Genomic DNA, 144,179 nt, shown 5'->3' on the forward strand with positions numbered 1-144,179 from the left:
AGCCGGTGGCAGCGGCGAAGTGAGGAGCTGACATAGGTCAGCTCCTTCCTTCAGCCGCATATGTGTCAGCGAGAGAGACACGCAGCGGCGAAGCGAGGAGCTGACCTGTGTCAGCTCCTTACTTCAGCCGCATGTGTCAGCGAGAGAGGCGCGCAGAGAGCGGCAAGGGAGCGGAGGAGAAGGTAAGTTTAATGTGGAGGTGGAACGTGAATCTGGGGGCAGATGAAGGAGAGGACGGCATGACACGGGGGGCAGAGATGGAGAGGACGGCATGACACTGGGGGCAGATGAAGGAGGGGACGGCATGACACTGGGGGCAGAGATGGAGAGGACATGAATCTGGGGGCAGAGATGGGGGACATGAATCTGGGGGCTGAGATGGGGGACATGAATCTGGGGGCAGAGATGGAGGGGGGAAATGAATCTGGGGGCAGAGATGGGGGGACATGAATTTGGGGGCAGAGATGGGGGACATGAATCTGGGGGCAGAGATGGAGGGGGGACATGAATCTGGGGGCAGAGATGGAGGGACATGAATCTGGGGGCAGAGATGGAGGGGACATGAAACTGGGGGCAGAGATGTGGGGACATGAATCTGGGGGCAGAGATGGAAGGGGGACATGAAACTGGGGGCAGATGAAGGGTGTATATGAAACTGGGGGAGAGATAGAGGGGGGACATATAATTTACGGGTGACTGTAGGAGGATTATACTGTGTGCGGGCACGTGAAAAATTAATGAGTGGGCGGAGTCAACACAAAAGTGGGTGGGGCTAAATTTTCAGCGCACATTTTGTCCCTCTTTCAGTTCTTCAAAAGTTGGGAGGTATGAACTACCACCACCACATTACAGAGCAAATCACAGTGACAACATTTCTTTGTTATCAATTTCACTTGGAGATTTGGAGAAAAACAAGTATGTAGCCATATACAAATGATGAAGCACTCTACTGGACTGGGCTGATCACCTGGCGGCGCTGCACAGAAAGGGTCACAGCAGGCTCTACCTGCTCAGGAGGCTGAAGGCCTTTAGAGTCCAGTTCTTAGGGTCTTTTTCAACTCTGTGGTTGCCTCAGCCATCCTTTTCAGTGTGGCCTGCTGGGGGAGCAGTATATCAACCAGGGACAGAAATAGACTTGACAGGCTGATCAGAAGGGACAGCTCTGTCCTGAGGAGCCCCCTGGACCCAGTACAGGTGGTGGGTGACAGAAGGATACTGTCCATGGTGAGCTCAATGCGGGAAAAAAAATCCCACCCCATGTATGAGACCTTGATGGCACTTACCAGCACTGTAAGTGACCGACTGCTTCACTCCAAGTGTGAGAAGGAGTACTATCGGAGGTCCTTCCTCCCAACCATGGTCAGGTTACATAATCTACATCTGACCAAGCAAGACCACTCCACACAAAGAATTAAATGACTCTGAAGTCTTCCTTCTTTCTTTTTCTTCCTTAGCTGCAATGGATTCCTAGTATTCTTTTTCCATTTTTTCAGATTATGTGTGTCTACTTCTATAATATATTTACTGTTTATTATGCTGTATCTATATTACCATGCTGCTGTAACATACTGAAATTTTCCCATTATGGGACTATTAAAGGACTATCTTATTTCATATCTTATCTTGTATCAAAGTGTCAGATCTTCAGCTGCCAGATCTGACACTTTTATGAGATAGTAAACATAGCAATGATATGTTAATCATCCCAGACTTCACATCTGAAGACGAGAAGAGAAAACTCTACAGCCTACTGGGAGAAGAGAAGTCCACTGTGGAGATCGCTGCCCAATACATGTCCAGCTACCACCAAATGAAGGGAAGATGAGACCCCCAAAGACTTTTACACATACATGTACATGATTAGCTCGAGCATCTACTGCTAACAATTGCGATCGATGCTGTTAACACTTTGATGCTGCGGTTATGTAGCATCTAAAGTGAGCAGGCATCATGGGCCCCAGCATTTTTACCGATCACTGCCCTCTAATGATGAGCCTATTGAAGGCTCCCAGGCTTGTCATTACTATAGTTCATAACTAAATATGACTTATTACTTAACAGAAGTGATTTTACTACACACTGCAATACATTAATATTGCATTGTATTATATGAGTGATCAGACACCCTAGGGTTCAAGGGTTCACTTACATATTCAAAATATGACTATTGTGGATATATTTTGTCCATTTATTTGTATATATGTGTAAATTTTATACAGATACTCCTTTAATATAACATTCACTTGTAGAATTTGCCTTTTTGGCATGCGTGTCATCTCCTTTAAAGGTTGGTTTCACATCTGCGTTGGCGTTACCGATGGACCAGAACAATGGATACAGGTGTGAACATAGTGTTTCCCACAAGCAGGGGATGGCTTAAAATCGCAAACAAAGCATTACTTATGGTTTATATTCCCCTCCATTCTAGTGCTGCATCTTTGCTGCTACCTGACAAAGTTTGTGATATTGATAGCATGAGGGCGAATTCACACAGAGTTAACACATGCGCATTCTGGCACGTATACATGTGTCAGAATGTGAGCACTCAAAACAGATCCAATTCATTTCAATGTATCATTACGCGCGTTATACACCTGTAACGATACATCGAAATGAATGGGGTCTGTTTTGAGCGCTCACATTCTGACACGTGTATACGCGCGTTCGTTAACTCCGTGTTAACTCGTCCTGAGACCTCTGCAGCCCAACATTGGCCAGTCCACCAAGTCTATATTTATTTTAAAAAATCTATATTTATTTGGTTGTTGTGGGTTCTATTTTTATTAGGTTGTCTGGTACATATATATTCATTTAGGGGGATGGTCTGTATACTATATAAGGTTAGGGGGATTGTATTTAACATGCAGTATGAATGAAAGGCTGACACAGTATGTATGCAGCATCCCATAGTACTCCTGCTTTCATTGTCTTTGTGCTGCTGGGTGTGTTTTGTATGTCCTGTCTATATGTTCCATGACAAATGTATGTATTGTTTTGCAGCTTTCTCCATTGTATTCCTTGTTTAGTTTCCCCAATTTCTATTCCCCCCCACTTGGTACAGCCCTGGTCTATCACAGGCTGCTGAGTAGGGTCTGGGAAAGAAAGATTATGAATGATAATCTGTTTTCCCTTAGCCCAAACAGCAGCACAACTGGGGTATTCCTGCCCCTAATGAGCTGTTAGGACAGGTGGAATTTTTAATTACCTAACAGCTTTTGACCCCTATAAGAGGCCAGAAGACATGCTCCTCCCTTGTGTTAGTAACAAGTATGATATACAGAGAGCAATTTATGCCAAGAGCTACACACAGATACACAAAATCTGTACAATAGCACCTCTTAGGGAGGGAGCCTTGTGCTGCTGTTTGGGCTAAGGGAAAACAGATTATCATTCATAATCTTTCTTTCCCCCTACGCCCAACAGCAGCACAACTGGGGATTTAGCAAGTATTATCTCCCCTAGGGCGGGACCTCCTGGCAGGCTGATGCCAAGACGGAGTGCCCAAATGCTGTAGCATCGGCCGTACGCCAGTCCAATCTGTAGTGTTTGGCAAAAGTCAGCTGTGAGCTCCAAGAGGCTGCAGCACATATCTGCTCTAGAGAGAGGAACCGTGTTTCTGCCCATGATGTCGCCCCTGATCGGGTGGCATGGGCTCGTAGGAAATCTGGAACAGGAAGATTCTGAACCCGTAGGGAACAGCTGATAGCTTCTCTGATCCATCTAGACAGGGTTACCTTTGATGCTTTAGCGCCTCTATTGTGGCCAAACACATTAACCAGAAGATTCTCTGATCTTCGGAACGGTGCTGTACGGTCCAGGTAGATACGTAGTGCTCTTACCAGATCCAGTGTGTGTAGCTTCTCCTCCTGCTCAGTAGCAGGGGAGGGAAAGAAACCCGGTAGGGTGATCACTTCATTGGTGTTCTGAAGTGTGGGTACCTTCGGCAAGAATCCTGGGACGAACCTTAGCTGTATTCTGTCAGGAAAGAAAGTTATAAAAGGTTCGGAGGCTGCTAGAGCCTGCAATTCGCCAACCCTCTTGGCGGAGGTTATTGCCAACAGAAAGGTCACTTTAAATGACAGGTACTTCCAGTCCACTTCAGATAATGGTTCGAAGGGGGGCGCACATAGCCCTTGTAGAACCGCGGCCAGGTCCCACCTGGGGACAGGGGGCCGTACCTGGGGGCAGAGCCTGGCAGCCCCCCTAAGGAACTGTTTGACAAGAGGATCTTGTGATAACCGTGTCTCCAGGAGAGCAGATAGAGCTGACACTTGAACCTTGAGGGTGGCAGGTGCTAGTCCTCTCTCCAGGCCGTTCTGTAAGAACTCTAGGACTGCATCTCTGTCTGGATCGTGGTGGCTGCCTGTACACCAATCTCGGAATATCCGGGCGATCCTTTGGTAGCTCTGATTGGTTGCCTCTGCTCTTGAATGGGCTAAGGTACTTTGCACTCCCTGGGACAATCATCTGTCTGCGCGTATGGCGCGGTTAGCCTCCAGGCAGTGAGGTTGAATTTGTCTAGGCCCAGGCACGGCCGACTGTTCAGTGACACCAGGTTCCTGACTGGTGGAAGCCTCCAGTAGTTCCCCCGACTCATAAGGATAAGGTCGGTGAACCATGCCCTTTTTGGCCAGAACGGCATGATCACTATTGCCGAAGTCTGGTCCTGCCTGAGTTTTGCCAATACCTTTGGTATCATCGGGATGGGAGGGAACACGTATGCCAGTTCGAACCTCCATGGTATTGACAGGGCATCCACAGCCAAAGGGTTGTCTTCCCGGTACAGGGAGCAAAACCTTTCTACTTTGGCATTGTGTTGGGTGGCCATCAGATCCACCTCGGGGAGACCCCACCTCCTGGTCAGGTAGTGGAAGATGTCCTGATTCAGGGACCATTCGCCTGCGGTCGGCCGGCCTCTGCTGTGTTGATCCGTTAGGATGTTCAGGCGGCCCTGGATATGTACCGCGGCCAGCTGGGAGAGGTTTCGTTCTGCCCAGGAGAAGATCAGGTTGGTGACTTGCATGAGCGAGGGCGACCTGGTTCCTCCCTGCTTGTTGATATAGTGGACTGTCGTCAGACTGTCTGATCTTACTTTGACCGCTTTCCCTCGTAGAAGTGGTGCAAATGACAGAAGGGCTCGATGAACTGCGGTAAGCTCTCGCCAGTTGAATGAGTGCGTCCTCTCCCGCTGATTCCATGTACCTTGAACCGGGGTCTCCCCCAGATGAGCTCCCCAGCCTGTGAGGGAGGCATCTGTAGTCAACAGGGTCCAGGTGGGCTGGACCGAGGACTTCCCATCTCGCAGATGGGTCCACCCGGGCAAGGTTTGCCGGGTGCTGATGGTTAACTGGATTGGCTTCTGTAAACCTGAAGGAATGTGATTCCAGACTCTCAAGATCTCGTTCTGTAGAGGGCGCATATGCCATAGGGCCCAAGGAACTGCATCTAGGGCAGCGGACATCAATCCAAGGACCTTCATAGCCGTCCTGATGGTGACCTTTCGTGTGGAAGACAAATGATGTGCCACCCGAGCAATTTTCCTTTTGCGAGAAGAGGGTAGAGAGACCGTCATGTTGAGAGAGTCTAGAATAAGTCCCAGGAACTGAACTCGTGTTGATGGCACCATCACTGACTTCTGCCAGTTTACCAGCCACCCCAGCTTGTCTAGTAGAGCTACGATGGTCTGCACCTGCGTGGTAAGAACCTCCTTTGAATGAGCCATCAGAAGCCAGTCGTCCAGGTACGGGACTATGAATATGCCTTGAAGGCGCAGGGCGGCAGCGACCGGAGCTATAACCTTTGTAAAGGTGTGGGGGGCAGAGGATATGCCGAACGGGAGGGCTGCGAACTGGAAGTGCGCCTCTTTCCCTTGTATGTGTACGGCAATCCTTAGGAACTTTCGGTGTGCCAGAAAGATGGGTACGTGGAGGTAGGCGTCCTTCAGGTCCAGAGTGACGAAGTGATCTCCAGGGTGCATGAAAAGTAGTACTGACCTTATGGTTTCCATGCGAAACCGCATCCTGCGGATGAAGTGATTCAGATACCTGAGATCGATGATCATACGCCACTCGCCTGATGGCTTGGGGACCAGGAAGACTGGAGAGTAGACGCCTGTGCCTTGCTCTGCGCGAGGAACCACCTCTAGCGCGGCCTTGTCCACATACTCCTGAATCAATCTCTCCAGATGAAGTTGTTTGGGGCCCTGAAGAGGGCGGGTTCTTACCATCTTCTCTGGCGGCTGGGAAACAAAATTAATTTTATAGCCTTCCTGGATCGTTTGGATGACCCAGGGGTCCCAAATATTCTGCCGCCAGGCCTCCACATAGTGGAAAAGACGACCGCCCACCCCAGGGGAGGGTAGGGAGGGGGGTGTACTGAGAGGGAATTAGAAGGGGGCATTCTTACGGCCACGAGATGAGCCCCGACCTCTTCCTCTCCCGGATCGCCGCTGGCCTCTGGTGCCTCTCCGGGTGCCTCTTCCTCGAAAGGAGGTACTCCGACCTTCAAGGGGCTGTGTCAGGTTCTTGCCCTTGTAGTCGGCCCAGCCTTCCATGATGTGGTCGAGCTCCCTTCCGAACAGCCGTCCGGGCTCAAAGGGGAGACCACAGAGGCTATTTTTGGAAGTAAGGTCAGCCTTCCAGGGCTTCAGCCATAGGGGTCGGCGAGCCACAGTAGCCAGTGCCATGGATCTAGCTGCCAGACGGGTCTGAAAATGGGTAGCCTCTGTCAGGTGATCCACCAACAGTGTGATGTCGGACACTGCTGCAAGGAGATCATCACGATCCACACCGGAATCGATGTCCTTGGCCAGGGATGACAGTTCTGCGCGTAAGCCAGTTGCTACCTCATTCGTCCGCCTGGGCAGAGGCGGACGAATATACACGCCTCAAAGATCCTTCGACTCGGCGATCCATGGGGTCCCTGAGGCCCGAGCCGTCCTCTGATGGAAGGATGGAGCGCCTTGATAACTTGGCCACGGCGACGTCCACCTTTGGTGGGGGACCCCACGCCTTTAGTTGACTTTCAGAGACGGGAAAAAGTGCCTTGAAGCGTGTGGATGGCGCAAAGGATCTCTCCGGGTGCCTCCATTCGCCCTCCATCAGGCGGAGCATCTCCGAAGAGGGCCTGAAGGTACGAGACCTACGGCTAGAGCCTTCCCCGCCTTCCCGGTCTCTGATTCTTAGGGTCTTGAATACTCTGGACATTTTGTCCAGGGGAAAAATCTCCTTCTCCTCCTCCGTACTAGAAGACGACTCCACATCCCTGAGGCGCAGCTTTTCCAGAGGCGGCAGGGACAATTCACAATCCAGCCGTGGCCTCTTGGCCAGGGAGACGGCTTCCATCCTTTTCATGGAGTCCTGGACGTACCCCTTCACCCAGGAAACCATCTCTCGCATGGGAGTTGTTTCAACAGAGGGGGCTCTGCACCCCTGACAGAACCGATATTGGGAGTCATCAGGCAGCGGCACTCTACAGGAAGCGCACGCCAGATGCTTCCTTTTGGAAGCAGACTTCCTTCTAGGAGGAACAGTGGAGGAAGAAGAAGACATTCTGAGGAGGAAGAAAAGGATACACTAACTACTTACTGCCCCCAGGGATGCAACTCCCCAACCTCCCCCCCGGCCATGTCCACCAAACCTTAGTCAATGAAGACAGCTCTCCAGCAATGAAATGACCAGGGAGCTTCACCAACTGATGTGCTTGCAACCGGAGCGACAAGCACTAACTGAAGCTCTAGGGGGACTTAAATAGGCCAGGGGGCGGGGTTTTGCCCGGAGCCCCGCCCAGAGGGCAGGGGCTACAACAGAGTCAGAATCTCCATGAGAAAAGGAGAGGGTGAAGACAGGGGGGAAGACAGGGGGGAAGGGGGGGATCCGACTCAGGTATGGTCCCAAGGACCGGGGGACCCCCCCCCCCCCAAACTACCACGGCAATGCTCGTGTCTAGGGGTTATTCTCTTTCCGTCCGCTGCGAGACCCGCACACTGCGCCTGCGCGGCGGACCCTGCTAGACGGCGGACCCGAGGAACCTGAGAAAGGTTCCTAGGTCTAGCCTTCCTATACCCGGGGAAAACCCCGACCCGGCGCGCCAGCCAGACCGGCAGGGTCCCCGCCGGGAGAAGAGGACCCCTGCTGAAAAAAGAAGAGGATGTCCAAGAAAAAGATCTTCCGCTGTCAGGTACGGATGGGGGAGAGTAGTGGACCCCTATAGGAGGTCAGAACAAGTGCTCCCCCCCTGACCACCTGTCCTGTCTCACAGGACAGAAAAAAACACAAGGGAGGAGCATGTCTTCCGGCCTCTTATAGGGGTCAAAAGCTGTTAGGTAATTAAAAATTCCACCTGTCCTAACAGCTCATTAGGGGCAGGAATACCCCAGTTGTGCTGCTGTTGGGCGTAGGGGGAAATGAAAATCCCCCAGTAGTTTATCAGAGTTCTAGCAGTGAGCACTGACACACTGAGTCCCAGCAACTTTCATTCAGCCACTGAGGTTGAAGTTTCAGCCCAAAGCTTTTATCGAAACAGCCTTGAGGCAGGGGCAACACTCTGCTGTCCAGTGTACTGATATAATGCCAGGAGGAGAGAAGGAGTCCTGACTAGTAACCTTAGATTACAGCCTCAAGTATTATGTGCTGGAGGTGGCTGAGAGAGAGTTTTTGGAGTGAAGTATGGCAGTAGAGTCTTATTATTATTATTATTATTATTTTATTTTTTTTAAATGTAGATTGTGAGCCCACATAGGGTTCACAATGTACATTTTTTTCCCTATCAGTATGTCTTTGGAATATGGGATGGAAATCCACGCAAACACGGGGAGAACATACAAACTCCTTGCAGATGGTTTTTTGCCCTTGGCGGGATTCGAACCAAGGACTCCAGTGCTGCAAGGCTGCAGTGCTAACCACTGAGCCACCGTGTGGCCCCTTGGCAGTAGAGTCTTATTATATCTGGACATCCTGAGTTGTGGCCAGCACCCCATCTCTACCGTGCATGCGTGGATGACTCATTTGGGCTAATTTGTGCTATAGAGATGGAGTGTCAGCTACAATGCAAAGTCAAGACTCTGGTTCTTTTGACCAGGCGCGGGCAGATGTCACAGAAGGAGGAGGAGCTGTTCTCCACATTAGTAGTGACGTTCTGTTTCTGGAAACGGAAATGGATCGTCACAGGATAATCAGAAAATGTCACTGGGGTGGTCATGTGATACGAGTAACTATACATTTTTGATAAATTATGTAATTTAGAAAGTAGTTGGAGGGGGGGGAGGGTGTTTAGATTAGTGTAGAAATGAATATAAGAGAGGACCCCTCCCCAACTGGAATCACCCCAGGGAAACCACTACCACCACCATAGCACAGCAGGACCTCTTTGTCGATGTCTGGCATAAAAAGGTGCACTGGGGAAATTGGTTAAGGGCACTTGGCCTATCTGATGGAACAGCTACTGCTACTATTACTCCCATCCTCTGGTTCCCTCTATCTGGGTTTGTACTATATGTGATTAATTTTTGTAAGTCAATGACATGCCCTAAATAATACGCGTACCACTTTGTATTGCTCTTCTCTGAATCTTCTGTTGGTTTCTTTTCAAAAGTTGACAAGTATGCATAAAAATGAGGGAGAAGAGAGACATCTAAAATGTAGGGTCTACTGATATAAAAGAAGACCATACTGCAGTAATATAAAGTACCATCGATGATATGACTATTGATGAGTATGATATTGTACAAAAAAGAATTAATTAGATCAGAGGTGAAAATAATCTATACCAGAACATTTTTACATGTCTTATAGATATTAAAGAACACAGCTATATTGTGTATGTATATCCAGAGGAGTGATCGTTGTCTGCACAGGAAACATGAGTGATATTTGTTGGAAGCATTTTTTTTTTTTTTGCTTCCATGTGTAAAACATTATCCAGGAAGCAGGCGGGGCAAAGCACTCCACTGGCTGAGCAGCAGGCAAAGTGTTTCTAGCTGCAGCAGCTGGGCATTGTAATCACTTAGTCAGGCATGGCTAGTGAGGCAAAGAATGGAGGCACCGGCAGAGACATGCAGGCTGAGCCCATGCTGAATTCACTAGATATGGCAGAAGAGCCAGTGAGAGCTGCTCAGACCAGAAAGAAGAAGAAATCCAGCAAGTGGAAAGTTCTTTCCCTGGTAAGAATACTCAGCTTGTTGCCCTAGCTGACTATTTATCTGTAGTACAAACTGGAGGAGAGGGTAAGTACATCTTGAAGAATAGGCCATGTTAATCATTAGCTGGAGTCAGGGCTATAGGAAATGCAGAAACTTGCACTTGCATCATAGTTGTGCAAGAAGAGGTTAGTACCAGGGCTGTGGATGATGACTGAACTACGTGCACAACATGTGCAAAAAGTCATTCTGACTACATATGGATGTGCTCGAGACAAATGGTTTGGATGTGTTCTTAGATTTATTTTTTGATTTAAATGAAACTTTTAACAAAAATGACTAGTCTTTTACAATCTGCGCTAATGTTTCACAGTAGAATCATATGTTCTGTCTATGAAGCTGCATACATCTCTCACTTACTTATATCTTACTTAGGCTCAGTTCGCATTACTGTTGTTAATGTCTGTTGCTGTCTTTCGTCATAGGATGACCACAACAGACATTAACTGTGGCAGAGAACGGACACAGACTGATTCTGTGTCCGTTCCCATTGATGCTAATGTAAACAAAATGACTGATAAAACTGGTTAAATAGCAAGTACTTAATTTATACTTCCCATTCCTTTTGTAGCTATTCTTGGCTTTAGCTGAAAAAAAAAAAAAAATCTGCAACAAAAAAAACCCTGCACTTCTGAGCGTTTACGCCACATGGCGTAAACTCTGCAGTTTGGCATTCACTGCAAAGTGGATGGGATTCTAGCAAAACCCACCCACAAATTACAAATAACAAGTGCAGCAGACCCGCTGCAATTTCCAAAAATCATTGTGCTTTTGGAAGTTGTAGCATGTCAATTACACCTACGGAAATGGCAGTAGTTTTCCTATAGGTATAATGAAAGCAGAAAGTCCACGGAGGAAACCTCCTCACAGCTCTTTTTTTGCTGTGGGATGCTACATAGGGCCTTAGTCTCAATGTGTATAAGCATTCAAGAAATTTAGAGGTAAGGACTACAGTCTGAGCCATCACACAGCTCTCTGATTGATTTCTCTCTGGGATAGAGCAGTCTGCTGTATAAGAACAATGCAGACATCAGAGTAAGGCCAGGGGCCCCACGTATCGTTAGAATTTGTCTATGAAGAAGAATTTTTAAAAAGCTACTGTGTTTATAAAAGGTAATATAAAATAAATCTTTGAATGTGTTAGGCTAAGTTCACACATAAATTACGTGTGGCGTAATTTGTTCTGGAAAAAAACGCTTCCTAATTGGAAGCAGTTTTTGGACCTTGAGACGTTTTTTTGGAGCAATTTTTGGTAAAAAAAAAAAACCGCTTCAGAACACGGCAGGCAGCTTTCCCCTCCGGAAAGTGAATGGACCATAAAAAAATGTCATTCACTTCTATTGCCTTCCTGAAGCGGAATCCGCCTCAAGAAAGTTCATGTCGCTTCTTTTTTCCACTAGTGGCAAAATGCCGCTAGCGGAAAAAAGAACGCTAGCGGTCTCCATAGACCACCATTGTGAGGGGGCGGATTATGACGTGGATTCCGTGCCATAATCCGCCCCCTCTGTGCCCGTGTGAATCTTTAACATAAGCCTTTGTTGCTGTATTCAAAAAATACTATAATAGACTATGCTTTTACGTACTGTCAAACATATGCCAAAAGATCCCATTCTAGCTATTTGTTTTTAGTAAGATCGTAGGCTAATGTACAAGTCCATATAAACAGTTGTTCAAATATGACAGAAATCTGTTCAATTCATCTTAAAGGGGTTGTCCAGGATCTTAGAGTAATTGATAGTAGTGACCTATTTTATGGAGGTATGTAGCATTTTGTAGTTGTCTGAGATTTGGCTATAAGAGTTGTTGGTCTTATCAAACCAAGAGTGAAGGCTTAGGTTCTGAGCCACAGAGAAGTTGGTAGTGATTGGGATATAAATAGGTTTTTGAACCTACGCAACTACTGACATTCAGTATGTGGTCAATGGCCCCTCTGATATCTGGGCCCCATGCAATTGCTTGGGTTGCTTGCTGGGTAACATTACCCCTAACTAGACACACATAGTCAGCTCACCACTCCATATGTGTATAGTCATACAACAACTAGGTTTCTGATGAAACCTGTAGCTATTGTCTTTAATGATGCAATGGCACCTTGAGAATGTGGCTCCCCATTTTTGATACTTCATGTATCCATCTGCTGCAACTAGAAAGATATATATGTCACACTATGTAAATATAGATTTATATATGTATGTGTATATATAATGTTTCCATTTATCTCACATAACTAGCACTATAGGAAGCAAGATAGTATGAGTAGGCAGAATATTTTTGCCCTAAGAAACATTAGATCAACACTTTATTTTTGTAATTCTTAAAAATATTATGTTAGTGTTTGGTTACTTTGGCAGCCAATTTCTATAATTTCCTTTTTCAGTCTAGACTATGTAGATAAACATTCTAAAACAAGCTGTATTAAGAAGACGTCATAGAACCTTCCTTTTATGAAGTCTGTGATCCATGAAAAGCTTGACTATTTCCAATATACATAAGCTAATATAGAAGCGAATGATTAATGAATACAGAGGTGCTTGAAAGTTTTTGAACTCTTCCGAATTTTCTGTTTGGCATACATTTGACCTACATCGGATTTTCACACAAATTCTAAAAGCAGAAACAGAGTACCAATCAAATAAATATGGCAAATATATTAAAACTGGGCATTTATTCAATAGAAAATGATCAAATTCCTGTGAGTTGAAAAAAGTATGTGAACCTTTGCTTTTGATGTTGCGACCTCCTTGGGCAGCAATAACTGCATCTGAATGTTACTGATAATTGTTAATGAGTCTTTCACATCACCTTAGAGGAATTTTTCCCCATTACTCTGTACAAAACTTCCACTCTGTTATGTTGGTGGGCTTCCTCCCATGAACTGCTCGCTTCATGTCCAGTCATAAAATTTCTATTTTATTCTTCTTTAACTATTGTGGGGAATTGCTCAGGTAGATTCTTGGTAGCCATGCAGGAAACAGGGACACAGATACTGTTACATTCAAGTTCAGCGTTTATTTCACTTGAGGTGCATAAACTGCCTTTGCAAAGAAACAAACAAAACAAAAGCCTTCTCGGCTGAGAACTAAGTTAACATAAGAATTTGTTCCTTGGCTGTAGGGTCATTCCATATCAAGTGATCCAAATATGAATTTTTTTTTACCTGACATCTTTAGAGAAGGATTGATTGAGCGTCAGGTTGATGGTGGGATGGAACTGGTTGAATTGTTCATGGAAGGTTATCAGCTGTTATTCAGACCCAGTCCAAATGATTAGGATATCGTCAATGAAACGGTAGTAGGCCAGAGGCCTGATGGTGCAGGTGGATAGGAAGTCACTCTCAAGCTTGGCCATGAAGAGAGTGACTTCCTATCCACCTGCACCATCAGGCCTCTGGCCTACTACCGTTTCATTGACGATACCCTAATCATTTGCCAACTGCGTATGCCAGCGGCCATTTTCTTGTGGCCACTTACCCAAGCGTACTGTGTAATCAGCTACATGAAAATGGCCACTTACACCAGTTTACTGTGTAAGCAGCCCCAGAAGTTTGAAGCCAGTATCGGAAGAAGGGAGAAAAAAAATGTCATGTTAGGGAGAAAAAAAATTAATTTTAATGATTGAATCCCTTTAATCCCTTCCCGACATCCGCTGTAATAGTACGGCGCTGCCGGGAAGGACTTCCCGCATCCCGGCTGCATGGTGCGCACACAGAAACTGTGTGTGCACCATGCCATGCGGGTGTCAGCCATAACATATACGGCTGACAATGCCCTGTAACACTCGCGGTCGGAATCAGGTCTGATCGTGGGGGTTAACCCTTGAGATGCCGGCGGTCAAACATGATCGCCGGCATCTCAGGGGTTTTGGTACATAATTGGCACCCCCCGCAACGTTTTTTGGGGGTGCCGGTGTTGGTAATGGGCAGCCCGGGGTCTGATCAGTGACCCCGGGTCTGCCCCATGCCGTCCCCTCCACGTACCAGGTTGATCCTGCCAAAACGGAAGATGTCAGCCCTGTGCGTGTGCACGGGACTGAGAGCTTCCTGTACTCTGCAATACACGTGTAACACGTGTATTGCAGCATACATCTAGTGAAGCAGAGATCATCAGATCACTGCTTCAATCCCCCATGGGGACAGAAAAAAAGAAGTTATAAAAAAGTAAAAATAAAAAAGTTTAAAATAAATTAGAAATAAAGCCCCAAAAATCCCATTTTCCCATATAAAATGTTTTATGTAAAATAAAAAAAAATAGAAAAAAAATTACATATTTGGTATCATCGCATCCGTAATAACCTGAACAATAAAATTAAAACATTTAACCCGAACGGCGAACATCATAAAAAAAAAACAAAAAAAAAACGTAGAAAACAAAATGGAAAACAAAATAATGATTATTCACCACCTTTGCCTTACAAAATGTTCAATAAAAAGTAATCAAATGGTCAGATGAAAACCAAAATGGTATCAATAAAAGCAGAGGTCATCCCGCAAAAAATAAGCCTTCAACCAGCTCTGTCTACTGAAAAATAAAAACGTTATGCCTTTCAGAAGATGGCGATGCAAAAATAATTGATTTTTTTCCCCTAAATTGAATTTTATTCTGCACAAATAGCAACGCATTAAAAAATAATAAAAATGAGTTATCGCCGTAACCATACCGACCCGCAGAATAAAGGTAACATGTTACTTATGCTGTACGCTGCACCCATGGCATTACTCAGTATTTTGCTGTCCAGAAGAAAAGAAAATGCAGAGAATCTAGCCTAATATGATCAGCTACTATGAAGAGATCAGTTCTATATTGGGCATGTGTGATGTGGTGTATCTGGACTATTCAAAGGTATTCAATACTGTACCATATAAAAGGTTGGTATACAAAATGAGAAATTGGTACCATGGAAAAATTATAAGCATTTGGGCTCACGCCTGGCTCAGTGTTAGAAAACAGAGGTGCTTGTTAACCCCTTCCCGCCGATGGCATTTTTTGATTTTCGTTTTTCGTTTTTGACTCCCCTCCTTCTAAACCCCATAACTTTTTTATTTCTCCGCTCCCAGAGCCATATGAGGTCTTAATTTTTGCGGGACAAATTTTTCTTCATGACGCCACCATTAATTATTGTATATAATGTACTGGGAAGCAGGAAAAAAATTCAGAATGGGGTGGATTTGAAGAAAAAATGCATTTCTGCGACTTTCTTACGGGCTTTGGTTTTACGGCGTTCACTGTGCAGCCAAAATGACATGTCCCCTATATTCTGTGTTTCGGTATGGTTCCAGGGATACCAAATTTATATGGTTTTATTTACATTTTGACCCCTAAAAAAAATTCCAAAACTGTTAAAAAATTTTTTTTCTAAAAGTCGCCATATTCCGACGGCCGTAACTTTTTTATACGTAGGTGTATGGGGATGAATAGGGCATCTTTTTTTGCGGGGCCGGGTGTACTTTTTAGTTCTACCATTTTCGGGAAATGTTATTGCTTAGATCACTTTTTATTCAAATTTTTATCAGAATCAAAACAGTGAAAAAACGGCGGTTTGGCACTTTTGACTATTTTTCCCGCTACGGCGTTTACCGAACAGGAAAAATATTTTTATAGATTTGTAGAGCGGGCGATTTCGGACGCGGGGATACCTAACATGTATATGTTTCACAGTTTTTAACTACTTTTATATTTGTTCTAGGGAAAGGGGGGTGATTTGAACTTTTAATACTTTTTATATTTTTTTTATATTTTTTTTTTTACTTTTTTTTTTAAATTTTTTTTGCATCTATTAGACCCCCTAGGGGTGTTGAACCTCAGGGGGTCTGATCACTAATGCAATGCATTACAATGCTAATTGTGCATAAGTGTTCTAGTGCACCCTCGGCTCTGCTACATCTGATGGGCTGACCGGCACACGGTGTAGTTGAGCAGAACTGGCTCAACACTGCTAAGTCTCTGCATACCCATAGGAATGCATTGGCCAGCCTTCGGCCAATCAGCGCTGGCTCTGCCGGAGGAGGCGGAGTCTAAGGTCGGACCTGAATGGAGACTGGTGTGGAGCGATCTTAGACTCCGCCTCCTCCAGCAGAGCCAGCGCTGATTGGTCGAATTCCGTACTCTGGCCAATCAGCGCTGGCCAATGCATTCCTATGGGGAAAAGTTAGCTTGCGAAAATCGCAAGCTGACAGGGATTTCCATGAAATAAAGTGACTTTTATGCCCCAAGACATGCTTCCCCTGCTGTCCCAGTGTCATTCCAGGGTGTTGGTATCATTTCCTGGGGTGTCATAGTGGACTTGGTGACCCTCCAGACACGGATTTGGGTTTCCCCCTTAACGAGTATATGTTCCCCATAGACTATAATGGGGTTCGAAACCCACTCGAACAGTGAGCGGCTGTTCGAATCGAATTTCGAACCTCGAACATTTTAGTGTTCGCTCATCTCTAATTATATATTTTCATATTAGTTATGGCACTATCTGGACAGATGTTATAGATGCAATGTTTATACTAAATAATGCCTATGGTCCTACACAATGTAATATTTGCACAAGGTCCTTTCTCCTCTCCTTCCTTTTCTGAGTCAGAAGAGTTATTTAATTTGCTTGTCTTTTCCCTGTTCTTCTGTTTTCATCAACACAGGTCTCTATGGCTCACTATGGCCAACCTTTCTAAGGATTTATATTGCCTAACAACCACTAGCGAACAGCAGATGCTAGAGATAGGAGCCCCTAGTGGCAGAACTTCCAAAATAGTTTTAGCCCAGGGCCCCACGGGACGGAAACGTCATGATCTTCCTATTGCGCGGGAAAAATTGCAGTGATTTACAGTAAGGGCAAAGTGGATGGGATTCTAGCGAATCCCATGCCCACTTTGCGGTAAAAACCGTGGGGCAGACACGCTGCGAATTCCAAAACCATTGTGGTTTTGGAAATCGCAGCATGTCAATTATACCTACGGAAACGCCAGCGGTTTTAACCATAGGTATAATTGTAACAAAGTCCACAGAGGGAAAACTCTTCGAATTTTCTGTCTACAGTGCTGAGGGAAGAACCGCAATGCGTTGCCGTTGTGTTTTTTCCTGCAGTGCTTTTTTGCTGTGGGATGTCTTGTGGGGCCTTAGCATTAGGGTGGAAAACATCTGATTTTTTTTTTTTTAATTTTTTTTAATTAAAGTGATTTGCAGTTATATTTTGGATGGAGTATTTTATGAATTGAGCATAAACTGCATAAGAAATTAGTGACCAAGCTCCAATCAGAGGTATCCAGTGTCAGAGCTCAGAATCACCCCCCCCTTGTCTGCTCCTGCCTGACACCTCCCGCCTGACAGTACAGAACCTAAATAGTACATCAGGTATCACAACTAACAGCATTGGTTCCTTGGGAATACTGGGGACTAGATAAAAAAATAAATAAATCTTGAAATCATTAGACCAGCAACTATTAATTGATGCAGCACTGGATTTGTTGGGGATAGTGAATGGTCCCCTTTTAATGGATTCTGGGTGAAGTACATTAAACCAGCAACACAAATAAGTTAGGGTCACCTGAATGTAACACCTTTTTCTCCATGAAATGTGTCCCTCCATTGTCAAGATATTTGTTTATTTAACAGTATGCAAATAACAGTCTGGAGTAGCGAGGGCAGTATTCAGTGGCGGCCTGGTCTTGTGTCTGTATAAAATGCTAGACTCTCCATCTTTATTAGGGCGTCTGCCATGTGGCCTGTATTTGTTTATGGAACATGCTGCGTGGTCTGTATGTTTATTTTTGGGTCTTCTATGGGTGTTCATACATACCATTTGTACTTCAATAAGCTGTTAATCTGGGAGGTATTCTATCTAATTAAGCGGGTCATGACAATTTCCTTTTAATTTCATTTTTGGAATTTCCCTTCTCAAAAGTTGGCACGTATGCCTAATGTTTATTCAGAGATAAGGACCAAATACATGGTAAAGCTTACACTAGGTTCACACTAGCATTCGTCTTTGTGATTCAGGTCCTTCCCATCCACTAAAAAAATCAGTTACCCATAAACCCCACAGTTTCAGTATAAAGCTGGGTTCAGATAGGGTTTTTGGACCGGATTTTGATGCAAAATCGGGCTCAAAAAAATCGCCTTTCATTGAATTCAATGTTTGTTTTTTCCGCGAGCGGTTTGTCCCCACTCACGGAAGAAAAAAAGCGACATGCCCTTTCTTGAGGCAGAATCTGTGGTCTAATCAGCTGTGGACACCCGCTGCGCGACACTCCCTCCTGACTAGGCCCATTCATTTGGGCCTAATCTGGAGCGGAATGCCGCGACTAGATACTGGTGCACTGTATGCACTGCACCGACATCCAGCTAGCTGTTTTTTGGACCGGATTCTGAGGCGGCCTCTGCCTCGAAATCTGGTCCAGAAAAGTGCGCTGTGCAGGCCTTTTCTTTGCGCCAATTTTAGACTGAATCTGATGAGGAGTCTCCAACAGATGTGACCCTAACCTTAGTGCAATGACCCTGTGGAGTCCTGCATGGTTTCTGTATGAGACACTGAATATGTTGCATGTGATGGAACATACCACCATTCCTTTTTCTTCTTTTTGTTATTAGGACAGCAGATAATATCCCAATAACATTTTATGGTGAACACCACTTTGCCAAGTACTCTGCATTTCAGTATGCACAGGACACTAGTGACATCTTATTTGACCTTTGTTTCTTTATTACTTATTGAACTTCAGTTGCTTTGTACACACTGGCAGCAGTTAGGTTTGCACAATGATAAAGAATAAATTTCCAATGCCAATGTATGTTTCATGAATTGCACTTAGATTTTTACATAAGAACCAGAAAGATGGACCTTCACATATTTATTACCATTTCCATGATTCCCTTAAGAACTAATGGATACTGGACATATAAATGAATTCTGTGTGATTTTGTTGAATGTGTATCATTGATCCTATTTTTTTTTTTTTTAAGCCATGATTTACGTAGTGTGAACATGTTATCCTGGTTAAAATAGTACTACAAAAATAAACAGATTTATGCACCAATCTTAGACTCGTGGAATTGTGTACAGTGCATTTAAAAAGTAACTTTTATTAATTTCATTAAAAGTACAAACAACCAAAAGTGATAATAAATGGTAAAAAAATGATTGGGCTCAATTGACACAATAGCGTGTGAGTGAGACCTGAACTGACAAAGTACAAGCCCCCACCCCCACCAGATTCCTGTTCCCGAAACTATCTTTCTAGACAGCCTCACTATCAGGGGCTAAAGAGCTATTGGGGTTATCTCATTACCAGTCAGAACAGGCTTATTTAGAATGGATTGTTAGAATTTTGGTGTGGATTGATTTTGTTCCATTTACATGTGTCAGGAAAAAAAAAAGATGAACTTTCTGCAGATTTACAAATCCACCTACACATCTGAGCAAATAAACAGAATCAACAAAACTCTGCTTAGAGAGTCCGGTGTACTGGTGTTTGTTTGTATTCTGTTCTCACAGTCTTCTTTCAATGGGGTACAGCTTCAGGGAATAACAGACTAAACATATCTGAGCAACGAGTTCTTGTGAGCATTGGACTAGAGAATACACCATTTCTTTTTAAAAGGTATTTCTTCTACTACATTCAGATTTAGCAAGATATTGTAATCTAAATATATTAGCAAAGATAACACATATGTACATTAGTGACAAATTCTATTTCCTTTTTATTTGTCTTCCTGGAGCACCAGATTAACCCCTTCCCAACCCATGATGTACTATTGACACCTGCCTGTAATCCCATGGTGAGAGAGAGCTCCGTTTACAAGTGCTAACCCCTTAGGCCGGGTTCACACTTAGTATTTTGGACCGGATTTGACGCGGAGGCTGCCTCAGATTCCGGTCCAAAACTGAATGGGCCTAGTCGGGAGGGAGTGTCTTCAGGCGGATGTTCGTGGCTGAACCGGCCGCAGCATCTGCCTGAAGAATGAGCATGTCGCTTCTTTTTTTCCGGGAGCCAGAACCGCTCCTGGAAAAAAAAAAACTAACCGGCTCAGATTGATTTCAAAATCCTGACCAAAATATCCCGTGTGAACTCAGCCTTCTCAATGTCCCCTCTCCTCCTGCCTCAGGTAGCATCTTAAGAGCGTTAGGACTTGTTTGTTCTGTATCAGTGTTTTTGAAAGTACAAACTCTTGTTGTAGTTGATGTTTGCATTATACATAAATTTAGTACACCTTGATCTATTATTATATGTGTTTTGTGTGTGAATGTAAGATTGAATAGGGGTTTAGCGTGCAAATGAAGATTTTCGTGCATTAAAAAATATATATTTTTCTTTGTCATAAAGTACCATGATTCTGAAATATAGACTACTTATATGTTTGTCATTTCTAGGTTTTCATGTAGTACAGTTCAAATACAGTGCTTTTAATATGTAGCACAATGTAGAATAGCCTTGGAGTGCATGACTCAAGCCCGGATCACATCTGCATTCGGGTTTCCTTTCGGGGAGTCCGCTTGAGGATCTCCCTGAAAGGAAACCTGTATGCATTAAAAAGCTGTTACCTAAAGAAACCGCAGACCCCATAGACAATAATGGGGTCTGTGTGGTTTTCGCACAAAACATGCAGAGGGAAACGTGCTGCTTGCATGTTTCGTGTGCAAGTCAGTCTATGGGAGGGGTGGGCAATTAATTTTCCCATGGGGCCACATGAGAAATTGTAATTCTAGAGGGCCATGCGCGTCGTGGCAAATTTAGCTCCACCCACTTCTCCACTGACTCCGCCCATTCTCAATCATTTTTCCATGTGCCCCACAAAGTAAAATCCTCCTACAGTCACCCTAACATTATACCCCCCCCCCACACATTTCCCTCCAAATGTCCCACAGTATTAAGTCCCTCTCCTGGTCCCCCAGTATAAACCAGCAGAAACTAGAGGGGACATTAATCTGGGGCAGCTGGAGGGGGACATTAAACTGGTGGCAACTAGAGGAAGACCTGTTCCCCTCCAGCTACCCCCCATGGTTTAATATCCTCCTCCAGCTGCCCCAGTTTAATGTCGCCCTCCATCTGCCCCTAGTTTAATGTCCCCCCTACATGTGCATTAAGTTTAACTGCCCCCCTACATCTGCCCCTACTTTCCCCCCTCTTGCTCACACATGCTGTCTCTTCTCTCTTTATCATCCAGCAGCCTCCATTGCCGGCAGCTTGCAGAAAGCACATGGTCCCATGTGGCTCTGCCCACTAACGAGTCATAGCCTATCCTGGTGATAGGCTGTGATGACATCATCAGAGGCCCTTGAAAAACCTTCCACTAGCTATGCGGGCCGGACAGAAGCAGTCAGAGGGACGGATGTGGCCCGTGGGCCGCACATTGCCTAGGTCTGGTCTATGGGGTCTGTGGGTTTTCCAGGTAACCGCTTTTTAATGTTGTATAGGTTTCCATTCGGGAGGGGGTCCTCAAGTGGATTTCCCGAATGGAAACCGGAACGCAGATGTGAGCCGGGCCTCAATCCATCTGGGTAGAGGTACATTGGGAAACGCTGGTCTAGTTTCTCCATAAAATGTTCTCACTGCGATTATTTTGTTTACTTCTAGAAAAAATGGTCACAGATCAGATAAACATAGCTGCTGTAGAAGAAGGAAGAATATGTGGGTTTGTGGCTACAGACCTAAATAGCTCAATGGTTTGGGAAGTGAGAATGAAAAAAGCTCTTCCGAAGTTAAGGTTTTATAGCACAGAATGTGGTAAAGCAAAGAAAAACAACAGTCAGAATAATACAGTATACTGAGCAATGACAAATGTTACTGTTGTAATTGATATAAAGTTTGATTCTTAATAGGATTATGGTCAGGACAAAATCTGTCTCTAATAACTTGGCCAACATAAGTAAAATAGCACAAAAAATAGAAGCCTGGCTTTGCCATTTGCTCCTTACTACAAATATACTTAATATGCAGTCTAGTGTGCTTTATTATAGTCACTGGCCTTCTGTACTCTCCTGTGGGAATTGGTGGTTGGGTTTGTATAACAAACTGCATGGTAATATCTGGCTGCTATTAAATCAGGGCACTCAAGAAGGGACTATGAACAATATTTACTGAGCCTTTACGGCCCACTTCTTGGCATCACTAGTCCAGTGACCAATGGACACCCAATTACGCAATACTAATGTAGTGCCCTGGACTAGAATAAACTGCTTTTGTGCCCTAAAATAATGTAAGGCTCGAATACTTTTTTTTTTTTTTTTTTTTTTTTTTTTTTTTAGTTGCCAAATTTAAATATATATACTATCGACAGAAGACTGTGCCCAGTATACATCTTTCTCCTTCTCATTTCTCCTTTTCTGATTCTTACATTTTTGTAAGTCAGTTTTGATCTTGAAAACTGCTTCATGTTTCTGCAACTTGGGCTCAAATGTTTTAAGATTTGCATATGACAATTATTTCCAATGTAGATTTTTTATTTTATTTTAACGAATCTGAAGTAGAAATCCAAGTATTTATGCAGGAAAATCCAACTACAGTATTAGGGGTAATGTAAATTCTTGATGAAAAGTTACCTATTTAACCAAGGAGGAAGTTCAGTGCCAGCTTCAAAATACTCGAATAGACAAATCACCAGGTCCAGATGACATATACCCCAAGTTTTTTGGCCAACATCAGACCAATATTGAGACAAATAATATTGTTTGTATAATAAAAAGTTATACAATTTTCCAGTATACTTTCAGTAACAATTCCTCATGGTTTTCTAGATCTCTGCTTGCTTTGATTAATTCTGCTTATGCCCAGTGGATAAAAATCAGTCCATGGTCATGTGATGTACAGTCCATGGTCATGTGATGTACAGTCCATGGTCATGTGATGTACAGTCCATGGTCATGTGATGTACAGTCCATGGTCATGTGATGTACAGTCCATGGTCATGTGATGTACAGTCCATGGTCATGTGATGTACAGTCCATGGTCATGTGATGTACAGTCCATGGTCATGTGATAAACATACAGGCTCGTTAAAGTCACAGCACAGTAATCAGAAATCTTCCTGGTAACTGTGTGTCGATCACATGACCATGGACTGTATGTAACATAAGCTACACTCTGATGAGGCCAGTTTTTATAAAGTACGGAAACCAGATTGTAAGAGAAAGGAGACATTGTTGTGATTTCCTAGGGGCCATCATTAGAATTAGAACAAGTGTTGCAGTAATGTAGCGAGCATGTTGGTAGTTAGCAGTGCAGGAAAGGTAGAGAGGGTTTTTTAGTATTGACAGCATGTTTAAAAGAAGCAAGAGATAATACTAGGAGAGGATGACTTCTCGAAGTACAAGGGACTGTATAGAAGCTGAACTATCAGAACGTCTTCTCTCGTAAGGATAGAACCAAGACTGTGCTGAGGTTTGTGGTTGCTAAGGAAGCTGTAAAAGACTTTGGTGGTTTTCCCTCAAACCGGAGAATAGCAGGGATTTGAGTTCTGTGTCACAGCTTAAGAAATTGTAATTATCCCACTCTGGAAGGAAATATCAACACATTATTTTGTAATTATGGCATACAATTTATTCCATGGTTATTTTATTTTTAATAAATTTTAACTTTTGCCTTAATACAGAGCATGAATTAACTTCAAGGGTTAGTTTTACTCAGACATACATCTCAGATATACATAATAAAAAAAAAAAATACAGCACGGGAGTATTGGAATTAAATGGATGAGTACTATGCTATATTTCTTTTACAACCTTAGATTTTTTTTTTAACTGTTGCTTTATACATATTAAAAGGGGTTTCTGCATAGCTCCCAACCGTCCTGGGTCCAGCAGGACAGTCCCGTTTTTACACTGCTGTTCCACTGTCCCGGATAGCTTACAGTTTGTTCAGCTATGCCCATGAAGTTCTGCTATGCCCCTGAAGTGTTTTGCTGTTAACAAACTTAGGTTAGGGTAATGGCTAAATGGTAGATACTAAATCCTAGTGAACTAAAGGACCTTTGATGTCATGTGATCAGACTCTTGTGTGGATGGAGCTATTCTGGATACTACAGGGCAGTGTGGAGTTACATAGAGAGCGGAAGCTGCTAGGAATGGAGATTGATGGAAGTTAAGGAGGAGAGAAGAGACAGCAAGTGTGTACAAGAGAAGGGGAACTGGGGGCAATTTAATTGGGGGAAGATAAAGGGGGACATTAAACTAGGGGCAGATCAAGAAGTAGACATTAAACTAGGGGGGCAGATGGACGGAGGACATGTCTGCCTCTAGTTGCGCCCAGTTTATTGTCCCCCTTCAGCTGCCTCAGTTTATTGTTCCCCTCTAATTTCTGTCAGTTTACACTGGGGCACGGGGAGAGGGATTTAATACTCTGGGGCAATTGTAGGGGAACATTATAATATGGGGGCATATAATGTTAGGGTGACAGTAAGAGCATTATACTGTGTGGGGGCACATGGAAAAATGTATGAGAATGGGAGAGTCAATGCAGAAGTGGGTGGAGCTAAATTTGTCGCACATAGCACACCACACATTTTTTCCCTTTTTCTGTCCTCTGAAAGTTGGGAGGTATGATTTCTGGGCAAACATGAAAATTCAGGGGAAACATAAAAAAAAAAATCCACTGATTCTCTATTCTGACATCAGGTCCTCTTTTCCATCCCATGCAGGCATAGAATAATCCAGTATTAAAGGGATTCTTCCACTAAATATCTATTTTTTTTTAGATGTCGGAATAGTCTTTAGAAAGGCTATTCATCTCTTACCTTTAGATGTGGTCTCCGTGCTGCCGTTCCATAGAAATACCGGTTTTTACCGATATGCAAATTAGTTCTCTCGCAGCAATGTGGGCTGGCCCCAGCGCTGAAACAGCAATGGGAGCGTCCCCACTGCTGCCGGAGAACTCTCTTGAGCAACGCCTTCATCTTCAGCTGCATCCTCCCCTTCTCTCATCGTCTTCGGTCTGGATCAGCTCCAACGCCTGCACAGTCGGCTCTGCCAGTGAGACACTAGTAGAGCTGACTGCGCAGGCCGTATAGAGGACTTGTTATAAGGTCTTAAAAATCTAGTGACATACAACATCTAATAGGTGCTGTCAGCCTGAGCATGTTGATGTTTTATCTAAATCCACTTATCCAAAGATATAATCCTTGTTAGTGATTATACAAAGTAGGATATACTAGACAAGTGGGTGGTAATGGTTTCTCTTGGTGTGGGGTCTCTGTGTGTTGTATGTCATGACACTTAATGAGTGTAAAATCTTTGGAATAACTGAATAAATTAGGATGACCAAAACGCCAAAATGCTCAGGGTAACTGTGCCAATCCTACATATCCTAGTTCTTCTGAGACCTGGTGACAGGTTGTCTATAAATTACAGTGCATGATCTGAGGCATTGCAATAACCATACGTCCTGTTCTGCCTATTCACAGGTACATTACCTTCATGGAGACCTTAAAGGGATTCTATCATTAAAATGCTATTTTGTGTCCCTAACATGTAGGAATAGGCTTAAGAAAGGCTATTCTTCACCTGCTTTTAGATGTCTTCTCCGTGCCGACGTTCGCTATAAATCCTTGTTTTCTTACGTATGCAAATGAGTTCTCTTGCACCACTGGGTGTGGTCCTCAGCTCTCACACAGAACTGCGGCATCCTCAATGTGGCGAGAAACCTCTCCAGCACCTCCTATATTTTTGCCTGGAATGGCCTCTCCCTGCATCTTCTTCCAGCGCTGGCTTCAAACTTCTTGCAGTTGGCTCTGTCGTCGGGCCTCTGGTAGAGCTGACTACGCATGCCTGCTGTAATTTTTCCAAGAAAATGGCTGCAAGCATGCACAGGCTATCCCTACATGTTAGGGACAAAAAAATTAATGATAGAATCCCTTTAAAGGTAGTCTGTCAGCAGTAAAATTAGTATCTAGCGAATGACAGTATCATGTAGGTGTACGTCTACAATTTCCAAAGATACCTTTCTTATTCTGCATTGCAGCTCCATTTTCACGAAAATTAGTGTTTTATCCTTGTGCAAATTAGCTAAAAAGGGCTTTAAGGGTATTTATTCTCTACTATATATAACTACCCCCAACTACCACCCAGCTCCTGCCCAAAATTCTTGAGTGACCTCTGCCACTTTGTCATACTTTGTGTGAAGCTAGGGGCGGTTATCTGGAGTAGAGAGAACCCCAGCAGGTTGAACTTCTTTAAAACCCTTTTTAGCTAATTTGAATAGGAATAATATTCATGGAAATGTCTATCTGGAAATCTAGAGTGTGGAATATGAAGGGCATCTTTGAAAAGTGTAGAAGTTGCCTTACAAGGTTCTGTCATTAGTTTGACACTGATTTTCCTGCAGACAGACTCCTTTTTAAGTGAATACATCTAAAAAAATAAAAGCTACAACTTACTGTACTTTGCCTAAATAGTACCAAATATGTTTATTGATCTACACAAGGTGTTCATGTCCAGTACAGTATATCTGGTCATATAGTGCTTATTAAAGGGGTATTCCCACCTCACATACTCAGCAGTCTTCACTCTTGTAAAATCTTCTTTCTTCCTGGTTTCTTGCATCATTTGGTGGGCGGGGTTTCACAAGCAACCTGCCGTTTAGCTCCGCCCCCAAAGGAACCAGCTACAGCGCAGCTTTCATTTTGTATTTTGCTTCTGAGAAATGAAAGCTGCAATGTGATTGGTTGCTCTGGATAACTAAGACTCCTTTGCTTTTATGGAAATTTTTTAAAAAATCTTCGGAATATAGTATTACTACAGTATCTGATCATTGTCTGTGAAGGAGAAAACTTCTTATTGCTGTGTCTCCTCAGTAGATTTGTTTTTGCAGTTGTTATAACAATCTGACATCATTACCTAGATACAGATTGCCATGTAACAAATCACCTAAAACAGACTTGTATTTACTAGTTGCTATAATATATATCTTTTTCCATCATTATTTAGTTTTCACATGGATGTGTGCTGTGTGCCAACCAAACACATGGATTTAACCTAGTTGTTCGCTGAATGTCAGCTCTCACATGATGTGTCACATGATCAATGCCTTGTATAGTTTTATTTTATTAGCTCATGATTGTATTACATAGAATTGATTCATGGAATATTCCATTCTGCTAAGTAGAAAGGGGTCTGAACTGATACAATAAATGTGGGCAGATTTTAAGTTTATGCATATTAAAGAGGACCTTTCACCACCTCCACCAATTCTCATTCCTAGTACCTGTTAATAGGTGCAGCTCCACTAATTCCAGCCCAGTTGGAATTTTGTCTCTAGCCCCCACCATTCCTGAGCAACAAACGCAGTTAGTTTTGATGCCTGATGTGCTATGTAAGCTCTGCAAAATAAGAACAGCAGTGTTAGGCAGGAGGGAGTGAATCAGAGCTCCAATCACTGTCAGAGCTCAGAATCTGACACCCCTTATCTGCTCCCGACTGACACCACCCTCCTGACACTATAGAATTTAAATAGCATATCGAACACCACAACTAACAGCACTGATTGCTCAGGAACAATGAAGCTAGAGAAACAATTCCAACTGTGGCAGAATCAGTGCAGTGGTTCCTATTAAATGATGTAAAGAGCTGTTGGAGGTGGCAAAATTCCTATGTTTAAAACAACAACAACAAAAATCTGTTGTATAGACAAATGAAAAACAAACAAACTGGAATTTAAACTTTAGAACAACGCTTTCAATGGTGATTATGTGAGTGACTCAAAAATGAAAAAGTGGAAAAAGTAAAAAGCTGTGAATATCCTCTTAGCATTTTATTGCAAAATCTACACTATGCTTTTGTTTCTTTCACTAGGTAATCTGTGTGTGCATATTAACCGCTATCCTCGGGTGTATATTTGGACTTAAGCCAAGCTGCTCTAGAGAAGGTAAAAGTATCTGATATACTAGAGAAGGTAAAAGTACATGGTATACTTGGCTAGCAGAACAAGTATTTCACATGATTGTTGTTTGATCTCACAACGTATTATAATTGTGAAACTACAAATAATGGGAGAGATTAAGTAATAATGTGGAAGTAGTGTGTGCTAAAAAGACTAAAACTTATCTAGCTAACTTGTATCTATCATCACAGTTCACATTAGAAAAAAAAAGAGTTTATAAAAGAAATAGACTGGATTCTTGATTTTAAAACTTTGGGGATTGGCATCTTAGAAGAGAATCTGGGGGTATAAGCCCTGGTCTGGTACTGGAAATTGCATCTGCCTTGTGGCTTGTTCCTAGTACATGGAGTTGTATGCTGTAGTACATAGGGGATATGGAAATAGGCCAAAGATTCTTCACAGCAGACTCCCCTTTAATAACATGTACTATTGTCTATGCTGGAAGCACGCAGTTTGAAGCTCCTGGGTCCTAGAACAAAATCTGTAACTACAATATTACTAAAGTAAGTTATCTATAGCATTCTTTTAGATGGAGTAGAAGACTTCTTCAAAGTTTCAGGGCTTTGTTGCAACTTCAGCAACCCCCATATGAAGCTAAGCTCCATGGTTGTCCTGTCTGTGTCCCCAATAAATAAATATATAAGTAAAAGTAAATTTTGTAGGTTTATTGGTCTAAGATTATTTCTCATAAAAGTTTTTATTTTTATGTTATTTACAATTGGCAAGTTACAAGGTTCTTTAACAATTTGCATTCATTGTCTTTCAATTCTAGTCAATAGCTGCAAAAATCGCTGTTTTGAGCGTAAATTTGGGAGCTGTCGCTGCGATACTGCCTGTGTTGAACTTGGAAACTGCTGTTTAGATTATGAGGATGTATGTATACAACCAGGTAAGAAAACGCCTAGAAACTTGAAATGCAATGTTCATTTCCCAGGGTCATTAGAATAGAATGGGATTTCATTGTATGGTATCTTGAGGCAGAGAAAAGAGGAGTCCTGCTCTACAATTTATAGGAATATTTTACATTGTCTAATAGAAGAATTTCACTTCTGGGAATACTGATACTTTGGATTTTAACCAGATCATGAGGGCTGAATTGGAAGTGTTGCTACTTTGCTACAAACTGTCTGCCAAAAGTACATAGTTGTCAGTTCAAACGGAAAACTCCCTAAATCAATTCCTGTAAATATTTAGCACCTTAAAGCACAAAGTGTCTAAAAGAAAAACTATTTTGTCCATAGAAAGGAATTGCAGAACATTATTTATTTTTTCGGCTGTGTTCACATTTCGGGCATCAGGTTTTTGGGTTTTTTTTTTGCATTTTTCTATCCTGGGAAAAATGGACAGCTGATCTAAAGCAGCTTTCAGTTTTTCCTCCACCTTTGACTTTATGGGTATGAAGGACGAAAACAGAAGAAGGTTTTAATTTGTATCAGTTTATATTACAGTCAAAAACTTGTGTTAAAAAAAAAAAGTCAAATACTAACCTGCTGAAAATGTGAACAGGGCCTGCCTATGGTGCTCTAGCAAAATCAAAGCTGAACTGTGAGTCTTTTAGACTGTCGTGTAAATCGGGTGCAGTATGGTAGAGGGGTACTTGGTATCCCCACTATTGTTCACAGGTTGTAGCTGCTAGAAGGAATGCCGGCTCACAATATGGATATCTTTTGATGTCAATGATGGCTGTGTAACACATGATTAATAATTATTAGAGATGAGCGAACAGTGTTCTATCGAACTCGTGTTCGATCGGATATTAGGCTGTTCGGCATGTTCGAATCGAATCGAACACCGCGTGGTAAAGTGCGCCATTACTCGATTCCCCTCCCACCTTCCCTGGCGCCTTTTTTGCTCCAATAACAGCGCAGGGTAGGTGGGACAGGAACTACGACACCGGTGACGTTGAGAAAAGTAGGCAAAACCCATTGGCTGCCGAAAACATGTGACCTCTAATTTAAAAGAACAGCGCCGCCCAGGTTCGCGTCATTCTGAGCTTGCAAATCACCGAGGACGGAGGTTTCCGTCCAGCTAGCTAGGGCTTAGATTCTGGGTAGGCAGGGACAGGCTAGGATAGGAAGGAGAAGACAACCAACAGCTCTTATAAGAGCTAAATTCCAGGGAGAAGCTTGTCAGTGTAACGTGGCACTGACGGGCTCAATCGCCGCAACCCAGCTTTCCCAGGATCCTGAATGGAATACACTGTCAGTGTATTCCCGTATACCCGATATATACCCCCGATACCCGTTCCAACGGTGTGCCCCCCCACCTTCACCCCAGAAATACCCTGCAAGTCCCCTAGCAATAGAATTGGGGCTATATACACCCACTATTTTTGCTACTGCCATATAGTGCCATTGTCTGACTGGGAATTCAAAGAATATATTGGGGTTACGTGCACCCACAATTTTTACTACTGGTATACAGTGCCAGTTTCTGACTGGGAATTCAAAGAATATATTGGGGTTATAAATACCCTCATTTCTTGCTACTGCCATATAGTGCCAGTTTCTGACTGGTAATTCAAAGAATATATTGGGGTTACGTGCACCCACAATTTTTACTACTGGTATACAGTGCCAGTTTCTGACTGGGAATTCAAAGAATATATTGGGGTTACAAATACCCTCATTTCTTGCTACTGCCATATAGTGCCAGTTTCTGACTGGTAATTCAAAGAATATATTGGGGTTACGTGCACCCACAATTTTTACTACTGGTATACAGTGCCATTGTCTGACTGGGAATTCAAAGAATATATTGGGGTTATAAATACCCTCATTTCTTGCTACTGCCATATAGTGCCAGTTTCTGACTGGGAATTCAAAGAATATATTGGGGTTATAAATACCCTCATTTCTTGCTACTGCCATATAGTGCCAGTTTCTGACTGGGAATTCAAAGAATATATTGGGGTTCTAAATACCCTCATTTCTTGCTACTGCCATATAGTGCCAGTTTCTGACTGGGAATTCAAAGAATATATTGGGGTTCTAAATACCCTCATTTCTTGCTACTGGTATATAGTGCCATTGTCTGACTGGGAATTCAAAGAATATATTGGGGTTACGTGCACCCACAATTTTTGCTACTGGTATATAGTGCCAATTTCTAACTGGGAATTCAAAATGCGCAAGGCTCCCGGAAAGGGACGTGGACGAGGCCGTGGGCGAGGTCGGGGGAATGGTTCTGGGGAGCAAGGTAGCAGTGAAGCCACAGGGCGTCCCGTGCCTACTCCTGTGGGGCAGCAAGCATTGCGCCACTCCACAGTGCCAGGGTTGCTTGCCACATTAACTAAACTGCAGGGTACAAACCTTAGTAGGCCCGAGAACCAGGAACAGGTCTTGCAATGGCTGTCAGAGAACGCTTACAGCACATTGTCCAGCAGCCAGTCAGACTCTGCCTCCTCTCCTCCTATTACCCAACAGTCTTGTCCTCCTTCCTCCCAAAATTCCCAAGCTTCACAGAACAATAACCCCAACTGTCCCTGCTCCCCAGAGCTGTTCTCCGCTCCTTTCATTGTCCCTCAACCTGCCTCTCCACGTCACGATTCCACGAACCTAACAGAGGAGCATCTGTGTCCAGATGCTCAAACACTAGAGTCTCCTCCATCTCCGTTCGATTTGGTGGTGGATGACCAGCAACCCACCCTCATCGACGATGATGTGACGCAGTTGCCGTCAGGGCATCCAGTTGACCGGCGCATTGTGCGGGAGGAGGAGATGAGACAGGAGTTGGAAGAGGAAGTGGTGGATGATGAGGACACTGACCCGACCTGGACAGGGGGGATGTCAAGCGGGGAAAGTAGTGTGGATGTTGAGGCAAGTGCAGCACCAAAAAGGGTAGCTAGAGGCAGAGGCAGAGGTCAGCAGCTTAGGCGAAGCCAGGCCACACCCGGAATCTCCCAAGATGTTCCAGTTCGTACCCAGCCCCGAAAAACTCCCACCTCGAGGGCACGTTTCTCGAAGGTGTGGAGTTTTTTCAAGGAATGCGCCGAGGACAGATATAGTGTTGTCTGCACAATTTGCCTCTCGAAATTGATTAGGGGCTCTGAGAAGAGCAACCTGTCCACCACTTCAATGCGCCGTCATTTGGAATCCAAGCACTGGAATCAGTGGCAGGCAGCAACGGCAGGACAAAGGCCGACTGCCGTTCACGCCACTGCCACTGCCTCTGCCACTGCCTCTGCCTCTGCCACTGCCACTGCTGACTGTGCTGGCGATGCACTCCAGAGGACGAGCCAGGACACCACTTCATCTGCCTCCGCCACTTTGTTGACTTCTCCCTCATCCTCCCCTGTTCCTGTCTTATCTCCTTCTCCTGCACCATCAGGCGCTTCTTTACAACAACCCACCATCTCTCAGACATTGGAGCGGCGGCAGAAATACACTGCTAACCACCCACACGCGCAAGCCTTGAACGCCAACATCGCTAAACTGCTGGCCCAGGAGATGTTGGCGTTCCGGCTTGTTGAAACTCCCGCCTTCCTGGACCTGATGGCAACTGCGGCACCTCGCTATGCCGTCCCTAGCCGTCACTACTTCTCCCGGTGTGCCGTCCCCGCCTTGCACCAGCACGTGTCACTCAACATCAGGCGGGCCCTTAGTTCCGCGCTTTGCACAAAGGTCCACTTGACCACCGACGCGTGGACAAGTGCATGCGGACAGGGACGCTACATTTCACTGACGGCACACTGGGTGAATGTAGTTGAGGCTGGGACTGCTTCCCAAACTGGCCCGGTGTACCTCGTCTCCCCGCCTAACATTCCTGGCAGGGACACGAGAAGAACACCCCCCTCCTCCTCCTCCTCTACCGCCTCCTCCTCCGCCACCGCCTCCTCCACCGCCTCCTCCTCCGCTGTTAGATTGACCCCAGCTACGAGTTGGAAACGTTGCAGCACTGGCATGGTAGACGTCAGCAGGCTGTGCTGAAGCTGATCAGCTTGGGGGACAGACAGCACACTGCCTCCGAGGTGAGGGATGCCCTCCTCGATGAGACGGCAATATGGTTTGAGCCGCTGCACCTGGGCCCAGGCATGGTCGTTTGTGATAACGGCCGGAACCTGGTAGCAGCTCTGGAGCTTGCCGGACTCCAACATGTTCCATGCCTGGCCCACGTCTTCAACCTAGTGGTGCAACGTTTCCTAAAGAGCTACCCCAATGTTCCAGAGCTACTGGTGAAAGTGCGGCGCATGTGCGCCCACTTTCGCAAGTCGACAGTAGCCGCTGCTAGCTTAAAATCTCTCCAGCAACGCCTGCATGTGCCACAACACCGGCTTTTGTGCGACGTCCCCACACGCTGGAACTCAACGTTTCAGATGTTGAATAGAGTGGTTGAGCAGCAGAGACCTTTGATGGAATACCAGCTACAAAACCCTAGGGTGCCACAAAGTCAGCTGCCTCAGTTTCTCATCCATGAGTGGCCATGGATGAGAGACCTTTGTGACATCCTACGGGTCTTTGAGGAGTCCACAAGGAGGGTGAGCTCTGAGGATGCGATGGTGAGCCTTACAATCCCGCTCTTGTGTGTTCTGAGAGAATCCCTGATTGACATCAGGGATAACTCAGATCACACAGAGGAGTTAGGGATAGCATCCGATCCGTCACAGCTGGAGAGTAGGTCCACACATCTGTCCGCTTCATCGCGTTTAATGGAGGAGGAGGAGGAGGAGGAGGAGGAGGAAGAAGAGTTGTCCGATGATGTGATGGTGATACAGGAGGCTTCCGGGCAACTTCGAATCGTCCCATTGTTGCAGCGCGGATGGGTAGACATGGAGGATGAGGAGGAAATGGAGATTGAACTTTCCGGTGGGGCCAGAGGAGTCATGCCAACTAACACTGTGGCAGACATGGCTGAGTTCATGTTGGGGTGCTTTACAACCGACAAGCGTATTGTCAAAATCATGGAGGACAACCAGTACTGGATCTTTGCTATCCTTGACCCCCGGTATAAAAACAACATCTCGTCTTTTATTCCGGTAGAGGGGAGGGCCAATCGCATCAATGCTTGCCACAGGCAATTGGTGCAGAATATGATGGAGATGTTTCCAGCATGTGACGTTGGCGGCAGGGAGGACAGTTCCTCCAGTAGGCGACCAAGTTCTCACCGGTCCACACAAACGAGGGGCACACTGTCTAAGGTCTGGGACACCTTGATGGCACCCCCTCGCCAAAGTGCCGCCACAGAGGGTCCTAGTGTCACCAGGCGTGAGAAGTATAGGCGCATGTTGCGGGAATACCTTTCCGACCACAGCCCTGTCCTCTCCGACCCCTCTGCGCCCTACACGTATTGGGTGTCGAAGTTGGACCTGTGGCTTGAACTTGCCCTATATGCCTTGGAGGTGCTGTCCTGTCCTGCCGCCAGCGTCCTATCGGAGAGGGTGTTCAGTGCAGCCGGTGGCATCATCACTGACAAGCGCACCCGTCTGTCAGCTGAGAGTGCCGACCGGCTCACTTTGATAAAAATGAACCACCACTGGATAGAGCCTTCATTTTTGTGCCCACCTGTGTAAAGCACCCCAACATGAAACTCCATGTCTGTACTCAACCTCTCCAATTCCTCCGCATCCTCATACTCATCCACCATAAGCGTTGCACAATTCTGCTAATACTAGGCTCCCTCCAACATGATTTCCCCCAACTCTGCTGGTTAGAGGCTCCCTCCACCCTGATTTCCACCAACTCTGCTGGTTAGAGGCTCCCTCCACCATGAATTTGCCCAAACTGGGCTGGTTAGAGGCTCCCTCCACCATGAATTGGTCCAAACTGGGGTTTTTAGAGGCTCCCTCCACCATGAATTTGCCCAAACTGGGCTGTTTAGAGGCTCCCTCCACCATGAATTGGTCCAAACTGGGCTGTTTAGAGGCTCCCTCCACCATGAATTGGTCCAAACTGGGGTTTTTAGAGGCTCCCTCCACCATGAATTGGTCCAAACTGGGGTTTTTAGAGGCTCCCTCCACCATGAATTGGTCCAAACTGGGCTGGTTAGAGGCTCCCTCCACCATGAATTGGTCCAAATTGGGGTTTTTAGAGGCTCCCTCCACCATGAATTTGCCCAAACTGGGCTGGTTAGAGGCTCCCTCCACCATGAATTTGCCCAAACTGGGCTGTTTAGAGGCTCCCTCCACCATGAATTGGTCCAAACTGGGGTTTTTAGAGGCTCCCTCCACCATCGCCAGCACAGTCAGCAGAGGCAGTGGCAGAGGCAGTGGCAGTGGCGTGAACGGCAGGCGGCCTTTGTCCTGCCGTTGCTGCCTGCCACTGATTCCAGTGCTTGGATTCCAAATGACGGCGCATTGAAGTGGTGGACAGGTTGCTCTTCTCAGAGCCCCTAATCAATTTCGAGAGGCAAATTGTGCAGACAACACTATATCTGTCCTCGGCGCATTCCTTGAAAAAACTCCACACCTTCGAGAAACGTGCCCTCGAGGTGGGAGTTTTTCGGGGCTGGGTACGAACTGGAACATCTTGGGAGATTCCGGGTGTGGCCTGGCTTCGCCTAAGCTGCTGACCTCTGCCTCTGCCTCTAGCTACCCTTTTTGGTGCTGCACTTGCCTCAACATCCACACTACTTTCCCTGCTTGACATCCCCCCTGTCCAGGTCGGGTCAGTGTCCTCATCATCCACCACTTCCTCTTCCAACTCCTGTCTCATCTCCTCCTCCCGCACAATGCGCCGGTCAACTGGATGCCCTGACGGCAACTGCGTCACATCATCGTCGATGAGGGTGGGTTGCTGGTCATCCACCACCAAATCGAACGGAGATGGAGGAGACTCTAGTGTTTGAGCATCTGGACACAGATGCTCCTCTGTTAGGTTCGTGGAATCGTGACGTGGAGAGGCAGGTTGAGGGACAATGAAAGGAGCGGAGAACAGCTCTGGGGAGCAGGGACAGTTGGGGTTATTGTTCTGTGAAGCTTGGGAATTTTGGGAGGAAGGAGGACAAGACTGTTGGGTAATAGGAGGAGAGGAGGCAGAGTCTGACTGGCTGCTGGACAATGTGCTGTAAGCGTTCTCTGACAGCCATTGCAAGACCTGTTCCTGGTTCTCGGGCCTACTAAGGTTTGTACCCTGCAGTTTAGTTAATGTGGCAAGCAACCCTGGCACTGTGGAGTGGCGCAATGCTTGCTGCCCCACAGGAGTAGGCACGGGACGCCCTGTGGCTTCACTGCTACCTTGCTCCCCAGAACCATTCCCCCGACCTCGCCCACGGCCTCGTCCACGTCCCTTTCCGGGAGCCTTGCGCATTTTGAATTCCCAGTTAGAAATTGGCACTATATACCAGTAGCAAAAATTGTGGGTGCACGTAACCCCAATATATTCTTTGAATTACCAGTCAGAAACTGGCACTATATGGCAGTAGCAAGAAATGAGGGTATTTATAACCCCAATATATTCTTTGAATTCCCAGTCAGAAACTGGCACTGTATACCAGTAGTAAAAATTGTGGGTGCACGTAACCCCAATATATTCTTTGAATTCCCAGTCAGACAATGGCACTATATACCAGTAGCAAGAAATGAGGGTATTTAGAACCCCAATATATTCTTTGAATTCCCAGTCAGAAACTGGCACTATATGGCAGTAGCAAGAAATGAGGGTATTTATAACCCCAATATATTCTTTGAATTCCCAGTCAGAAACTGGCACTATATGGCAGTAGCAAGAAATGAGGGTATTTATAACCCCAATATATTCTTTGAATTCCCAGTCAGACAATGGCACTGTATACCAGTAGTAAAAATTGTGGGTGCACGTAACCCCAATATATTCTTTGAATTACCAGTCAGAAACTGGCACTATATGGCAGTAGCAAGAAATGAGGGTATTTGTAACCCCAATATATTCTTTGAATTCCCAGTCAGAAACTGGCACTGTATACCAGTAGTAAAAATTGTGGGTGCACGTAACCCCAATATATTCTTTGAATTACCAGTCAGAAACTGGCACTATATGGCAGTAGCAAGAAATGAGGGTATTTGTAACCCCAATATATTCTTTGAATTCCCAGTCAGAAACTGGCACTGTATACCAGTAGTAAAAATTGTGGGTGCACGTAACCCCAATATATTCTTTGAATTCCCAGTCAGACAATGGCACTATATACCAGTAGCAAGAAATGAGGGTATTTATAACCCCAATATATTCTTTGAATTCCCAGTCAGACAATGGCACTGTATACCAGTAGTAAAAATTGTGGGTGCACGTAACCCCAATATATTCTTTGAATTCCCAGTCAGAAACTGGCACTATATGGCAGTAGCAAGAAATGAGGGTATTTATAACCCCAATATATTCTTTGAATTCCCAGTCAGACAATGGCACTGTATAGCAGTAGTAAAAATTGTGGGTGCACGTAACCCCAATATATTCTTTGAATTACCAGTCAGAAACTGGCACTATATGGCAGTAGCAAGAAATGAGGGTATTTGTAACCCCAATATATTCTTTGAATTCCCAGTCAGAAACTGGCACTGTATACCAGTAGTAAAAATTGTGGGTGCACGTAACCCCAATATATTCTTTGAATTCCCAGTCAGACAATGGCACTGTATGGCAGTAGCAAAAATAGTGGGTGTATATAGCCCCAATTCTATTGCTAGGGGACTTGCAGGGTATTTCTGGGGTGAAGGTGGGGGGGCACACCGTTGGAACGGGTATCGGGGGTATATATCGGGTATACGGGAATACACTGACAGTGTATTCCATTCAGGATCCTGGGAAAGCTGGGTTGCGGCGATTGAGCCCGTCAGTGCCACGTTACACTGACAAGCTTCTCCCTGGAATTTAGCTCTTACAAGAGCTGTTGTGGTTGTCTTCTCCTTCCTATCCTAGCCTGTCCCTGCCTACCCAGAATCTAAGCCCTAGCTAGCTGGACGGAAACCTCCGTCCTCGGTGAATTGCAAGCTCAGAATGACGCGAACCTGGGCGGCGCTGTTCTTTTAAATTAGAGGTCACATGTTTTCGGCAGCCAATGGGTTTTGCCTACTTTTCTCAACGTCACCGGTGTCGTAGTTCCTGTCCCACCTACCCTGCGCTGTTATTGGAGCAAAAAAGGCGCCAGGGAAGGTGAGAGGGGAATCGAGTAATGGCGCACTTTACCACGCGGTGTTCGATTCGATTCGAACATGCCGAACAGCCTAATATCCGATCGAACATGAGTTCGATAGAACACTGTTCGCTCATCTCTAATGAGTATCCGATGTTAGTGTTGGATACTGAGAAGGTGCTCAATTCATGAATATATAGCAAATGATTTGTACCAAATGGAAAGATACAAAGATCTCCAAGATATATTATGTGGTTGACTGTAATGGGACAGCCCCTTTGATTTTCTTATTCCCTATCCACAGTCCCATACCACAGAATGGAGTGCCGGTCATGCATGTGTAATGGTGCTTCATTCACATGGAGGATGTTCTCCTGATCACTGGGGACCCAGCCATCCAACCAGATGTGACGGTCATCTTATCTTATCTTCTGCATAGGGATAGGTGTCTGTAATGGGAAGAACTGCAACTATAAACACTCTTACTCTATTGATGCTTTTTTCTACCTAGCTTACGTATGGACATGTGAAAAATTAAGATGCGGAGAGAAAAAGCTTCCTCGCAGTCTATGCTCCTGTTCTTATGACTGCAAGGACACAAATGACTGCTGTGTTAACTATGATGCGGTTTGCAGAGGTGAGTGTATCTGGCAGTACAGTCTTCATGTAGCCTAAGTAATGTTTGACATCAAATGTTTTTTTGTGTGTGTTTTATATAGCATTTTATTTAGCAGCTTTGTAACTAGGCTTTTTTCACTTGGGGCATGCGATTCTGTTTGCTTTTACAGCCCTCTATTCAAGTGGCCAATGCAAATTATATTTTTGGAACCCACTCGCCCTTGCAGCCTATAGTCCTTGCTGGCTCTCTTCCAGCTTACCCACCTTTCGCCGCAGTTAGAGAGGCTATAAACATATGATAGATGTACGTTTTCTGGTGACTGGCATCTATTCATGCACATTCACTCTTTACCGACACTATCCAGCTTCTGCTACTAACTGTGTTTTAATAGAAATCAGTATACATTCTTTTGCAGTATGATGCAGAACTATTTGACGTAAGACATTGTCTGCGTATATATCATTTTCTCAAAGCTTTTTAGAGGTGACCCAATAAAAAAAAGAATCAGTAAATCATAAAGAGCAATATATTTTGTGCTTTCATAATTTTAATTTTCCAGTGCTCTGTGTACTTTCATGCTCTGTGACAACTGAAATGTTACAGCTTCCTAAAGTATTGCTTTAAAAGGAGCCTCCCACACTTCTGAAGATTAAATATGTTCCTTTAAGTGAAGGATAAAAACAGACATTTAAAGGAAAAAGTCCTAGTTAAGGCTAAGTCCCCATGTAGCAGGCTACAGCAAAAGAGCAATACGGTTTTCACTGAAAATCTTTAGAGGTTTCCTCTGCAGACTTTCTGCTTCCATTATTCCTATAGGAAAACTGCAGGCGTAGGTATAATTGAAATGTTGTGATTTCCAAAACCAAACGATTGTCTGTATTGGGTCTGCAGTGATATCAGTGCCTGTGTCCTATCCTTTATATTATATTAGTGAAAAAGCTGCTCCCTGGATTCCCTTCTCAAACTATTTTCGTTTATTGTTGATCCACAGGACGGTAAAACAATCCGTGTTGTCAGTAGTCAGTTTTCTACATGCAAAATCACTCCCAAATTCAAATATAGCAAACTGAAGCTGTGGCTCAACAGCCCATATCTTGTAATATTATTACTATTAAAAAAAAATTCATCTAGGTCAATAAATTCACAATCACACCTGTATTTGAGGAGAATTTCGCAGTCTCATTGCTGTTACAGTAAAGAGCCCTCTTCTATATTGAAACTTTTTATTGTATTCATAGTGGATGTCCTATAGTTACAATACTGAGTACAAATAGATCAGAACACAGATCTCTATATTGAAAACTTATTGACAGCTATTTTTTTCCCCCAGCTAAATAACCCCAAAAATGATTCTTCTGGGCAGTGTAATCCACTCATTGCATTTATAGCTTTGGCTGTGGGTCTACTCCAGTACTGCTATCTTTATTGTACACTGCTGTTCAAAGCTGTAAACCATATTCTGTGTGTGTTGTAAGTAATTTTGGCATGATATAAAAATATTCTCATAATGTGCATACTTGTCTCTTTTGATGCCTGACAATAGTTTCTAAATATGGATAGTAGCGGAAAATCTTACATGAAGGAATGTTAACTTTGTCCTTGACTTTGCTCTCTGAACAAATAAGTGCATGTAAATGGTAGACCGTGGTAAGGCTTCTAATAGTATTCGATCCTTAGAGTTTTATAACCTGTGGAGAAGAAACCGTTTTGACAGATGTGGGCAAGTGAAAGTTGAAAACCTATTTATTTACATTACCATTTCCCATTTATGTTTAATCTGAAAGCCAGAGGTACCCAGAACAATGGTGGAGATTATATGCCATGTGATACATTTAACAAGTGTTTTAGAAACTTTTTAGAACTGTTTATAACTTGTACAAAAAGCAGTGTGTGGCTCTAAGCCAGGGGTGGGCAATTAATTTTCCCATGGGGCCGCATAAGAGATTGAAACTATTCTAGAGGGCTATGCGTGGCAAATTTAGCTGCACCCACTTCTGTGTTGACTCCGCCCATTCTCAATCATCTTTCCATGTGCCCTCACACAGTATAATCCTCCTACAGTCACCCATACATTATATGTCCCCACGTTATAATGTTTCCTTCCAAATGCCCCACTGTATTAAGTCCCTCTCCTGGTGCCCCAGTTTAAACTGGGGGAAACTGAAGGGGACATGAAACTGAAGCAGCTCGAGGGGGACAATAACAGTGGGGGTAGTTGGAGGGGGGCAATAAATTTAATGGCAGATAAAGTGGGACATAAAACTGGGGGCAACTAAACGCAGCTACCGCCACGGTTTAATGCCCCCTCCAGTTGTCCCCAGTTTAATGTCCCCCTCCTCCATCTGCCCCTAGTTTAATGTTCTCGCTCGATCTCTGCCCCAGTATAACATTCCCCTTCCATCTCTGTCCCTAAGTTACAGAGACACACACATACAGAGACACACACATACAGAGACACACACATACAGAGACACACACATACAGAGACACACACATACAGAGACACACACATACAGAGACACACACATACAGAGACACACACATACAGAGACACACACATACAGAGACACACACATACAGAGACACACACATACAGAGACACACACATACAGAGACACACACATACAGAGACACACACATACAGAGACACACACATACAGAGACACACACATACAGAGACACACTCCACCCTGCATCTCACATTCCCCTCCCCTCTCAGAACCTTAGGGCACACATCACACGTCTCCATCTTCTTGCACTGTCCTGCTGGCACTAAGACACGCCTCCCTAGTCAAACTATGCGGGCCGGACTGTCAGAGGGCCGGATATGGCCCAGGGGCCGTACATTGCCCAGGTCTGCTCTAAGTCATATACGCGTACACTTAGACATTATGAACCAGTAGTGTAACTAGCAAAGACTGGACCCCATAGCAAACTTTTGACATGGGAGGGGGTGCCCTATTCCCTGGTCCAAATAAAGTATATCTCCCCATTTATACACACTATAATGTCCCAAAGTGGCTTCCTCATAGTAATGTCTCATAGTTGTCTTTCCTCCCAGTATAGTGTCCCGTCATGGCCCCAACCATATTTGCAAATATTGTAAAGCTTTTGCGTTGAGTGGAACACAAAATTTTTGAGGTACACCACTCACAAATTATTACACCCTTTTATCTGAAAGAGGTGGAAGCCCGGAATGGTCGGAAGCCCGGGGAAGTGACAAAAACACAAACCAGTGGTACTTGCCTCTCCTGGGCTCTGCCCCTACTCCCTGTTTTCAGTCTACTTCAATGACGTTATTGGGTTATGCCCGCGTCATTATGCGTTGCAACGCTGGTCTGACCCATGTGACGTTTGTGACGTCACTACCGAGGCAGAAGACAGCATGGTGTGGAGCTGGAGAGTAAAACTGGTTTTTATGTTTCGCCACTTCTGAAGAGTAAAATAATATAAATATTTGGAGGAATTTGCTCAACAAATACTATTGCTGTAGGCCTGTGGTCTTACCTGCCAATCACTACTCCTGCTCACAACCATCTACGCTTCCCCTTCTTCCCTCCAGAGGCAGCCGTGAGCAGGAACAGGATTGGTAAGTAAATGGGGCCTGTTACATACTGGGTTTACTCCAGCAGGTAATGGCCTACTAAAAAAAGAAAAAAAAAAGGAAAAAAAAACCCAAAAAAAACCCAGTAGGCCCTGTGGCAGCCTAGGGGGATTTCTATCAACATTTTGATATTGGTTATCTAACTTGCCAGTGCAGCATGTTTTAGCTGTGTTTATCCTTTTATTGGGATCTATTTCTAGCATGCTCTTGGTGTGGACCCCATTGACACTTATTGTGGCTACAGTATATACTTAATACTTCACACTAGTTATCTCTCTGAAGATAAAATAAATTGAGGTATTCTGGATTGCCTTTTTCACACGGTATTTTGAAGAGGTGTTAGTTTTAGTCCACACCTTTATCATGAAGTATCTACATATACATTTATATTTTTGTCCTGTGTAAGGATTGGAGACTATTTCAGGGATCGTACTACATTGACCATCCCCCACACTGATCTCAGTGGGTCTCCTCTACACACAGACTTGATTTGGACTCACTACTCACTAATATGTCTATTTTAAAATGCAGTATCTAATAAAAGTTACGTTTTAATTGCTCACACAGTGATGCACGTTTTGTCCAGTAGCAATTGCCCTTCAGTGAATTTTTTTTTTTCAAAGCTAAGAATAGCTACAAAAGGAATGGGAAATATATAAGAAACTCTTAGACCTAATAAAACACACAGCAAAATCGGAAACAAAAAAAGCTGTGTTTCCGTAACATGGGGCCTCATCCTCAGACTGACTCTAAAGTTAAGGCCCCACATTGCGGAATCCAGCTAGAAAACCCTGCGTGCTGTTTTTCTTCTTATATCCCAAATACAGCTAGATAAAAGATGATCAAACTCTAATCTATAAAACAACTCATTACTCACTGAAACAGAGTGTTTCCACAGGTAAAATTGACACAGTTTTTTCTAAAAATGGATGTTTCCACAGTTGTTTTTTTTTTCTTGCAATGTTTTGATGAGATTAACCAGAATCTTGTTCACATTGCTTGTATTGCAACGTTTTTTTATTTTTATTTTTTTCTGCTGTTTCCTGCAGATTTTGTTGTGGTTTTTTTTTTTTTTTTTTTTTTAAACCAAAGCCTAGAGGGGGTTGAGCAGAAGGCAGATGTATAAGAGCTTCCTATGTATTTCCCATTACTATTGTATAGAATGTATGGCACCCATTTACTTTCACGGCACTGCTCGAGACAGCCAAAGCACTTGGCCCTCTCTGGTGCTCTGAGTGAAGTGAATGAGCGCTGTCTACCAGCTTACGTTCAGCCTGGCTGCAGTTAAACTGAATGCACAAAGTGGAAACAACACCCACTATTCTCAGAATCGTGGGGGTCTTGGCGGTCAGACACCTACCAATCAGCTATTTATCCTATATCCTATGGATAGAAGATAAATATTGTTAGTGGTAGTGGTCAATTAGAGGGTTGGTATGGTAAAGGTGTAGCCAGGTTTGGTGGGTAAATACCAGTCAATAATTGTCTATAATTTATTCATTAGGCAACAAGAGTTGGGTAGAAGAGAAATGTGAAGATATCCAAACACCAGTGTGCCCAGCTGGGTGAGTTAAACACTATAACTTCTTTATGAGTGCCATGAGGGTCATATATTCAAGTGCCATAGTTCATTATAGATAGGTCATACACTGAAAAATGAAGGCTTTTATGCAATAGAAGCTTTTGTCATATTAAAGCTTGTGTTTACTCTTTTTGACAGAATTAGATTTATAATAATCTACTGGAATCTTTGAAATCTATTCATTTATTTATTTTAAGTTTTTGTGATTTTTTTTTTCTTTTTTTTTTTTCTTTTAATGTATGTATTCACTTAATGTAGCTATTTTTAATTTTTATTTTATATTGAATATTCTTACTGTATGGCATAGTGTAAATAAAATATTTAAACAGAAATGGCGCTGGACACAATTCTGATATAGGCCAGGGCCCCATGTGGGGCAAAACCCGTGACGTTTTAGTTACTGCAAAGTAAATCCCATCCACACATTGCCAAAAAACATGCGCAGTGGAAATGCTGCAATTTCTAAAACTGTTGCGGTCTTGTAAATCGCAGCATACCAATTATGCCTACAGAAACGCCAGCAGTAATAATGGAAGCAGGAAGTCTGTTTTCCTTTCTGTGAAGCATTACTGCTGTTTTTTTTTTTCCTGGAGCACCTTTTACCTGCAGATCACTACATACCAGGTGCATATGTGAACATAGCTTAAGTCATATACTGCAGCATTTAAGGTAATTAGTGTTTTATTTACTTGGACTTTTATTTTATTTTACATACTATTTAGATTAATATTACTATTTTGTATGATGTATAAATTATCCCACTAGGGGATGTGGTCTTATAGGTATAAGCCTAAGGCAGACATAGTTACTAGATATGAGCGAGTAGTGAAATATTCGAGATTCGATATGCGTTATGAGTAGAGCCTCAATATTCGACTACTCGATTGAATATCGAATCCCATTATAGTCTATGGGAAAAAATGCTCCTTTCAGGGGAAACCACTATTCGACTAAAGGAGAGTCACCAAGTCCACGGAATAGCAGGAGGAGAGTGTTTAGGAGGAGCGCTATGCAGTTAAAGCGCAGGGACCCTATGGACTATAACGGGTCCGTGTGCTTGCAGCGCACAGCCTGCATGAATGATTCGTGTGGGGGGGGGGAGGAGAGGAGTCCTCCTGCGGACTCCTTCCGGACGGGAGGTAAGCACTAATGTGAACCGGCCCTTGCTCGTGCTGCAGAACCAGCATTGATTGGCCAAATGCTATACACTGTATAGCATTCGGCAAATCAACGCTGGTTCTGCAGATGGCTTGTCCTTGCTAGTCGGGAGAGCTGGCAGCTTGCGGTTATGCTGGAGCTGACTTTTTCTCATAGGAATGCAGTGAGCAGCGTTGATTGGCCGAATGCTATACAGTGAACAGCATTCGGCCAATCAACACTGGTTCTGCCGGAGGCTCGTCTGTGATGAGGCAGAGTCTAAGATCGGACCACAATGGAGACTGCTGTGGTCTGATCTTAGAACATTTCTAAAGGCTATTTCTATGTGTTTTTAGTTTAAAAACAGTTTTTTTTAATGATAGAATCCATTTAAGTTTGTAAACGATTAGACTGTATTACTATTAAGTCTGTTCTATTGTATGGAAACTTCTGATGTTGTTTCTGGAAGAAAGTAGTAAGTCCTGTACAACACTTTTAACTTTTTATTTAACTTTTTTGTAGGTTCTCTCGGCCTCCAGTCATCTTATTTTCATTGGATGGATTTAGAGCAGAGTATTTACAAACGTGGGGTGGTCTCCTTCCTGTCATCAGCAAGTTAAGTGAGTACTCTGTTCCCTCTAAGCAGCTGTACAGTGGCTCAAAAAAGTTTCAGAAAAGCAAAAAAAAAAAAAAAGCATGCGATTTGCTGTGTGTGTGTTTTTGTTTGTTTTTTTATTAGTTTTTTTTTTGCAGCATTTTTTTTAGCTGCAATTTACTACATATGGCCTTAGCTTTAAAGGGCTTTTTTGAGCTCGCTTTCTAGCCTACTGTTCCCTCTCACTTCTCTTCCAATTCCCTCCCTTTAGTGATGTGATAGGTAGTCTTCTGTAGTGCTGCGCCTCAGAGCCGGCTCCATGTTTGTTTGGGCCCTTGGGCAACAGAGCCTCAGTGGGACCCTTTAGGAGCAACTCATGTGCTCTGCACTAAAAAAAATTAACACCTGAAATTGGGTTTGTTTTGCTGAGTAAGACCTACAGGAGTGGACTGTAATACAATTCATTCCATACAAGTAGATAGAACCTGTTCTGATCTTGGAAATTAAAGAGGAATTTTAGACGGACATCTACTTTGGATTACCCTATATTTTCTGTCTATTATAGAGGTGGAATGCCGATGCTTTCCACCACTGATTAGATCCAAATGAAAGGTCAGAAGACTCATACCTAGAGATGAATCAGGGATTGATTATACTGGTATGCAGAAGCTCAATGTAATCGATCTTCATTGTTCAATAGTAAGAGGGTGGAGACCAAGTTGGCCAGGAGCTTGGGGCCACAATACGTGCCTGGGTTTGCTGGTTGCTGACGTCGGCTCTGCTCAGACCTTCCCCCTTCAGTGATATCATTCTTACCTTTAGCCAGAAAAAGGGCTGGAACACATGAGGAGAGTGGAACGCCACTGGAACTGAAGAATTTTAGCAGCTGATATAAAAGACACAAAGTTTTATAAAATAACAGTAAAATACCAATATTAAATTATAATACCAAAGATGCTAGTTGGGTGTGGTAGATGAAAGTAGTAAAACGTGGTCCCGGGAAAACCCCTGTGAATGGGCATTCCAGTTTCAGAAAATCAAGCTTATCCTCCATGGAATGAAAGGGATGCAGATTTCCAATTCCAATTCCTTGCAGTGTTTCAAACCTTTGCTTATAGCCATTGAAAGGAAACCTTCATATGTTTAGTTATATAGGATAGAGATTTGTCCTGATCATGTGATCTGGCGGTTATTACAAGAGTGCTCTGCTGTATACCTGTCACATGACCAGGAGGGAGTATGATGCTCTAGAAATAAACAATGACATAACTTCATAATTAGAGATGAGCGAGTACTGTAGCGGTTTAAGTGTGCAGGGGGTTAAGCAGCCAGACGCTGGCCCCGTCTGCATCCATTCATTCCTATGGGAGTGTGCTATTCGAAACTGCTGTTTCGAATAGTACTCACTCATCTCTATTCATAATATACTGGCCACAGTCACTACAGGGTTAGCCAGTGAGGATACTACATACTGGGTTCAGACCTACCATTGTAGGCGGACTTTTTAACCTATTTATTTAGGTAGTTATTTAGTGTATCCATGTATCTAGGTTTTTTTTTATGTCAGTCCCCTGATGAATGGTGCATAACTGCACCAGGAAACGCGTAGGGACCAGGGACAATTAGGGTTGTCTACCAGGGAAAGTCTGGGACTGAGGGGCGGGAGTTATTGGGGGGCCAGGGTTATCACAGGGTGAAAGTAGGGACAATTCCTGGTCCACCTGTAGCACTCCTTATACCATCAGTCTCCTGCTGACACATTGGTAAGATTGTTTCAATTTATTCATATATTGAGAATACTGCACTGTGGGTTACTTCTTGTCTGTAAGAGGTGGAACTGTATTACTCATAGTGCGTCTATCCTTGTTGCAAATCTCTGACTACCACTGTAGTAATTTGGTGTTCAGGTTTTTATAATCGTTTTGGAAACATTTTAACATGTCTAATTAAATGTTAAGTTTTATAATGTGCATCAGTGGTGTATTACACTTTCAGTATTTCTGTTGCAAGTAGTACAGTCTTCTGTTATTAGATCCTGTACTAGTAATGTTCTTGTTTTGCTAAGTTTCTATAATATACTGAATAGCTTTTATGTGCCGAAACAAGGATACTCCTTTAAAGGGGCTCTATCATTGGGAAACGTCATTTTTAGCGAAGCACATCCTTTAGAAAGGCTATTTCACACCTACCTTTTGTATGTAAATTGCCTCAGTAAATTTGAATAAGCCTGTTTTTATTCATATGCTAATTAGCTTCTCTGTGCATCGGAAGTGTCTGTGTGCACTGTCTGTTCTATGTGTATGTATAGCAGAGATGAATCATCAGCACAGCAGCCTCTGCTCTACATACACATAGACCAGACAGTTCACAGAAACCCTTCCGTTGCACGGACAAGCCTAATTAGCATATGAATAAAAACTGACTTATTCAAAAACTACTGAGGCAATTTAAATACAAAAGGTGCGTGTGAAATAGCCTATCTAAAAATGACTTTTCCCAATCATAGAGCCCATTTAAAGAATTTATTTTCCATTAATTTTAATATAGCAGCAACAGCACTATTTGAAGACGGAACTCTAATCTTGGGTCTCCGGATACCTTGGAGTTAATGTTTTAAAGTGTGAACATTACAAGGATATTATGAATGACGTATGCTGTATATGTATACTGGTTCTGATATGTTTAACATAGTTCTATTTTGAACAATGTATAAAATAAAGAGAAACAGATTTCAGTTGTACATGAGACCTGGGATGTTACATCATATGATTAATGTAGTTGTATGGAGTGTACTGTTTCCAGATCCATAGCACAATGTATACACCAAGGAATATGACATAATTCATCACTGCATTCTTCAGTAATCTACGTAAAAAACCCAAAACTTATAAAAGCATCTGTTTGGAATAATTCTCATTCTATTCATTTGCCTTTATTGTTGCTGTAAATCTGGCGATACTGAAGGTCAAAAAAAATCTCCTAAGTATGGAAGACATAATACTTCTGCAAACAGCCCAAAATGCCAGTGTATTTACTCCAGAGACGTGGCAAATAGTGTTGAGCGAGTAGTATTTGATCGAATAACTCGCCAGCATAGGAATGCATGTAATTGGCCAAACATCAAGGGGTTAAACACATCGAATATTCAAAGCATTTAACCCCTTGGTTTTAGGCCGATTACGTGCATTCTTATGCCGGCAAGGTATTTGATCAAATACTACTTGCTCAACACTAGTGCCGACATCTATTGTATGGCAGGGATTTCAGAGGTCAGGCTAACCTTGTGTGAGAGCAGCGTACACGGGTACACCACTGGTGCTACAAGCTCTGCAATTACATGACAACTACAGTAACAGGGAGAGAAGAACGTGACATGACAGTCAAATAAGTCCTTTTGTTTCTGATAGGAGATGGATATCAGCAACATGCATATCCCAGTATAAATAAACTATTGCTGGAGACTATTGAGATTGTGTGCCAGCTGAAGCTGCACCCCTAGGGTACTCGTACCATATCTTGAGAACCATTGTATAGATAATACATCTATATACACCTGGTTCTTTTATTCCTAGGTCAGGCATATAATGACCTATCTTTAGGGCCTGTAATAATTTTACTTCTCTCTGACTTCTGTGTTTTGCTTACATTTTAGAGCAATGTGGCACATATACACGTTCTTTACGGCCGGTGTATCCATCAAAAACCTTTCCCAACCATTATAGTATTGTTACAGTAAGTAATCCATTTCTTTTTTGCATTTTTTTTTAAATTTAGTCAAACATTGCATATACATACATACATACATACATGCTACCATCATACACCAAGCCTCCCACTTTCCGTTTTTTTGTTGCAGGGTCTCTATCCAGAATCACATGGGCTTGTCGACAATAAGATGTATGATCCTTACCGGAATGCATCTTTTACATTACGAAGCACTGAAAAATTTCATCCATCATGGTACCAAGGAGAACCGGTATGTATACTGTATATAGGTTTATATATTGTCATATTCCTATTTACATCTTGGAAAACAGATTTGCATATTTTTCCCATAATCCCCCAGTGGAGTGAAAAAGGCTTTGTAAGACTCCATACGCCTGCGAAGGTGCCCACTTCCTAAGGAGTGTAATTATCCCCTAATCCTGGACTATAGTCTCTCACTCTGCCAAGCTAGTATCCCTACGCTGTGCTGAAGAGATCCAACAGATCAAAATAGCTTTGTCCACAGCAGGGAAGCTGTTCCTTTTGGAATAGAAATACTAGTTTGGTTAAACCTTGCATTATAGCATTAAGACTTGAAAAAGTCATGCATGATGTTTAAGGGGGCTGCCCCTAGAGGGCAACAAGGAGAGGAACTGTTTTTCCTATTTGCATCTTAGAAAACAGATTTGCATATTTTTCCCAAAATTCCCCAGTGGAGCGAAAAAAGGCTTTGTAAGACTCCATACGACTGCAAAGGTGCACACTCCCTAAGGAGTGTAATTATCTCCTAATCCAGTAAAACCTTGTAATTATTTTCATTCTAAATGGAATTAGTTTCTTCCATTTTTAAGGACCTGTAAAAGCTTTTGAATAGATTCAATTCTAGACCTATGACAGAGATTTAATAACCTAAATGAGCCAGCATTTTGGCTCAATTTGTGGCTCATGCTGACATTTTTATTTTTATTTTTGAAGCTTTCCATTGAAGCCAAGAATGCCTTCATTAGATCATGCCATAGAATGTGAAGATTTTTTAGCTGACAGCCATAATATACTAATATGCTGCAGTACTAATATGCTACAGTTTATTATATAATGATCAGAATATTGCGTAGTCTAGTCCCTTCCTGGGACAGAAAGCTGAGATGACTTTAAGGTTGCCATTTGGCACAAGAGCTGATCTGCACCTCACCTGCCACATTGTGCAAATGTGGGTGGTGTGGGAGCGGAGATCAGGGACGGCCAAAACATCTGTGCCTGAATCCAATAGATATATTAATGGAAATCTACACCTAATTGGGGTAGATTTCAATTTTGGCGAAAGGACGGCAGACAGATTTATACCAGTTTTAATTAATTTACCACGATATGCTAATTTGGCTTATACTTTCAAGTGAGTGGTCCCTATTTACTTGCTCCAGCTTAGGACTGCCCACCTGACAGTACACGCGTATCACATTGAAAGCAATAGGTAAAAAAGTCTCCCATTGATTTCAATGGGTAGCGTGCGTATGCCGGCACCCATTGAAGTCAATGGGATCTGTTTTACTGCGCTCACTCTGACACGTATTTACGTGTCAGAATGAGTGGAGTGTTACTCCGTGTGAAAGCAGCCTAAATGTGCTGGAATCAGTGGAGGAGGTGAAAGGTTCTCTTTAAATGAGCCGATAAATGTATTCACTGGTTCAATACAAATACATTGATACTAAATTTGTATTGAATTTTCATACTGAACCAGAAGGCCGTAATTGTTTGAGACTTTTTCAGCAGTAACTATGAAATGGAGCATGATAGATAAAGCAATGTACAGAAATGGGTAAAACACTTCATGTAGCTTCAGCTATTTTTTTTGTGTAAGGGCTAGTTCACACGTGGGCAAAGGGGAGGTTTTTGACAGCGGAATTCGCTTCAAAAACCTCTCCTTTAACATGGTGGTCTATGTAGACCACTAGCTTTTTTTTTCCTCCTAGCGTTTTCCGCCTGAAGAAGCGACATGACCTTTCTTCAGGCGGAAAACGCCTGAAGAATTGCATAGAAGTGAATGGGAGGCGAAAACCGTGCAGTAAAAAAATGCGCGGTTTTTTGCACACAAAACCGCGCGGTTTTTTGCAAAAAACCGCGCGGTTTTCGCCTGCAGTTTCTATAGCACATATAGGAAAAAAAAACCCTAGCGAAAACCGCTAGCGAAAACCGCTAGCGAAAACCGCGTCAAAAACCGCGTGGAATGCAAAAAACAGCGTCAAAAAAACTCCTCGAGGTTTTTTACCTCGCACAAATAAGCTGGGCGGTTTTCACGTGTGAACTGACCCTAAAAAGATCCTGAAGCTGGTTCCACCCCTTATCCTGACTGTCACAAGGTTGTGTAGTGCCAGCCGTACACTTTAGATTTTAGATAGCCAACATGCGGCACTCCAAGTAATGATGGAATGTTTAGTTGAAAAACAAAAGGACATTGAGTGTGCAGATTATTATCTGGTAAAAGTGTCCAATAATGCCAGACATAAGAAAGACTTCTCTGACTATCATGCATATTGAGTTGCACCAAATTTATCATGCCATGTGTGCTACTTTGTCACTCTTTGTGTAAGAGATTTATTGCAGAACTTAATGCAGATATCAAACTTGTTCCATACATCTAAATGTTGTTTTCAGGATGTGATATTTCCTAACCCTGTTCAGATATACTGGACTAGTCTGTCCCTTGTGAAGTTGCCTTTATAACAAAGCTTCATACATACCCATACATACAACAATGCCCTATTGTGTAATTACCGGAATGGAGACGTCTATTTTTCTAATGCCCTCTAGTTCCATTTCTCATTCTACATTTGTAGGTTTGGATAACTGCCATGAACCAAGGGTTAAAGACAGCAACTTTCTTCTGGCCAGGATCGGATGTGAAGATAAATGGAACATATCCAAATTTTTATAAAGAATACAATCGGTAATTACAATCTGAAGTGCATTGGAACTGGTGGATGGTGTCCCTCATATATGCTGAGTCGCAAGCCTCCTTCTAAATGAAGCACACCCTCCGCCGGGCTGTGCCATACTTGTAGCTGGTGTATCTGGTGGGGCCGATAGCAGCGCTATCAACAATCATTTATGCTTTATTGCTGGGTCAGCAACCTCCAGCACCATTGCCAGGGTCTGTACTTCAGGTATGTGGACCTGGCACAGGGCACACTCTGCTCTTTTAAATAAGGAGCAATGCTGCTGTAGGCAAAAGTACACAAAAAAATTGGATCTGAACATACTAAAGTGGTTGCTCATTCATTTCAACAAGACTGGACAGGTTTGTGTGGATTTATTCAACAAAAAGACAGGGCTGTGTGAGGGGCATCCTCTTCCACCCGCAAAACAGGACTATAGGAGACCACTCTGAGGCCTCATGCACCTGCCTGAGTAATGGAAAATCTTATTCTTATCTTTGCTTGTTTTTTGTTCCTGCAAAATCTGCTGATGAATATTACAGATAGTACATTTCTTTCTGCAGATCTGTACCTTTTGAAACCAGGGTCATGTCTGTTCTTAAATGGCTGCAACTACCTGAAGATGTTAGGTGAGATACCTTTTTATGTCATCAGTTGTGTACTTTAATGTCATGCTGTACTATGGTAGACACTACTATGACTACTATGTCTAATCACGTTGCTATATATCTGGATGCCGAACAACATGATAAACTTAAAAAAATAAAAAAATAAAATAAAATTCACAAATATATATATTTGATTGATCAAGTACTAATAATCCAGTTTCTCTGAACTCTGATCCGATGAGACAGAATTTTTCCAGTTATGGAAAATTTAATTTACAAAGCCACACCAAACCAGACTTCAAGCCATGCTTGAAATCTGTGAATACTGTTTTTATTTTTAATGTTGGCCATGGCAGGTAACACAGTGGTGAGGAATTTGATGGTCAATTCATCCTCTTTATCTGAACCAATCCTGCTCTGTATGGCAATTCAGGAATGAATTATTTACACAGCATGTATGTGAGCATAATCATAACTTCTAGCTTTACTGAAGCCTATTTAACTTAATAGCGATAGCCCGCTCCCTTTTGAAGGTGGGCAATTCAGATTTGAGGTCTTAACCAACGTTTTTGGCATCCCTGCAGTTTACTCTTTTGCAATATAGTAGGAACAGGTAAGGTCTCCTGAATTCAGAGACAGCTTGAGACTCTTCAGAAGTGGCTTATTACGGTTTCCGTCCTCCTTTTTACATACTACACAGTGTTGAATAAGCGCTATATAGTGAATAGAGCGAGTGGCAGAGCTGGAGGTCAGGTGATCACCGGGTACCTCTGGGGGTAGAAGAGTTGGGTATCACCAGATCTGGATCAGCTTTGCCAGTGACTGTTATCGCAATAGAGACTGTTTTCCCCTCTAATTGGGCCTCTTATGGATGCCTCATGTACAGTATAAACTATGGCACAAATAGTGAAATGCAAATGTACTCCAGGGGTATTTTATGACCTCATGTGGGACATATTATTCTGTATACAGTCCTATGAAAAAGTTTGGGCACCCCTATTAATCTTAATCATTTTTCGTTCTAAATATTTTGGTGTTTGCAGCAGCCATTTCAGTTTGATATATCTAATAACTGATGGACACAGTAATATTTCAGGATTGAAATGAGGTTTATTGTACTAACAGAAAATGTGCAATATGCATTAAACCAAAATTTGACCGGTGCAAAAGTATGGGCACCTCAACAGAAAAGTGACATTAATATTTAGTAGATCCTCCTTTTGCAACGATAACAGCCTCTAGTCGCTTCCTGTAGCTTTTAATCAGTTCCTGGATCCTGGATGAAGGTATTTCGGACCATTCCTCTTTACAAAACAATTCAAGTTCAGTTAAGTTAGATGGTCGCCGAGCATGGACAGCCCGCTTCAAATCATCCCAAAGATGTTCAATGATATTCAGATCTGGGGACTAGGATGGCCATTCCAGAACATTGTAATTGTTCCTCTGCATGAATGCCTGAGTCGATTTGGAGCGGTGTTTTGGATCATTGTCTTGCTGAAATATCCATCCCCGGCGTAACTTCAACGTCGTCACTGATTCTTGAACATTATTCTCAAGAATCTGCTGATACTGAGTGAAATCCATGCGACCCTCAACTTTAACAAGATTCCCAGTGCCGGCATTGGCCACACAGCCCCAAAGCATGATGGAACCTCCACCAAATTTTACAGTGGGTAGCAAGTGTTTTTCTTGGAATGCAGTTTTTTTTGGACGCCATGCATAACGTCTTTTTGTATGACCAAACAACTCAATCAGTCCACAGGACCTTCTTCCAAAATGAAGCTGGCTTGTCCAAATGTGCTTTTGCATACCTCAGGCGACTCTGTGGTGTGCTTGCAGAAACGGCTTCTTTCTCATCACTCTCCCATACAGCTTCTCCTTGTGCAAAGTGCGCTGTATTGTTGACCGATGCACAGTGACACCATCTGCAGCAAGATGATGCTGCAGCTCTTTGGAGGTGGTCTGTGGATTGTCCTTGACTGTTCTCACCATTCTTCTTCTCTGCCTTTCTGATATTTTTCTTGGCCTGCCACTTCTGGGCTTAACAAGAACTGTCCCTGTGGTCTTCCATTTCCTTACTATGTTCCTCACAGTGGAAACTGACAGGTTAAATCTCTGAGACAACTTTTTGTGTCCTTCCCCTGAACAACTATGTTGAACAATCTTTCTTTTCAGATCATTTGAGAGCGGGCTGTCCATGCTCGGCGACCATCAAACTTAACTGAACTTGAATTGTTTTGTAGAAAGAAATGGTCCAAAATACCTTCATCCAGGATCCAGGAACTGATTAAAAGCTACAGGAAGCGACTAGAGGCTGTTATCGTTGCAAAAGGAGGATCTACTAAATATTAATGTCACTTTTCTGTTGAGGTGCCCATACTTTTGCACCGGTCAAATTTTGGTTTAATGCATATTGCACATTTTGTGTTAGTACAATAAACCTCATTTCAATCCTGAAATATTACTGTGTCCAATGGTTATTAGATATATCAAACTGAAATGGCTGCTGCAAACACCAAAATATTTAGAACTAAAAATGATTAAGATTAATAGGGGTGCCCAAACTTTTTCATAGGACTGTATATGCACATACATTATACAAAAAATAAAAAGTAGAAACTCACTTAATAATAAAGACCTCCATTGATGCAGACTGTCGCCATAATAATAATAATACATTTTATTTATATAGCGCCAACATATTCCACAGCGCTGTACAATTTATAGGGTTCAGATACAGACATACATAACAAAGAACGTCATTTCACACAATGGGACTGAGGGCCCTGCTCAAAAGAGCTTACAATCTATGAGGTAGAGGGGGTGACACAAGAGGTAGCAGGGGCAGCATTGCTTATACAGTGTTCAGACAATTTTGTGCATTAGGAATTGTGATAGGCCTGTCTGAAAAGATGCGTCTTTAGTTTGCGTTTGAAACTGTAGAAGTTGGGAGTTAATCTTATTGTCTGGGGTAGAGCATTCCAGAGAAGTGGTGCAGCTCGGGAGAAGTCTTGTATACGAGCGTGGGAGGTTCTGATAATAGCGGATGTAAGTGTTAGATCATTGAGTGAGCGGAGAGCACGGGTTGGGCGGTAGACAGAGATGAGGGAAGAAATGTAGGGAGGTGCGGCTTTATGGAGAGCCTTGTGGATGAGCGTAATAACTTTATATTTTATTTCATAATGAATAGGCAGCCAATGTAGTGACTGGCACAGACCAGAGGCATCGCTGTAGCGTCTAGCCTGATAGATGAGCCTGGCCGCTGCATTCAGAATAGATTGTAGAGGGGAGAGTTTAGTGAGGGGAAGACCGATTAGTAAGGAGTTACAGTAGTCAAGGCGAGAATGAATCAGAGAGACAATAAGTGCCTTTAGTGTATCTCTGGTAAGGAAAGGGCGTATTCTGGAGATGTTTTTGAGGCGGAGGTGACATGAACGTGCGAGTGATTCAATATGAGGGGTGAAGGAAAGGTCTGCGTCAAATATGACCCCGAGGCAGCGGGCATGCTGCCTAGGAGTTATAGTAAGGCCTGAGACTGCAATGGATATATCAGGGACAGATCTGTTAGATGGTGGAAACAGTAGTAGTTCAGTCTTGGAGAGATTTAGTTTCAGATAGAGCGAGGACATGATATTAGAGACAGCAGAGAGACAGTCACTGGTGTTCTGTATGAGTGCAGGGGTGATGTCACGGGAAGATGTGTATAATAATGTGTGCCATAATCACCCTATCCATCAAAGACTATAATATAAAATATCAAAACACCTGTAATCCAGTAGCGAACCTATATAAATACACGATTTAACCACTTCCGGACCGCCCGTAGACTGTAAACATCCGGGAAGTGGTTACCTAGTTCTGACAGGTACTGGTACGTCCAATCAGAACACAGCAGCTGCATGGAGATCGTGCAGCTGCTGAAGCTGGGAGCCGGCTGTAACTTCAGCCGGAGCTCCCAGAGAGATGGCAGGGAAGGTTTATTACCTCCCCTGCCTTCTTGATCGCTGTGTATACATGGCTATGAGCGCCGCCATGATGTGGCCACCCTCTGACCCAGCGGTCACGTGATCTGCCGGGCTCAGTGTCTTACAAGAGCTGCTGGGTCCTACAGGACCCAGATCAGCACTGTAAGTGTAAAGAACAGTGTGCAGGAGGCTGGATTCCTCCTGCAACTGAGGCTAAATGTACCAGCCCCAGTTATAGAGGAAATCAGCCTCCCTAACAAAAAATAAAATGTGATCAGATGTCCCCAAAGGTCTCTTATGCCCTTATGGGGACACAATCAGGGAAAAAAAATAAATAAAAAAAAAGTAAATAATAAAAAAAATTAAAATAATACGCTAATAAAACACCATTATTAAAGGTTATAGCCCCACCCTCGAAACACCATACAAATTAAAAATTACCATAACGGAGAGGAAAAACTATTTTATAAAGTTTTTTAGTAGCACTTTGTGTTATTAACCACTTCAGTACCGGGCCAATTTGTGGTCCAGGACCAGACACATTTTAGGTTTATTATGTATGTGCGGTTTTGAGGTCTGTAAAATTTTTCTCGTATGTCTTAGTCAACTAATTTTTGCGTCTTTTTTCGGAGACACATAGGGCTTTATTTTTATGTTATTTTTATTTTCAAATGTGTTTTAATTTTTTTTATATCCAGGAAAATATAAACAAAATAGGAGGGAAATTGTGTCTGGTTTTCAATTTATATATTTTTTTTTTTATTTAATAACACAAAGTGTCACTGAAAAACTTTATAATATAGTTTTTCCTCTCTGTTACGGTAATTTTTATTTTGTATGGTGTAGTCGGGGGTGGGGCTATAACCTTTAATAACGGCGTTTTATTAGCGTATTATTTATTTATTTTTTTTATTTACATTTTTTTAAAACTTTTTTTATTATATTTTTATTTTATTTTTTTCCCAGATTGTGTCCCCATAAGGTGATAAGAGACCTTTGGGGACATCTGATCACTTTTGTTTTTGTACTTGAGGCTGATTTCACCTATAACTGAGGCTGCTACATTTAATCTCAGTTACAGGAGGAATACAGCCTCCTGCACACTGCTATACACAGTATGCAGAGCTGATCTGAGTCCTGTAGGACCCAGCAGCTCTGGCAGGATACTGCTCCCGGCAGATCACGTGTCTGCAGGGTCAGAGGGCAGCTAATTTATGGCTGCGTCCATAGCTGTGTATACAGCGCTCATTGAGCGCTGTATACACAGCGATAGAGATAGCAGAGCAGGTAATAAATCTTCCCTGCTATCTCTCTGGGAGCTCCGGCTGAAGTTACAGCCGGCTCCTAGTGAAAGCAGCTGAACGATCTTGTGCAGCTGCTGTGTTCTGACTTGGACGTACAGGTACGTCCTGGCAGAACTAGACAACCACTATCCGGACGTATATAGTCTATGGGCGGTCCGGAAGTGGTTAAATAAAAAAAATAATAATAAAGTGAAAACCAGACACAATTTCCCTCCTATTATGTTTATATTTTCTCGGATATAAAAAAAATTAACACACATTTCGAAAATAAAAACAACATAAAAATAAATACCTGTGTCCCCGAAAAAAGACGCAAAAATTAGTTGACTGAGATATACGAGAAAAATGTTATAGCCCTCAAAACCGCACATACAAAAAACCCCCGAAAATGTGTCTGGTCCTGGACCACAAATTGGCCCGGCACTGAAGTGGTTAAGTATCAATTTGCAAATTGTTAAAAATACTGTTCGTTGAAGTAAAAATATATTTTACTTTTTGATACAGTTTAACCTCAAAAACAGCTGTTGAAGTTGTAGAAAAAAATAACACAATTCATTTTGGTATCTCTGCAAATAAGTTAGTTGTTTTTTTTTTAGTCTTGTTTCTTTTGGTAAGTACTTGATTCCCCATGAAATAACAATAATTTATTTTTTTCGAACTCTGTATTGTGCCTGCCCCCTGTAGTTTTGTCTGCATGTGGCTAGACAAATGGACCATCTCAGAATGATTTGGGAAAACCCCCATAAAAGAGTTAACAACCCTGGAGCATCTTTTCCTAGAACTCTCCAATGCGTTTTCTCCCAGAAACATAAATACATTGACAAATGGGTGTTTCCATTGTCTTTGTCAAAGAAAAGAGGCTTCACTATTGTTAAGCTTTGTGAATAAAAGTAAAGACGTCAAAACAACAATTTTCTGAGAATCTTAGTGGGCATCACAATCTTGCAGTTTTGTGCCAATGAACTACAACAATGAAAATCTGTCCACCTGTATTCAATGATAAGCAGAACTGCTGCATACCTACTGTATGTAAGGTGACCGAAACAATACAAATTAGTTGAAAAGAGTTTTAAGGGTATTTCTTAGAGTAAAGCTCCAGGAACAGAAGAAACTCGCCTCAAGCCTTTTCAGCTACTGTATTTTCTGGACTATAAGGCGCACATAAAATCCTACGATTTCCTCAGAAATCGAAAGTGCACCTTATAGTCCGGTGCGCCTTATATATGGATGGACTTCTTACAATTGAAGTTAGAGATGAGCGAATACTATTCGAATAGCACGCTCCCATTGCAATGTATGGGAGCTTAACTCCTCGCGTGCTGAGCGCTTCCATTCATTTCAATGGAAGCGTGCCTTTGAAATGAATAGAAGCGGCTGGCACACGGGGGGTTAAGTGGACGCCGGCAAAGTCTGCGTGCCGCCGCTTTCAATCACATATAAGGCACACCGGACAGCGCTGCGCCTTATAGTCCGGTGTGCCTTATATATGAACCTAGACAGGACTATAAGGAGCTCATGGGTAATGCGCCTTATAGTCCAGTGCGCCTTATAGTCCACAAAATACGGTAATTTTCATAATAAAATAACACAGATTTTCATGAAAATGCAGTGCTGAATGAGAAAGGCATCTATGGAAAGTGTTGAAGCCGCTCTACAAGGTACTGTCATTAGTCTGATACCGATTTGCTGCTAACAGACTCCCTTTATAGAGTCACACATTTATTGGTAGCGTTCTAACATGTTGAATGTTCAGTTTAATCCTTGATTTTAGAATGCTGATATGTCTTTTCAAAATAATTGACAAGTGTGTGTCGTTCTTGGCACTGTTTGATTTAGACCACACTTTTACACTCTGTATTTAGAAGAACCAGACTCTTCAGGACACAAGCATGGTCCAGTCAGCAGTGCTGTAAGTAATATTATTAAATGTTTCTTTATTTCATGTATATCACTTCATTGCGCATGATGGTGCTGATGGGTCTAAGCAGGTATTCAGTTATATGCAAGCTTTAGTTACCACCTGCAGCCCATGTTACAGAAAGAAAGGAGGACTATTGACTATTGGAAAGTATTTCAAGATGATACTTGCCTGTGCAATACTTTAATGAAAGCTGATCACATAGGGTTGGGTAGCGCCTATGTCTACAATGCAGAGGTCTCTAGTGCTTTCCTCAGTGCTACCAAAACCAGTAAACCAGACGTTAGAGAGGTTTCAGGTTAATGAATATCTTCATAGATTTTTGTAATGCGTTACTACTTTTGCAAGCTAAAAAAATATATATTTTAAATAAAACATTGCTTTGTGTCATCATATTCCTATACCAGTTATATAGTTATAGTATATACGATACATATCTCTGCAACTTGCGCATGCACATACTATATAGTATAATATTTCATTTAATTTTCCATCAGTAAAGTTGCATGAGGGCTTGCTTATTTGTGGAGCAAGCCATAGTTTTATTGGTACCATTTTAGGGCACGTACGACTTTTTTCATTGTTTTTTTTATCCAATTATTTTGAGCAATGCAAACCAGTTTTCTTTTCATGTCTCTTTTGTTATGCAGGTAATACAAGCTCTTATGAATGTAGACCAAATGGTGGGAATGTTGATGGATGGATTGAAACAAATGAATTTAGACAAGTGTGTAAATATTCTGCTTCTGTCTGACCATGGTAAGAAAAAGTGTCAAGAGTGCAATAATTGTAACTTATAAATGCTAAGCTAGACCTGGAGACAAGAAAAAGGTGTTTTATTAGGAGTTTTGTTGTACTAAAAGGTTTCTGAGTAGTTGTGGGTTTTTTTGTTTTTTTTTTTAGATTAATTTCAGCAGATTTTTTTAAATTAAAATAGTTATTGTTTGCAGAATTGTTTGAGCAACGCAATCTCTGTTGCAATCACTTCTTTGTGCACAAGACCATTATAATAAATGGGTCCATTTTTAAAAGGAGTCTATCATTGGAAAAGTGGTTTTGAGCTAAACACGTCTAAATAGCCTATAAAAGTCTATTCTACTACTACCTTTACTCTTTATGTTGTCCCCGATTGTTTCTTTTTAACCCTCTTTATTTCTTTTTACAAATTAACCCCACGTAGCACCTTGGGTGTTTTCCAGGGCCTCGGAGCATCCCCCTGCGTCATACCTTTTAATACTGCCCCTCGACTGCTTGTGCTCAGTCTGTCCTCCTCCTCCCGAATATTGTACCGCGCTGTTCGAGTTCAAATATCAGTTTTCAGTTCAAAGCTCAGTTCTCCAGAGAACTACACCAAAATGGCTGCTCGGACATGCGATACTTTGGTTTCAGTAGAATAGCCTTTTTAAAGGCTCTTCAGACATGTGCTTAGCTCAAAACCACTTTCCCAATGATAGACTCCTTTTAACAGATCTAAAAATGGATTGACGTCTGAGTTACGTCCATTACTAATTAATCAGAGGGTCAGGTAAAAAAAAAAAGAAGAAAGGAAACCAATTAAATTGATCCATTATTTTCATTGTTAAGTAAAAACAGGTGAAAAGTGCAGTTTTTTGCACAGCTATTGACTAATTGTAGTATTACAGAGATTAGCCTTTATAATTTTGATTTGTTTCAATGATTCTGTATATGTTGGCTATTTTTATTCGTGTTGAAAACTTTAATAAGATACACAGTTGAAAAAAAAGATGCAAAAAGAATTGCCCTAGACGAGGGGTCCTCAAACTTTTTAAACAGTGGGCCGGAGGCAGAGCAGGTCGCACAGACATCGGGAGCGGTGCCCTCCAATAGGTAAAGTGAAGTGCGCTCCATGGCCTGGCCCGAGCTCCCCAGGAGCTTCATTATAAATGCACGCCTGCCGGCGTTGTTGGCGGAGCCAGAAAGAAGTGCTTGGCGGGCCGCATGTGGCCCTCAGGCCACAGTTTGAGGACCCCTTCCCTAGACCATCAGAAATAGACAAATGGAAAAAGAAATATAAAGTTGATGCCAATAAAAATTTACTTTTTAATTTTTTTTTAATGGCTGTTTAACTGTGGACTAACCCTATATTCGTGTGGCCACATTAATTTCTATGCCTGTGAATAGGGTGTTTTTCATGGTACATTGTAAAGAACTGTTAAAATATAGGCCATGTTCAGGGATTTTATTTTTCTCTGTAATTACAGTCCCTCCATACAATGCAAGGTATGAGAGATATGTGAAAACCCTCGGGTGCAAAATGGCTGAATATGGACCTGCTTCCCCTAATTAGTAATAATACTTCCATAGTGCTCACAATTAATAATCATAGTAACAAATGTTCTCCCAGTGTGGAGCATTAATATTTCTGCCCCCCATGGTTCTTTATTAGTAAGACTGCCTCCTTAGCGTACACCCAAGTGAAATAGACGACATACTGATTAAAAAAAGAAATGCTTCTCACTCGCATTTTTTTGCTGCCATCTGCAGGCTACCTTTTCCCTGTCTGTCCTGTTGATGTACTTACTCTTAGGATACAGGACTATGACATATGAGGGGGGAATAGCCACATTATTCAGCAATACCCATAATTGTGTTACCTGCTTTGAATACAAACTTCAGCATTTGTGGGCCATGCCACCCATTGACATCAGAGGATAGTCATCTGAACCTACTCATTTTGGAGTTTTTGCCCCGATTGCAAATGTCTAGCAGAAAAAAACATAATGTGTCCATTTGCTCACCATTAAAAATACATGTATGCTTGTCAGGAGGAAAAGCTGTGGTTTAAAGTTTGTTAGACAGCATTATGAGGTGTAAGGTCACCTTAAGACATGACCGGGAGTAATTGTTCAGTTCTCAACTAGAATAACAGGATGAATTGTTAATAGGAACCAGGAAATGGATTAGTGTCTGAAATTACAGCCAAGTGTGTGGAATAAACACTGTGAGAAAAGTTCTACTTATGTGTTATTGAGGTTACTGATATCAGCTGTCTATATTATTACATATCAGGTATGGAGGAGGCACGTTGTGAAAATATTGCTTATCTAAGCTCTTACGTAAACTCCTCTGATGATTACATTGTGGTATATGGACCAGCAGCACGTCTGAGACCTGTGCGATTACCAGATGAGTATTTCTCTTGTATGTTCTTATCTATTTCTTTTATATGCTCATCTTGCTACTTATAATGACATACCGGTGGCCTTACTGACTGACTTATCAGCCTGGTTATAAATGAATAGTAGTGTGATCCTATGTTCCATTTTTACAATGCATTATTCTGATTATACAAATGTAATTATTAGTTTACACTAGGTTCACACCTGTGTTCGGTTTTCCTCAAGCAGACCCCACGAAAGGAAACCTAATCCACTTAAAAAGACATGAACACCATAGACTTTAATTGAGTCCTCCGGGTTTCTACCCAAAAAGGGCAGAAAATATGGAGAGAAAAGAGCTGCTTGCAGGACTTTCCTCTGCTTTTTAAAGCAGAATGGGGAATGGAATTCCCCAGTAGAGATCAGGCACAGGTGTGAACCTAGCCTGACATAGTTTGTATATGTATGTATAAAACTGCTCATGGATCATGTATTGGCCATAAACTGGCCAATGTAGGGTTATATATAAAATATGATGATTAAAGTTTAGTAGACATTAAATAACTTATGAAATGCCTGTAAAGTTGAACACAAAGTATAAGCCATCTATCTTAGAGAACGTTGTATAAAAATGTTGGGAATTGGGGCAACATGGAGGCTCAATGGTTAGCAATGCAGTCTTGCAGTGCTGTAGTCCAGGGTTCAAATCCCGCCAGGAGCAACATCTGCAAGGAGTTTGTATGTTCTCCCCGTGTTTGCGTGGATTTCCTATATGGGGCTCACAATCTAAATTTAAAAAATGTTGGGAATTTTATTTTGTTTTACTGATTTCTCCTGGAACTGAAGCTGATACATTAGCCCATTTACAGGAAGAATATCGCCTCCTAACATGAATTGCGTATGTTGCGCTAGTTTCACACTAGTGTTTGCGTTTCATCCTTTTTCGAAAGAGAGAAATCCTGTCCATTTAAAAAGCAGTTAGACGTAGAAAATAGACTCTAATGGGGTCTGGGTTTCCTCCGATTTTATATTAGTGGAGAGAAAAGTCCTTCTTGCATGCTAGTGTGAATCCAGCCCAATCTAGGTTCTCTAGCACCCAGCAGCTCCAGCAGTTTCTGGCCCCCTGGTGGATCACATGACCAATGGGCCAGGAGGAAACCTGCATCATGACCTGCATCACCTGCTCCCATAGCTGTTCAGACAGCGATCATTGAGAGCTGTGTACACAGTGGTCAGGAAGGTAGGAACAGTAATAGCCTTGGAATAGGTGAAATAAGATAGCAAGTTATGACAGATAATTCTATGCTTACTGGTAAAAAAGAAACTGGCAGAAGTAAATGAAGTAACCTGGCAAGAACAGTAATGAACAGTAAACTCACTTTGTATACATATATTTGACTTTATACAACATATTTTCAACTTCAGGTATCTAATGTTCCAGAATGTCTTTTTCAGTTGACTATGCAGCGATTGCCAAGAACCTATCAGTAAGTAACAAATAAATGTAATCTGAATTTTATTAGCGCTTAGAATCAAATTTTTCAATGAGTCTTAACAAATTTCACTGAAGTATTTAACATCATGTAACAGTTTAACAAGTAACTACAATACTCAGAAAATCAGTAGTAGATCCTCTGTCTTTGGTGCCTGGCCTGTGCCAAGGAAGTTTCCATTTCCCTCACATTGAGTGTGCCCGCTTCCAAGATGGACACCTTCAGGCCTGCTCCCTGGGCAATAGCTCAGGCCACTTGCCCCCATCTTGTAGAGAACAAACTTGAGGAACATAGGTTTGCACTCCATAACTTTGGTGTAAACTCTAACAAGACACCTAAGTGTAGAAATTGACAGTATTCTTTAGAGTTTATGATGCAAAATATAAATATTATTTATTGTGTCAGGGTCTGGGGTTGCTAGGTGGGGTGGCAGACGCACAAGTCCAGTTTCTTTTTAGTCCAAAACAAAGGTAGAGTTTATTTTCACTCATAAAGGCAGTGCAGAAACAAAAGGAAACAATACAAAAATAAATACCTGCCCGTCTAGGCTCTAACTGAACATAGAATAGGTTACCTCACCTAGAATAACAGAAATCCAAAAGCCAGTAGAATCATTCAGGACACAGCTCCAAAAATATGACCTCTCTATCAGATCTCCAGCCAAACTCTGCCAAAGTCTGCTGCTGGAGCAACTTCTTAAGCCTCCTTGACGAGGAGACTCTCTGCAGCTGAGTCGCTGCCGGAACATCCCCAAAGTGTGGACTGGAGGGGGGTGGGGGTGGAATGACAGGTCCCACTACCAATCCTACCTGTCATTCCTAAAAATCCAGCCCAGTATTGAGCATTTACCAAAATGCTCAGCAGACGAAAGTTGTCTGCTGGGAACAAACATTCCTGGAGTTTTCTCATCTCACCCACCTGAGTAGTCTGGGTGAGATGTACACCCCCTCCATTACCTGGCCAGCCATCGGCTTACAATTGTTAGAGAAATTCAATCAAATCTCGCAGGCAGTGTTGTTCAATAGTATGACAGATAATGTCCAGATGTTTCAGTTGAATACACAGACCTTTTTCAATGGATATCTATAAATGCAATGTAGTATAGCTGTTAATAGATACGTAGATATATATACACAAGATGGTGTTATGTATGTTGCCACATGAACATAATGATAAAACAACAAAAAAAAAAATGCATGAATATCACTATGGACTATAGTTAGCTAGATCTATCTATCTATCTCTCTATCTATCTCATATCTATCTATCTATCTGATCTCTGTACACAGATGTATGTATTTTATATGATCATCTTGCTACCTATCAGACATGAAATACTGTTTGACTTACTGACTGACTTATCAGTCTGGTTATAAATGAATAGTAGCCTAATCCTGTGTTCCATTTTTATGATCTAGATACTATATTTATACAATGCATTAATCTGACATACAAATGCAATTAATAAGGGAACATATGGAGGGGAGGGGGGAACGGGGCAGGAATTGAAGAAACTATAAATAAATAAATAAATAAATTATATTTTTTCGAGTATTTCCCTTTTATGTAACATCTAAAAAGTCAGGGGAGAGGGAAACAGGATAGAGTAGCATGCAGGGGAAATAACCGACACAAAATATAAGTAGAAGAGTCTAAAATTGTAAGATGTATGCGGTTAGAAAATATTACCATTATCAAAAAGCAGAGCAAAATTAGAAAACAATCTCTTGTATTAATGGAAAAGTCACACTTGGGGTTGAGGCCCTTCGGTGCCAGTGTATTCAATCTATGGATCCAGAATGATTCTCTTTAAGTAATTTCCTTCTGTTACCTCCCCTTGGTGGTACGTGTTCCATAATACTTGGGATCTGAGTTGCGACACTCCATGGTCAGGTTCATAGAAGTGATGAGGTATAGGAAGTAGAAGATTCTTATTTCAAATGGTAGATTTGTGTTTGGACATTCTGTTGTGAATATGTGGTGTGGTTCCCCCAATGTACAATAGGCCACAGGGATATTTCAATAAGTAGATAACATATTTTGAATCCCATGTAAAATATCCATTAACTTGAAAACATTTGCCTGTGTGTGAATGTATTCCCCTCTGGTGACATTGAAGCTTTGTACACAGTGATGGAACGGGACTGCACCATATCGTGGGGTATTAAGGAATCATTGCACTGCTGCCTTTTTAAAGGGTCCAATATTGGCTCTCACAATTTTGCTCTATATGTTTGGGGGGTTTTTATAGAAAGAAACAGGAGGTTGTTGGAAAAGCTTGTGTTGGTATATTCCAATGCTTCGGGTGAGAAGTAGTGACACAGGCAATCCGGGATGTTTGTGGAGGGATAGGAAATAATTATCTTCTAAAATAATCCTTAGTAATATGAGACAGAAGTCTTGTTGCATGGAGCTCAGTGTGGAGTATTGTGATAGGAGTATACCCATAGCATGAACACTATTATCATGTTCTATAGACTATTCACATCTAGAGTCACTAGGAGGCAATCCTGTAGAAGATCTGTAATGGTAGTAATCTTGGAAAGTCTGAGGTATCGAATAAGAATGAATCACCAATACAGGACATTGGGTCTCTGGATAACGGTATATTATACTGATTATACTGATTTATATATAATCTGATGCACACAGTGTATATATGAGAGAGATCGGTAGATAGATATATCGTTAGATATAGTGCTCTAGTGATTTTCGTTTATTTAGTTTTTTTATCTGTTGTTTTATCATTATGTTGTAATGTACATAACACCATCATGCATCTTGTAGTATGCAGTATAACTTTATGTATATATCTACATATCTAGTAACAGCTACATTGCTTTTACACATATACATTGAAAAAGGTCTGTGTATCAGATTGAAACATCCGGACATTATCTGTGATATTAACCATCAACGCTGCCTGCGAGATTTGGTTGTCTTTCTATATTGATAAACAATATTTCTTTTTTGCATCCTCTCTGTCATGAGTGTGAACTGACTGTACACTATGATAATATGGGGTCGTCCTCTGGACTGTGCGTCCTGCATCTAGTGCCTGTCTGGTTGCTGAGACTTGTGGGATTGCTGCTCACTAGTGTCAGGGTTTAGCCCTTTGTACTACAACAGAATTCTAGACCCATGTGATGCAGCTAGATTAGGTTACTAGGCCTGCAGCTTTATAACTAGTTATATTACTCCTACTTTTTCTTTAATATATATACGGTATTATATTACGGTATTTCTTTTCCTCAGTGTAGAAAACCTGATCAGCATTTCAAGCCATTTCTCAAGCAGAACTTGCCAAAACGTTTTCATTTCGCCAAGAATGATAGAATTGAATCGCTTCACTTTTACAGTGATCCAAAATGGCAGGTTGTGAAGTAAGTGAGATATTTATCCATATCTGATACAGACTGTGCTCCGCTCCACCTCCTCCTTCTCAACCCCCCCCCCCCCAAAAAAAAAAAAAAACGAAGGCTAAATAGACTAAATACATATACTGTCCTATACACATGGTAAGTCACCTCATCATGGGAAGCAATGAAAACTGTAATAAAGTAATTTGGCAAAATACATGACTTGTGTAAAAATAAGACTCCCATTGACTTCAGTGACATTTTACACGTGTATTTTGACGTGCTTTTTTTTACACGTGTAAAAGAAATGTCATTGAAGTCAATGGGAGTCTTATTTTACACGTGTATTTTGCCAAAATACACGTGCGTTTACTCCATGTGAAAGGGCCCTAATTCATCAGGGCTAAGGATCCTAATTCATCAGGGCTAAGGATCCTAATTCATCAGGGCTAAGGATCCTAATTCATCAGACTTCACAGGCTTCATAAGTTCTTCAGTGAGTGACTGGTGCAAACTGATATCACTTTATCATTAGTTTTTGTTTAGATAAGGAAAAATTGTGAACATGGTTGAAAACCTTCAAGACTGTAATTCAGTTTAATAGTCTGGATATTGGTCACATTGTTGTAGAAAATGTTCTTATAGTAAGTTAGTGAGAGAACGAGATCTGACCCACCATTTTCACTGGTTGAGACAAAGCCTTATCTACTATGCCATACAGCAGTAAGATGGAATCTGGTTTCAGATTTTTTTTTTCTTATCTAATCTATAACGTGTCTTTATATTTATTTTCTATTTTAAATTGTAGGTCACGTGAGGAAGTAAAAATATGCAGTGGTGGTTTTCATGGTTCTGATAACCTGTTTAACAACATGCAGGTAACATATCTCTCAGATCATGTTTATCTATAATTTTACCTGATCAGAATTTCTATCAGTTGTCTTTTTCTTTACTTACTTTCTAGTCATTTCAGTCATGTCTGAATTTAATGATGGTTCTGTTTCCACCAGACGTCTAGATAAGGCCAGGCTTGGACTGGCCCATGGGAGAACAAATGAATCTCCTGGTGATCCCACCTGCTTATCCTGGCATGGCACACTCATTGTACAGCATCGCAGCCAGACTGTGTGCTTCTATATAACATACCAGGCAGATACTACCAAAGAAACTACCCAGTATATATACTGTAGACACTGGTCAGCTGAAATGACATCTAGCTGCAGAGCCATGCCAACTATCCTTCCTCCCTTGCCACATCTTCTCAGTGACCAATAATCGAGGGCCCTATTTTTAGACAAGAGCCAAGCAACAGATTACTGACTGACTGATATTGAGGGAGATAAGGAGGATCAGGTAGCCAAATTTCAACATGCCTGAACTCCTGGTTTGAAAAGAAGAAAAGCCTCTGCCAAAGTAATCTGGAAGCAGTTTACTCTTACAAGACTGGACTATTATATTGATGAGCACTGTGATTTATACTGCTTAATACTTGTTTTTGCATCCAGCCTTAAAGGGGTATTCCTATGTACATAATCATATCTATATTTGTAGATAATTAAAAGTTAAACATTTTTGCAAATATAAGTAATTAAAAATTCTGCAAAGTTTTAAAGATTTTCTCCAACCTTCTTAGTGGTGACAGTCTGTGATCTTGATCGGTTGCCAATGGTTACGACCACTAATGCAGAAACTTCCTATGGTCTGGGTCTTGTCAGGAACCCAGCCATAATTTTTCTTATTCTAGCTGGGGTATCAGGCAGGGACACTACATGTATCAGAAGATATACTGACCATAATAAAGAAATCATGGCTTATTTTCTGACCTTAGAAAGTTCCTGCTTTCATGGTCGTACCCACTGGCAACTGATGAAGACAACAAGACTGTGACCACAAGATATTTAGAGAAAATCTTTAAAACTCTGCAAAATGTTTAATTACTTATATTTGCAAAAATTTTTAACTTTTAATTATTTACAGATTTTTTTTTAAAAAAAACTATGTCTATGGGAATACCCCTTTAAAGAGGACCTTTCATCAGATTGGGCACAGGCAGTTCTATATACTGCTGGAAAGCTGACAGTGCGCTGAGTTCAGTGCACTGTCAGCTTTCCCGATCTATGCCCCGGGTAAAGCGCTATCGGTCCCGGTACTGTAGTGCTTTACAGTCAGAAGGGCGTTTCTGACAGCCAGGGACGTCCTTCTGCCCAGCAGCGCCTATCGCGCTGTACTGTGGAGCGGGGAGGAACTCCCCCCCCTCCCTCTCCTGATAATAGTCGTCTATGGACGAGCTGTGTGAGCAGAGGGAGGGGGCGTTACTCCCCACTCACACAATACAGCGCGATAGGCGCTGCTGGGCAGAAGGGCGTCCCTGGCTAACTGTCAGAAACGCCCTTCTGACTGTAAGGCGCTACAGTACCGGGACCGATAGCGCTTTACCCGGGGCACAGATCGGGAAAGCCGACTGCGCTGAATTCAGCGCACTGTCAGATTTCCAGCAGTATATGGAACTGCCTGTGCCCAATCTGATGAAAGGTCCTCTTTAAGTTGGACACGCTGTAGGGTTAACTGACCATCTTGTATTGACACACACACAGAAGGGGCTTTGTCTGGGCTTCTATTATGTGGGATGAGTTTAGTGGTTGCTTGGAGTTCCAAGCCTTTAGCTATGTTGTGCCTTAATATTCGGGTCATACATTAGTTTTCCTTAGACCAGGGCTTGTGGAAGAGCACCATTAATTCTACAGGATAGTCAGTGGCAGTATAGGGTACAATATGTAGTCTCATGTTACCAGTGTTCCTGCTAACAGAACCAAGCCATCTTGAACTCTATACTTTGAACATTTCCACTACATTTTCAGTGAGAAATTTTGACTGTGGTTAGAAAGTGCGGACTACGTCTTAGGTATCTCTAGTTCATCACAGTGAAGGAGTCTGAGGACTTGAGACTGGGGTGAAGATCAATAGACACTCGTGTCTATATATGGAGGCCATGAGCTGGAGGAACCTGATTCCCCCCCCCCACTCCTGCTCATGGCCACCTCCGCTTCCCAAGGCTCAAGGGCCAATCTTCAGGGCTACTGAATAACATCATAGACCACTGAAGCCTCTGATTGGGCCTCAGTTGTGTCTGATATTATTCAGGAGGCCCAAAGACCGGTGCCATAGCCCAGGAGAGGTGAATAATACGGGTTATTATTTTTATTCACTTTCCCCAGGCCTCTGTTTATTATATTCTGGGGTCTGAAGAAACCTGTTTGGTCCAAACAAAACTGCTGGATAAGCCTTGTGACTTGAATCTCATGAGCTTCACCCAACAAATACACTATCCTTCTGATAGATTCCTCAATCCTCCCCACGGCCTCCGCTTCCTCCTTACACCTTCAGGTTCTGCGCTATGCTGAATAGTGTCAGGGACTTGATAACGCATGGGCCACCTGGAGGGGCTAAAGAGAAACCCCTTGTGTACTACAACATTGTTGGGCATTGACTTTGCATTGTCCGTACTCTTACATGCATTCTCACAGGATGTATTATAAAACTGATATTGGCTAATTATTTACATACGATAAGCAATAATGACACCTGAAGACTGTATGGCAGTATCATGATTTATTCTTACGGGTTTAGATTAATTTTCCAGAACAAGTGCTTGTTTTGTAGCTCTCAGGAACAAAGAAATATACAGTTCAAAAAAAATAAAATTGAAAAAAAAAACAATATGAGTTAGTCTAGTTACACATTTGCGTTGGGTGTTGTTTGGAGACTCCATTGCTGTGACTGCTATAACTTGCTGGCCAAAAGTGCTGCAAGTCCAACTTTTTTGTCTATCGGTTTCAATTTAAAAGAACGGACACCCGACTGACTTCATTTTAGTCATTGGGGTCCACGAGCACCATTGGTGACCTCTAAAATAACGTTCTTTGTGTCCATTGTTCTGGACCTCCGACAGACCAGGACAACAAACACTGGGGTGCAATTGTGAACACAGTGTTGTTATATAATGTTCATGTGTTTATTATGATAACTTTTATTGCAGGCTCTTTTCATTGGTTATGGACCTAACTTAAAGCATGGCATAGAAGTGCAACCATTTGAGAACATAGAAATTTACAACTTGATGTGTGGTAAGTCATTTAATTATTTTCTGATATTGTTAATTATATAATATTAAAAAAAAATACATATTCACATCTGGTGTGTATTGCAGACTTGTTAGACATTGAACCTGCACCCAATAATGGAACCCATGGAAGTCTTAACCATATTCTGAAGAGGCCAGTTTATGAGCCATCATTGTCAAAAGAGCTTTCTGAACCCTTCCAGTGTTCTGTTATCCATGGAGCCAAGGTAGACCGCTTTGGGTGCTCCTGTGACTCACTGGTAAGTACAACAGATCATGTTAAAGAACTGGGGGTGGAGGTGGGGGTCTTCAAAAGCGGGGTAAGTCATTTTGTGTGATTACACTTTTAGTAGTGTTAATAGTGTGGCTTTACTATATCCTATTATGGGACAGGGCAGCTTATTGCTTATTTGGTGAACTAAAACAGTGATTATACAGAACTTGAACACTGTGCTACAGTTTAGGACTATTTACTGGATGTCTGTATAGGACCTTCATTCTATTTATTATTAGCAGTGGCGTAACTACAGTGGTAGCAGCTGCCACTATGGAAAATAATACTGTACGCAGGGGCCACTATGGGGCATAATACTGTGTGCAGGAGCTAAAATATGGCATAGTATTGTGTGCGGGGGTCACTATGGGGCATAATAGTGCGTGCAGGAATGCTGGAGGGGGTCAGGGGGCCGTCGATCGGGGTCTTCGGGGGAGGGCCCATGTTTGCCACAAGGCCCCGCTATTCCTAGTTACGCCACTGTTTATTAGATATGTAGTACTAGGATTATTAAAGTAGGATTACTTATGTATTATCTAGTTCTAATGATATGTGTATAAATTATAATATTAATTGTCGCATAGCATCTGAGATGTATGAAATTATCTATGTGCGGTACTACTATTTATTGATATATGAATTTGCTATCTGACTGTATATATTTCTATGATATGTGTACTTGCTCTGGTGTTTGTGAGACCTCCATCTCTGTCTGTGTGTGTGATTTTGTATGGTTTTATCATGTCAGTGGTCTAATGTGAAATAAATTAAATTTTTTATGTCATTATGGTTTATTAGAGATGAGCGAGTACTGTTCGGATCAGCCGATCCGAACAGCACGCTCCATAGAAATGAATGGATGCACCTGGTACTTCCGCTTTGACGGTGGTCGGCCGCTTAACCCCCCGCATGCCGGCTACGTCCATTCATTTCTATGCGAGCGTGCTGTTCGGATCGGCTGTTAAAATCCATTGATCTGATATTGATGACCTATTCTAAGGTTAGGTCATCTATGTCCAAATCTGCAAATCCCATTTAATTTGCTTATTTTCCCTTTTCCTGGTGCATTAGACCTGGACACGCGACATTCATGCCTTCTGTGCAAAAATATTTTTAATTTATTTTTAATTTATTTTAACATACTGTATATAGATACCCTAATACTAGTTCTTCTCTTACAGACAGAAGCTGAGTATAAAAAACAGTTAACACTTACACCCCAACAAGGTAAGCATTCTAAAAAGTATAATAAAGTAAAAATTACTAAGATAATGGGTTGCCTTTTAATTACAAAGATTCAATATGGATGAAGGTAGTGGGATCCTAAGCAATAGTTGTCATATCTTCATTTCAAACTCATTATATTCATATCTGGCCCACAGCTATTCAATGATTCAGTGGTATATAGAATAATATTATAACTTACGATGTTGAATGATCCACAATATACCTAATGACTTGAATGTTAACAAAATATTATTTATCATGTGCCTACTCTATCTAGACTGCTTTATTGGCAGATTAATTAGCGGCTCATCATAAATTAAGAAACTGATGAGACACTAAAGAAAACTTAGAGCAAACTTTTTTGAGATTGCTAGTGACACCACAACATATGAAAATGTTAGGTCTTTTAACAGGCCACCATAAAAAGTATAGCTTGTACTGTGTAACAAAAACCCCCCAAAAACCTACATAACTGTGTAGATGGAAATATAAAAAGTTACTACTGCTACAGAAGTTATGGAAACAGCATAGTACAGCGACATCCGACTTCTGACCTAATGGTCAGAATTTACATCCGAGTGCATCTCAATAAATTAAAATATCATCAAAGTTTTTTTTTTTTTTTTTTTTTTTTAGTAATTCAATTGAAAAAGTGAAAGCCATTTATTATATTGAGTCATTATAAACAGAATGAACTTTTTCAAGTTTTTGTTTCTGTTAATGTTGATTATGTCTTACAGACCAGGAAAACCCAGAAGTCATTATCTCAGAAAATTAGAATATTATATAAGACCAACTGTAAAAATATAATTTAACACAGAAATGTTGGTCAAATGAAAAGTCTGTCCAGTAAATGCCCTCAATACTTGCTGGGGGCTCCTTTTGCATGAATGACTGCATCAATGTGGCAATGTGGCATGGAGGGATCAGCCTGTGGCACTGCAGAGGTGTTATGGAAGCCCAGGTTGCTTTGATCGCAGCCTTCAGCTTGTCTGCATTGTCGGGTCTGGTGTCTCTCATCTTCCTCTTGACAATATCCCATAGATTCTCTATGGGGTTAAGGTCAATCGAGTTTGCTGGCCAGTCAAGCACAGTGATACTGTGGTTATTAAACCAGATGTGGGTACTTTTGTCAGTGTGGACAGATGCCAAGTCCTGTTGGAAAATGAAATGTCCAAAAAGCTTGTGGGCAGAGGGAAGCATGAAGTGCTCTAGAATTTCCTGGTAGACGGCTGCACTGACTTTGGTCTTGATAAAACACAGTGGACCTACACTAGCAGATGACATGGCTCCCCAAACCATCACTGATTGTGGAAACTTCACACTAGAGCTCAAGCAGCTTGGATTGTGTACAGTGGCCTCTCCGCTCTTCCTCCAGACTCTGGGACCTTGATTTCTAAATCAAATGCAAAATTTACTTTCATCTGAAAACACCTTTGACCACTGAGCAACAGTCCAGTTCTTTCTTTCCTTGGCTCAGGTAAGATGCTTCTGGCGTTGTCTATTGGTCATGCGACACTTGTAGCCCATGTCCTGGATACGTTTGTGTGTGATGGCTCTTGAAGCACTGACTCCAGCAGCAGTCCACTCCTTGTGAATCTCCTCCAAATTTTTGAATGGCCTTTTCTTAATAATCCTATCAAGGCTGTGGTTATCCTGGTTGCTTGTGCACCTTTTTCTACCACACTTTTTTCTTCTACTCAACTTTCCATTAATATGCTTTGATACAGCACTGTGTGAACAGCCAGCTTCTCCAGCTGATGATCTTTTGTGAATTACCCTCCTTGACTGTGTCAATGACTGCCTTCTGGACATCTGTCGAGTCAACAGTCTTCCCCATGATTGTGTCACCTACTGAACTAGTCTAAGGGACCTTTTTAAACACTTAGGAATCCTTTGCATCTGTTTTGGGGTAATTATTCTAATTTTCTGAGATAATGACTTTAGGGTTTTCCTTGGGTGTAATCCATAGTCATCAATATTAACACAAATAAACACATGAAAAATTTCACTCTGTTTGTAATAACTCAATATAATGTGCTTCACTTTTTCAATTGAATTACTGAAAGAAAAATAACTTTTTGATGATATACCAATTTATTGAGATGCACTTGTTATTTTTCCTCACTTCAGCAATAACTGGGATACAAATACCTGTTTAAGTAGTTTTAATTTCATGGATTTGTACTAAAATTAATTCATTTATGGATTGTATGATTGTACCAGTTATTGTTGAAAGGTTGTGAATGTATAATCTGCCCATTTTACAGAATCTGAAACTAAAAAGCTTAACCTGCCATATGGAAGACCAGTGGTTTTGCAAAATAGCAGCTACTGCATCTTGTACCATAATAAATATGTGAGTGGATATAGCTATGATATAAAGATGCCATTGTGGAGTTCCTACACCCTAGGAAAAAACGTAAGTACTATTTTATTATCATTTACTGACTATAAAGGTCTGACTGCACAGATTATCAGAATGAACAAAATCTAATCCTAGTCCTTAAAGAAACAGAAGCACTCATAGAGGTTCAAATGTTCAAAAGTAAGATTCCAGCAAAGTCATGACTCCTTGGATAAAACGTAACGTTTATTGATTGTAGAAAAATTCATAAAATCATAATTATTTGTGTGATGAAACACACTAGACGCATGCAATCGATGGAATAGCAGCTGACGCGTTTCGAACACTGTCAGTGTTCTTAGTCATAGCTATGAAGTTTTCTACAATCAATAAACGTTACGTTTTATCCAAGGAGTCATGACTTTGCTGGAATCTTACTTTTGAACGTTTGGATTTCAATCACCCTAGCCGAAAGGGATCCTTCCGGGCAAATTCAATCTCCTCCAGAATTAACGTGAGTGCGATACTTTAACTATTGAACTGTTGCCTATTTTTTTTTGCACGAAGGCCTGTGTTTTTTTCCCTATACCCTTTTCCTGCATAATGTTACACACTCATAGAGGTTAACAGGCCACTAAGCTTGCTGGGAAAGGTAGTATACTGGCAATTACAGAGCTTTGGTGTTAAGCAGCGATCACACTACCGCCGCTGTCCGCCCTGGGACGGAGTAGTAGTGTGCACTTTAAAGGGGCGCTATCACTAGGAAAAGTCATTTTATCTAATCACACCTTTGCATAGCCTTTAGAAAGTCTATTCCACACCTACCTATAGTATGTAGATTGCCTTAGTGGTTTCTGAATAAGTCCGTTTTTATTCATATGCTAATTAGTCTGGTGCATGATACATCATGCACTCCTCTCCAGTTGTTTCCTATGGGAGGCTGCTGCTGCTGATGATGACTCAGCTTCCTGTTTGCCTCACACACATAGGAGATAATAGGAGAGAGAGGAGGCTGCTGGGAACTTCCTGAGCTGGCTGGAAGCTCATTAGCATATGAATAAAAACAGACTTATTCAGACACCACTGAGGCAATCTACATACTAAAGGTAGGTGTGAAATAGACTTTCTAAAGCCTATGCAAGCCTATGTGATTAGTTGAAAATGACTTTTCCCAGTGATAGAGCCCCTTTAACTGTATTGGTGTTTTACAGACATCGATACAGTTAAAAGTACAGCATTTGTTTATGGCAGCCCTAGGGTCAAAATTTAACTAATATTCAGAGGTTTGCCCATCTCTAACCAGTATAGTTCTCAATGATTAATAGAAAAGTAACATGGCCGCACAATAAATCTGCGTGTGTGTATAGTAGGTTGAGAAATGGGTATATTCTAAAATTTTTGAGCTGTTCTAGTAGGTATGTATAACTCTGTATAGCAGTTTTTCTCAGCTGACTGGTAGTTGTTGCTGCTTAACTTCAAGCTCCTTGCACCAGAATTCCTTCATTGAGGTCTCTAAAATGTACTGTTAGGGGGCATTCACAGGGAGTAACAGAATCAGCGCCGCGTTACTCCGTGTGAATGCCCCCTTATTGGTTCAGAATAGCGCATCATGGCAATGTGTACCTATGTCACTGCAAAATTCCAACAGATGCAAAAATGTGCACATGGTGATGCCTGGCAAACATTCTAAAATTCTTTGTGCAATGTGGACAATGAAACCACCCCTATATGCATCTCCATGTGGGCAGCTTTGCATTTGTTCGGGTTTTCAAGTACTTTCTTTTTCCTCTTTGCTTACAATAAAAAAAACGTGCCATGTAGAATTTTATTGATGTAGCATGCAGATCTGTAAAGAGTGTGCTTAAGGGTTAAAGGGTTATGTAGAACAACTGTTCAAATTTACATGTACGTCAATGGGTCACACATGACATAATCTGTGGCATGTGAAGCACATGTGTTTTCTGATAATCTAGTTGATGGGAGCGTATGGTTTCATGTTGGCACAGAATATTTTTCTGGGGAAGACATGCTAAACTCATTAAAGCTCCAGGCTTTGCTAATGTCTTTTCTGGCACAACAGAAATGTTAGTTTCAGAATTTCAAGGTTTCAAAATAAACAATCGGCCCTTTCATGAATGGGAAAGTAAGTCCTTCCTCCTGGTGCACACTTGTGTCTTACAATTACTCTACATCACAATAATTAGTTTATTTATTTGTGGTCTAATGGTTTTTAGGAAATTGTGCCAGCCATCGTGGAAAATGATTCTTGTTTGTTTGTGGATATTCGAGTCCCACAAGGAAAAAGTCAAAGTTGTCAATATTATCGTGTCCATCAGTCTCTAAAATTTGGGTTTCTCTTCCCTCCAAGTAAGTATACCATGTAGTAATACTACTATTACTACTATAATAATAATAAATAATTAATTGTACATTATGCAGGTAGTCACCTTTAAAAGATAACATTTATATTAAGTGTTATTGTACAGGAAAAAGACTTGGAATTTTTATTTATTTCTGGTTCAGTGTTTCAAGTTACAAGCCTGTTGCAGTAAGGGTATGTTTACACGGCTTTTCTGCTGTGTGAACTCTCCGTGCGGCTAGCCGTGACAAGATGCCGATGCGATGCATCAGCATCCCGTCGTGACATCCCGCTCTTGATTAGGCCCGGAATGAATGGCCCTAATTGAGAGTGAGTCTCGCGCCGCGGACGCAGCTGCTGTCTCAGCGGCGTATACACAGAAAGAAGGGGCAGGGCGCTTCTTTTTACCGCTAGCAGAACGTGGATTCAAAATCCGCCTGCAAAAAAACTGTGTGTACAAACCCTAACTGTACTCTCTCTATGACAACACTGTTCTCTTCTTTCCCCTTTTCAAAGTGTACAAAATAATAATTTAACCAGTGTGTGTGCATCTATAGTTATGTCCTCTCTTAAAGGGGTTGGCCACCATTAAGTTGAAAAAATCACAGTGCCCCCAGCAACTCAGAAAGATGGTTATAGGACAAATGTGCTGTAGAAATGATTTTTATCTTACCTGTTTCCCACTAAAATGAGATTTCGCAGTATAATCTCAGCCGTCCTGTGTGGGCGGGGCATCAACAAACTGAAAGTGAAACTCCTGGCCTGCCTTCCAGTACTGGAGCTGAGGCGCACCACAGCGCTCCTTTCCACAAATAAAACTCAAAAGAAAACAAAGAACAACACCGAGCGGCCCATAGTGCAGTAATATGGAAACTCAGTGATGAAATTTATATAAGACAGGGTCTCACCTGATAAGGTTGTGAATACACAACCCTTAGAAGGCGTTGTAACCAATCACCAGAGGGTTCCTCTCTGTGTGGGGAGATTGAGCTGCAAAAATTCCAGAACACCCCGAGGTGTAGACTAGCAATAGAGGAGAGGACCAGACATGGACCCGCTGGGAGACCAAAATTTCAGGAATTGCGCTTCCACCACAGTATAGATCAAGTTGGCTTTATTTAGCAGAACATAAACACTACGCGTTTCGGGCTTAGAACAGCCTTTTATCAAGTGAAATAGGCTGGACCAGAAGATATATTCCTCCCTTCCTTTCCATGGATTGGATTTTGTCCAATGACATGTGAAGGGGATGGTCACATGATGTTTCTTGAGCATGTGCAGTAGGAGTGAAAAAAATTATAAACTATTTTTTTACTCCTTCTGCGCATGCTCAAGAAACATCACACGACCATCCCCTTCACATGTCGCTTAAAAATAGAGAGACAGAAGTAGAAATGAAAGTGAATGCCTATGAGTAAGTTTATTATTTATCTTTGTGCTACACATTACATACTGTTGGCTATAAAGTGGCAAACCCCTTTAACTTTACTCTTAGAGTAAGTTTATACTGAGTATTTGGGGATGGATACCAGACATTGTTTCCAGTGAGGGGCAGAGATCGCAGCATGACACTGTAAAAATAAGCGTTCTTCTCAAGTCAGCTTGTGCTGCCAGGTCGCTATTAAAGAGGATAGCCTCCAACTTTTAGGCACTGCTAGAGGTTGCCATGCAACCAGGGACGCTGATCACGTCCCACCCAACCCCTGTCTACAGTTTCGTATGATGTGGGGCGGAACCCTGGTGTGAGGCGATTAGCTGCTCCCCCCCCGATGTCATCACAAAGAGGGTGGAGCATAGGGTCTAAATATATTGGCAGGTTTCAACAGAGTAACGTGACCCACCATTAGGGTCGCGGGAAATGCAGTTCTTACTGCAAATCTTTCTTTTTTTGTTCTTTTCATTTTTATACCGCCTGATGATCCCATTATTATTTATACTGGGAGAAATGTATTGAGGTTAGGTTTGTTGACAAATGCAGCTCTTTCCTCCCCTGAACTGTCATTTCCAACGGGGGTGCATGTATGCACTACATTTGTGGAGGAACACTTAATCTCTAGACATCTTAGTTGGCTGCCTCATTGGAATAATCGAGCAACACTAATATCTCGTTTCCTATGAATTATGATATAGTTTAAGAAATTTCATTATAGAAAATTCCCCTTCCCCTTGAGCAGCCCGGTGGTGAAGTTTCACTATCTATATGACTGCTTTGACATTTAGAGGGATGGACATATATTTGCTGCTAAACACTCTGCGTATGTAGTGGATATTGAACTGAACAATATCCTCCATCTGGGTATGCGATATGTACTTTATGGGGCTGATCATATGATTCGCTCCATCATCGTGGCACTATACACAATATATTGCCCCAGATATCGTTTTACACACGTGACATATATAGATAGATAGATAGAGAGAGAGAGAGAGAATATTTTTCCACTGATAGACGTTATTTTTTTGGTTTATCTTGTGTAAAAGTTGTTTCAACGCCACTCCCTTCAGTGATATTTCTTTTTAATATATTAGGCATATCAGTGTCATTTTTATTGAGATGAAATTAAGTTATATTTTAAGTATTTTTTTGGTGTAGTCATTTTTTTTTTTGTCTGCCTTCCAAAAACCGTAACCTTTATATTTTTCCATTCACAAAGTTGCATGAGTGCTTGTGTATTGTACACAGTCAGATTGGAGTTCTTTAAGTTCATCAAAGAAAATGATTCTGAGGCCATCTATACAGAGATGAAAGTTAATTGTGAAGATGCTCATAAATAAAACCTAGTGGTATATGATTGGCTCCAATTCGGGTTGTCATTTGTTAGACCTTTTGTACCCTGTTATATTTATGGGTCTTTTATTGTCCAAGCCTCGGCCCCCCTAGAATGGTGAGCCATTTTCACCCTGGTTGGTAACATGGCATATATTGCCATAAAAATACCATCTTTCTGAAATATACCAGAAGCATAATAACTATGATCAAATTCAACTTTTTGACAAGTCTTTTATAAAAACACAAATCATTATTGACAGGCAGACATGTTTTATATTATTGATACTATTATGATTTGGTTCTTATTTTAGGCCTCAGAAGATCTTCTGATGATGGTTATTCAGGACTTACAACCAGCAATATGGTTCCAATGTATCCTGCATTTAAAGGTTAGCTTTGTTCCTTAGTACTGGTGTGTTTGATATACACATTTATCTCTTCTTTATATTTTTGCATGTTCTGTGTCATTGCTCATATTATCATTGTTTTTCAGGGTTGTGGCCTAGAGTAGTTATTAACTAAGGGCCAAGTCTTGTGGATCTTTGCTTTGTGCAGCAGCACTCGTACTATAAACTGATACAAGCTTTGGAGTGAATAATTAATCTCTTCTTAATGTAAATGAGATCAATAAGATTTGTTATAAATTATCACCGGCTGCACAAAAACTTGCAATGAGATTTTTCTGTTTTAATTATTGTGTGACAACTACACCTCAATGTAATCTCTCATCTGCAGCAGTCACTTGTTAAACTTGGAAAATTAATTCGGCATGTAGCCTAACATAAAGTAGATCTGTCAGCAAAATCTAGGGGAAGTATATTACAGAGCAGCATATTTCTGCTGTACTTCTGTTGTACTGATGACTAAAACAGCACAAAAAATTGTGTGCCATCTGGCTTCTAGCAGTACAGGAAGAATGCTTATGCTTTATTTTCTCCGCTGTGCTAGCCGCCATTTCTCTGTACATATGGAGTCCATTAGACTTTGCCTATATATGAAAACAGAAGCATACAGTGGTACAATAGGTTTGCAAGCCTCTATAGAAGCCATGCTGGGACTATTAAAGGATTATCTTTTCTTATCTTGTTACATTTCCATACAAATCTGTATGACAATATAATATTACAGTTCCTATGAGAAAAAAAAAGTGTATGTAGATTTGTCATTCAGGATATTCAACTAATTTTCTTAATTTTATATTTCATATAGTATGAAGCCAGTTAATCGATCAGTGTATTTTTGGAATATATATATTCGCCAGTCAGATTTAAACTAACACCTATGATGCAAGGAAACGCCCAACACGTGTACAGAGAGTGGCATGCAATCCATTACTCTCTGGCACGCAGCTTCCCCCTCTGGACCTGGTGCGTTATAAAGCACCCATTCTGACAATATATGGCACCTGCAGATATTGATCCTGTCCCTTTTATGCTGACAGGAGGAGGACCATGTGACTGTACATGTCACTCAATGTCCTAAATATAGTAATACACTGTGCTCTGCATAACATTGCAGATGTGGTGGAGGAAGCTGAGTGATATGTACAGTCACATAGTCCTTTATCCGATGCCAAGTTATGAACACGATCAATGCTTGCAGGTGCCAGAGGTTGACAGAATGAGGACAGAACATTAATTAGTTATATAGAACACGGCACAGAGGTGGGAAATACAAAAGAATCACTTGGGGTAACAATAGGCATCATACTGTGTATAGCGGGCAAAAATCAGGCATCATACTGTATATAAGGGACCTGGTATGCTATGCACAAAATAATGCAGTATGTTGCAATATTATGTCAGGTTTTTTTTACTTGCAATGGAAGCTTCTGTTAGAGCATCCAATGCACATATTTGGCCAGATTCACACAGTTATAATAGTGACGTAATCTATACTCTGTATTATAGTTACAAGTCCCGTTACATTAAAGGGGTACTCCCATATCTCTTGTTCTGCCGCCTGCAGGCTCTGTGCTCTCTCCACTTCCTGGATTTCTTGGCACATTGGTGGGTGGGGTTTCACTTGCTCTGCTATCTGCTATGTTTGCAGTCAGTAATGAGGGATTGGTTGTAAATTCATTACCACAGTATAAAACTGATGTGGAAACTGATGTAGCAGAGCTGGATTTGAGTCAGCTTGCATTACATTACAGAGGTAATGGACTCCTTAGCTCAGCCCTTATCAGCCAAATTCAATTAAACCGGCTGATAATTAGAAAAGCTGAAGATAGACAGCACAGTAATCCCGGAGCTCTCATCTCCCCCCTCCCCCATCTGAGGAGCTCCGTTTGCTTGTCAGCCCCTCCCTCTCCCCTGAGGGCAGGCAGCTACATCACTTGGGAAATGAGCAGATAAGCCCAGTGGCCATAGAAACGCAGTGTCAACAATGAAGGGAATAAATTAAGATAGCGGCCAAACAAAGCAGTTTTAATAAAGCAATGTATTTAGGAAAAGTCTTAAATCCACATAAACTAGCAGTATAGATAGGATGGCACAACCACTTTAACTAGCAAAACTGTAAAAATGGTTTGAAAATTGACTGTCAGGATACGGAGTCGCCGTGGTCTCCTTGCTGCGCGGCGTCTCCCTGGGAGACGTGTTAGGAGTTCTATTGGGTGTGCTTAGGTCATTAAGGGTTAATCTTTTCCTTGCTCTCAGTCTCCATGCCATTAGCCATCAGGTGTGTTCTCTGCTGCTATTTAAACCCCACCCAGGCATGGATCCTTGGCAGCCATTCACTTTGTGTTTCCTGGTCCCCCTGCTCAGTCTGATTCCCTGTCTGTTTGTATTCTATATGTTTCTTGGTTTTTATACCCGGCTTGTATTTTTGACTATCCCTTGTCTTTTGATTCGGTACCTTTATTATATCTCCTGGCTCGACCTCTTGCTCGTCTGACCTCGCCTTCTCTTCTGTGTCTTGCTGGGACTTGTGGTCCTCCCTGGTTCCATGCTGTTTAGTCTTTTGTTTTGCATTGCATTTACACTGTGCTTTCTGTTTAGGTGTGACCCCGTGACTCCAGTCCCTAGGATTTTCAGGGCCTCCTCTCCCCTTATCCTAGCTGCCGGGATAGAAGCGTAAGGAGTCGTGGTAGGCGCACTTCAATTAGGAAGTGCATTGGTCTGCCTCATCTCAGATATTACAGCATAGTTATAGCTGCAGGGCCTGTGACCCCTTTTGTCATTAGTTGCACAGTGTTGCTTTCCAGCTGTGTCACTTTGCACTGCCTGACCCTGACTCCAATCCTTACATTGACGTTCAGACTCCATATCTCATCATCCTCTACAGCTTTGAACAAGAGACTAACCATTGTTTTACAAACAATAATCTTGGCTATTTCATACATTTGGCTTGCAACTATTTAGCATATGTTTAGTTATACAGATTCTTGACATATAACTGCATTGTTAATGTTTTGCTCCTAAAAACATACTGGTCGACTCACTTGGCTACGAATACAGCTTTTTCTTCAACTTGACCCATAAGTGTTCGATTGGGTCCTTGTCCTACTGTAACACTGTTGCTCTTTTCATACTCATAGCACTTAAGTGTACAAAGTGTCTTATAGGATATTCTCATATAGCTCAGCTTTGAGGCCACTGTTGATTCTGGTGAACTATCAAACACCTTTGGCTGTCATATGAACCCATACCATCAGGCTTCCTGCACCAAATTTCACATATGCTTCAATTTCTCAATCCATTAGCCAATATTCTTCCACACCCATTTGCACCCATCCAGTCTATTGATTTTCATGTGATCGCTCCAAATCACCCATTTCCAATCTTCTACTGTCCACTTTTCATACTTTTTGCAAACTCGAGCTGATGCTTCTTATGATGATATTGAAGTTGAAGTTTCTTCACCTTTTTTTGAGTAACCATTCCTGACTTGTGTAACATGCATTGCATGGTGCTTACATGGATGTCTGTGATCTCACTATTACAAAGCATACAAGCCACCTCCACTGCCATGTTTGTCGCACCAGAACTGATAGACATTGTGATGAGCCAACTTGTTGATGCTGATATTTTGCCTCAACATCCACTTCTTGACTTTTGAATGGATGGACGGACTTCATTTCATGAAGCAGTTTGGCTATTTTCTTGGCCAATAGACCACTATCAATGAGCTAGATCAGGGGTAGGGAATCTTTGGCTCTCCAGCTGCTGTGAAACTACAACTCCCAGCATCCTCCATTCACTTCCATGGGAGTTCCCAGAACAGCAGAGCCAGTATGCATGCTGGGAGTTGTAGTTTTGCAACAGCTGGAGAGCAGTACGTTCCCTACCCCTGAGCTAGATGATACGGTTTCACTTTTCTTGGGAAGTCTTCTTCATGGCTGATCCTCAATTTGAATCCGTGACCTTTCGCTTGGGAGTCAACCTAATAACACACTGAGCTATTAGGGAATCTGAGAGCAGGTTGTAATTTGTAATACACTAGAAAAAAAAGATTTTTCCACCACCAGGAGCAAAACAGTAGAAATGTAGTTACATGACAATAATCTGCATAACTAATTATATGCTAAATAGTTGCAAGTCAAATGTAGGTATGACCTAGCCAAGATAATTGTCTATAAAGTGATTGATGGTAGTTTCAAGTTCAAAGTTATAGTGGATGGTGAGATATGAAAGATGTGAGCCTGAAAGTCAAAAGTTCAAATCATTGTTACCTTTTTGTTCATCAGTGTGCATCACTTTTATGTAGGGGTTAACCTCTTACGGCACACAGAGTATCTCAGCCTTCATTTATTTATTTAAATTGGATTCCAGTAAAAAAAAAGGTTGCCTACTCTTGCACTATACCTTATATTGTATAAAAGTCTTTTTTAAAAAAAAAAATACTGTAATATTAATTGCAATTGTTTTGTTTGCCATTTTAGCGGTCTGGAAATATTTTCATGACATGTTATTGGCAAAATATGCAAAGGAGAAAAATGGCATCAATGTTATTATTGGTCCAATATTTGACTATGATTTTGATGGCCGATCTGACACCTTTGAGCAAATTAAACAGTAAGTAAAAGGTTACTCTGTTAAATGTTAACTTAATCAGTTTTTTATTGTCACTGAAGCAAAGTATAAATTGCTTTAAATGGATCTCCCGCAGCCACCATATATCACCTGCCGAGACTTTGATGGCATGGAAGACTGGTTAAGCAAACCTTCACATCAAATTTTTGCTTTTCTTTCATAAGGCCTATATAAATACATGTGCATGTTAAAAAAAAATGTGACCTTTGTCTATTTTATGACCGGAACTGGTGGCACCTCTGAAATGTTTCCAGAAAATGAAATGTTTCTCCCAGAAAATTATTGCAATTACACATATTTTGTTATTCACATATTTATTTCCTTTTGTGTGTATGGGGAAAAAAAAGCCAAAAATGATATAATTTCATGCAAAACTCCAAAATTGGGTCAGACTAAATTACAGGGTAAGTATGCTGAACTGTCAGCTCAGCATACTTACCCTAGTGCCCTGCCACTTACCTTGTCCATATATATCCACCTTATTCCTTTTGCTGATGCACGTCTTGTCTTCCTGCTTCTTCAAAAAATGTCAATTTTCTTCATAAGTGGTATATGAGGTTATGAAAATTTTATTCAGTCTTTTTCATGGTATTTGATAGTGTTTCAGTTTATTTTTTTATTTTTTCATTTTAAACAAAGGTGATAAGCCAGGATTGTTTACTTTTTAATGAAATATAAATGGCATAAAGAGAAAACAAGTCTAAATAATTCTGTGGTTGCATTTTATGGTATCTAAATGCCTGGACATCTCTACATATTGTTATTGGGCTATACTTCTTCATACTTGCTATTTAATCTTAAATGATTCGATCATAAATACCGTATCCTTCATTGCAGGATGAGACAGAATTCAGAGGTCTACATTCCGACGCACTACTATATACTCTTAACAAGCTGCAAGAATTTCTCTGAGACTCCTGAGCAGTGTTCTACCCCTATGGAGGTGATATCTTTCATTTTACCCCACAGAGAAGACTATAGTGAAAGCTGTGCTGTGAGTATTGTGTAGACCAGAGATTTTCCGTCCCAGTCCCTAGAATAATCCAGGTTGGGTTGTGCTATGCTTACTTTGTTTGGCTACAATAACTGCCTTATTATTAATAGACACATTTGTATATTTCATGTATCAAGGGGGTAAGAACCGTGGCAGATCTGCAGCAGATATCGTAATTACCAGCACCATCAGGGTGTCAGGAACTGCGGTTCTTACCGTACAATCGTTTGACTTGGGGTCTAATCTGACTATACCATTCTCCTGATGAACTGAGTCTTGGTTTTTAGGTACAGTGAAATGCGTTGAGAAACTGACATTTCAGGGTGGTTGTCTCAGCGGGAGGACTAGTTTTTTTTAATTAGCCAGACACTTGATCATACATCTGCAGAGGGCTAGTTGGACCTCCGCTTTAGCACAGCAGGGGTGAGGATAGCTTTAATATCCCTCACCTTAGCGGTGTGTGCCTATATCCTAGAGACAATACACATCTCACCCCTTTTATACATGTAATATACAATGTGTCTATTAATAAGATAGTCATTGTAGCCTTTATCATTGACTCCTAGAAGTTATAGTGGAGGGTGCAGGGGGCATTGTGTTGGGATCACTGTGCATTTGCCGACACACTAGTATTTTTTCGCTGCTGACCCACTATCAATTATCTGTCTTCTGATACGCTGCACCAATACGCACCGCTGACCTATGTCTCCATATTACAACTATCTAACACCACAGTTTTTAAACCACTAACCATACAGGTGGGAATAAATGTGATATGAGGAGACATTTTTTTGAATAGGCTTTCACACTATTCATAAATGTAGGGTGGTGTCTTTCTGGTATGTTTTATAGCAATCTTCAGATTTAGGGAGTAATCGCATATAATAAGAGAGCCCTCGTTGCATCATATCTGAACTGTGGCTAATAACACTACCGTAGTTTTATCCTGGACATGTGGGGTTTTATTTTAAACTATAAAAAGTTAAGTTTTATTCATTTAGTTTCTATACCCTTGCCATTTAAACAATTTAGTACTGCACTTGATTGACCATTTATTTTTTGTTTTTAATTAGCATATTAGTAAAATCAGGCCAATTCAAAAACGCACTGTTCAATGAATAAAAGGTATGCCTGGAATAGCCTTCCTAAAGGCTATGCAAAGATATGCTTAGTTAAAAATCCCTATGGCCAATGATAGAATCCCTTTAAGATATGTATTTGTGTGCAATTGGCACCCTCTCTTGGTGGAATACAACAGCATAACTTGATAAAAAAAAAAAATATATTGTGAAAGCCCAAACATTGATTCATAATGGTAACATATTTTCTGCTTGTCAGTGTCTTTTTATCATTTCTATGGTAAAGATATTGCACAGTGTGTGAATTTACATATATTGTATTTCATTAGAGTGCTTTTTAAGCACTTCATAACTGGGACATTTTCCCTGTTTTTTTTTTTTTTTTTTTTTCTGCTTTTTTTTTCCCTCTGGCACATAGTGTTTTAAAGGCTATAACTTTTTGTTTGGATTATTGACTTTTTTTTTTTTTTGCTTAATTTAACTGGTTATTAATTTTTCAGACAACTTAAGCTCATTTCATAGAGAATGTGATTCTGAACCAACATGTAATTAAAAATGTTGCTGTGTATTTACCCCAAAAAACTATCTAAAGATCCGGCCACTAGATGTCTCTTTTCTAGCTAATTTATAATTGGTTGGTTCCTTTGGTTACTAGGGATGTATGTATACTATACAAAATTAGATTAGCAAGACAGAAAGTCAGTGAAGTGAGGGGAGGGTGGAGGGGTTCTCTTTACATGGTGAATGCAGATAGGAGGAGCTGCTTCCACTCTCAGCCTCCATACATGCCTGCAAGCTACTAGGACTGACATCTATGCAGCATCTCACAGCTTATAATGTATGAAAGTCTTCTGTGTACTTGTATGTACTTCAGGCTGCTTGTGTGGTTACAGATGGAGTAATATTCTCAAACAGGAAGCAGCTTTACTAATGGTGCTCATAAATTGCTCTTTTCCTGGGTTATACCTGGTCGGTAGATGATAGAATGTAGTGGGTATCTGTTCTATATTTGCAGTTCAGTGTTCCTAGATCTTCTATGTTATGGTCTTTTGAGTTTTTCTCTGCTACTTGTCTGTTCTTGTACAGTTACTCCTGGAAAATTTGCATTTAAGCAAACAAAACTAGTTATAATGGATAGAGGTGGAGGGTAGTGCTTCTTATTGTACACGCCCAGAGCTTCAAAGTAAAATGCAAAATGTAATTGGGGACATTAGCAGTAGAAAAACTGATAGGGCATCATGGTCAAAGGCTTATACAATCATAGAACAGAATGCCCTTCAAGACCCTGCACATATTCAAACTTTTCATTACAACTGTTACTGAGATCAAATGCATAAAGCATTATTTTTATATAATTTTTATTTTGTCTTTTATATCCAGATAAATGTTAAAAAAGGGTGAAAAACGTGACTTATTTTCATTTCTTTGTGTTTTTTTTTAAATACAAACTAACAAACTTATTTTTTTTAACTAGTTTTCTTTATTACAGAACATTTTATGTAGGCGACACGTAGTTTTTGTGTTGCTGGAGATCTGCCTAGAGCCTGCGATTGAGTGGTTTAGAATAATAATAATAATAATAATAATAATAATTTTTTGGTCTAAATTTTTTCTTTTACATATTGTGTCCCCCTAAAGTCATAACAGACTTGTGGGGACATTTTTTTATGTTTTTTTTTTTTTCTGATTTGCCTTGTAAACTGTGGGATACATTAGTCCTAGTTACAGGAGGAATACAAATTCCTAGTTCGCAATGCAGAACTAACCCAGCAGCTATTACAGTACTTGCCCCTTCCCCAGAGGATCATAGTGGATCCTATAGCTGTACACAAGGCGCATATTGAGCTGTGTATACAGCAAATACGAAGGCAGGATTGCCACTAACTGCCAGCTACCTGGTCCTGCAGTTGCATAATTCATCTTATTGCTAACTCTATGAAAACATACAGGTACATCCTTGCAGAGTTAAATACTGACTACCCAGCTGTGAAGTCTTGGAATTATATAGCAGTTCACAGATATTGCACAGAAAAAAAAAATTCTTAGACTCTTTCATTTGCTATCTCAGGTGCTTCAACATGTGTCCATACTATAATGGTCTTCCCTTTGTCTGATCATTATTTGTCTTTTTTCTTATTATCCTATTCCATCTATTCTCACTATCAACTTTCATTTCTCTGAAGCATTCATGTAACTAAAGTCTAACAGTGTGTACTAGGCATAGATGAATAGTGAACTGGGCTATTCAGTCAGTTAAAAAGGGGACACACCAACCAGAATTTGGGCCATGCAAATATTTTTAGAAATTACTCCAGCTTAGTTTTCTCCTGAACCCATAAACCAGATATTGTCATACACTAAGAGGACCTGTTTATGGTTGCACCAATGTCAGACTAAGGTTCCTTGGGCCTACCAGATAAAATTATTTTAGGTGCCCACCCTCCAACCTGACCTAGGATATATAGTCTATAGGAAGCTTCAGTTCTAGGTGATATTTGCTGGATTTATAATTGTATTAGGGTCTAGGCCCACCGAAATATGTGTTGCCAACACCTGGGGGCAGCCTCACCATGTTAGAAGACCTATCCTAGAATACCTCTGATTTGGCAGTATGTTATATCAATGAATATACAGGTAGAATACTTTCTACAAACTTCCTATATAGAAACTTTCTATTCTGTTATTCCTTACTTGGAATCCGGAAGGGCAGTGCATGCACAATAAGATGACCCAGCCATAATGAGTAAAATGTGATTGGGTTTCAGAACAGAAAATTCATGGTTGTTCCTGCACTTATGGTTGTATCCAGTGGCAATTGATAACACAAAAAACAGTCACCACTAACATGGTTAGAGAACATCTTAAAAACTCTGCAAAATTTTTAATTATTCATATTTATAAAAACGGTCTACAAACTTACACATGGATAGGATTATGGGAAACCCCTTTAATTAATGGAATGGTTTGATGTACTCCTGGTTTCCATTCAGTGAGAGAACTGGCTAGGTCATTAGGATGGAATCAATTAGACATGGAAATAATGGCACAATTGTTTCTCAGCTTCTCATTAAGAGGGAAATTTTGTCTTTTTATTTGTCATACTAAAGTACTCGTACCTGTATATCACGCTCTTAAGAAACCCATTAGACGTGTTATTTCCTTGGAACAGCAAAAGGCTATTACTTATTTTAATTTATTTATTTTTATTTTTGCAATTACAGGAACATAAAGAATTAACTTGGATTGAAGAACTTTTCCAGTTGCATGTCGCCCGTGTGAAGGACATTGAACTTCTTACTGCTCTTAGTTTCTTTCATAATACAGATTTCTCAGTATCTGAATTGTTACAGCTCAAAACATTTCTTCCTAGTAATTTATGATAAGCTTAAGCTTAGAGTGTTTTTTTTTTTTTTTTTTATGAGAAACATTAAGTATCTATATTCCTAAACCACATTTTATTATGGCTCTTCACAGAAGGCATTGGGTCTAATGAATCTGTTATCTGTCCTACATCAAAGCATACCTAAATGTTCAACCAACTTTGTAGAAATCTGTAGTACAGTGTCTGGTGGGTGTACAGTACACGAGAAATAACATTCTTTCTGGCCATTATATAACATATTTCTAATATTTAGCAGTTTGTTTTTCTCTACATGCTCCAGCTTTAACGTTTAGTCCTGAAAACTGGTGGATAGAGACTAGATAGCTTAATGTCTCTGATACATTACACACAGAAAGTAGAATCTGCTTTATCTCACTCAGACACAGCAACAGCATAATACAAAACATTATAAAGAAGAACTGGCCTGTATTGGTTTTGGCTACAGCACTTGGGGTGAGATAGAAACTTCCTATTTAATTGCATTATTCCTCTGTCTGTGTCTGTGTCCATTCTCACTCAGCTCATGCTCACTCCTCCCTTCATTCCCTTTCTTTAACTTTCTATGTAATCTGACACCTCAGTAAGCTCCATTCTTTCTTGCTTTAGCAAGACCAATTAAGGCTAAGGCCCCACATAGCGGACCGTAGCAAAAAACACTGCGGAAAAAAACGTGGCAGCAACGCAGGTATGGATAGTATAATAAAGCACATTAACGGACATTAAGTCATATTAATGTGTCCGTTTTTTTTGGCTAACCCTGTTTGTTCCGGCCTGATCTTACTCAATATTTTGCATTAGTATTTGCAAATCAAAACCAGAAGAGGAGAAGGAGTATAATGGATTACATAATGGATAGAAAGATTTGTACTGCTTCAATGTTTTGGGTGCAATGGTTATAGCTCACAAATATTTACTGACCAGGTAAAGTAGCCTAACACTTTTAGTAACAGCTAGAGACCTTTACATTTGGGTGACTGTTACAGACAGGGACTTTTTTTTTTTTTATAAATGTGAATTGTGAGCCACAAATAATTATTTGCAGAGAGATCAGAGTATAATACTCAATTATAATACATGAATCTCCCCTTTCATACAGTTTGGAATGACCCTCCCCCACCCACTTTTTCTGTTCATTACACGCAATGAAAAGCTGGGCGCATTTCTCAAAAAGTAAGGAATAGAATAAAGAAATGCAGGATTTCACTGAAAGAAGCTATTTCTTAATAAAGTATATTACAAAATGTATCAGTGACAAATATACTGCCAGAAAATCAAAAGATGTTGCTCTTTAATATCAGGGTATCCTCTTATTAAAAAAAAATAAGGAAATTCACAAAAATTAGAGAAGTTTCATCTCTCTACTAGTGCTATTGAACTTTGTAAAATGAGCCTAAGAGCATGTTCACATAGGGTCTTATTGGGGTGGCACTGAACATTCACACTACACAAAGCGACAACGGTGCAAAATGCAGGTCAGTATATCCACTTTATAGGAAGAGAACAGCTCTACAAAATAGTTAATACATCTTAATAAAACATCTGCCAATGCTGTAAATTTGTACGACAGTGGCAAAAACAGCTCATGTGAATATAGCCTAATGTATTTTGTGTCTATTTGTGGTCACTTTCAATTTCATATTTATTATCGACTTTCACTTTTGTGTGAAAATAGCATTTGTGTTTCCATTTTGTCCACATATGTTTTTGTATATAAAGTATGTTTATATTGTGATAAATGTAACTTTTGGTGCTGTTCATATACATTTTTGTGTAAAATGTTTTGTGTTTGTGTATTTTTTTTTAATTTTAATTCTGATTATTACTCTTTTTAGATGACAGGTGAAATGTAACTATAGTGTAAGAATGTATCTTAGCTTAAAAGGGATATTCCCCTGAACATAACCATATTAGGAATTATCGAAAAGTAAAAGTTACACATTTTTGCAAATATAAATAATTAAAAATTAAAGTTGAAAGAATTTTAATGATAAGTTTTAATGCATGTTAATGGTAACAGTTTGTTTTCGGTTGTCAATGGAACTGGTGTGGCACTTGGCAAGAACGTATAAGGGTAAGTTCACACACAGATTTTTGGTCAGGATTTTGAGGCAGATACAGCCTCAATGGGAACCGCTGCAGGCCGTTTCGCCTCGCAATTCAGCCTGAAGAAACTCCCTCCTCTGGACTAGGCCCATTCATTGGGCCTAATCCGGAGTGGTGTGCGTGGCTGGATGCCGATGCAGTGCACTGGATTTCAGTTGCGGCTACCTGGCTTTTGGTCCTTAACCTGAGGCGGCCTCCGCCTCAGGTTCCAGAGCAAAAAACTCTGTGTGAACTTATCCTAAGGCTAGGTTTACACTAGCGTTCAGTTTCTGCTCAGATTCCATTCCCCATTCAGCTTTAAAAACGCAGAGATAAAAGTCCTGGAAGCACTTTGCAGGTACAGTAAAATGCAGTGTTTTTGTAAAGAGGGGCCTCAACCTTAGTACTTTTTGCCAAGTTCGTGAAGGCCCAGGCCTGCTCTTAGTTGTCTGATTATGATGAATTTTCTTTGACCAGGTAACTGACTGTAGGGGATGTAGAGATTGTGCCTAGACACAGCAATGAAATAATTTTTTTTTAAAAAGTCACTTCTGCCCAATATCAATGCCCAAAACTATAAATAAATGGTGGTACAGTGCACTATAAGGGCCTGTTCACATGGAGAAATCTTCTGCAAATTTTGAGGCAGATTCCGCCCTGATTCTGCCTTCTATTGTACTCAATGGGAGGCAGAGATCACAGCAGAATGTCGGAAAAAAAAAAAAAAAAAAAAAAACCTCGTCGGTTCACTTGCAGAATCCATGTATTGTGACTCTTCACTAATCAAGCCCATTCATTGGCGGCAGCAAGATGATTCTCTGCTCTGGTATTCTTCCGTAAAGAGTCAGGACAACAAAAAAGCAAAGGAATCTGAGGCAAATGGTTCCTCAAATATTTATTTTGCTCTTTATTTTCTGTAGCATGAACATAGCCTAGGAGACTTTGCTTTGGGGCATAGGATCTTCACATTACAATTTGACACAGGTCAATAACAAATTAAACTCCGCATAATATTCTGTGTTACAATGAGATGTAGCAACCAATTAAGTCTAAAGCCCGGTAATGCATCTTACTGTACCACCAAAATGAATGAGTTGATTAATTTCATCAACACATTGTAGGGAAAAAAAATTTGGGGAAACAGCAAGAAACACAGCATGTTAATTCTAGCTGCAGAATGGCAAGCATTTTCCCTACATATTTAATAGGGGAAGAAAAAAACTCAGACGATCAGAGCATCAACAGCCAGTACAGTATCTGGAACATGATGAACTAGAAATTTTTCACTTCGAATGAACCTATATTCCAGCAGATAACTTTAACCCCTTGGAATTCTTGGCCAATAAGTTAGAGCAATGGAAGGAGCTGGGTCAGTTTGCCATGATAGTTTTATCTTGCCTGGCCTCAAGTATAAATGGCTGAGAGGTTATTCAATGTTGCCAGTGGCATTGTAACATCTAGGAGGAAGCAACTATCCACAACTAGTATGGAAAAAAAAATGCTTTTGTCAAAATGAATCACACATGGATCTGGAGACATGGACAACTCCAGCTGATGCTTTCGAATAGTGGCGTCACCATCTCCCTGTATCATTATGTTCAATTTACTTTACTGCTGATGCTACACTACTTCTGCCACTATTTAGGCAGACATGTCCTTCAGCTTGGTCCAACATATCATTTCATGTTGTGCTGCCACTCATGTTCCCACAGCTACCACCACTGCCACCGTTCAGCTGGACATGTCCTGTTGCCTGGTCCATCTAATCATTTTGTGCTGTACTGCCATTCATGTTGCCACAGCTGCCGCCACTCAGGCAGACATATCCTGCAGTCTGACCCATCAAATTCCACTATACCACATGTACAAATGCTATTATCATGATATAAATCCAAATCCAGGAAATTTTTTTAGAATTAATCTCATCTTTTTGTTACAGCTTCACTTCCATTTTATTTATTTATTTTTTGCTACAGTGTCTGTGGTGGGAAGATTTATAAACTTAACCTATCTAACTTCTTTTTAGTAAAAAACAGGCTCTAAAATTCTCCCTGGCAATCCTCTAACTGAACTTTTGCCAGAGAAAATCTGTAGACATTTGTATTGCCAACTATGTAGAGTTGTAGCATTTGCCAAAGGGGGGATGGTCACTTTAAATTGCGGTATCTCTGGTTTTATACCGCCCAGAAAAACTGTCCTGGTATGTATGATATTCTCAGCTTTCATGTACAATCAAGACTGCAGTACTAGTATAAAACAACCAGATATCACTTGTTAAAAACACAATTGGCAACTCGGGCTTTATATGCAGCAGTTCATGCTACAAATAAAAATTACATTCCCAGTTGTGTTAACTAGTGATATCTCCAGTTCTTTTATATCTAGTACTATTTTGTCATGTCATAGCAGACCTATTTTTCTAGGTGGTATAAAACCAGAGGTATAGTAATTTGATGTGACCATTCCTTTATGGCAAATTTTACAGCTCTACATTGAGTACAGGTATAGAGACTGTCTCTCCCTGGAAAAATAAAGGAAATTAGAGTTGCATTATTTAATGAAATTTTTGTCAACCAGTACAGAAAAATTGCAATGATCACTGCAAAAATCCAAGCTGATTTACGCAGGGGTGAACCTACCCCTTTTGCCGCCCGAGGCGAACTACAGAAAGCCGCCCCCCCCCCCTGGGAGGAGGGGGCGGAGCGAAGGGGGCGTGGCGGAGCGAAGGGGGCAGGGCTTAGCGCCGTTCGCAGGCAGAGAGCAGGCACGGAGATGACCTGCTCTCTGCCTGAGCGTGAGGGGAGGCTGCTGGAGCAGCGCTGCTGCAGTGGCCTCCCCAAACCACCGCTCGGTGCTAAGCCAGTCCTGGACTGGCTTAGGTAATAAAAAATGCCGCCCTCCCTGGGGTCCTGACATAGCGCCGCCTGAAGCGCTTGCTTCAGGTCGCCTCATGGGAGGTGCGGCGCTGGATTCACGTAGTGTGTTCTAGTCTAGTACTCACTGGTCAGGACAACTTTTTAGTTTCAAGGGTATTTATTGAACAGCATCGAAAATACAACAGATAGATAAATGAAGGGACATCAATAAAAGAAACAGTCCAGATAGTAAAATATGCATAGTAGTATGTATACAACAGAATGATGACAACTCTGAAATGATGAGTCCTGTAAAATAGTGAAGATAAAACAAGACACATAACCAATAACGAACACAATAGGGAGGAAGGAGGACTGGGTAATGTTATAGTGCATATGTAAAAGGGGAAAGAGAGTCTCGTTGAAGGGGAAAGACATAAAAATAATGATGAATCAGAGCTGAAGACCATATGACAAACCTGGAATGTTAGACCTATTACCAAAACCCTGTCAAAGTGTGGATGGGTAGAAGATATGGTTTTTCATGATCATGTTATCTCATCTAATGACATCTTCCAGTGAGAGAGTTGGGCGCTTCCAGTTGAAAGCAAAATGGATTTGAGCTGCTATCAATATACACTCACCGGCCACTTTATTAGGTACACCATGCTAGTAACGGGTTGGACCCCCTTTTGCCTTCAGAACTGCCTCAATTCTTCGTGGCATAGATTCAACAAGGTGCTGGAAGCATTCCTCAGAGATTTTGGTCCATATTGACATGATGGCATCACACAGTTGCCGCAGATTTGTCGGCTGCACATCCATGATGCGAATCTCCCGTTCCACCACATCCCAAAGATGCTCTATTGGATTGAGATCTGGTGACTGTGGAGGCCATTGGAGTACAGTGAACTCATTGTCATGTTCAAGAAACCAGTCTGAGATGATTCCAGCTTTATGACATGGCGCATTATCCTGCTGAAAGTAGCCATCAGATGTTGGGTACATTGTGGTCATAAAGGGATGGACATGGTCAGCAACAATACTCAGGTAGGCTTTGGCGTTGCAACGATGCTCAGTTGGTACCAAGGGGCCTAAAGAGTGCCAAGAAAATATTCCCCACACCATGACACCACCACCACCAGCCTGAACCGTTGATACAAGGCAGGATGGATCCATGCTTTCATGTTGTTGACGCCAAATTCTGACCCTACCATCCGAATGTCGCAGCAGAAATCGAGACTCATCAGACCAGGCAACGTTTTTCCAATCTTCAATTGTCCAATTTCGATGAGCTTGTGCAAATTGTAGCCTCAGTTTCCTGTTCTTAGCTGAAAGGAGTGGCACCCGGTGTGGTCTTCTGCTGCTGTAGCCCATCTGCCTCAAAGTTCGACGTACTGTGCGTTCAGAGATGCTCTTCTGACTACCTTGGTTGTAACGGGTGGCTATTTGAGTCACTGTTGCCTTTCTATCAGCTCGAACCAGTCTGGCCATTCTCCTCTGACCTCTGGCATCAACAACGCATTTCCGCCCACAGAACTGCCTCTCACTGGATGTTTTTTCTTTTTCGGACCATTCTCCGTAAACCCTAGAGATGGTTGTGCGTGAAAATCCCAGTAGATCAGCAGTTTCTGAAATACTCAGACCAGCCCTTCTGGCACCAACAACCATGCCACGTTCAAAGGCACTCAAATCACCTTTCTTCCCCATACTGATGCTCGGTTTGAACTGCAGGAGATTGTCTTGACCATGTCTACATGCTTAAATGCACTGAGTTGCCGCCATGTGATTGGCTGATTAGAAATTAAGTGTTAACGAGCAGTTGGACAGGTGTACCTAATAAAGTGGCCGGTGAGTGTATATTGAAGTAACTTAGGCCTACTGCTTTCAGATACGCCTGATATAAGTAAAAAAAAACTGAGACAATCAGTGAAATTAACTGTTCTAATAAGGGCTTGTTCACAGCTGCGCCTGTACTCCATTCTGGAGGTTTCCGTTTCCTGCACAAAACAGGGCAGGAGACTGAAACCTGCTGGCATGTTTCTATCCCATTCATTTGAATGGGCTTGAAAAATCTTCGGCCGTGTGTGACGGTGAGTGTTTTATGCGCTCCGTCGCGAAATAGTTTTTTTTAAAAACCGGACACAGAGTTGAACATGCAGTACTCTCTGGTTTAAAAAAAATGGTTTTGCCGCGGAGAGCATAAAACGCTCACCAGTGCTCACGGTCGGACTCTGCATGACAGGTTTCCGTCTTCTGCATGCAGAAGACGGAAACCTGAATACCGAGTTCAGGCGCTGGTGTGAACCCAGCGTAACCAGTGCACCATCCTATGAATGGCTATCCAAAAACAATGGAGAATTTCGCCTAAAGCATTACAGCCTCAGTAACAGAGGGGTGAACACATATGATAGAAGCTATACAGTCTAGAAACCAAATAGGTTCTGTGAAGAATCCTCAAAGAGGGTTCCATAAGCGTGACTTGCCAACTGGCTTTGCTAAAGATGAACAGTCAATGGTCAACAACGCGCTCATTATGTGGTGTCCCAGCGAGCTGCTGAGATGCCAGAACAATCACAAGGAACAAGTTCAGCAGCAGGACAGCTTAAGAACTGCTGAAATGCCGGAGCAGCCAAGCCATCGACGGCAGCAATTTGCTGAATATAGGCAGATCATGGATGCCAACAACGCGCAGACGAAATCATGGGCAGAGATGCACACAAACGACGTACAAAATACACTAGTGCAAAACTGGCCAATTCTTATATGGACACTACACAAACTAAAAATGGAATATGCCTGTACGAAGCCAGGTCCTCCTGCTAGTAACATATAATGCGTTTGTGGATAAAGCAGAAAAAAAACACACACAAGCGGCACCCCGTCTGTATTATAGCTTACACTGCCCACTATAAACCATGCCCAAATGTAATGTCAGGTGCTGGATGTTCATTTTACATGCTACCAACCGGATGGTGCCCACTGCATAAAAGATATAGAACTATTAATGCACAAAAAAAGAAATAAGCGGGGCACTCTCCGGGGTGCTTCATTTAAAATTGTGATCCTTTATTTCATCCTTCTTAAAACACTTTGCACAGGAAGAGAGGGGAAGCAACAATTGCAAGCTACGTCCGTTTCGTGCACTCAGCACTTCGTCAGGCTTGTGAATTCAGGGTTGTTTATACGCTCATATTCAATTGAAGATTTCCTGTGGACAACATAATATACTAAAGAATTTTAAAGGGATGTTGTTGCAGATTTTGCTGTGTTTTTTTTTTTTTGGAGCCAAAGCCGGATGTGTATTTCCCATTCCTTTTGCAGCCACTGATGGGTTTGGCTCAAAAAACTGCTGCAAACTTCTGCATGCAGAAGACGGAAAGCTGTCATATCGGGCCAGGCCGTGATCGCCGGTGAGCGTTTTATGCTCTCCGCCGCGAAACCGTTTTTTTTTTAAACCGGACACAAGAGTGCTGCATGTCCGACTCTGTGTCCGATTTTAAAAATATGGTTTTGCGGCGGAGAGCATAAAACGCTCACTGCCGGACATCTGAAATGAATGGGTGAAAAGGAGTCCTGCAGGTTTCCGTCTCCTGCTCAGTTTTGTGCAGGAAACGGAAACCTGCAGAGCGGAGACCGGGCGCAGATGTGAACGAGCCCAAAGTTAGATATACTAACTATTCTATTTGTCCATGTGTGGCCATCCTGAGTGTATGTGATTTGCAACATTCCATGGCTTTTGTTAGCATGCTTTGATTTTGTTTGTAAGGTTAGATTACTCTAGAATTTATTTTATATAAAATGGTTTTTTAAGACTATTGCCCGGTTCACACTAACTTATGTGTTTCGTCCAGAAGGAGTCTGCATGAGGACCCCTCCGGATGGAATACAAGTGCAACTGCAAGCGCTGTGCAGTTAAAGCGCACGGACCCCATAGATCAGGGGTCCTCAAACTTTTTAAATAGTGGGCTGGAGGCAGAGCAGGTCGCACAGACATCAGGAGCGGTGCCCTCCAATAGGTAAAGTGAAGTGCGCTCCATGGCCTGGCCCGAGCTCCCCAGGAGCTTCATTATAAATGCACGCTTGCCGGCGTTGTCGGCAGGCCCAGACAGAAGTGCTTGGTGGGCCGCATGTGGCCCTCGGGCCGCAGTTTGAGGATCCCTGGCATAGACTATAACGAATGATTTTTGCGGGCAGCAGTGCGCGGCAAGCACACAGACCCCATTATAGTTTATGGGGTTCGTGCGCTTTAACTGCACAGCACTTGCAGTTGCGCTTGTATTCCATCCAGGGGGGTCCTCATGCGGACACCTTCCAGACGGAACACATGAGCTAATGTGAACTGACCCTAACCCTCTAATACAGAAACTTTACCTCTTATGTTTCCTGTTCTCCTAGCTTTATGTAGTCTCAGGTTGACCCGCTACACAGCAAAGTAAGTAAAACAAATGTGTCATATAATTTCCTTGGAAACATCTTAAGTATACTGGCAACTATGCTTAGCTACAGAATTAAAAAAACAAAAAAAACAAAGCGACACAAAAATAAATAAACTGGAATCAGGGTGTGGCGATTACTTCAAAAGTTTCACTTCCTTTTGCCCAAATATTGGTCTTGAGGATAAGAAACAGAATTAGACACATATATGGTACTTGTTTGGTACTTTGTTTGGTACTTGTTGGTACTTGTTTGACATGTAAGTGATGGATCTGCTTTTATGTTTAAAGTGTAGTAAAAATTATTGTAATATCTCAGAAATAGGGACACAAAATGGCTGAATGGATCACTGCCATAGAGTGACCATAAATCTCATCGTTGCAATTGTAGCCCCCAAATGCAGAATAAAGGCTTTGCCAAAATGTTTATATTGGAAATATAATCAGATCCTTGTTTGTCCACATAAGCCCCCTTGCAGACGACTGTATCACTGGTTAGTGTGTTGGTTTTTCCTGGATAGCACAATGACCCATTCATTTCTATGGGCCTATACATATGACCATGAATTACATGATCCCGTGTGTGGGCCAACAGTCTGGACCGCAAAATTTGGAACAGGTCTTATTTCTGTTCAGTTTTGTGGCCCTGCTTCCACGGCTCCTATTCATTAAATGAAACGAGCCGCAGAAGCACGTCTGGTGCACTTGTGTTCTCCGTGCCGTTCATTCATGGCAGCCGGTTAGCACGCAATTGTGTGCAACTGAATTTAGAGAGCATTGTTTCTCAGTAATTACTGGGAAAGGATGTCCATAGTTGAACATTGAAAATGTGTCGTGATACAGCATTCTCTCCAGAGCTGATGGTATTGAATGAGTAATACCGAGACCCCACATTATGGACGTGCAGTGTTTCTTGTTGCATATTTTGCAGCATTTTTTTTTTTTTTTTTTTTTTTTTTTGGGGGGGGGGGTGCTGCTAAATCCAAACATGGCTACAGAAGGAATGTAAAATGTATAGGAAGCTCTTATACTTCTCACTTTTGCTCAATCCACTCCTAACTTTGGCTAAACCCCCCTAAATCTGCAACAAAAAAGTGCGTCCTTGCAACATGGGAATGCTGCGGAAAAAACAACGGAGGAAATACATCCCTTTTTTCCACAGAGATTATCATTGCATTTTTGCAGAGTTTCCCCTCCGTGGACTTTCTGATCCTATAGGGAAAATGCCATCCAGGTATATTAGACATGCTGTGCTTTTCAAACACAAGCATTTATTTATTTTTTTAATTTTCAGTTTTTCTGCCGTGGATTTTTTTCTGCAATATGTGGATGGGTTTATCCAGAATTCCACTGTGCAGGTATATAAACTGCATCGTTTGCTCACCCCAGCGTTTTTCCTGCAGCCAAAATGCTGCGATTTTCACAATGTGGGATTAAAGTTGACTTTAACACTTTGACTAAGTGAAGAGTTTAGTAAAAATTATTAGTTTCAAGGTTGGCCACTAGGTGTCAGCATTTTCCAAATTTTTAAATTGAATGTTTTGCATGAACCAAGTTTCTGAAAACATATGTACAGTATAAGCCCCTGCAGCCCTTCACACCCTAATATATTGGTCATCCATAAATGACGGGTGAACCCTGCAAAGAACAGCTTGTCTTTAGTTCAGCCCTCCCTGGTTTCATTAGTTAAACATCTAAAAGATGTAAAACATGTTTTGCACATTTCTCTACTACTAGATCATTCATTCCTCGATTTTTTTAAAAAAAAGTTTAGAATGGCGTAATGTAAATTCCATTAATAACAGGGACATAAACAGACTAAAGCACATGTTTGAGAAGAGGCGGCAGCCCCTGCTAGGGAAACACAAACTGACCTAGGGAATACCAATGCTCAGCCTCAGTTCAATTCAAGTGCCTCTATTATTTTACCTGTTTTCTCCAAGTAAATTCAGAGTTATTGCTTCATCTAACACTGTATTCTTCCAACCTACTCTCACCTTCAAGGGCATCAACCACCATGCCCCAAGGAAAACTCCAGCCACCATTTTCTATTTTCTGGGAATTCTGGGGGTCTGGTCGAAGTTACAACCACCGTAAACACAGCTACTACTACTCCCAACCTGTTGGAGTTCCTCTACTGGGTTGCTGCATTTTAGGGAGCCCCCTCCACTCTGTATAGACCAATTGTACATATTTGATCAATGGCAGGAGAAGGAAAATAAATAAAGAGACAGCCGATTTTCTTTAATAGAATATATTACAAAGTTTGTTATCTTCACCTGCAATAGAAGATAATTCTGAACATTGCGGAAACTTGTGGGCAGTGAATTTCCCCAATGGCCATTGGAAGGGGAGACCGGGTACCAGGGGTTACCCAGATCACCAAGGTGAATAGCGTCAGAAGACTAAGGAAGGGGTGAAGAGCATAGTCACTCCTGTTCATGTATGTAAAGTGCCATATGTGCGGAACCTGCTGTAAGTGAATTGTGCCTCCATGTTGTCTTGGAACTGGAAAATTCTTGACATAAAAAAACCTGCAAGCTACACTTGTTTCAACTGTTATTCTGTCTGTACCTTCATATGCTCCTAACACCAAGGGTACCCCAAAACTCCACTACATGGTAGACAAATAACAGGGAGTTTCCTAGGGGACCCTTCTTGATCAAGTCAGTGGAAACCTCTCAGGACATTGGCACTTACTGATGCTGACACCTTTAAGCAACATGCCTCTAGACCAGGGAGACGAGTGCGCGGATAGGTGAGTTAAACCCTTGGTTCTCGGTATAAGAGGACTCACTGTGGCGCTCTGTCTATGGCTGATCTTCTAAGTACCTACGTCCACCATTAGGGTGTAGAGAACAACTTGTTTTTACTGCCATTGCCATTATCGATTCATTTTATCTATGAAATATAAGGGCACACCATTAATGTTATTGGGGTCTATCTATCTATCTATCTATCTATCTATCTATCTATCACCATGCTTAATTCTCTCAGAACTCGGGGGTGTATTCCATCTGGACCAGGCGATTTCTCTATTTTAGTGTTTTGCAGGCGGCGCTGCACTTCTTCCTGGGTTAAGCAGGTGACATTTAATTGAGAGTTTACATTACCCTAATCATGTTGCTGACCAATGGATTTTCTTGCGTAAACACTGTAGAGAAGAAGGCATTTAATACTTGTGCTTTTTCCTCCTCCTCCTCCTCCACCATTACACCCAGATTATTTTTGAGAGTGCCCACATTGTCAGTTTTTATTCTCTTATTATTTATGTAACTGAAGAATAATTTTGGATTATTTTTACTTTCCTTGGCAATTTTTCTCTCAGCCTCAATCTTCAACCCCCTTTATTTGTCTTTTGCGCAATTTATTTTTCTCATTATAGTTTTGTAATGCTGTGTCGCTACTCTCTTGTTTTAGTATTTTAAATGCTTGCTTTTTATCCCTCATTGCACTCCTTACCGATAGTCAGCCATGTTGATTTTCTATGATTTCTGGCCCGCTTATTCCTATAAGGTATATGTTTTTTAGTGGTCCTATTTAGAATGTATTTGAAAATGTCCCATTTTGTTTGTGTTCCCGTCACTTTGAGGACATTGTTCCAGTTTATGCTGCTAAACTCCTCTCTCAGCTGGTTAAATTTAGACTTCCTGAAGTTTAGTGTTTTTGTACTCCCTCTACTGAACATCTTTTTAATGTGTCCAAGAAAACTTATTATGTTGTAGTCACTATTACCTAGATGTCCGACAAACTCCACTTTTAACAAAGCAACAGGTTCATTTGCTAAAATTAACTCTAAAAGTGCCTCGCCTGTTCTTGGGTCCTGCATTCGTTTTTTTTTTTTTTTTTTTTTTTTTTTTTTAATAAATTCTTTATCTATAAGAAAATAAACAGAATAGAAACTAAACAATGAGGTACAGGGCATGGGAAAAAATATGGGTACCGGAAGTGAAACAGGGCAAAACAAATAACAACAAAACAGGTCAAAAACAAATACAGTCAATTAAAGGTAAGCCCTGGGACACAAGGGGGGGAGTGGGGGTGGGGGGAGAGGAAAAGAGGAGAAGAGAAAGAAACAGCAAGAGAGAAAAGAGAAAAAAAAAAAGAGGGTAAGGGGTGGGGTTTGGGGAAGAAAGAGACTCCAGCCCCCGAAGACGGGGGGAACAAGGCCCACGACAAGGCCTCAGCCCATCAAGTCTCTCTATGCGTGTGAACCCTGGAAGAGAATCCACGGAGTCCAGGCATCCATGAAAGCTCCACAGGTGTCCCTGAGGGATGCTGTGACATCCTCCATACTCTGAATGACCTCCACTTTTCGAATCCAGTGGCGGAGAGAAGATGGATTGGGTGACTTCAGGGCCTGCAATAGTTGTTATAGGTAATTGTCTTTTATTACTGACAAGAACCTGTTCCCTTTGTTGGATCTGCAGGTTTCTGCCTCCCAGTTGATATCTGAGTAGTTTAAATCCCCCATAATAATGACTTTATTATATTTTGTGACCTCATTTATTTGTTTTATTAGTATATTTTCAGCTTCTTCGGTTATATTTGGAGATTAATAACAAACACCTATCATTATTTTATTATTCTTTGTTCCTCCTTTAACTTCCACCCATAAGGACTCCACATATTCAGTTTCCTCCCAGATGTCCTCGCACAAGACTGGTTTAAGGCAGGATTTTACATATAAGCAAATCCCTCCCCCTTTCCTATTGGTATGCTCCTTTCTAGACATACTGTACCCCTATATATTTACAGCCCAGTTTTTCAGTCCAGGTTGCAGACAGGAGTTGATTTCACAGTTCGAAAAAACATTCCAAGGTACACTAAGGGTTTTGGGGCATCCAAGAGCTCTATGAATATGATCTATTTGAGGTGAGGTAGGATTGTCTTAAAGGGGTTGTCTACTTTCAGACCAATATTGAGACACCAATATTATACAATTTTCCAATATACTTTCTGTATCAATTCCTCACAGTTTTCTAGATCTTGGCTTGCTGTCATTCATTCTGTTATTTCTAGTGGATAAAATTCTGACCATGATCATGTGATTTATTGCCCACAGTCATGTGATTAATACACAGATGTACAGCTCGCTACCAGGCAGATGTCTGTTAAGGGGGCATTCATACGGAGTATAGTGGCGCTTCCGCACGGAACACATTGAAATCAACGGGTTAAAAAGCCTCCAATTGATTTCAATGTGGAAGACGAAACCCATTGAACTCAATGGGAGTCTTTTTTATCAGCGCTGATTCTGCCATGTGCCAAAATCAGCACCACTTTACTCCGTGTGAATGCCCCCTTACTGTGCTGGGACTATAATGAGCAGTGCACCTGTGTGTTCATCACATGACCATGCAACGTAAATCACATGACCAGGGTCAGAATTTTATCCACTAGAGGTAAGCCGAATGAATGACAGCAAGTCGAGATCTAGAAAACTGTGATGAATTGATAATGAAAGTATACTGGAAAATTTTACAACTTTTTATTATACGAACAATAACATTTATCTTTCAATATTGGTCTTAAAGTGGCCAGTCGCTTTGAGTGAGCAACACCCAAAACAGGTTAGAGACAGTATCCTGCCGTGCAGTGATCAACTCAGACAGTCCTCTTATCATGATGTTCACCCGCATGGACTGTGCCTCAAACCATTGGCCATAGTCATCTAAACGAGACTTGTCTTCCTCAATGGCATCTATTTTGTCCTCAGCCCTATCAGTTAGTTGAAGGCGGGAAATGTCAACTTAAAAGAAATCTTGCAACATGACTTGGAATGTATATCAAACCAGTAAAATCTCTTACAAAAAAAAAGACAACTGTTGAGGACTTTTTGCCCCTTGCCTATATGGAAGTCTACTGAAGGTGACACAATACACCAGCTTTACACTACACTAGCTTTAGGCATTCAATTCACAATTAGAATTTACATAATATTGCAGTTGTGGACAACATTTTTGAAAAGTAGAACCATCCAGGGTTGACATTTGTTGACAACAGTATCAATGTACTAGGCGAGGTTCAATGTTTGTGCAGTCTTTGAGTTCTGGAAATGAACCAGGATTAAATCATGAACAAAGAACGGGCAGAATGCTGGTAGCTCTAAACTTTGTACATGTTGTTCTCAGTTGGAATTAACCCCTCAGAAGAAAATATGAAGGATAAACATAAATGAAGTTATTTTTCACTGAGTTTTCATGTGTATTAATTTATTTGTAATCTCTTTACGCTAATCTCTAGAAATCTGTATAGCTCCAGTGGATTTCCCAACTCCAGTTCATTGACAGTTTGACCTTAATAAAGACGGCACAGTATGTACAGAATTTCATAGGTGAAGTACAGAATGCATGTGTTCTCAGTGCAAGGTTATGTCTGTCTCTAGAAAGACAGAAAAGAAACAAACTATAAATCATGAAAATCCAAACAAAACACAGTAATCTACAATATATGGGTATAAAAAGCACAATTTCATAGATATTGTGCTTCCCCTTAGAGATATGACTTATTCTATTAGAATATTCTAATAACATTTTCTGAGACAAAGCATATGAACCCTTGAACATGATATCATTGCATTGCCCATAAATACATAATGTTCACCCCATGCTAACCCATGACCCAGGCCCAATGGCTACATTGCATTAAAATATTAAAGACACAGTGCAAAACTCTACACTGGCGGTACCTTAGACTCTTCAATAGCTACCCAGTGACACCTTGCAGGAGACATTTCTTGACTCAGGGCTGTATCTCGCTAACTTTACTACTTGCGAAGTCACCACCTTGTCACAAACATTGCAATAAAACTTGCTCTTTTGGTGAAAAAAAAGGAGATCCTGCTTCCTATATTTCAATAGCTAGTTTTCCTGAAGCCTTGTGGCATGATCTAGAATTAAAGCCAGGCCCACCAAGGAGGATTTATTTGCATATTCCTTTCCCAGAATCGTTACTTGGGCACATATGGGCTACAAAATCCAGCACAAAGCAAGGTGGCTTGACAAGGCAGTGTCCTTAAGGAGGCGTAGTACCACTTCAGACCCACATCATTTTGCCAATACCAATACCGTGCTTTGCTCTTATGAGGGGTAATAACCCTGGAACAATTGTCCGTGGATAGGTCTCTTCCTTTGCAATACTTAAATGGGTTGTCCCATGAAAAGCATCCTATCTATACTGCTATTTCATGTGGATTTAAGACTTTTCCTAAATGCATTGCTTTATCAAAACTGCTTTGTTTGGCTGCTATCTTAATTTATTCACTTCATTGTTGACTATGGCCACTGGGCTTATCTGCTCATTTCCCAAGTGATGTAACTGCCTGCTCTCAGGGGGGGAGGGAGGGGCTGACAAGCAACGGAGCTCCACAGATAGGGGAGGGGGGAGGTGAGAGCTCTGGGATTTCTGTGCTGTCTATCTTCAGCTTTACTACTTCTCAGCTGGTTCAATTGAATTTGGCTGATAAGGGCTGAGATAAGGAGTTACCTCTGTATGTAATGCAAGCTGACTCAAATCCAGCTCTGCTACATCAGATTCCACATCAGCTTTATACTGTGGTAATGCATTTACGACCAATCCCTCATTACTGACTACAAACATAGCAGATAGCAGAGCAAGTGAAATCCGCCCACCAATGTGCCAAGAAATCCAGGAAGTGAAGAGAGCACAGACCCTGCATGCTGCAGAACAAGAGTTATGGGAATACCCCTTTAAGTTTGCAATGTATGGTGTATACTCTTTAATAAAGATTTTACTGTAAAAAGTGGTCCCTAGAGGACTTGCTTTAGATAAAGTGTGTAATGTTGGTCTTTAATGTTTAAAATGGTTTTAAAAATATACAATATAATTGCATGTGTTTTCACTTTTCTATTTCTGTGCCGTTAAAAGAAACATTCCATTCATGCTATAAAGTTGCAGTTCCAATCTTAGGCCCCATTCACATCTGTGTTTAGGTTTTCATTTGGAGAGTCTGCTTGGGGACCCATCCAAACAGAAACCTATACACATTAAAAATGGGTTACCTAAGGAAACCACACGGACATCATAGACTATAATGGGGTCCGTGTGGTTTCCATTCGGATTCTGCACAAAACATTGTCAAAAGACAGAACCACCACTTATAAAATATTCATAAATTTATTAAAGATCATGATAAAAATACAAAATTCACAAAACATGATAACATAGAATGACAAATGAGAAAGAAGGGGAGATACAATGCTACCTATTGTAAAAAACCAAATGGGCAGGTATAAAATGTCAATGTCAACATGTATATGGGCCAAACATGATACATAATAGTACAGAGGGGTTTGGCCCATATACATGTTGACATTTTATACATGCCCATTTGTTTTTGTTTTGTTTTACAATAGGTAGCATTGTGTCTCCCCTTCTTTCTCATTTGTCATTCTACGTTATCATGTTTTGTAAATTTAGCATTTTTATCATGATCTTTAATTAATTTATGAATATTTTATAAGTGGTGGTTCTGTCTTTTGACAATGTATTTTAAGTACAAAGTGGGGTTCGCCTAGATAAAAAGGAGCATGGTCATATTGAAACATTTTAATCTCTTAGACACCTATGACTGAACTACAGGTGGAGTTCATCTCCCAGCATTCTCATGTGGAGCACAACCTCTACACCTGCAATAGGCAACTTCAAAGTTACATTCATGTTCTTTGGCACTTTACTCTTCAGCTGCCACTGACCATACCCTGTGACACTAGCATAACTCCTCAGTCATCACTCACTAAACTCAGTGACACTGACGTGACTTCTCAGTCATCACTCAGTACAGTCATCTAATGTCCAGGAGTTTGTTTTTGTTGACAAATCTGAGATGTCTCAGATCAGATGTCTCTCAGCTTCAACAGCTTCTGTCTATAGCAGTGGTTCTCAACCTTTCTAATGCCGGGACCCCGCAATACAGTTCCTCTTGTTGCGGTGACCCCATTCAGATACGAGTCCATAATGGCGTTCCAGCTGAATAGCGCTGCTGCAGACAGTAGCGTGGTTTCTCATGTATTTTCTGATGGCTTTAGGAGTACCTCTCAACTTTTGAAGATCAGAATGAGAGACAAGATGTGCTCCGCCCACTTTTATGTTGACTCCGCCCATTCATTTTTCATGTGCTCCCACACAATATAATCCTCCTACAGTCACCCGTACATTATATGTCCCCGCCATATCTCCCCCAGTTTCATATAACCCCTTCATCTGCCCCCAGTTTTATGTCCTCCCCTCCATCTCTGCCCCCAGTTTTATGTTCCCCATCTCTGCCCCCAGTTTTATGTCCCCCCATCTCTGCCCCCAGTGTCATGCCATCCCCCCCCTTCATCTGCCCACAGTTTTATGTCCCTCCATCTCTGCCCCCAGTGTCATGCCATCCTCCCCCTTCATCTGCCCACAGTTTCATGTCCCCCCAGTTTCATGTCCCCATTCTGTTGCCCAATTTCAGGTTCCCCCATCTCTGCCCAGAGTTTCATGTCCCTCCATCTCTGTCCCCAGTGTCATGCCGTTCCCACCCCTTCATCTGCCCCAGTGTCATGCCGTTCCCCCCCATCTGCCCCCAGTTTCATGGGCCCCTTCATTATGTTCCACCTTAATGTTTAAAAAAAAACCAAAACACTTATACTCACCTTCCAACGCTCCCCCCTCTACGCAGTCTCGCTTACTCATATAGTTGTAGGCGCTATGTGACGTCATCACATCGCGGCTAAACATGCAGAAGTCGCAGCACAGCGTTAAAGCAGAAGCTGGCTGTGACAGCTCCTGCTTTAATCGCTTGTGTGTTCAACTCATTGGTGTCCTCCGGGCGCCGATCAGTTGAAACCGGGACATACCTCCCACCGACCAGGACGGTTGGGAGGTATGCTTTAGGCGACCTCTGTGTTTTGGTCGTTCATGACCCAAAGGTTGAGAATCGCAGGTCTATAGCAAAAGAGGTTAGGAGACTAGGAACCATGGCAAGCATATTGCAGCAACAAAACAGACCAACAGTGGACAAAGGGCAAGTCCACTCAAGCCCTTTTCTTTTTTTTTCTAATGTAGATTATGAGCCCCACATAGGGCTCACAATGTCAATTTTTTCCCTTGGCTATACTGTGCAATGTGGTGCAAGAAAGTACTTACAGAGTAGTTGCTACAGCAATGCCCTATCACAGGGTGAATCAACAACGTGGAAGCCGCTTAGGTTAGCTCCAGCTGGGGAACCCATGAGAAGCATGGATCCAGGTAGAGGACTTCTTTATCCAACATGTTAATCCTCTGACTTAGGCCAATAGAACAGGAATATACTTTAAGATGATCTCCCAGGTGTGGACTGGCAGGAATTCAGTAGTTGGGATGGACTGTTAGCTGTATATAGCCCATGTGAGGTTCTGACCAGCCTGGAGCAATGCTGGCAGACATGTTTACTGGGTGGAAGCCAGGCTTAGACTCCCTTCTGCAGTCACCTCTTTCTGTGAACGCAGGGGCTGGACTATGGACAAGTCTCCACTCACCCTAAAAGCAGCTTCTGCTCCTATAGGCTGAGAGCAAAACAAGTGACAGAAGTTGCAAGATGCTAAAACATGTGGGTTTGCAAAACTAAAAAAAGGTGCAAAGCTAGTTAACCTCTACACTGCTGCAGACAATACTAAGTGTATGCTAAGAAATGCAGTAGAATATACAGCACAATGACCTTTTAAAGAGAACTTTAACATCTTGTTCTAAGACACTGCACACTGAACACAGTAAAATCCAAACCCATAAAAATAGTGCAAATTCAGTTCTTTTCTAGTTCCATCCCATTCTGAATTTTTTTTCCAGTTTCCCTGTACATTGCGTGTTCCATGTATTGACCTTGGCCTGTTCCTCAACTGTGTTACTGATTCTGTTCCTGCTGATGTTCCGTGTATGATCTTTTGGCTTCCCATGACCATACTTCTCTAGTACACTCCCCTGACCTTCAGATCGGTTTTAACCTTCACATCGGCATCTCTCTGGCCTTTGGGTCTGCTGCAGAAAGGACCAGGACTCTCTTTAGGGGTTAAAGATTGAAAACCAGAGGACCACTTAGACAACAACTTCCTCAGGAGTAGCTAATCCTATTATAAAATGACCAAGTCAAAATGCTCTACTACCCACTGCCGAGCTGACAAGATAGGTCCTAGCGTCTCTGCTGCCTGAGGCAGACAACTGAAAGATGCCCAAACCCCCCCCAATTGACCTGGGGCACAGATTGTGAAAGCAGATAGTGCGCTGAATTCAGCGCTCTGTCAGCTTTCCAGCAGTATATAAAACTGCCTATGCCCAAAACCCATGAAAGGTCCTCTTTAATCCTAGCAGGCTTCGGGCCTATATGGTAATGCTCAGACATCACGTAGTCTGGGATATTACCATATAGGGCTGAAGCCTGCTAGGATTAACATCGGATCCCGGAGAGGTAAGTAACATTGTTTATTATGTTTCCTCATCTCCCCTGGGGCTCCGATTATTATACTCGGGGGTCTGAAAAGACTCCCGAGTATAATAATAGTGGCAGTGGGATCGCGGCCTGGCCCGGGCCTATTCACTGCCGGCCACCGTGGCCTATAGCACAAGGGGAAGCGGAGGCGGAGATACTCCAGCAGGTAGCAACCTATTATAAAACAAAAAAAAAAGTTATACTTACCGATCTCACTGCTGTGGCTGCTGCTGCTCCCCCACTGCCCCCGCGATCCTCTTCTCTCAGCAGTCAGACGTCTACGTAACAGTGTAGGTGGCGTAATGACGCCGCCTACGCTGATACGTAGACGTCTGAACCAGCACAAGGAGAGCGGCAGCTCTCCTGCGCTGGTTCAAAGAAAAAAAAAGTAAAAAAAATAAAAATCACCCGGGCTGCCGCCCCCCTTCCGTGCGCCGTCCGAGGCGGGCGCCTCACCTCGCCTCATTAGAGGTGCGGCGCTGCCTGGCGGACACAGAGAGTGGGGAGCAGTCTAATAGTGGGATTTTTTTATTAATCAGAGATCGGATTTTAAAAGCAATCCTATTCACTATACAGCATGGAATCTAAGAATTGTTAGAATCCACGCTGTGTAGTGTATCATTAAGTAGCCAGAGGATTTTTTTTTAATCCTCTGGCTACTTAGTCCCCCCTGGTATCCACTTACCTCCAGAGATGGCTGCTCCACTGCTCCGCTGTTCTTCGCCTCGCTGCCGCTCCAGCTGCAGTCTTCTTCTCCCTTCGCTGCCCCCTCCCTGCCAGGTTAGGAGAGTGTGGACGGGTTAGGAGAGTGTGGGCGGGTACTGGGAGGGGAGACGTGACGTCTCCCCGCCCTGTATATATGCTGTATAGTGATTAATAAAAAAATCCCAATGACTTGCATTGGGATCGCAATTGGGATCGAGATCGGGTTCGAATGAAAAATGATCGGAAATCGGATTTTAAAATCGATCCTGAAAAGTCAAGATCGGCTCAACCCTATTGATGACCAAATAAATCTCCTTTGAAAGGTCAAATATTCCTTTATAACTACAGACCAATTTTGATGATATGATTTTAAATGAAAAGCCACGTTTACTTTGTTGAACAGTAACCACACTGAAGGAAAGTACAATAAGACAGAACGATAACATTACAAGTATGGGGGAGTTGAGCAGGAACTTGTGCAATCCCTTGCCAGTACTTTCTAGCTGACAGTGCATTAAAGCAATAAGAAGAATACAGCTCTACCTCTTATAAGGAATGTAAGAAAGCTAGCTAAAGTTTATTATTTCTGGGAGTTTGTCAGAAAACCAGTAGCTTTATTAAATCCCTGTCTGTGTAAGTAAAATGGAGCTGGAATACATACAAATGGCTGACTTCTACCTGCTTTTGGATAACAGTGGCTCATTTTGTAGAGAAAAAAAAAATCCTTTACTTTTCTCTTTGCAAGTTGTAACAAATCTAGTTACAAAATTCAATTTGGATCATTTCTCCTTCTTTAGCATAAAATAGTCAAAATTCACTTTTCTCCACATCCATGAAATAAGAAAGATACATTCTGGACTATATAATGATATGTTACTACTATAAGTTACATACAAGAAGTGTAGCTACTATTAAGAGACTATGCTTAACAATTAACCTGCCAATAAGAAATCACACTCCAGCTATGGCTGCATGGTGGTAGTAGAACACTAATCCTTCTTATGATTAAGGCTTCACGCAGCTTTTTTTGTTTCAGATTTTGTTGCCATTTTATTACCTAAACCCAAGAATCACTATAAATGGAATGGGAAATGAATAGGAAGCTTAGTATATAGTACTTCTATCTTCTACTCAATCCACTCCTGGCTTTGACTCAAAAAAATGCAACAAAATCTGCAACAGAAAAGCTGCGTTTCCGCAACGTGGGGCCTTAGCCTAAAAGGGTCCCCCAAGTTAAGAATACTGATGACTTAGCCTAAGCATAGGACATTATTTTCAGATTGGTATGACACCTATCCCTACCATTCAGCTGTTCTCTGCAGCCAATACACTCCAGCCCACCTCACCCCTAATTTCACTCTATTAACAGGGCTGTCACCTGAGTAAAGATGCAAGTATGTCATCCGCTCCAATATAAGACATACATAACATACATAAGATATACATAAGACATACAGTGATCAGTGATATCAGCAACAAGGATGGGGGCATAATATAAGTACCTGTCTCAATGTCATGTTAGGCACAGTGTGCTAAGCCATCTGGTGTGACCCCATTTATCTGTTGGGGCTGTGGAGAAATGTAGGTGCCTCTGGTATGTCAGAGCATGGTGGCCTAGGTACAACAGAGCTAGAATCAGAAATGGCAATTCTGTTGCAAGAGTATCAGTAGCAGGGCACATCCCATTAAAAGAAAGACCCACTGTTATAGCTGCATCAGCAGGTGAAGTAGGCCCAATGTTTGGAAGGACCATTGAAAGTTATAGATGCACCATTAATTAGGATCTCGGCTGTTGTGACAAAAATGATCAGACCAGATTATGGCATACCAGGCCGCAACCAGACTGATGCCAGACAATGCTGTTTAACTGGGTGCTGGAAGGAACAATAGCAAGCAGAGCAAGGTTAGCAGGCCATTCTTTGAGGGCAGTCACTGAATTTTCCCCCAAGAGACCACAGTATTGTGAGAGGAAGATTACATCTTGATTTTGGTTGATACTACAAACAGAAAGAAGTTTTTGACCATAAGGAAATGATCCCAACACCCAGACATCCCTATGAATAGCTGCTCCCACCTACCACTTGCAGTAAACAAGTCACCAATACAGCAGCATCCTATGGCACGCACAGCAAACAATAGGGTAACAAAGCAATGCAATATTTTCACTCTTTGAGAATTGTTGGAGATGTTTAGAACCAAGGGCACATTTAATTACTTTTTAGATTTAATATGCACAAAAAAAACCCATTGCTTTCAGAAAAAAATGTAATAAAAAAGACACATATATATAATTAAACAATATCCAAAAAATAAAAAGTAAATTAAATGGCACAAAAAGGATGGTGACAAAAAAAAAATCGAATCAGTTCTATGTTCACAGATGGAAAAAAGACACATATCTTGAAAAGAACACTGTCCCTACTGTGAAACATGGAGGAGGCTCTGTTATATTATGTGGCTGCTTTGCTGCATCTGGCACAGGGTGTCTTGAATCTTTGCAGGGTACAATGAAATCTCAAGACTATCAAGGGATTCTAGAGAGAAATGTGCTGCCCAGCATCAGATAGCTTGATCTCAGTTGCACGTCATGGGTCTTGCAACAGGATAATGACCCAAAACACACAGCTAAAAACACCCAAGAATAGCTAAGAGGAAAACATTGGACTATTCTGAAGTGGCCTCTATGAGCCCTGACCTAAATCCTATTGAGCATCTTTGGAAGGAGCTGAAACATGGCGTCTGGAAAAGACACCCTTCAAACCTGAGACAGCAGTTTGCTCATGAGGAGTGGGCCAAAATACCTGTTGAGAGGTGCAGAATTTTATTTATTATTACTTTGGTCAGATTCAAGTTATTTCTGTGACCATTGTGGATTTTTCTTTCACTAAGCGAGGGCTACCAACAATTTTGTCCATGTGTGTAATTTCTGTTACGCACAGTCATAGACCTTATTATAAGGGCTTTGTCATTCACCAATGATCCATATTGTATAAAATATCCAAATGAAAGCAAGAAATACAAGTGAAGTCATGATGCAAGTATGAATATTGTTTTAAATCACCATGGAAACCTGAAATAAGCTGTATTTAGTGAAAATAACTGTTCTACATTAAATTAATATGTACAATATATTGTTTTTCTACATGGATAACAACTGCTTCAATTGCCTCTTTTTCTATTTTTAGACAGCAGAATATGGCCACTATATTTGTGAATATGAGAACATAAGCTCCCCATGTTTGAGAGTGAAAGAAGTATTCAGTAGTACCATAAACATTTCTTTCTCAGTTGGAGTGACAAGTGTCAGAGGAGACGATGTCATAATAATTATTATTTCTCTTCAGATCAATATTTTCCTGGTTACCAGGGAAAATGTTGTGTTGCTCCTTCATGAGGTAAGATGACATTTTAAACTAAAAGGAGCCTGTAGACAAGTCATGTGACCCCCGCAGCGGGAGGAACATCAGGAATCTTCACCTGGACAACGGACTTGTTTACTGAAATTTACCATAAATATTTGTGATATTCAAAACTGTTCCAACCATAAGAGATGGAAATACCACACAAGGAGGAGAAGTAAATATATTCACCTCCAAGGCTAAGACTAACTAAGATTGAAAGGGAAAGCTGAGAAGCAAGACATGAGGCAAGGAAATTCTTGAAGGTTCAGTCTCAGTTTATCACATAACATGTACAATTGTTTCTAAATTACATCTCATTACATCTCTAATTACATTACATCTCTTAACCTTCCACCCACGCCCCATAAGTATCTGGGCTCATAGTATAATACAAAACGAGCTTTATACATTTTATATATTTATTAACCCGAGTGGATCAGTCTTAGCCACAGAAATATATGTCAATGGATGATAAGAAAATACTGTTCCAATACAATACAACACATACAATAAAATGGGGCATAAAAGATGGAAAAGTTATGGTTTGGTTCACTGGACCTCACTCCTAGACCTCAGGGCACTTTCTTAAACCAGTCTAAAAAGCATGAGTCCTCAAATGCTGTTCCAGAGTCAGCACTGTCCTTGCTGCCTCTTTGCTGAGTCTTTGCTCAGTGACCCCCCCCCCCTTTTCTACAGGGGAGACCAGTGAAAGAGCTTCTTACATGGTATCCATGACTAAGAGACAGATTTCCCTCCAAGTTGAAGCCATATACTATCATGGTCTCCTCCTCTGAGTGATGCCATGAGGCTGGGGGAAGTCCCACCCTCCATTATAAAACCAAATAACTATGAACAGTCACCAGATGACCGTAGTGTCAGGTAAGTGGGTATAATGGTTCGTGGCGAGATCACCATCGTGTAGACACCAAAGATGGCACCCCAAACCCCTTTGGATAATGAGTTCAGTGTCTGGAACTTTCCATTGCTTTCAACAGCACAATGTTTGGACTGGAAACGTGCATCTTTGCCTTGTGCACCTGAAGAATTTATCGGGAAGACTGCAGTATGTTTTTCAGGGGAGATATTGTCCTAAAACCATATTGCAGTATCGGAAGACAAACCACTCCAGTAACTTCCCTGCTGAGTTAATGATTCTCACACTTGTATGTAAACAAAGGCCTGTGTAGATGCCTCTCTGGGAAACAAAGGGTTCGATTAAACCCAAAATACTGCATACCTGTCATCAAAAATGGTAAATATGAGCAGGTGATAATATATAGAAGAAAAATACATAACTGAAAATACACAAGAAGAAAAAAAGTTAACCCCCCCCCCCTGAAAATACGTAACAATGATTCAAATGTTTATGTAATTTATCTCTGCAGTAAACACTGACAGCTTTGCTGCTGATTACACACACACAGTATTACAACCTTCTCGTTTTCAGGACCGTCCCTAAATAAAAGTGTTAAAATAGAAAGACTTACAGTAGACATTGTAAGTACAGTGGTCGCAAAGGGACAGACTGGACATGCTTGACAAGCATTTATGGCAGTGCTCATTGACCATGGTAATATTTACTGGAGGAAAGCTGCATATGTGTATTGGGATAATTGGTATATTGTCCTGTCTCTACCCTATAGTTTTGCACTTACAATGTAAGAACATTTTTATTTTTTATTTTATCGGTAGTGCATGTAAAGGGAACAAACGTTGTGTCATACTTCACTAAAGAAAGTGCCTGTATATTTAACTATTAATTCTGTATTCATTCTTCATGTGAGTGAGGCTGAGGACACCTGGTGGAAAAGCTGTGTAATTGTTGTAGATTAAAACAGAGTTTTTGATCCAAAATTTGGAGTGGGTTTAGTAGAAGAGAAAAGTAGAAGTAGTTGTAGAAGAGCTTCCTTTATATTTACCATTGCTTTTGAAGCCTCTCCTGGCAATTGTTAAAAAAAAACGCATTACATTCTGCAATAAAAAACTCGTGGCATCAGCTTGAGTCTTCTCTGTGCTTCTTACACAAGCGGTGTTATCTTATGAAGAAGGGACACACAACTGGAGAAGGAGAGGCAAAGAGATATGAGATGTCTACAGAATTAAATGAGTCATTTCTGTCAGGAGAAAGATGGATAGTAATTCCTAATAACTCAGGCACGGTTCACACCTGCGCATGGGTTTCCATTCCAGAGTCCACTTGGGGACCACCAAACAGAAACCTAATCCACATAAAAAAGTGGTTACCTTAGGAAATCTTTGGACCCCATACACTATAATGGGGTCTATGTGGTTTCTGCTCGGTTTCCGCATGAAACTTTCCTCTATGTATTTTTCATGCAGAGAGGGGAATGGAGTGGCCCGAACGCAGATGTGAACCGAAGCAGGCCTAAACTACATTGTGCAAGAAAACTGTCTCTCTATTGTGCAGATGCATCTCAGCTTTGAGGACCTCTCCGCTTTTTCCCAATGCTAAACTGGGTTGTCTACTACCCATTAGTAAAATTCATTCTCAGGCCCGCTATACAGTTACATGCAAATATTACCTGACACCCATTACATCAAATGTCACCAGAATAAATGTATTTATTAGTAATAGCTTGCTGTCTAGCATTTGTCCTGTTAGTACCCTACTGCCTGGCGTTTGCCTCGACCTAGGGCTCTTTTACCTCTGTGAGCCGCAGATATATTCCCATACAGCAGCAGACCTCAGACAGTGGCAAGATGCTGCAAGATGATTGATGATTGGGGCCCTCGCAGTGGGATTGAGAAGATGGAGCCCAGGGAGGAAAGATACTGGTTGGCATGACCCTGCATCTAGATGTCTTCTCAGTCATCCAGTATATGTACAGTGTATAAAAATATTCTGGGTAGTTTCTTAATAACTTACCTGGTATATTATACTGACACCTAACCTGGTTAAGGTGCTGTACAATGAGTATCTGTATAAAGTACAATGAACATACTGTGCCAAGCCAGGGTGTGCTAGGGGTCCACATGACTCAGGGGCCAATTGGAGGATTCATCTGTTCACCTGTGAACGAGTCTAAACCTGCTCATAGGCTTTTATCATACAGATTTAAAAGAGCACTTTTCTTTAATAAAGTTTTTTGTCTTCACTTGCTGTATAGATTTATATATATAAAAAAAAACTGTCTAGTTGTGCTTTAAAGGGCACAATCTGAACTTAACGGGAGCAAACTGAAATTAGTTGGGGGAAGATCAGAAGCAATGTCAGGAAATATTATTTAGTTGAAAGAGTAGTGGAGGACTGGAATAAACTTCCAGCATATGTGGTTGTGAAATCTACACTAAGTGTATTAATGCAGCCTGGGGTCAGCAGAAAGTGGAAGATAAAATGGAATTGATGTAAGGGAAAACCACTTGGATTATGAGATATTTTTCTGGCACTAATCTTTTCTATTCTAGAATATCTTAAACCACACTGTTGCCCTCAAAGTAGCAGACAATAGAAGGAGAGAACCTGAGCTTTGTGACTTACAGGTTTATATGATTTTAAGCCAGATTTTTGGCTAAACATCCAGGACTCCTAGGGCAACATTGAGAGTCCTGATTGAAGGACACTACTGACTGGGAAAGTTGTCATTCTGTCTTTTGGGGAAGGATAAGCAGGGCTTTCACTGTCTCTCCCAGGATTCATGTTAGGATTTACTCAGTTTTTTTATTCAGAAATCCATTTTCAAATGGTATAAACCTATACTTCATAGGGTCAGCTTTTCTCCCTCTATAATATTCCGCCTTCAGGTAGTGACAGGTTGGCTTTAATAGATGACCAAGTTCAGTGAGGTAGTGTATGTTCCTGACAGGTCAAGTACCTATAAGGTTAATACCATATTCAATCACTTTCATTGTTGAAAGGTTATAGCAACTTCCTAATATATTATGTAAATAAATTGCTGACTGATTAGTTTTACTGTAACTTCATGTATTCTTTGCATTCATTGTCTTTTGGAGAAGGACGCCATTTTACATGATGTCATATCCCATTGTTCTGAGAAAGAAAGTGACTTCTCAATGTGATCTCAAGATAAAAATGGAACAATAATTGCATCTTACTTTAAAGAATAGTATATTTCTAGCAAGTAAGTGTTATTTATTATACATACTTTGTGTGCAAATGAATTCCATTTTATAGGACTCTTCTAGTGGATGGAAATCTGTCTTGGTCGTGTAACAGTACCAATGGTGCACAGTTTGTTATAAAAGGGATCACTATAACCGCAACACGTTGTACACCTTTGTCTCCATCACATGACCAGGGCAGATTTTCTTACATTACATAACTGTCTATCTTTATTTGAGAAAACCCACTGTAGAGTAATGTGAGTGATGTAATGTTGTTTGGTTTAAATAATATGCTACAAAGAACATTTTCTATAGATGTTTAAAAAAGCAGAAACGAAACACAAATGATTTCTATAAAAAATAAAATATTTTATTTTTCATCTAGAAAAGTGCAAACATGTACCTTTTGGTCACACTTTCCAACAAGTATAAAATGTTGAAAACAAAAGTACAGTCAAACAAGGTACAAAACAGATTATCATAGTGAAAATCATAAGCAGTTTCAAGATTATCGGCATTTGTTCATTAAAGCTTGAAGAATACATAGAAATCCACTATACCTATGACTTCCTGATCTCACAAAGGTAGTCCCTTGTCGCTGACTATCATTTTTACTAGATAATCTATTTTACACGTTTTATTTCTTCAGACAAGTATTACAAAGTACTTATTGAGAACCGAGAACATAATAATAAAAAAAACAGATTATCAAAATATTTAAGCATTATAAAAATGGAAAACAAGAACAAAACAATTTTAAGTTAATTTAGATAACTGTACAAAAATATATATATACATTATGTACAATAACTATAAAAAGCAAGATTACATCAAGCCTTACAGCGTGCTGCAATCTTTCCAGTCTTGTTACAAACATAGTTTCCATTCCTCTCAATATGTTTACTTATGGTAGGGTTTGCTAAAAATGAGTCGTCCCACAAGGACAACTTACTGTATTTAGCACCAAAATGGAGCCAGAGTGTAAACTCCAGCTGTTACTGCCACGGTGCTTGTTCATTATATATTGGATATAAAAATAGTAAGAGCTTTTTCCAGTTGCATTACTCGGTACAACATAAATCCCTCCACTCAGTGAATACTGCATGCTGCCAGCGAATGCGGAGTGACGTTATGTTGTACCGAGGGCAGCTTTGGCAGTCTGGTTCATCTTACTTTCTTCAAACCAGTGGCTGGGGTCATTCAACAATCAAGTCTTAAAAACAAAGACCTTCCTTTAGACAATCTTAAATATGTTATTGTGCTATAAAATTATGTTTAGCAATGAGATGCAAAGTCATTTCAAGTTAAACAGTCTCTTAGGTGTGGTCCTATGGATCTATGCCATATCTCCATACATTTTTCTGTAGTACATGGACTCAAAAATGTCATTGTCTCCTGGGCAGTTGTAATGGCATGCACATGTCTTAATGAACATCATCTTCTTCTTCATGACCTCACCATCAGGACACTTGAACTCTACTGGGAGAGTGGCTGTTCTGTGAGGAGTGCAACAACGACCATCTGTGCAGACCCCACAAAATTTGGCTCTGTAGGTTTTCACACTTGTGCAGCCAGAAAGCTCAAACTTGACAGGCTTGGAAATCTTTGGAGTGCGGATGCATTTCTTTCCTTTCTGTTATGAGAAAACAAAAAACGTTGTACATGAGAAGTCTATTTCATAGGTTAATATATTGTGATGTAACTGTACTATATAGAACAAGTAATAACTAAATGATGAATGTTTACATACTCTATTCGCAATACCAATGTGTTCATCAACAACACTGAAGAAGAAACTCACCTTAATGTTTTCCTCAAGGTCGGCTTCACAAGGTCTAACCATGCAGAGTCGACTCTGTTTCTCAAGTCTGCAATGCTCATTGTCATTGGTAACACGAGTAGAGATTCCCATTCCACAGGTCTTAGAGCAAGCACTCCACTCAGTGGTCTGCACCAAGCAGTTGGCTCGGATCAGAGATGGATCAGGACCATAAGTTTCCTCCATTCTGAAAGCTGTGGACGAAAGAATAAATGCATATTAAAATATGGTTCACATAATACCTACGTGCATGAGTTATTGCCACTATTCTTTGACTACAGTATGTATAACTAGCTAAGCAATTACAGATTACAACTTACCAGGAAGAGCAGGTCCAACCATGGTCTTCTCCATAGGCTGATCACAGACCCATTCTTCACAACATTTCCCTGGCAGTTTTACTCTTCTTGGGAAGGGACAGTCAGGGCTAGGGAGACGGATATCCATGCTGCACAGTGGAACGCAGCCCACTCCTCCATCTAGACAAGTGCACTGGTACTTGCAGCTACTTTGGAAAGACTCTCCACTTCTGTAGACCATGCCTCCAAATACACATGGGGCACCTTCTTTAGCTAGAATGAGAAGAATAATGATACATTTTAGGATCTTGCACATTTTAGGATCTTGCACAAAGAAAACCACTGCTGTTTACTGTGTTAACATTATGTTCATTGTATATAGTGCTGTCAATTTTAAAACAGCAGATATGTGTCATTCAAAGTAAGTAATATTAGGGTTTCAAAGAAACCAGTAGTCCTATTAAATGCCAGCATAGTATAGTTTATGTATACTTGTCACTATCATGCTTTGTCTGTTGACTGTCAGGTCTATTACTATTTGTAAATCACATAGTACAGATAACTTGATGTAAACTTACCAGTGCAAACTCCAATTTTTCTGTTCATTCTTGATCCAAAATCACAGAAAAGTCCTTTATGGGGGTCGCAGACGTCTTTCTCGGTGCACAGTTCTCCCAGCTGTTTAGCACACACTTTACAGCAGCCACATCCATCCTGCACCAGACTGACACCAGGTTCGCATTCAGGTACCTTCTGTGGGCACTGGCATTCCCCACTGCAATCTTGGGCATCACATACCTGGAATGCATGAGAAACATATCACTAAACTGAACAATATGCTTATTATAGCCTGACTGTTATGATAGGTGCATAGTGCACAGCACAACAAGAATGGTATACTGCTACTCAGACATATAACATGTAAGAAAAACAATATACCATGTCCTGAACAGAAAACCGCAATAAATAACCCAATCCACCTTAAAATGAATGCCATTTCAACTTACCCATGAGAGCAGGGCAATGAGGAGCACAGCAGTCACTTTTCCTGAAGCCATTGTTCAATATTCTTTAAGTCAAAAGAAAGTCTCCTTCTCGTTCTCGTTCTCTGTCTGTAGATCTCAATGTGATCTCGGTTAGGGTTTCTTGCTTTTCCGAGTTTTTAAGCCTCCTTCCTCAGCCCCTGTTTGCTGAATATGATTCCTCTCTCAGGTTCTGGAAGAGTTGTTGTGTGAGTCTAGCAGGGAAATGCTGCTCTTTTATACGCAGCTCGCTGTTGAGACAGGCCAATGAGCTGAATGGAGTCCTACACAAGCAGGGACATTCCTAACATTCCTCCCAACCTTCCTGCCCCATCAGCTCACACCGGATTGATCCTGACCCCTTGACACTCCGCATTCCTTCTGTCTGAAAAAACTGGCACACTCCGCAGTACAAAAAAGGCGCTGTATCCTCGCCATCAAATAGGATTTTCTCCTTGCTTTTATATAATTTCCACTCTGCCTTCTATAATTTTATATGAAAAGGATGTTTCAACCTTGTTTTTGTATGGCTAACCTCTGTTCCAGACTGCCTTACCATTCCACTTTCATGTTACAATAATCATGTTAACATAACCAACTGCGAAATGTAACCACAATGTAAAAATACTTTCTTGCTTGTTTCATAAGGGAGGGGCTGTATAAGGAAAGAAGAATGTTATATGTATTATTCCTACCGAAACCTTTCATTTGACTATTACCTCATGTAACATGTATGCATTGTGGCATACAACAAAATAAATGTACTGCATATGTGCGGGCTCGCAGAGGAAAACCAAATTCCTATGGGCGACCAAACAAACTAGATAATAATTCATGTTTCATATTACATAGATGTAGATGGCGTAGACTTACAATTATATATGCTTTATTTCTTATTTGGCCCTTTTTAATAGCATACCGTTGTAATAGGTTTACATTTGTCACTTATGTAGAATAGATTTGAACATGTAGGATATAGTATTATAATATATAGAAACATGCTGTCACATCGTAGTGTGAACAAAGCCATATCTACTGCAAATATTAAAATGTTCTCATTTATTATAATAGAATATTTTTTTTACATAAAGTGTATTGTTTTGCAATTACTACTCATGCAATACATGGTCCAATGTGATTTCTAAGTAAATCGGAGAAACCTTGTATTAATATTTACTCTAGCCTATGTCAAGATGGTGCTCATACAGGCACTTGATCGCCAGCTCTGGTTGCCTGCTAACCATGAATGCTACAGTAATGTCGGCACACAAAAGGTTACAACTCTCACATACTAGTCTATAAATAGGGTTCTGGGCAGGATAATGTGTGTGAGGAGGAGAAAACAACTGAACATACCCAAGGTCTTTGCTAATATCAGCTAATAGGGATGATGTCATTCGGAGTCCTAAGGTCATGTAGGGATGCCCCTGTGATGTAGCCATTGATAAACAGCTGTCTGCTAGCTGGGAGGGGAGGAGAGCATACGTAATGTGCATTGTTTCCTTTAGTGCAGAATACATATTGGTCTATGTCCTCACTGGAATAATAGGAGAGCCATAAATAAAGCCATCAATATAATCCAACCTAATATCATATATCAATGCTATTTCCACCATTTGTATTGCTGCCAATAAAATAATTCTGACGGCCTAGTGTCCATAGGTACAAATCAAAGATGGTAGTTGTATGGCATATACTATTGGTTATTATGGCAAAGGCTCACTTTTAGGACATTTTTATTGCAAATGATACTGCACATGCATGAGCGTCTTATGGAAGTGTTCTCTAATAGACTTCAGATCACATGATTCTCCATCAGCTGCTATGTATAGGACCAAATTGATGAGTGTATTAAACAAGGGGGCAGGGCTTTACAAAAGAGAACATCACCTCTGATCTCCCAATTACCATTGTCTTATAATGTCCTTAAAGTGGCCAACTCCTTTGCCAGATAATGTTGGAACTTAAAGTTCTATAAAGATGTGATGATGAAAAGCATCCTGAGGCACAGAATATGATTTATCGAACCAAGCCCCAATGTTCCCAGGCTTTGTACTACAGTGTATTGCATCAGAGCCAGTTGTATCTATTGAATGTATGTACAATATATCATTCTGCATATATGCATTTCAGGTTCCTTGGATATACACAAACATGGCTTCTGAAATCTTTGCTGTCCAAAATATACTACATTCTTATGGCAGTCCCACTGACTCCTACCAATAATCTCAATTTATTATGAGTTATTACATATTAGGGATCCACTAGAATTCCCCATTATAAAAAACACTGTGTTGCTGGATTATGTTTACCTGTAAGAGTTAATGCTCAGTATCCCTGACTTTCCTGCAGGTGTTTATATAAAGAATTCCTTCACAAGCACATATTTTTCTGGTAAAATGAGGAATTTAGCTCCGTTGGCAGCACATGTATATTTACACAGCTATATACAGTAGGTTTACATCTGCTTCAAATGCAGCAGTCAGTTTAGTTGGGTCTTGTAAATTGTACAGGTGGAGATCTTACTACATTCCTTCCCTTTAAGTTTTTTCCTGCTTTTTCTAAGTCATTTGATCAGGTATCAGACATACTGTACCAAAAACTGGACAAACTACAGGAAAGTGGCTAGACTTGAAGTGTTTGTGTACTTAAAGAAGGAATCTTGCACATTTTCAGCTTTCAGTCACAGACATTTTCTTATTAGAGCAATTGAAGGTCTGTGCCAGCCCTCAAAACGGAAATCAAAAGCTCCCAGAGAAACATACCGAAGGAATGCGCGACTTTAGCCAAAAGCTGTACGCAATGCACAGACAGAGGAAGTCTGGCCCTATATGGAGATTTGCACAGTGTGCTATTTATCTCCATGATAGTCCAAACGCTGAACCAGGTACTATTTCTAGCTGTCCTAAGGTTTTCACAATGTCTTGAAAGACAGTGTGTGTTTTATTCCAGGCTTCCGATTAAGCTAACCCTTTTAATGCGGCTGCTGTCTAAGGTGCCCTAATTTTAGGACTGTTTTCAGAAAACGCAATGCTAGCCAAGCTGTTTTTCTTTAACAATTCCCTCTTTGGTTACTTGTAGGACTAAAGACGTAAAGCTACAGGATACATTTGTGATTCAATATTACCCATGTCTCATAACTTAAGTATTCATGATAGGATATTCCCACAATTCACATTCACTTTGTTATATGATAGGTGATAAATGTTTGCTTGATAGGAACCCTACAGATAAGGACCTTCATTGATCACTAGAATGGGGGTCCAGAGCCCCCATCCAAACTCTTCTTTCACTTTAGTGAGGTGGAGCATGGGTTCAAGAGCCCCTCATTTTAGATATTGTGGGGGTCACAGCTATGAAGTTCTCAGTTTTAATGTGTATTGTGGCAATACCTGTTTAATACATAATGTACTAAATCCTCCAGTCTGTTTTATGCACAATACTATGGTGTTATTAGTAATATCATACACTGATAATGTCTATTTCCATCCATGTTGGGTTTTCCAATAAAATCCATTCTTTACTTATCCTTTGTATATGTATTAGGCGTTTTATTACAGGAAGCCTCACTGGACCTGTCACCATTAGTGATCCAGAGTCCCCTGACCCTTCATACTCGCACAACTATTGGCATGTTGATTTACATGTATGCAGCCTCTTCATTCCAAAGTCATACTTGCACAACTATTGGAATGTTGATTTACATCTATGCGGCCTCTTCATTCCAACTTCATACTTGCACAACTATTGGCATGTTGATTTACATCTATGTGGCCTCTTCAATCCAACTCAGTGGAAGTGACACAGCCAAGCACTGCCATTGGCATCTCCAATAGTTATACTGTGGATATGTTATATATGTATTTGTTGAGAAATCCTCTTTTAATCATACTATATGACATACATGTAATAGAATGTGACATTTATTGAGTGTATTGCCATTACAATCTCTCTATTTTCTTTATTTTTGCATGATGTTTCAGGTTACCTTATTATAAGTTGCAGAAACCAATGAAATAAAGAAAGAAAGTTGGAAAGAATTTAAAGGTGAGTCAGAACACACACTAGAAAGGTCCTTACTGACAGGTAGGATTTTCCATAGAGGGTTCATTTCACATTAGAATTACTCAATTTGTCTAGTGCTATAACTGAAAAGACTAGACACTATTAGATAGACTTACATACATTCTGAAATTTCCCCAATGTGGGACTATTAAAGGATTATCATATCTTATCTTATACATCAGAACTTTGGCATGGTTAGATGTAATTTGAAGCTTGGAATGTATTGTATTGATTTTAACAATGGTTTATGTGTCACCTTGTGCCTCCATTTATTGTCTTGCTACATTGTATAGATGTTTCTGTACTGCAGTATCGAACATGTGTACAATCCAGAGCTAATTCTACCCCAATGCATACTAAAGAGGCAGCTAAACTGTTTTTTCAAGTCTACATTGGCTGGGTGTTTCTTGGCTTTCATTAACTTCCAGTTATCCAAAAGGCCTGTAGGGGGAATACCAAATATTTGTTTAATTACTTCATCTTGCACAAATACATTGTTATTATACTGAACATTACATAGTTATTGAAGGAATTACACTCATCAACATTCACCTTGACAAGACATTTTTGGGACACCAAGGCTTCCTCCTTGACATGTTGTCATAATCTGCCAAATTAGTAAACTACTTGATTCTTAATATTCAGTCTTAATGAGACACCAGAACAATGGGTATCTGTATTGAAGCTTGCATCAGGTACTACTCTGAATCTCTGCTGGTGGTGTACAACATGTGCTACCTTTAACTCTTTGACACCATCTTATTTTCCGTTTTTTTGTGCTGCCAATATCAACTCACCATTTTTATAAGTTTGTGTAAAGCTTATTGAAGAGTGTACTTGAATGATTTAGAATGACCACTAGCCTCTCATTCACAGTTCCTAGGAATTTATATCATATTTTAGACTGTCCCTGACTCACAGAGAGTCATAAGCCACAGGAACATATTTGGTCTCATACACTGGATTCCAAAACCAATTCCTTTTGACCCAAAGAATGTTTGTTCATGCACTATTTACTAGAAGTGGGTTTGTTTTTATATTTCACCAATAAAACCTTTCTCTTATACTGGATTCATGGGGAAAAACAAGTTAAACTGGACTGTGTTGGGGTACATTTTGTCTTTCGATTCAAGTTGTTACAGAATGTTTTCTTTCAGACAGCGAGACATTTTATTCAAGTTTGGCTTCCGCTGGGTCTTCTGTGGCATATCTGTTAGTACAGATTTTATATATCCCACCATTTTCTAGATGCTCAGCTCCCTATAAAACAGTCATATGAAAATATGAAAATGAGAAGAAATACGTCATTGCTTTGAAATGCTTTATGAGTTTGAGTTTCTGAACTTGAAATTAATGGAGAGTTCTCTGTATTAGATGGTTAATAGTTTATATCTAACACTGTATATATATATATATATATATATATATATATATATATAGACACAAATAAAATTAGATGAGAGGCTTGGTGTCTCTCCAACCACTCACCATTGTTAAGACAGAAATCTGGCAAGGCAAGCAAACACCATAACTGTTCACTCTGTTCTTCGGCCTCTCAGACAGTTCTTCACCTACTTCATGACTACAACGCCTTCTGGAATGTAAGAGACTCTATGTAAGAAATGGCTATTCTTGTAGAAGTGTAATGATGATGCCTATGACGCAAATAGGAAACCTAGATTCAGAAAATACAGACAAGGCTATCCCAGGACTGAGCTTCCTGTTTACCTAGTAGTGCCTGAGAAAAGTAACAACTATGAGTTTTAGCCCTGTCATAAGATTATATTATTTTTACATCTTGTTGAGAAATACTCCATGTCAAGGGCTTTGCCTCAAGGAGATGTGAAAACGTAAGTGTGAAAACTATGCTGCGCTGCGTGGATATCAATGTAAACTTAGGGAATACCTGTCAGTTTCTGTGATAGCCCTTGTTTATGTAGTGATCCCCTACTTCAACAAATTCAGGATGTCATATACAATGTGTACACTAGACAGGAAAGGTATAGAACGATCTGTGGGTAGAATAATCTAGATTAAAAATCATATCTATCTATCTATCTATTTATCTATCTATCTATCTATCTATCTATCTATCTATCTATCTATCACCTATCTATAATCTATCTATCTATCATCTATCTATCTATCTATCTATCTATCTATCTATCTATCTATCTATCTATCTATCATCTATCTATAATCTATCTATCTATCTATCTATCTATCTATCTATCTATCTATTATCTATCTATCTATCTATCTATCTATCTATCTATTTATCTATATCTATCTATCTATCTATCTATCTACTATCTATAATCTATCTATCTATCTATCCATCTATTATCTATCTATCTATTATCTCTATCTATCTATCTATCTATCTACTATCTATAATCTATCTATCTATTTATCTATCTATCATCTATCTATCAATCAATCAATCAATCAATCAATCATCTATCTGTCTAACCTATCTATCTGTCTGTCTAATCTATCTATCTATCTATCTATCTATCTATCTATCTATCTATCTAACTATCGTTGTTATTGCTGCTCAAATTCTTGGATGTTTTTTTCCTTTTCAATCCATTACCAAGCCTCTACCAGAAGAGGGAGTGCAGGCCTAGAAAGTTCCAGCAATAACATAAAGGCCAGACTGTTTTCTACCAGGTAAACAGGCTCGTCTGGGAAGACTTGAATGAGACTGTATGCCCTTGCTTTCTGAACTGAAAGCTAGACAGGATCCTAACCACGTTCTGCATGGGTCACTCAGATATGTGAATTAATGTATGCGGCCTCATTTAAGTAAGGCTTACACTTTAGCATAATTTTGGATATACTCAAAGGTTTGACATGATTAAATGAAGAGAAAAAGGCTTCGCTCAATGGCTTAGCTGCATCATTTTAGTAGCGTAGAGAAATATGAGCTGTCAGGACCAGTCACGCAAAACCATGATACCCTGTGAGGAAATTCTAAAATAAACTAATGAAAGAAGCAGTGTTGTATTACATTTCCTCTGGTGTGTTAATACATATTTGATGTAGACGATCGGTATGTGCGCTGGTCACAACAACAACACTATAACGCTATTTATCTGTTTCCTGCGGCTGAGGATTATGTTAATGCAAAAATCTAGACTGACATTTTTTTTTTTTTTTTTTTTTACAGAAGTAGAGTTTATTAAAAGAGGGATGAAGGGGCTCAGAAAGCAAAAATGGAAGATGGCACTTCCTATGTAATACAGAAGATATAGATGAAAAGTCACAGGTAACACTTTAGTGTAACATTAGTGTGACATTAGTGTGGCATTAGTGTGACATTAGTGTGACATTAGTGTAGCATTAGTGCGGCATTAGTGTGACATTAGTGTGGCATTGGCGTTACATTGATGTTTTGTTAAATGAGGCACAAAAATGATGACAGTTTGTTAAACAATTGTCCTTTGAGGTGCAGAAATCTAACTCTTCCCGTAGTCTCGTCTGTGTTTGATCAAATAGCAATGAGTAATCCACAATGACAGTGAAAGATGGGTTATAACTGCGGCTTCTCTCCTTGACTCAGAGGTCTAGTGGTTTACTCATCACAAGAGAGGGACATAGAAAAGAATACATAAGAGTGGAGGTCACGTACTCTACAGCATTGGGGTGCAGCCTATTGTATTTTATATGCCTTCATCTGCAACATGTCAACCTTTATGTTTTGATATACTACTGGGTGCATTCACATGGAGTAACGTGCGGCGTGACCTGGCACGTATACGCCGTGGGAGATTTTGAGCGCCGTATACGCTCCCACTGATTTCAATGGGAGTTAGTCTCGTATACGCCGCGTTATTTTGCGGACGTGATTTTGCGGCTGCAAAATAACGCAGCGTATATACGATCCAGGCTCCCATTGAAATCAATGGGAGCGTATATGGCGCTTAAAATCTCACACGGCGTATACGGCACGTTACTCCGTGTGAATGCATCCTAATATGTGCTATTTTTTTCTTTACTTCTTGAAGGTCTTTTTTTTGTACAAGATATATCAGAGATAAGATGTACCCTTACAAGTAGATAGGTTGCAGTTGCGGTAATTGCATTCTGGCTTGTACTGACTCACATAAAATGTAGGTGAATCTGATGGTGGGCCCCTGAGAAAGGATAAGCACCAGTCCCCTGCAGTATACTCATTGTACGAACAAGTAGTGTATATCTTTTCAATCAGTCTAAATGTCCATATAATAGACTGGAAAAATTATTTAACAAACTCTTAGTTTATTATTATATAGATACATCAGTTGGCTGAGAAGGCATCTAGAGGCAGACCGGTATTCTGCCTAGTCTTCACATTCCTGACATAGATACAGGGACTTCAGTCACTATACATCTTGCTTCCAGGTGTCTTTACTACATAAACATGTTTTCCGAGCTCAAGAAAGTAAGAGGTCTTTAGTTCAAGGTAAAAGGAAGTCAGAAAGCTATTTACAGGACTGAAAAATCACTGTCAGGTACCATAGTAAATGCATGTACAGTGGTCCCATAGAATGAATTTTCCTGGTGGGATCTCCAGGACAACCTTAAAGGGGTTGTCCCATCTCAAGTATCCTATCTATAATGGTAGCTTATGTAAATTGAAGCCTTTTCCTAAATATATTGCTTTAGAAATGCTGCTTTGTTTGCCTCCTATGTGACTTTATTCCTCTCATTGTTTACACAGTGTTGCTGTAATCATGGACCTATAGGACACGTGACTTCTCTTACTGCTCTGCAGGCAGGACCATTGTTCAATTAATTGTAGTTTGCTGATAAATCCCAGTCTGTTATCTCTCTATGTAAACACACAGATAACACTGACTCCATTCTGTACAAGAATCTGCATATTTTTGTGATCTTTGCCCGTTCAGCAGGAGGAAGGGGGAGGGAGAAATGAAGGAAGCAAGAAGAACAGACTGCAGGTAGACTGCTGAAACACTGAGATTGGAAAACCCCTTTAAGTCTCATGATCTTGTATTTTGGAGAATTATCAGAGTTGCCCATCTCAGTAGGCAAGCTTTACCAAGCATATCCTTAAAAGCTGACACATTAAACTTATTGCAAGATATACCCCCCTCGCTTGAATTCGGTTAAGGGTTTTGGTTTCTAAAACCCTGCTCTGCAAAATATGGGGAAAATACTACACTTGGATTAAAGCTACAGCAATGCAGCTTCATTCTTTTCTATTGTGTCCACAAGGAAATACTATATGTAGTCAGAGATATTATGTGCTCTATATAGTGCTTTATTTTTGTACTTGAGAAAGGTTCCTGTGAGAAGCAATAAGTGGTGTACTGTTTTTTGAGTAAATGGCCATTTTCCATCTACACAAGTTGCTGGCAGATTGGATTGTTTTTATATATAAAGGGTCTGTTTACTTACTGTCTACTGTTCTACTGTTGCCTAGCCTGGTCTTCTGTGGTGGTTGGTTCTTGCTGATGTGATGCCTAGATCAGCATCCTCAAGACCACCTCCTTATATATGTTATTACAGCTGGGCTCATTTGTTTCTGGGCATCTTGGCGATGTAACTATTTCTCTATATTGTGTGTTAGGGATGCCACAACCCAGATGGATAGAACCAGAGGATGAGAGTAATATTGGCTGTAGCGATATTACCGGATAGGCCGAATGCCCTCAACCGATCTGTGAACAGGTGTAGTTTCCCAGTGGGGGTAGTAGTCTCTCAACTATTGGGTTCACCCAGGCTTGGGAATATGAGATGCCCAGTTTGAAATGATATATAAGTGCCTTGTACTCCACTCCAACCACTCAGCAGCAAACCTAGTCTCAGCCAGAAGGTGCTTCTGAAGGCTGGCAGCAAAGAAGGCTCTTGGGCCCAGATATCTTATGGCACATGATCTGTACAGCAGGACAAGCTGATGACCCCTGTATCAAGGCTGTCTCTGGCACAGCTTTGGGCTGAAACTCTCTCCTCAGGAGTGGACTAGAATTGCAGGGCAGTGTGACAATACCTACAGTCACTGCTAGCCCTAACAGACCTCTGGAGACTTTTGTCTACCAAACCCCTCTCAATGACCTGTGATTGGCCAGGCCTGAACCAAGTGAAGGGGTGACCAACAGAAGGTTAAACCATTAGGGAACACATAAGCTGCAAAACATGAAATACTTATTACCAGAGGCACCACAAAATAACACAACATAAAACACAAAACATAAAAGCAGTGTCACTCTGGGATGCTGCAGTGAGGGCGAGTTCGCTTAGTACATCAGTGCTCGTTCTCTTCATTTTGCTCACCTGACACTGATCTCGGCAGTTTTTAGATGGTTAATTATATGCATTTGGCTCCTTTTAGTATTTTACTATAAAAAGTTATATTTTAACTTTCATCGCCCATAATTTTGCTGTTACTTATTTTACAATTCCTATAATGTACATGTCAAGCCAATATAAGTCAGGATCTAATGAAAACAAGAAAAGCAGGAGGTGGCACTACTGTACATACGGGTAAATGATAGACAGATTCTCAGTAAGGGAAGGCTCTCAATTAGTGGCCTGATATAGGACGCTGTTCATACAGATGGGAGGTGCTCAACTGCTAAATGCACAAAAATACAGCAAAAACAAGAAAAAAAATAGCAGGGCACTCACCCAAAATGTCCTTTAAAAGTTGCAGAACTTTATTAATTCTTCATTAAAACATAAATACACAGTGGAGGAGGAATGTAAAAAAAGACAGAGCAGCGACGAACGTTTCGTGCCACTAAGGCACTTTATCAGGTTCGCTGTATGTCAGGATGTTGAATTATTATAGTCAGTAATGTAATGCACATCAGTTTGCAAACTTAAAGGGAGCATTCATATGGAGTATACGCTCCGCTCATTCTGAACGTAAAACTCGTTCAGAATGAGCGCCTAAAAACCAGATCCCATTGATTTCTATGGGTGCCGGCATACGTGCGCTACCCATTGAAATCAATGGGAGGCTCTTTTACCTATTGCTTTCAATGTGATACGCGTGTATGCCGGCACCCATAGAAATCAATCAGATCTGGTTTTTAGGTGCTCATTCTGAACAAGTTTTACGTTCAGAATGAGCGGCGCGTATACTCCGTATGAAGGCTCCCTAAAGTGAATGAACAAAAGAGGAAAGAAAACCATATTAATATTTGGTGGACCACCCTTCCACCCTTTGCTTTCAAAGGAACATCACTTCTGATCTTGGCAATTTTTGGATGGTTATTTATATGCTCCTTTTAATATTATACTATTAAAAGTTACATTTTAACTTTATCTTTTTTCTCTCATTTTTTTTCTGTAACTTGGTTCGGTTGAAAGTGTAAAAATATTTTCTGATACTGAATTCAGAATTGTAAAACAATGCTCATTGACCACTATTTGCCTTATCAGAATATTATTCTAAACTAATACCTTTACATCAATTCTCTTAAATGTCCACTAATAATAACATAAAATATGCTGTCAAATCTCCCAACATAATAATCCTGTTATATTAGCCTGCAACCAGTGTTTTTTAGAACTACACAAATGCTTCACACACTATAAACCTAAAGAAAGCCGAGTATTAATTGCCGGGTTCATAGGTTTTCTATGGTACGTGGGGATATTTGCTTTCTGCAGGGAGAGCCCTACAATGCCAGTAGTTACTTGGTACAACGTCCAGTTTACTGTGGTGAACCAAAGTTGTATAAATTATTAAACCATTGATCAACACGCTTCAGGAACACAGGGATTAAAAGCAAATATTGATAGCTGCACTAAGAGAAGACATATAAAAAGTCAAAAGCAGTTTGCTGTAGCCAGAACTGTAGTTGGAAAGCTGCCACTGTTTGAATTAAAACCTAGTGGAGATACTGGCATGCAGCATCATGGATCTACTTTTCTGGGCACACTCCCATATGTGTCACTTGATGTGTGGGCCTCACTCATAACTCGCTGTTTAAAAAAAACCGAACTATTGGCGTGTAAAAGTGCAAATGCTGCTTTTTACACAAAAACATGGTCATAATATAAGAAACTAACAGAGAGTGGCTTTGTTGCCGACAACAGGCAATCAAAGTTAATCCATAGACTCGCATGGATGCCAAAGGCAACAAGGATACTGTTCTTTCTGATAGGTTTCATACATAAGGCCCACTGTATTTATTATTAATGTCTTATGATTGGTTATACTTGGGTTACAACATTTTACTTTCTTTCTTGTCTACTCTCTTAGCTTGCTCAGGAAATCCCCTTGAAGAAGCCCTAATGATGGTGAACGGCTTCATATTAGGCATTCCACTATGAGCATTGCACATTGTGTTCCACTTACAAGCAGAAGACCTATACAAGTCACTGGGTCTGTATAAATCATTGAGGTAATCTGTTTACATAGACATCATTAATAGAGATGAGCGAGTAGTACTCGATCGAGTAGGTATTCGATCGAATACTACGGTATTCGAAATACTCGTACTCGATCGAGTACCACTCGCTATTCGAATGGAAAAGTTCAATGCAGAACCAGCATTGATTGGCCGAATGCTATACAGTCGGCCAATCAATGCTGGTTCTTCTCCTACCTTTAGAAGTCTTCTCCGTGCAGCTTCCCCGCGGCGTCTTCCGGCTCTTCATTCACTCTGCCAGGCATCAGGCCTGGACAGAGCTGACTCCACATGTCCGCTTATAGTGCAGGCATGCGCAGTCGGCTCTGCCCAGGCCCGATGCCTGGCAGAGTGAATTCAGAGCCGGAAGATGCCGCAGGGATGCTGCAAGGAGAAGACTTCTCGGAGGATCCAGCCCGACCCTCACTCGTGGACTTGGTAAGTATAATTTGATCGAACGTTGCCTACATTTTCCCCCCATAGACTATAATAGGGTTTGATATTCGATTCGAGTAGTCGAATATTAAGGGGCTACTCGAAACAAATATCGAACCCCGAACATTTTACTGTTCGCTCATCTCTAATCATTAACAGATGTAAAAAGTGTGATCTGAATGGAGCCTAACAGTTTTTGATGTACAAATCTTTAACCCCTTCCCGACATGCGCCGTAATAGTACGCGCGTGTCGGGTCTGTAACTATGGCGACCGCCCAGGAGCCGGGCGGCCGTCATAGCCGCCGGGTGTCTACTGCTTTAAGCAGTAGACAACCGGCTCTAATGCCTCCGATCGGTCCCCGGACCGATCGGAGGCATTAACCCCTCCGGCGCTGCTGTCAAAGGCGCTGGAGGCGCCATCTTCCCGGCGGCGCATGGGCGCCGCCATTTTGGCAGGGATCGCCGGCTCCTGGAGCATGCTCCAGGGCCGACCCCCCGTTGCCATGACAGCCGGGAGCCTTGTTAAGGGCTCCCAGCCAGTCTGCAAATTCTCTCTTTTGCAGGCTGGTGTATACAGCCTGCAAAAGAGATGATGATTTTTTGCAATGCATTGCAATGCATTAGCATTGTAATGCATTGCATTAGTGATCAGACCCCCTGGGGTTCAACACCCCTAGGGGATCTAATAAATGCAAAAAAAAATAAAAAAAAAAGTAAAAAAAATATAAAAAAATATAAAAAGTATTAAAAGTTCAAATCACCCCCTTTCCCTAGAACAAATATAAAAGTAGTTAAAAACTGTGAAACATATACATGTTAGGTATCCCCGCGTCCGAAATCGCCCGCTCTACAAATCTATAAAAATATTTTTCCTGTTCGGTAAACGCCGTAGCAGGAAAAATAGTCAAAAGTGCCAAACCGCCGTTTTTTCACTGTTTTAATTCTGATAAAAATTTGAATAAAAAGTGATCAAAGCAATAACATTTCCCAAAAATGGTAGAACTAAAAAGTACACCTGGCCCCGCAAAAAAAGACGCCCTATGCATCCCCGTACACCTATGTATAAAAAAGTTACGGCCGTCGGAATATGGCGACTTTTAGAAAAAGAAATTTTTAACACCGTTTTGGAATTTTTTTTAGGGGTCAAAATGTAAATAAAACCATATAAATTTGGTATCCCTGGAACCGTACCGAAACACAGAATACAGGGGACATGTCATTTTGGCTGCACAGTGAACGCCGTAAAACCAAAGCCCGTAAGAAAGTCGCAGAAATACATTTTTTCTTCAAATCCACCCCATTCTGAATTTTTTTCCTGCTTCCCAGTACATTATATAGAATAATTAATGGTGGCATCATGAAGCAAAAATTGTCCCGCAAAAATTAAGACCTCATATGACTCTGGGAGCGGAGAAATAAAAAAGTTATGGGGTTTAGAAGGAGGGGAGTCAAAAACGAAAAACGAAAATCAAAAAATGCCATCGGCGGGAAGGGGTTAAGACACCTTTTTGTGTAAACGCACTGTAGTGCTATTACTACAGAACAAATGATGTAACGGTCACATCTTTGAGCAGACTAAAAGTGATAGCTGTGATACTTATGTACAGGTTCACATTTATACCATAAAGTACTTAGTTTAGCTTAGCACTTTAGTGGATTCATTTGATACCATTACTTGACTAATATGTAGGTACAAGCTGGAAGATAGAAAAAGTTCAACATCATGGAAATTACAGGTTTTTGTAAGATGAACACGAGTCAAGATAACCCATTGATTTTTTTTTTCTTAATTACGTTATCAACCTTCTTCAAATCTGAAAATATAATATTTTTGGAGTTGAACTACTTCAGTCAGTTCTAATATACTTATAAATGGGATTTTATTGACTGGCTTCTTCAACCTGACTCCTCCAAGATACTGGGTTCTAGAGAACATACAACCTGACGCAGGTGAAGCCAATATATGTTTTAATACATACAAGCTGCACTGTAAACTACGGGATGTTGAAAATTTGTATTTGCAGACTGCCAATAAGAAATATAGTACACAATAGCTTTACAGTAGTATATTTTATACTAGCTTTATATTCAAGTATACTTTTCTTATTGCAGTTGAGACCAAAGTATGTTAAAATATTCCAGCTAAGGGGGCAATCACATTACCATTGGTGACCGTCAGCAGTGACCGTAGCTATTGTCCATTACAAGATTTTAGCAACAGACACTAGCTGAACCGTGAATAATCCATGAAAATTTCCATTCATTTAAGTGGGATTTTATCTTGTGTCCTATTAGTGTTCGTATAGTAAAAGGAAAAAAATCTTCAGCTCACCGTATCTCCAGTAAAGGGATTCACAAGCCTGGGAAGCACGGAGTGTTGTCGGACTCAGTTGAGCGATCAAGTAGAAAGGAAATAAAATCCAGCGTCTTCTAGGACTGATCCGTGATGATTCAGAAGTAAGTATAAAATATAGCTTTTATTAACTTCATAATAAAAAGTTACAAAGTAACTAATGGAGTAGCCTGTTACATTTCAAAGACTACGCGTTTCAGGGCTTTGATAGCCCCTTCCTCATGGCATGACATACTTATTTCTGAATCATCATGGATCCGTCCTGGTAGACGCTGGATTTTATTTCCTTTCTAAGTGTTTGTTTATGTCCGTTTGTGTCCATTTACATCCAATCCCTCAGAAGTCTATGCAGGGCTTTTGTGTCTGTATGAAAAAACAAATTATTGACGGATGGCAAGTGTCTGTTATTTTTTTAACATTGAAGTCTATGGGCAACGGACTTATAACGGATAGTAACTGATAGCCATCAGTTACTGTCCATTATTTTGTGTCCATGTTTTCTGCACATGCTCAGAAAGCAGAAACAAAACAAAAAAATGAACAGTATAAAAAACCCCCGACACTAACTGACAGTAACTGACACTAACTGATGCCAGTGTTACATTACATCAGTTAGTGGGCGTTCACACTACCGCCACTGTTCGCCCTGGGGTTTCTGTCCTAAACCCCGGGGAAACTGGACAGGGGACAGATTGCCAGTGGTCAGCTTTAAAATCCATCCATTCACAAAGTCCTGCATGTACGACTTTGCGTCCATGCAAAAAAAAGAAGGTTTCCAGGTGGAGTGGCTGCATATGGACACTGGCTGTCACCTTTAAGATAAGATACGATAAGATAAGATAATCCTTTAATAGTCCCACAGTGGGGAAATTTCAGTATGTAACAGCAGCATAGTAATAAAGATACAGGATAATACACAGTAATATATTATAGAAGCAGGCACACATATGCTGAGAAGAGAAGATATACTAGGAGGCCATAGCAGCTAAGGAACAGAAGAAGAAAGAAGGAAGACTTCATAATCATAATCATTAGTTTTCTGTACGGAGTGATCTTCGCTTGGTCTGATGTAGATTATGTAGCCTGATCGCGGTTGGAAAGAAGGACTTGCGATAGTGCTCCTTCTCACACTTGGGATGTGAGAATGAGTTTTAAAAGCTGACCACCAGCAAGCCATCCCCTGTCCAGTTTCTCCTGGGTTTAGGATGGAAACCCCTGGGTGGACAGCAGTGGTAGTATGAACATCCCCTTAGTATCCGTTAATGTCTGTTATGATAGGTGTCCGTTTATTTTTTAAATGGACACCTTCATAACAGAATCCAACGGTATTGTGAACCCTGCCTAAATGTATGTCAAGAGGACACACTTTTTTTGGTCTTGCTAAATGAAGTCTATGGACATGTTATATGAATAGTGTCTGACTGTAGTGTGAACATAGCCTATCTGGTCAACATAACACATGATATTTGGATATTTCTGTATGTCTTTCAGATGAAGTACTTGTTTCTATCTTAGTAAATGAAGTGTAACCATTGTGGTCAGCTATGGTTTTTAAGCACCGTCCTTATTAGTATATGTGCACGTCATGTGTATTGATTGCTTTTTTCTGATTTACAGTCTTTGAGGTTGTTGACAAGAGTTACAACATGCTGAGGTCATAATTTCCCACAGCTGAAATACGAAGGCAGCTGCAGAAAGTCAGAACTGAAAATCTATCCTACTTTTCTCGCATTTCACGAAGACAGACATAAAGTTCGCCAAAAGAAAGAAATCTGCTTACACTTAGCCACAAACTGACATTAGCAGTCTAAACAAAATACTCAGTTTCTTTCAAAACAATCTTTTTCTCTACTTTTCAATAAGGTGTCTGTATTCTTTGTATTTCTTTATTAAAAAGCCGAAGTCAGACTTGTACAGAAATCTTCTGTGGATTTATATCTTAGGGTCAGAATACACAGTCAGGTTTTCTGATGCAGTTTGTAAGGTCGAAATGAGGTATGAATTTTAAACACGGGGCCCTACGTGGCGTAGACACCAGGGTTTGCCGGCAGAAATGCAGCAGAAAAAGCGCCATGTTTTACAGTCATGGTAAAGTGGATAGGATTCTAGCGAAACCATCACGGTTTGGAAATTGTAGCAGTTTCCTTATAAGATGCATCCAGCCCGGCTGACTCAGATCTACCAGTGAGCGCAGACCCCTGCCTTTCAATATTTCAATTTTTCTCTCCGGCCTCCCGGTGTCTCTGTTGGTTCTGCTGCCACTCCCACCTGGATTTTCACTATATTTGTGATAATAAAGACACACACTCTTCAGGTGAGAGGCCTACTGGTAATATCTACTTCTATCTGTAATTTTTACAAAATTAACAATAATACTACGCTTAGAGCGCTCGGTGTCTCTCCCTTTTTGTCTTTTACTTATAGGTATAATGGAAGCAGAAAGTCCTAAGTGGAAAACTCTGCAGACATTCTGAGAAAAGCGCTGCAGGAAAAACGGTGCTCCAGGTGCAGCATTTTTTTGTTGCAGGATGCAACATAGGGCTTTACCCTAAAGGCAAGAACCTATGAAAGACAAATAGCATTCAGCCTTTTTTTTTTTTTTTTTTTAATACAATACTGATTTTGGCTGCAAAATGTCAGCAAAAACCTAAATGTGTGTCCTTTAGCTCAGTAGAATCCACTGCTGTTCTATCCCTCTCATTGTAAGCTCTCACCCATCTTCAGTCCTAATGGTTTGCAGAAAGATAAAGGGGTTGCCCGATGAAAAGCATCCTATCTATACTGCTAGATTGTGTGGATTTAAGACTTTTCCTAAATACAGTCCTATGAAAAAGTTTGGGCACCCCTATTAATCTTAATCATTTTTAGTTCTAAATATTTTGGTATTTGCAACAGCCATTTCAGTTTGATATATCTAATAACTGATGGACACAGTAATATTTCAGGATTGAAATGAGGTTTATTGTACTAACAGAAAATGCGCAATATGCATTAAACCAAAATTTGACCGGTGCAAAAGTATGGGCACCTCAACAGAAAAGTGACATTAATATTTAGTACATCCTCCTTTTGCAAAGATAACAGCCTCTAGTCGCTTCCTGTAGCTTTTAATCAGTTCCTGGATCCTGGATAAAGGTATTTTGGACAAACAATTCAAGTTCAGTTAAGTTAGATGGTCGCCGAGCATGGACAGCCCGCTTCAAATCATCCCACAGATGTTCAATGATATTCAGGTCTGGGGACTGGGATGGCCATTCCAGAACATTGTAATTGTTCCTCTGCATGAATGCCTGAGGATTTGGAGCGGTGTTTTGGATCATTGTCTTGCTGAAATATCCATCCCCGGCGTAACTTCAACTTCGTCACTGATTCTTGAACATTATTCTCAAGAATCTGCTGATACTGAGTGGAATCCATGCGACCCTCAACTTTAACAAGATTCCCGATGCCGGCATTGGCCACACAGCCCCAAAGCATGATGGAACCTCCACCAAATTTTACAGTGGGTAGCATGTGTTTTTCTTGGAATGCTGTTTCTTTTTGGACGCTATGCATAACGCCTTTTTTTATAACCAAACAACTCAATTTTTGTTTCCAAAATGAAGCTGCCTTGTCCAAATGTGCTTTTTCATACCTCAGGCAACTCTATTTGTGGCGTACGTGCAGAAACGGCTTCTTTCTCATCACTCTCCCATACAGCTTCTATTTGTGCAAAGTGCGCTGTATAGTTGACCGATGCACAGTGACACCATCTGCAGCAAGATGATGCTGCAGCTCTTTGGAGGTGGTCTGTGGATTGTCCTTGACTGTTCTCACCATTCTTCTTCTCTGCCTTTCTGATATTTTTCTTGGCCTGCCACTTCTGGGCTTAACAAGAACTGTCCCTGTGGTCTTCCATTTCCTTACTATGTTCCTCACAGTGGAAACTGACAGGTTAAATCTCTGAGACAGCTTTTTGTATCCTTCCGCTGAACAACTATGTTGAACAATCTTTGTTTTCAGATCATTTGAGAGTTGTTTTGAGTAGCCCATGATGCCACTCTTCAGAGGAGATTCAAATAGTAGAACAACTTGCAATTGGCCACCTTAAATACCTTTTCTCATGATTGGATACACCTGGCTATGAAGTTCAAAGCTCACTGAGGTTACAAAACCAATTTTGTGCTTCAGTAAGTCAGTAAAAAGTAGTTAGGAGTATTCAAATCAATAAAATGATAAGGGTGCCCATACTTTTGCACCGGTCAAATTTTGGTTTAATGCATATTGCGCATTTTCTGTTAGTACAATAAACCTCATTTCAATCCTGAAATATTACTGTGTCCATCAGTTATTAGATATATCAAACTGAAATGGCTGTTGCAAACACCAAAATATTTAGAACTAAAAATGATTAAGATTAATAGGGGTGCCCAAACTTTTTCATAGGACTGTACATTGCTTTATCAAAACTGCTTTGTTTGGCCGCTGTCTTAATGTATTCACTTCATTGTTGACACTGCATTTCTATGGCCACTGGTCTTATCTGCTTATTTCCCAAATGACATAGCTGCCTGCTCTCAGGGCTTGCTGACAAGCAATGGAGCTCCTCAGATAGGGGAGGGGGAAGGTGAGAGCTCCGGGATTACTGTGCTGTCTATCTTCATCTTTTCCACTTATCAGCTGGTTTAATTGAATTTGGCTGAAAAGGGCTGAGATAAGGAGTCCATTACCTCTGTATGTAATGTAAGCTGACTCAAATCCAGCTCTGCTACATCAGTTTCCACATCAGCTTTATACTGTGGTAATGCATTTACAACCAATCCCTCATTGCTGACTGCAAACATAGCAGATAGCAGAGCAAGTGAAACCTCGCCCACCAATGTGCCTAGAAATCCAGGAAGTGAAGAGAGCACAGAGCCCTGCAGGCTGCAGAACAACAGTTATGGGAATACCCCTTTAAGTATATTTTCATCCTTCTTGATACTAATTTCATAGTTTTTGTTTCTTACCTTTATACCTGCCTCAACACCCTGCTGTATATCACATCTCCATTAAAACACATAATGAATCTAATCTCTACACCTCAATATCTACTCCCTCTTTGAAATACTGTAGAGAGGTTCAGCTTCCCTATAGAGGTTGTGCCCGCCGCATCATTACTATGTAAGTACAATATAATTATACAGTGCAACTGAGCATTGAAT

The 144,179-nt window shown here is 41.1% G+C and overlaps 2 protein-coding genes across 2 annotated transcripts; one reads left to right on the forward strand and one right to left on the reverse strand.

The window, feature by feature from the left end:
* Positions 1-9,970: 9,970 nt before the first annotated feature.
* Positions 9,971-91,617, forward strand: ENPP1 (ectonucleotide pyrophosphatase/phosphodiesterase 1). Its single transcript, XM_075267973.1, has 25 exons — positions 9,971-10,159; positions 27,959-28,031; positions 28,819-28,935; positions 38,602-38,727; positions 43,818-43,878; positions 45,555-45,652; positions 49,280-49,359; positions 49,484-49,603; positions 52,167-52,276; positions 52,829-52,894; positions 59,979-60,051; positions 60,711-60,819; positions 63,091-63,222; positions 64,635-64,666; positions 67,928-68,055; positions 68,840-68,909; positions 72,068-72,155; positions 72,239-72,411; positions 73,607-73,652; positions 75,923-76,074; positions 78,234-78,366; positions 81,440-81,517; positions 86,014-86,146; positions 87,002-87,158; positions 91,459-91,617. The coding sequence occupies exons 1-25, from the start codon at positions 10,013-10,015 to the stop codon at positions 91,615-91,617; spliced, it is 2,661 nt and encodes an 886-aa protein (XP_075124074.1). The 5' UTR covers positions 9,971-10,012.
* Positions 91,618-120,984: 29,367 nt separating this feature from the next.
* CCN2 (cellular communication network factor 2) lies at positions 120,985-123,980 on the reverse strand. Its single transcript, XM_075267962.1, has 5 exons — positions 123,762-123,980; positions 123,333-123,552; positions 122,776-123,027; positions 122,438-122,649; positions 120,985-122,269 (listed from the first exon to the last, which is right to left on the reverse strand). The coding sequence occupies exons 1-5, from the start codon at positions 123,810-123,812 to the stop codon at positions 121,973-121,975; spliced, it is 1,032 nt and encodes a 343-aa protein (XP_075124063.1). The 5' UTR covers positions 123,813-123,980; the 3' UTR covers positions 120,985-121,972.
* Between the last annotated feature and the right edge of the window lie 20,199 nt (positions 123,981-144,179).

Source organism: Leptodactylus fuscus, chromosome 3, assembly GCF_031893055.1.
Source record: "Leptodactylus fuscus isolate aLepFus1 chromosome 3, aLepFus1.hap2, whole genome shotgun sequence".
NCBI lineage: Eukaryota > Metazoa > Chordata > Amphibia > Anura > Leptodactylidae > Leptodactylus > Leptodactylus fuscus.

Excerpts from the sequence above, each read along its gene's own strand:
- ENPP1 (XM_075267973.1), top strand. The coding sequence starts at position 10,013 with ATGGCTAGTGAGGCAAAGAATGGAGGCACCGGCAGAGACATGCAGGCT. Across the intron at positions 68,056-68,839 it reads CCAAAATGGCAGGTTGTGAA|GTCACGTGAGGAAGTAAAAA; the intron begins GTAAGTGAGATA and ends TTTAAATTGTAG. Across the intron at positions 72,412-73,606 it reads GGTGCTCCTGTGACTCACTG|ACAGAAGCTGAGTATAAAAA; the intron begins GTAAGTACAACA and ends CTTCTCTTACAG.
- CCN2 (XM_075267962.1), bottom strand. The coding sequence starts at position 123,812 with ATGGCTTCAGGAAAAGTGACTGCTGTGCTCCTCATTGCCCTGCTCTCA. Across the intron at positions 123,553-123,761 it reads TCATTGCCCTGCTCTCATGG|GTATGTGATGCCCAAGATTG; the intron begins GTAAGTTGAAAT and ends CATGCATTCCAG. Across the intron at positions 122,270-122,437 it reads ACCTTGAGGAAAACATTAAG|AAAGGAAAGAAATGCATCCG; the intron begins GTGAGTTTCTTC and ends TTCTCATAACAG.